This window comes from Eumetopias jubatus, unplaced genomic scaffold (genome assembly GCF_037043125.1).
Source record: "Eumetopias jubatus isolate StellerSeaLion01/CBP00866 unplaced genomic scaffold, mEumJub1_p1.0 scaffold_10, whole genome shotgun sequence".
Lineage (NCBI taxonomy): Eukaryota > Metazoa > Chordata > Mammalia > Carnivora > Otariidae > Eumetopias > Eumetopias jubatus.
In genome coordinates, this window is record NW_028274816.1 from 102,583,975 (window position 1) to 102,723,485 (window position 139,511).

The 139,511-nt window shown below is 46.5% G+C and overlaps 10 protein-coding genes across 10 annotated transcripts; all 10 read left to right on the plus strand.

Annotated features, from left to right (window-relative positions):
• The first annotated feature begins 482 nt into the window (after positions 1-482).
• KRT36 (keratin 36) lies at positions 483-4,807 on the plus strand. Its single transcript, XM_028094031.1, has 7 exons — positions 483-941; positions 1,594-1,676; positions 2,732-2,888; positions 3,428-3,589; positions 3,693-3,818; positions 3,993-4,213; positions 4,612-4,807. Exons 1-7 carry the CDS (start codon positions 483-485, stop codon positions 4,805-4,807), a joined length of 1,404 nt encoding a protein of 467 aa, XP_027949832.1.
• Positions 4,808-10,460: 5,653 nt separating this feature from the next.
• On the plus strand, positions 10,461-14,062 carry KRT35 (keratin 35). Its single transcript, XM_028094041.1, has 7 exons — positions 10,461-10,931; positions 11,722-11,804; positions 12,001-12,157; positions 12,345-12,506; positions 12,799-12,924; positions 13,405-13,625; positions 13,915-14,062. The coding sequence occupies exons 1-7, from the start codon at positions 10,461-10,463 to the stop codon at positions 14,060-14,062; spliced, it is 1,368 nt and encodes a 455-aa protein (XP_027949842.1).
• A 5,995-nt stretch (positions 14,063-20,057) lies between these two features.
• On the plus strand, positions 20,058-26,218 carry KRT32 (keratin 32). The gene is made up of 7 exons (XM_028094058.1): positions 20,058-20,522; positions 21,199-21,281; positions 21,444-21,600; positions 22,899-23,060; positions 23,142-23,267; positions 23,941-24,161; positions 26,089-26,218. The coding sequence occupies exons 1-7, from the start codon at positions 20,058-20,060 to the stop codon at positions 26,216-26,218; spliced, it is 1,344 nt and encodes a 447-aa protein (XP_027949859.1).
• Positions 26,219-38,897: 12,679 nt separating this feature from the next.
• On the plus strand, positions 38,898-42,750 carry LOC114203811 (keratin, type I cuticular Ha7-like). Its single transcript, XM_088027291.1, has 7 exons — positions 38,898-39,389; positions 39,582-39,664; positions 40,465-40,621; positions 40,987-41,148; positions 41,235-41,360; positions 41,843-42,063; positions 42,618-42,750. The coding sequence occupies exons 1-7, from the start codon at positions 38,898-38,900 to the stop codon at positions 42,748-42,750; spliced, it is 1,374 nt and encodes a 457-aa protein (XP_087883417.1).
• A 10,859-nt stretch (positions 42,751-53,609) lies between these two features.
• On the plus strand, positions 53,610-57,311 carry LOC148163454 (keratin, type I cuticular Ha7-like). The gene is made up of 7 exons (XM_088027101.1): positions 53,610-54,101; positions 54,276-54,358; positions 55,234-55,390; positions 55,761-55,922; positions 56,009-56,134; positions 56,626-56,846; positions 57,230-57,311. The coding sequence occupies exons 1-7, from the start codon at positions 53,610-53,612 to the stop codon at positions 57,309-57,311; spliced, it is 1,323 nt and encodes a 440-aa protein (XP_087883227.1).
• Positions 57,312-65,049: 7,738 nt separating this feature from the next.
• Positions 65,050-77,150, plus strand: LOC114201370 (keratin, type I cuticular Ha7-like). The gene is made up of 7 exons (XM_088027102.1): positions 65,050-65,478; positions 66,542-66,624; positions 67,574-67,730; positions 68,057-68,218; positions 68,305-68,430; positions 76,079-76,299; positions 77,015-77,150. Exons 1-7 carry the CDS (start codon positions 65,050-65,052, stop codon positions 77,148-77,150), a joined length of 1,314 nt encoding a protein of 437 aa, XP_087883228.1.
• A 7,753-nt stretch (positions 77,151-84,903) lies between these two features.
• Positions 84,904-88,065, plus strand: LOC148163455 (keratin, type I cuticular Ha3-I-like). Its single transcript, XM_088027292.1, has 7 exons — positions 84,904-85,251; positions 85,359-85,441; positions 85,578-85,734; positions 86,512-86,673; positions 86,768-86,893; positions 87,067-87,287; positions 87,933-88,065. The coding sequence occupies exons 1-7, from the start codon at positions 84,904-84,906 to the stop codon at positions 88,063-88,065; spliced, it is 1,230 nt and encodes a 409-aa protein (XP_087883418.1).
• A 14,593-nt stretch (positions 88,066-102,658) lies between these two features.
• Positions 102,659-106,124, plus strand: LOC148163456 (keratin, type I cuticular Ha1-like). The gene is made up of 7 exons (XM_088027293.1): positions 102,659-103,113; positions 103,215-103,297; positions 103,833-103,989; positions 104,848-105,009; positions 105,104-105,229; positions 105,354-105,574; positions 106,040-106,124. Exons 1-7 carry the CDS (start codon positions 102,766-102,768, stop codon positions 106,122-106,124), a joined length of 1,182 nt encoding a protein of 393 aa, XP_087883419.1. The 5' UTR covers positions 102,659-102,765.
• Positions 106,125-112,843: 6,719 nt separating this feature from the next.
• LOC114203677 (keratin, type I cuticular Ha3-II) lies at positions 112,844-118,692 on the plus strand. The gene is made up of 7 exons (XM_088027294.1): positions 112,844-113,191; positions 114,884-114,966; positions 115,949-116,105; positions 117,019-117,180; positions 117,275-117,400; positions 117,525-117,745; positions 118,566-118,692. Exons 1-7 carry the CDS (start codon positions 112,844-112,846, stop codon positions 118,690-118,692), a joined length of 1,224 nt encoding a protein of 407 aa, XP_087883420.1.
• Positions 118,693-130,890: 12,198 nt separating this feature from the next.
• LOC148163457 (keratin, type I cuticular Ha3-I) lies at positions 130,891-135,390 on the plus strand. Its single transcript, XM_088027295.1, has 7 exons — positions 130,891-131,238; positions 132,356-132,438; positions 132,958-133,114; positions 134,334-134,495; positions 134,590-134,715; positions 134,840-135,060; positions 135,273-135,390. Exons 1-7 carry the CDS (start codon positions 130,891-130,893, stop codon positions 135,388-135,390), a joined length of 1,215 nt encoding a protein of 404 aa, XP_087883421.1.
• The last annotated feature ends 4,121 nt before the right edge of the window (positions 135,391-139,511 follow it).

Consider the following 139,511-nt stretch of genomic DNA (forward strand, 5'->3'; position numbering starts at 1 on the left):
CCATGAATCGTAGCCCCCTTTGCTCCCTTTTAACCATCCCAGGGGCCCAGGTGTCCCTGAGCACCTGTGAGCACTGGGGAAGTGGATGGGGTGACAAGTGGATGAGGGTGACAAGTGGGCAGACCGGGATGCTCAGGGGAAGGCACAGCAGAGAGAGCAGGAACCAAATGTCATTTGTGAGGCCACTCCCGATTTATGGGATCTGGTGCAAAGACTTTGAAGAGGAAATAAAATTCATATTCTGCCAGGAAATGACAATAGACAAGAGTCCTGACTTGGCAAACAAAATTAAAAAAAAAATTTTTTTTTTAATAAGGTAAGAAATTCTGGATGGGTAGCAAAAATCACATTCTAATGAGATTAGCTTTCCCGAGAGTAACATGCCAACACCCCATGGAGAGTGTATATAAATACTCCAGAGAGGCCTTGAGAGCCTAGAACCTGATCTCCTTGCTAAGCCGCAATCTTCCTCTGCTAGGATCATGGCCACCCAGGTCTGCTCCCCCATCTTCTCCTCTGGATCTGCCAAGGGCCTGTGTGGCCCAGCAGGTGGCCTCTCTCGGGTGTCCTCCGTCCGCTCTGTGGGCTCCTGCAGGGTACCCAGTCTTGCTGGTGCTATGGGGTCCACCTCCTCTGTCAGGCTGGGCCTGTCCAGCTTCGGGAGCTGCTTGCCTGGCTCCTACCTGTCCACTGGGTGCCACCCCTCTGGCTTTGTTGGTAGTGGGGGCTGGTTCTGCGAGGGCTCCTTCAATGGCAGCGAGAAGGAGACAATGCAGTTCCTGAACGACCGCCTGGCCAACTACCTGGAGAAGGTGCGCCAGCTGGAGCGCGAGAACGCGGAGCTGGAGAAACGCATCCGGGAGTGGTACGAGTCTCAGATCCCATACATCTGCCCAGACTACCAGTCCTATTTCAAAACCATCGAGGAGCTCCAGCAGAAGGTAATGGGGACCCGGCCCCTCTCCAGCATCCCCAGCTCTGGGGGGAGGGGGTTGTCTCATCCCAAGGGACTACCCACTGATAGTAGCTCTCGGGGAATTCTCTGTCCAGAGCAAGCTCTTCTGTCTGGGGTTCTGGTTTCCTGGGGGACCCAGACCTCCGTGTGAGTCTTCTGCTTGCCATCCTTCTCCCCCCATCACTGTCTCAGCTGTAGGAAGGGCAATAACCTATACCCAGCCCCTACTGGATGCAGGCACCGTGCCTGATGCTTTGTATCCATTGGATTATTTATTCCTCATCTTGGAGAGATGGGTATTACTAGACCCATTTAACAGATACAAAAGTTAAATATCAGGGAGGTTCAGCCACTTGCCCAAGATCGCACAGCCTCTGAGTGCTAGATGCAGAATCTGAATCCAGGGTGACCTGTTCTTTCCACCTTACACTGAGGCATCCCGGTGTGTCACTCTGGGGCCTACTTCTAGGGATGCCCCTCCCAGACTGATGCTCCCTCCATACCTGGGCTCAGGGCTGGGGTTGCTGAGGGTACCGGGGGTACTTAGAAACATGGCCTCTGTGAGCTGGGTGAGTCCCTCCCACCCACTCCACACTGCTGGGCCTTTCCTAGCTCATGGGATGCCCCTTGTTCCTCAGATCCTGCTGACCAAGGCTGAGAACGCCAGGCTAGTCCTGCAGATTGACAATGCCAAGCTGGCTGCTGACGACTTTCGGACCAAGTGAGTGGGCCTCATCGGGGGGAAGGTCTGTTGCGCTTTCTCTTTTTTTTTTTTTAATTTTTTGTTATGTTAATCACCATATATTACATAATTTGTTTTGGTGTACTGTTCCATGATTCATTGTTTGTTCATAACACCCAGTGCTCCATGCAGAACGTGCCCTCCTCAATACCCATCACCAGGCTAACCCATCCCCCCACCCCCCTCCCCTCCAGAAACCTCAGTTTGTTTTTCAGAGTCCATCATCTCTCCTGGTTCGTCTCCCCCTCTGACTTACTCCCCTTCATTCTTCCTCTCCTGCTATCTTCTTCTTTTTCTTTTTTCTTAACATATGTTGCGTTATTTGTTTCAGAAGTACAGATCTGTGATTCAACAGTCTTACACAATTCACAGCGCTCACCGTAGCACATATCTTCCCCAATGTCCATCACCCAGCCACCCCATCCCTCCCACCCCCGACCACTCCAGCAACCCTCAGTTTGTTCCTGAGATTAAGAATTCCTCATATCAGTGAGGTCATATGATACATGTCTTTCTCTGATTGACTTATTTCACTCAGCATGACACCCTCCAGTTCCATCCACGTCATTGCAAATGGCAAGATCTCATTCCTTTTGATGGCGGCATAATATTCCATTGTGTATATATACCACATCTTCTTTATCCATTCATCTGTCGATGGACATCTTGGCTCTTTCCACAGTTTGGCTATTGTGGACATTGCTGCTATAAACATCGGGGTGCACGTACCCCTTCGGATCCCTACATTTGTATCTTTGGGGTAAATACCCAGTAGTGCAATTTGTTGCACTTTCTCTTGCCTCTGTTCCCGGCCTCGGGAGCTGGTGAGCTGGGAGGAAGGCCGGATGGAACTGTAAGTGGGAATACAGCACAAGCCCTGGATCCCTTCCAGGTCCAAGGAAAGGCTCCCCGTGCTGCTGACCCCAAATCAGCCCCTGCAGCTGATGGAGGGCAGCCTGTGGCTGGCTCCTCCCCTGCCCCCTGCCTGTGCCCGGCTCCCTCCCTGCAGACTCAGCAGGGCTCTGTGTGTGCAGGTACGAGATGGAGCTGTCCATGCGACAGCTGGTGGAGGCCGACACCAATGGCCTGCGCCGGATCCTGGATGAGCTGACCCTGAGCAAGGCCAACCTGGAGGCCCAGGTGGAGTCCCTCAAGGAGGAGCTGCTGTGCCTCAAGAAGAACCACGAGGATGTGAGTCTGGTGCCGTGCGACCTTCCAGTATTTCCCATCCAGCAGGGAGCCCCTGGTGACCCTTGGGCACAATGATGGTGACCACTGCTCCCACAGGAGCTCCAGCTGACATTTGTTGATGATGGCGTACTGCATGCCAGGAGCTATCTGAAACACTTTGCATTTTGTTCTCACTTCATTTCATCCTCGCAACCATCCCATTTTACAGATGAGAAAAATGAGGCAATAGAGAAGTTAAGTCATTTGCCTAAGGCCACACAGATCCCACACACCTGCCCATGACACTAAATCTCCCTCTGGATGCTAGTGCCTGATAACACTTATTCTATTTGCCTGACATTTGCATCATCTCATTTTACTCTCCCAAATCCGCAGAGAAGGTAGGTATATGTCCATGAGGGGACCGAGGCTCAGAGAAGTTAAGATCCTGTCTGAGGTTACACAGCCGGCCCCTGAGGAGGGGGATTTGAACCCAGCCACCTGAACCCTCAATCCAGCTTCCCTTCCACAACCTTATGCCATCATGCCTCCTCTTTCAGGAAGTCAACGTACTCCGTTGCCAACTCGGGGACCGACTGAATGTGGAGGTGGATGCCGCCCCCCCGGTGGATCTCAACAAGATTCTGGATGATATGAGATGCCAGTATGAGGCCCTGGTGGAGAATAACCGTAGAGACGTGGAGGCCTGGTTCAACACCCAGGTGGGGCTGGGGCCATCCGGGACCACAGGCTCCTGGAGCAGGGGCTCTCCTTGAAAGGAGCTTCACTCGGTCTGACCGTGCTCTGGGCCTTCTTGTGTTTCAGATCGAGGAGCTGAACCAGCAGGTGGTGTCCAGCTCGGAGCAGCTGCAGTCCTGCCAGGCGGAGATCATCGAGCTGAGACGCACGGTCAACGCCCTGGAGATCGAGCTGCAGGCCCAGCACAGCATGGTGAGTGGCCTCTGCCTGAGGGACCGGCCACAGCCCCTGGCAAGCCCTGACCCACCAGCCTCAGCACGGGGCTTATCCCGGGGCGTGATCATGAGGGATATGCAGATACCCAGAGCTACCGGGCTCTGCGTGGGACTCCTTCCCATGAACAGCTCTTCCTCTTTCCCCTTACAGAGGAATTCCCTGGAATCCACCCTGGCAGAGACCGAGGCCCGCTACGGCTCCCAGCTGGGCCAGATGCAGTGCCTGATCAGCAACGTGGAGGCCCAGCTGGCTGAGATCAGGTGTGGCCTGGAGCGGCAGAACCAGGAGTACCAGGTGCTGTTAGACGTCAAGGCCCGGCTGGAGTCAGAGATCGCCACCTACCGCCGCCTACTGGAGAGTGAGGACTGCAAGTGAGTGGCTGTGCGCCCCGGAGAGCGAGGTGTGGGGACAGGGCTCCCTGGACCAGCCCTTGGGGCCTCGGAGAGGGTGTCAGTCCCTGCAGAGGCTTTTGTGCAGATGACAGGGATTGATCCAAAGCCTTTCTCTAGAGATCCTTTCTTGTCCCAGCTTGGTCATCACAGGGGCACAAGCCGCCCCCACCTCCCGCCCCATAGTGCTTCCCCAACCATTGTGCTTGGCTGGGGGTTCCTTGTCCTCCTCCCTGCAGCCCTTGGGGTTTTCAGAGGCACTGAAGCCATTCCTTGTTTTCACCCACCTGTAATCACTCTATCCCCTAAATCCGTTTAACAGGAATCTCAGTCCCATGCCCCGATGCCAGATGCACTCTGATCTGATTTCATTTCCTTAGGCTGCCTGCGCACCCTTGTGCCACGGAATGCAAGCCTTTGGTTAGGGGACCTTGCGTCTCGACTGGGCCCTGTGCTCCGGCTGGGCTCAGCGGCCCGGCTCCCCAGGTCAGCACCCAGATCCGCACCATCACCGAGGAGATCAGAGACGGGAAAGTCATTTCCTCCAGGGAGCACCTGCAGCCCTGCCCGCTGTAGCCAGCACACTGCAAGGACATGCCTATGGCTCTCGGCTCTAGACGATCCTCCATTCCCTAGAGGGGCTCCCCGCTCAGCAGATTTTTTTCTACCAAAATACTTCTTATATTGTGTTTCTGGACTTAACTGCTTTTATGCTATGCAAAACTAGGGTCCCTTGGACATATACCCAATAAAGTGTGTTCTCTTGGCATTGCAAACTTGGTTCTGTTTATTCTCGTGAGGTTAGTTAGTGGGGATGTTTGATCAAGGGTCACAGTAAAGCTATGGGTTTGGGTTTCAAGTCTGTCTTCTTTGGGTCTGAGTGGTAGGAAGTGACAGGACGATTAACATATTTAAAAATGGGGGTACCTTGGGCCCTGGCCCTCAGGAAGAAATGGGCATTGCCATTACCCACAGGCTCAGCCCTGCCAGTGGGTACCCACCTGGGGCGGCCCCACAAGGGGCAAAGGTTCCCAAGCCAGGCCTCCTTCGTTGCCCTGCCTGGATCTGGGGGTTCCCTCTCCTTCCCTTCAGCTTTTCCTCCTTTGTCCCGCTTCCACCACCCTGCTGCCTTACCCCCAGGCCTGACACTGGTGACAGTTCAGGAGAGGGGTTTCCAGGACCAACCAGGGAGAGGCAAACTGTAGGCAGCCAGCCTGGGCAGACCACCTCGGGGAGGGGAGCTGGGCAATGAAGGCAGAAGGGCCAGGTGACTCCCTGTCCCCAGTCCCGGGTACAGGGCTGAAGTGAAGGGCGGCAGAGACAATGACGTGTGTGTGTGGGGGGTCAGACGTGGAGCAGGGGGAGGGAAGCTCACTGTAGGGCAGAGGTCAGAGTGCCCCGAATTCTACTGGCCGAGCTGTGACCTTCCGGGCATCCAGCCTAACTGCACTGGGCCCCGGACACCCCTCTGAGCAGAGAAGAATGGCCTGTGAGAAGTCTGAGGGCCCCACGCCTTCTTTGTCCCCCTGATTTATTCTTTAGTGGAGAACACAGACCCAGAGAGGACAGCAGCTTGCTCCAGGCCACACGGCAGTGAGTGGCAGAGAAGAGGCTATTGTCCGGCCATTCTGATTCTGACGCTGGTGCTCTTCCCAGCACATTGAGTCTCACCCCTCCCCGCCAACCTGAATCATTACTACCTGCGGGACAAAGTCAGAGGGGCAGCCCCGCCCTGACCTGCTTCTCTCTGTGCCCCACACTCCTGCTCTGGGGCTTGAGGTCTGCCTCTCCCCGTTCTGGTCTGAGGCTCCGGAGAGGAGAGGTGGGCGGCCGGGGGTGCACAGAGCGCGTCCCACCCGTTTGCTGGTGCATGGAGACCAGCCAGGGATGGGGCAGTGACTGAGCCTTCTGACTACCGCTCAAGCTGCCCTCCTCCTGCCGCTGCAGGCAGACAGACCACACTGGGTTGTGTCCTGACAAATAGTCACAGTCAACTCCTCTCACTGCACAGCACGTTCCCTTTATGGGCGCACTCTACAGGGTATGGGGTGCCTCATCTCTGCCCCGTGGGATTGTGGGTGCTTTCTTTATGTAGCTTTGTCTAGGTTTTTATGAAATTTTCAGAGTGTCTATACGCGTTAAAGAAGCCCTCCTATTCTCAACCTTGCACCCACCCTTGACTGAGTTCCAGCTTAAATCGCTCACTGCCGTGCAGACCAGAACTTAGTGCTGCTGGGGGCCCGCACTTGGCGCAGCGAGTGGCAGGCTTAGGACGCCTTCTCAAGCCTTTTGATGCCCATGTCATTGCTCTTTTCTTGATGGCAAGAGAGAGATGATATAAAACATTACATTTTATCAAATTTCTCCAGACTGAACATAATCCTTTCTTTCAAGGTGGTTCTGATCTCTGATCTGATATACTTTGCCGAGATGCCATCTGGCTCATTGACACACACTCAGATCAATTAGTCTGTCAACAGATATGTACTGAACACCCATGCATGAAAAACCCAGGGCTAACGCAGGGGCATGTCTAGGGAGAAGTGGGGGTGCCCGGGAAGCAGCTGGACCCAATGTGGGATCACAGGACCTGTCCTCAAGAAGCTGATGGCCCAGCTGGCCCAGGCATGGCAGGTGTGGGTATGGGGCAGGCTCTCAGGTTCTCAGGACAGGGAGAGATCATTGAGAGCTGGGGATTTCAGGGAGATTTGGAATTAATGGGGGCCTTGAAGGATGGGCAGAGCAGGAAGGAGGAAGGCAAAGGGTATTTTAGAGCATGGCCACTGCATGTTCTGGGGACAGTGTAGACCCCATCTCAGCAGAGTGCACAGGTCCTGGAGGGAAAGTAGTTTGGATACTTACTAAGCAAGATTGGTTCCTGCTGATAAGGGGTTCCAGGTAATTATTTCGTCCTAATAAAAAGAGTGCTAAGGAAGAATGGAAATAGCCCAGAATGATTTAGAGGCTACTTCATAGCTTTAAAAATATTACTTATATGGTTTTTTTTTAAAGATTTATTTATGAGAGAGAGAGAGCACGAGCAGGGGGATGAGCCGAGGGAGAGGGGGAGAGAGAATCTCCGGCAGACTCCCTGCTGAGCGTGGATCCAGATGTGGAGCTCCATCTCAGGACCCCGACATCATGACCTGAGTTGAAAACAAGAGTTGGGCGCTCAAATGACTGAGCCACCCAAGCACCCCTAAAAATATTACTTATATGTTTTATAAAATTACCTAAAATAACTTACCAAGAATTTTTACCCATGCCTTCAGCATAGAATTGGCTTATGGGCCTGTCTCTCTCTGGCAGAATGGCTTTTGGCCCAGAGAACAGTTTGTTAGTGTTAGTGTGGGTGGGCACTGCTCCCCTACACAGAACTGCCTAATCTCTTTCCATCTCTGAGCCTCAGTTTCCCCATCTATAGCAGTAGGGATAGTAAGACTGACTTTGGAAGTGTCTTTCTCTTCCAGCTCCCTACCTACTTTTTTTCTCCTTCCTTCCTTATTCCCTTGTTTATATATATATATATATATATGTTTCCCTTCTCTCAAAGTCCTTTCTTTGCTTTCTTACTTAGCACAATTCACCACAGGTGAAGCATTCATTCATTTGCCCTTTCCTTCTGAGACATCTGGAAGCCAGAACTGTGCTTGAACGCTCTGTTTGGAATCAGAGCGTAAGTGAAAACAGTAAAGCTAAATTTCAACATATTTTATAAATATGTTTAGGTTATGGTGATTTAGCAGAACACAGGAAAACAGGAAAACGTGTCACACTTATACCAAATTAAGGATCTTGAGTTTTGTTAATAATGTATGCAACTTTAATTTTGTTTAACACTATCTGCCAAAATAAACTTTATTCCCTATAACTTAAAATGTGTATATATATATATATAATAGTTTATTATGTACAGTTAATTCCACTGTTTTGGCTGCAATAAAATCGATTTTGAAATAAAAAAAAAAAGAGAGAAATAGGAGGTCTGTCCTTGCCCCCAAGAACGTACAAGTCTCCCTGGGAAGATAGGGCTCAAACACCAGACAATTTGAGGACATCAGTGAAAGGAGGGCCAACAGATCAACCACCAGTCATTGCCATGGGCGTTCAGAGCCGGGAGGGCAAAGCAGGGCTGGAGCAGGGGTAGGCTCCAGAAACATTCCAAGCCTCAGTTTGCTCACCTACTAAATGGGGCTATTGGCAATGCTAGTCTCATGAGATTGTTGTGAGCAGTGAATGAGAGAACGCCTAGAGAGAGCTCAGCTTGGGGTCTGGCAGTCCTAAGTACTTAGTGACTGATGGCTGGTACCATTAGCCTTGTCATTAATTGGGCTGTGTAGGGGAGAAAAACCCGTTCTGGGCAGCACAGGTGTGGAGCCCTGCCTAGGAACCCATGTGACCCCAGGGCTGTATAAACAGCATGAGGCTTCCCAGGCCCTGGCTGCTGTGGCTTTTCTGGGTCCTGTGGATCCAGGGTAGCCCTCATTGAGCCCAGAGCACAGGAGGCTGTGACTTAGCAGGGCTTGGGTGGAGCCCACATGGATGGGAAACATGAACACCAAAGGAGGCTCATCTAGGCTCTCAGCTCAGCTGCGTCCTTTGCACTGGGGCATGGATTTCCAGGGAGGAGAAGGTGAGGCAGCCAATGGGCCCTGGGATTGTGTTGGGTGGGTGCCAGTCACACCAGGCTCCTGGGTGTGGGAAGGGCATGGTGACTCATGAGAGCTCTAGATCTGAGGGCCCCCAAACACAGGCACCTGGCCTGGGGGATGGTGGCCTAGGTGCTCAGAGCCCATCTCTGCTCCCCAGTGACAGCTGCTTAGCCTTGTCAGCTTGACTACAGCTACACTCCGCCCATGTGGGGACTGGTAATCCTAGTGGTTGCCGTTCCTGAGCACTCACCATGAGCAGGTGCTGTTCTAGACGTTTCCTCAGCTCTGAGGTGGGGGTGACAAGCCCGGGCTCACAGGGCAACATGAGGGTGAAGAGACCATGCACGGCAGAGCAGTGAGCCCTGCACCGGGAAGATGGCTGGCGCTCAGCTCACAGCCGTTCTCCCAACAGGAAGGTAAAACCCGTCCCTAGAAGAGTAAGCAGGACCCCAAATGGCAGGGCCGACTGGAAAGCAAGCGCACGGGGCTCCAGCTGATGAGGCCCATCTGCAGCACCACCTGCCCTCTGGCTCAGCTCTCGGCCCCTCTCCCAGGCCTCCTCTTTTGGCACATTGGGTTTTCAGGAAAAAAACCCCCCACCCTTGTCAAGCTTTCTGGACATCAGCCCGGACAACTCTGGTAGCGGAGATGAAACTGAGGTTCAGACTGTGTCTTCTGAGGAGGCCTGTGATCATGACCCCACACTCTGCCTCAGCGCTCAGGCAGCCGGCAGGAAAAGGCTGCCCCACTTCTCAGCCAGGGCCTGGGGAGACATACCTTCCTACACATGGTATGTGTCACCACGGGCAGGTGCTCAGTTAGCTGACCGCTAGTTGTTTGGGCTGATGTTGGGGCTATACACCCAGCTAGATTTCCTGGTGAGGGAGGGAGTTGGGGGAGGTCTGTCCACCAGGGCTCTGCTCTGTCTGGGGCAACCAACTTTCCCATTTTGTGTGGGACTGACAGGTTCCCAGGGTTAAGGGGCTTTCGGCACTAACACCAGAACAGTCCTGCGGAACCTGGGATAGTTGGCCGCCATGGCCCTATTTCCAGGGCCATTCTAGAGCCTCCCGTGTCTCCTTGGGCATGAGGTCTCTGCTTCCTGCAACAACCAGGCTTGCTCTTCCATCGCCCAGGGGCCAACCTGGAGGCCTCCTCTACTCCCCTGGGCCCATAAAAGGAGATGATGCTAGAGAAAGTCAAGACTGGGGCTGTGGGTTCCCACACCTCCTAAAGCGGAGGCTGAGGTCTGGGCTGTCTGGATGACAAGCCCCTTTGAAGAACTGACGGATACTTGGTCTTCTCGGCAACACCAGGCGGAGGAGACGTCTCGATGTAGCCATCAGTTCAACGGGGCTCCCGTTTTATGAGGCCGGGAAATGTTCATGGGAAGCTAAATAACAGGGTAATGAGGGGTTCTTATAGAAAGCGGTATTAACTTTAATGAGGAGAAAACCCTTTGTAAAGGCCAACGCCCACTGGAGCAGAGATATAAACCTGGGGTGAAGAGCTGCTTCTCCGCATTGGGGGGCGCCTGGCCTCAAAGACCCATCACTTGTGTCTGGGCTGCCAAGGCCATGGCTTCCAAGGGCCTCAAGGCCAGCTTCTCTTCGGGGTCTCTCAAGGGCCTGGGAGGGGCTGGCGGGGGCTCCGCTCGCGTGTCCGCGATGTACTCCAGCAGCTCTTGCAAGCTCCCGAGCCTCTCCCGCGGGGCCCGGAGTTTCTCTGCGTGCTCCGTTGGGCTGGGCAGGAGCAGCTGCAGGGTGGCCAGCTGCCTCCCTGCTCTCTGCCTCCCGTCCGGAGGCTTTGCCACCAGCTACAGCCTGGGCGGGGGCTGGTTTGGGGAGGGCATCCTCACCGGCAGCGAGAAGGAGACCATGCAGTCCCTGAACGACCGCCTGGCCAGCTACTTGGAGAAGGTGCGCCAGCTGGAGCGCGAGAACGCCAGCCTGGAGAGCCGCATCCGGGAGTGGTGTGAGCAGCAGGTGCCCTACCTGTGCCCCGACTACCAGTCCTACTTCCGGACCATCGAGGAGCTCCAGAAGAAGGTAGGAGGTTCAGAGAGGCTCTGGCTGCCCAGGAGTCTGATGCCACGAGCCCTGGACTGGAAGCTAGATCACCTGTGCTGGTAGCCCTGCTCCCATGGGGCACTTCAGAGGTCATGGAGCGTGTTCACATCTCTGGCCTCATCTGCTCCTCCTGATGAGGGAGATATCATTAGCCCATTTTACAGATGAGAACACCGAAGCTCAGGCTGGTTAAGTGCCTTATTCTAGCTGGTCCAGCTGGCTGCTGGGGGAGCCAGAGCCGGGCTCTATGAACTCACTGGCTGCTAGCATGGTCTATCTCTATGAGTTTTAATTTCTTCATTTTTTTTTTTAAGGTGAGGGGATTGAGCTTGACCTGTTTGGTGCAGATCAGGTTTTCCATAAAGAACTCAGGGAAGGAGAAGCCCATAGCCCACATCCCCTGAGGGTCCCTGCTGGCTCCTGGCAGGGACTGTTTGTGACCAAGGAATCACAGAGTACGCTGTTGTTCATGACCTGCCCTGAGCCCCCAGTGGCCTGGGAGATAGGAAGACAAGAGTTAGCCACCATGCCAGTCTTTGCTGCCGCATTTCCATACTCTCCCAGTCTGTGCCAGGTTACGGGTCCCAAAGGCACTGCACTGGGAGGGGCTATAGAGGCTTCCTGGTCTGATCCCTACTTTGTGCCCGTAAGCCTCATGGAGCCTCAGATGCCAGGAATCCAGGGATGGTTGACTCCCTCTCTCAGGAGGTGGCCCTTGCCAGCTTTGGGGAGCTCCAGCCAGCAGATTGTCCTTCCTTTCTTTCCCCAGACCCTGTGCACCAAGGCAGAGAACGCCAGGCTGGTGGTGCAGATCGACAATGCCAAGCTGGCCGCAGACGACTTCAGAACCAAGTGAGTGTCCTGCTCGATCCTTGGTTGGGGGCTGGTAGAACTGGACATTGGTGATGCCAGGATGCAGGGTTTTGGCTGCACTAAGTCACTGAGGCCTTAAGGTGGGACACACAGAACCAGAGCAGCCTGGGGTGGGATCTGACTTGAACGTAAAAAGGAAACGGAGCTTCAAGCATCCTGTTATGTACCTGCACAGGTACGAGACGGAGCTGTCCATGCGGCAGCTGGTGGAGACGGACATGAACGGCCTGCGCAGGATCCTGGATGATCTGACCCTGTGCAAGTCCGACCTGGAGGCCCAGGTGGAGTCCCTGAAGGAGGAGCTGCTGTGCCTCAAGAAGAACCATGAGGAGGTGAGCACAGGGGAGGAGGTGAGCAGGTGAGCATGGGAAGGAGGCAAGTATGGGGAAGGAGGTGAGCATGGGGAAGAAGGTGAGCATGGGGGAACAGGGGGACATGGGGAGCAGGTGGGCATAGGGGAGCAGAGGGAGTGAGGCAGCCAGCTGGGACAGTTAGTGCTGACCCTGATCTGTGCCACAGGAAGTGAACTCGCTGCGCTCCCAGCTTGGTGACCGGCTCAATGTTGAGGTGGACGCTGCCCCACCTGTTGACCTGAACCGTGTTCTGGATGAGATGAGGTGCCAGTATGAGACCCTGGTGGAGAATAACCGCCGGGATGCTGAAGAATGGTTCAACACTCAGGTAGGTAGCTGGAGAGAGTCAGTGTAATAGAGACACAGGGTGGGTCAGACAGAATTGACCTTGGGGCTCCAAATCAGGAAGCTGAGTTTGAGCCTCAGCTCTGTTCTGACCTTCCTGTGCACCTTGGGCAGGTTGCTTTCCCCTAAGCAATATTGTCCTCAAGGATGAAATGAATGGGTTGGACTGGGTGTTCTGGAAGGTCCTTCTTGGCTCATGATTCTGTGCGGCCTCTGTAGACCTCTGAAGCTGAATCCCAGTGTTCCTGACTAGGTCCTGTGTGTGTATGTTTCAGACCGAGGAGCTGAACCAGCAGGTGGTGTCCAGCTCGGAGCAGCTGCAGTCCTGCCAGGCGGAGATCATCGAACTGAGACGCACGGTCAATGCCCTGGAGATCGAGCTGCAGGCCCAGCAGAGCATGGTGAGCCCAAGGCTTGAGATGGGGCTCCTGGGGGACCAAACCCAGCAGCACATGAGCACCCTGGGCTTCCATGCTTTAACCACACAAGCAGGCTTCAGGGGTTCAAGTTCTTGAGCATCAGGGACTTTCTGTGTAGGGTGGAATGAGGTCCCAGCCCCCATTCACAAGTGTCCCAGGGGTAAAAGACAGGAGACCTATGGCAACCGACATGTCCGAGCAGCAGCTCTGTGTACTTGTGTAAGTTGTTCATTCTGAGTAATTATCACGTCCTCAGGGATATCCTTAGTAGGGGAGATACTCTCTAGGTCAGGGAGGCTACAGGGGCTAATTGGCTATCTCAAATGAGATGTCTGATTGTGGTTCATCCGGGTTCAAAGTGATTCTCTGAGCTTCTGTTCTTGGATTCTGAGGACTTGCTGAGACCCAGATGGATTAAGTGCATCTTCTCTGACTGCCCATCTTCGTCTTTTGCTCTCACAGCGAGATGCTTTGGAATCCACCCTGGCGGAGACTGAGGCCCGCTACGGCTCCCAGCTGGGCCAGATGCAGTGCCTGATCAGCAACGTGGAGTCCCAGCTGGCTGAGATCAGGAGTGACTTGGAGCGGCAGAACCAGGAGTACCAGGTGCTGCTGGATGTGCGGGCCCGGCTGGAGTGTGAGATCAACACATACCGAGGCCTGCTGGAGAGCGAGGAGGGCAAGTGAGTGGCATTGCATGCTCCCTGTCTTCCTGATGCAGTTTACAAAGTTCTGGGGAGACCCCATGGTGCCTGGGAAGAGCCCAGCATTTGGAGTCAGGAGCCCTGGGGTTTAAGTTCTGGTCTTATTACAAATTCATCATGCGACCCCAGCAAGTCCTTTTTCTCTCTGGCCCTCTGTTTTCCCATTGGTAAAATAAGGGGGCAGGACTGGGTGATTTTTAAGGTGCTCTGAGTTATTGAAAACAGTAACTGGAAAATCACAGTAACCTGAACTTACTCTTTCTCTTAGGCTGCCCTGTAACCCATGTGCTCCTGACCACTCGTCTGCCAAGTCGTGCCTCCCCTGCCTTCCTGCGGTCTCCTGCGGTCCCGGTGCGGTCCGCACCACCTGCAGCCCCCGCCCTATGTGCGTGCCCTGCCCAGGGGGCCGGTTCTGAGAGTGACTGGCCCAGAAAGCCCAGACCAGTGTCCAGGGCCTGGACTTGGCCTCTGTTCAACCCTAACCCTAGAGCCTGATCCCCTCTCTCTGTGCAGAGCCCGGGGTGCCGGGGCCTGCTCTGAGAGGGCTCACTGCAAATGCATCCCTCCAAGTCTCTCCAAGCCTGTCACGAAGGCTGGCCATCCCCGAAAGCCTTAACTGCTCATCATTTCAGTGGGTACCAGCCAGGCTCTCTGTTTTCAGGCTGCCTCCTGGGTCAGGTTTTCCTTCCGGGTGCTGTTTTAGTGGGTTCTGGAATGCAGTAGAGGGCTTCTGTGGGCAGAATAATAAAGTGCATTTGGCTTTGGCTCTCTATGCCTAATGGCACTGTTCTGGTGTCCCTGTTGTATGTCTCTGCTGGGTGAAGAGAGGGATGACTCCTGGGCGGATGGATAGGGATGTTTGACTGCGTATGACAGGGGGATGACAGGGTCCCTGTGGCCCTGTTTGGGGTGACTAAGGGCCTCCAATGGGGCTTTTTGCTCAGCAGCTCAGCTTTTCTGATGAAGACGCTTCTCCAAGATTCCCATGTGGTGACCCATATTACCAGACCTCTCCTACTTCCCTCCTTAGTCTAGGTGGCCACCCTGGGATCCAGAGGAGGGTGGATAAAGCCAGGGCCAGTACAAGGTGAAGCATTTTAGGCTACTTTTCACTTCATGCCTCTGGTTCTCATAAGAGAAGCAATGCAGACATCCTACACCAGGGTATTTTCATTTCATTCCTTCCACGGTGATACTTCCACACAGCCCTCCAGCTTGGCAGATCCCCCCAAAACCTACACCTCTGCAGGTGCAAGAGTGAGCCCACCATTGTGACCTCCACCCACAATTCAGAGATTCTTGTCCGTAAGAGACTCATCATGTTCTCTGTGCCTTTGGCATCTGATGCTGCACACAGAGCCTTTGGGTACCAGAGCATTTCTGCATGGAAGTGGGAACTCCCAGCCTCTTGGCCTAAAGATTCTCATTTATGTCCGGACTGTCCACCCCCAACAGACCAGGAAAATGCCAAGCTCCATGGATTCTAATGGGAAATGGTGATGAAGATAAAACTTTCTCAGGTAGAAAGGAAGGCGGGTTGTCTCCAGATAGCCCTGTGCTCCTTATAAGATGCCAAGAGCACCACTATGGAATTTTAGTGATGTTAGGGGAGTTGTAACAGCACACAAGGTGGAGAACGGATTGGGGAAAGACAGGTGACCAAGTGGGCCTGAGACCCCCACCCCTTAAGGGGGCCTGGTGTCATTCACCCTGATTCAACTTTAGAGTCGTCCCCTTCATAACCCCCCCATAAAGGAGACCCTGGGGCTTTGGTTTCTCCCAGCCCCCTCACTCCGGGCATCCTGCACTGCCTTGGCTTTGGTCTTCTTAGAACACCTTGGCTGGTTTTGTTGAAGCTCAGTCACCAGAAGAAGATGATGGTCTCACGATCATTCACTTCATTCAACAAACCTTTGTCGAGCGCCTTCCTGGGCCAGACAGTGTGTCAGGTGCCAGTAGCAGGATTGACCCTTGTCAGAGGGAGGCCTTGGGGTAGGAAAAGAAGGGCACCCACTCCCTGCCTCAGTGGTAAGAGGAGGCCTGCTAAAGGGGCTGTGGTGTTAGTGTGATGAAGGTGGGCTCCGAATGTGGAGTTAGACTGACCTGGGTTCAAATCCTGTCCCCAGCCCTTACAACCTGTGGGAGCTTTAGCAAGGGGTGCCCCATTGCTGAGTCTCAGTTTCCTCATCAGTAAAACAGAAGCCATGACACTAAATGTACTCTGAGGTCCATACTGCTTTCCCGAGCATATACTTGGCCTTTGAAAATGGCTCGATATTGTTGACTGTCTAACCTAGCTGGAGGCCTGGATTGCCCTGAGGCTGGGCATCTGCCCTTTCCCTATCCAGACTTTCATTTCTGAGCTTTCCTTCCAGACAGCAACGCCTAGCAGCCGAAGTAGAGATGCCGTCCTGTGGCTTATTATCTTTTCCGACTCGGAGGAAAGTTGGGCGTTGGGGACCTGCAGTCAGCAAGCCGTGCAAGGGTTGAGCACACAGCTCTAGTTAACTCCATGTCCCATCAGCCACATTTCCTCCTTTTGTGGTCCAAACCCCTTCCAAACCCATCCTACTTCCCTCCAAGATGCAGTGAACCAGATCCTGCAGAGCCTTGCCTCTTACTATTATTTACATCATCTGCTTGTGCTCTTTGAATGTAATGCTGTTCCCATTAAGTCAGAGATTCTCAACCTTGGCCACACTTTGGAATGATGAGCATACAGGTCACTGGTCTGACCCCCAGCAACCCTGACTTAGTTGGTCTGGGATATGGCCTGGGGTTGGGGGTTTAAAAAGCTCCCCAAGTGATTCCAGCACACAGCTAGGGTTGGGGTTCCTTTGTCGGAGGGGAGGACCTTCCGGCTTGGCAGCTGGGGGCTCAGGGGGCTCAGCTGTCGCCCTCATGCTAAGCAGATCCCTGACGGGTGCTTTTGACTATCTCTCAGCTCTGGCTTTTTTCTCTCCTTTAATCTCAAACATCTGTGCTAAACTTGAAATTTCAGTTATCATATTTTTAATTCCAGAGAGATATTTTTTTGTTCTCTGTTCCTCTTTTGTAGCATCCAGCTCTTGTTTCCTGACTGCCGGTTCTTAACTCTGAGGTCATTGCAAAATACACACACGTGTATATATATTAGTGTATTAAGAGATTGTTTTAGAGTCCGCATTGTTTCCGTTTCTCCCAGTTTCCTCCTGTTTTGTTCATTTGCTTGTTTTGTTGTTATCTCTGTCTGTGATGCTGGAAACTTCTCTCCAATGTCTGGGGATCCTTCTGCTTATGTCTGATGACACGACACTATGGGCGGGTTGGCAAACTGGCTTTTTGGATGGTAGAACTACCTAAATTCAGCTTTGATAAATCTTTTGTCTGGGGTCAGTCTGGTTTTTCAAAGAATGGAAGGAAGGAGACAGTCTGGGGTCAGTTCCCTGCGTGCAACCTACCTATCCTTGTTTATTTTTATTTTTTAAAAGGATTTTATTTATTTGAGAGAGAGAGAGCACGGGAGAGAGCACACAAGCAGGGGGAGCGGCAGGCAGATGGAGAAGCAGGCTCCCTGCTGGGCAGGGAGCCCAATGCAGGACTTGATCCCAGGACCCTGAGATCATGACCTGAGCTGAAGGCAGACACTTAACCGACTGAGCCACCCAGGCGCCCTCTACCTACCCTTGTTTAAATGGGCCCTCCACCCTGGACACAGTCAGCCCCCAGTTCTCACTGGTGTTTCTTCTGCCTTTGCTCCCACTTCCTTGCCCTTCTCTGAGTGACTTTCCCTTCTCTCCCTTTTTCAAATACACTTCTTTGCCCAGTAGTTGGCTTTGGCCTCAGAGGTGTTGGGGGTACAGTGGATAGGCTTTGGACTCGGAACTGTGTTTGAGAACTGGCTGCACAAGCTCCTGCCCTGGGTCCACCTGTCCCTGTCCCCATCCTTCACCCGGTTGGGGCTTTGAACACTGCTGTTTTCCTTTTTCACACATACTCTGACATGAGACCCAGTCCTTCCTCTGTCAATGTGAACTGATGCTCATGCCAAGAGTTTGAATTTAGTGGATTTTGCTGAAGGTCTCACGGACACCATGGAATGGGACGGAGCTCCACAGCACGGCCCCTCAGCTCCTTCCTGGTATCTGCCCTCCTTGCTCCTGCAACCCTCTCCCCTTCACCCCTTACTTCCATGATTGTCCTGGGAACTTCCAATTCCTCTCCCTTTTCCCCCTCTGATGTCTTGCCAGCCAACATCCAGGCACTTGGGGTCCCATCTTCTACCCCAAGAACTTAATATATTTTTTCGAGTAAAGACAGCTCTGGGATGTCTGGGTGGCTCAGGTGGTTAGGTGTCTGCCTTTGGCTCAGGTCATGATCCCAGGGTCCTGGGATCGAGTCCCTGATCAGGCTCCTTGCTCAGCAGGAAGCCTGCTTCTCCCTCTCCCACTCCCTCTGCTTGTGTGTGTTCTCGCTCTCTCTCTCTGGCAAATAAATAAATAAAATCTTAAAAAAAAAAAAACCAACACTGCTCTTTCTGCAAGAGGAATTCTGGTGGCAGGTATTAAGATCTAGATGCTCCTCTTAGACCTTAGTGGTTTTCAAGCCCGCCTGGAGAACTCATTTAACACAGATCGCTGGGCCCCACCCTCAGAGTTTCTGACCCAGTTGGTCTGGGGTGGGTGTGAGGAATTTGCATTTCTAGCACGTTCCTGAGTGATGCTGCTGTTCTGGAGGCCACACTTTGAGAATCACTGCTACATCTTATTACAGTAATAATTATTTTACAGTTTTTTGGGTGAGGATTAAGTGGGCAAATTAATGCCAAGCACCCAGCACGGTGCCTGGTACTTGCATAGAGTCAATAAATGCTGGTTATGATTTTGTAGGCTGGTCCAGTGAGTCTCATTCCACCTAGTTGGTATCATTGTCATAAGCTCCTTCCATCTGATGCCACTATCTTCTCTAAATAGTTAATCCAGACAAAAGAATTGGAATTTATGGTTGGTGCAACAAATTTCAGGGAACTGGGCTACGTGGCATTTCCCCTTCCGTGGCCCTCTGCCAACCCTTCTAGAAATAGAAAAAATAATACAAGTACTTACGCCCCAATATCATATTGAGAAGATTAATGAATAAAAAATGGCTCTCTAACCCCACATATTAAACATGTGATGTGTGAGCCCACGGGTATTGTAGGCAGGACTGAAAACCACTGGTCTTGCTTATTCCCCCCCCCTTTTTTTTTTTGAGAGGGAGTGAGGACAAAGGGAGAGGGAGAGAGAGAATCCCAAGCAGGCTGCATGCCCAGTGTGGAGTCCAGCCCAGTGCTCGATCTCACGACCCTGAGATCATGACCTGAGCCAAAATCAAGAGTCGGACGCTTAATCACCTGGTCTGTTGCTCTCTTAAGAAATGCCCAAGGCTTCCCCTGGCTTAGCTTATCCCAGGGCTGCAGAGGGTCGCTTCTCAAGGGAGCCGATTCACACTGCTTCCTGTCTCTGAGGTCCCGAAATGAGCCCTGCATGACAAAAAGTGAAAATAGAGCGTGTTGCAGCCTGTCCACCCCAGTCCTTCAACGAACAATCCTCAAACTCTCGACGGCTCTGTATGTGGAGCAGTGATAAACGAAGGGAGGACCCAGAGATGGTCCAGATAGAGCGTCTGCCTCACGGGGATGGTCCTGGTACTGATCTCCTTTTCCGAGAGAGGGGTCCTCACGTCTCTTCTTCTTACTAGCATCCAGCTGCTGAAAAGATGCCCCTGATTCTTAGGCTTTCTGTCTGTGTCTTGAGTTTGTTCTCTCCTCCCTGACATCACTTCTTCCCCTGGGTAGGAAGATGATAGAGGTTTAGAAGCCTCCAAAGTTCTGTTTCCTATCTCCCTGGATTTATACCACTGCCACTATCCATGCAGCTTCCAGCACCCACACACTTCCTCCTTGGGGGGCAGGCCTCTCCCCACAGGAAATGCTCTCATTAAAAGGAACAGCTGCTGCCCCACAGAGCCACAGCCTTTCTCAGGCCCGGGCAGGCGGGGGTGCAGTGGGCAAGGCCATTGGCGGCCCAGGGCCAGGTGCTGTGGTCTCCTGGCAGCCCCACCCCAGTAATGAGGCCCCGGGCACCGAGCTGATCCTTTGAAGATGTGTCCTGAAGCTCTCCCCTGGTGATCAATGACAGGAGCCCAGTGTCCTGCTTTAGCCAAATGACTAGCTTGGCCTCTTTTATGGGGAAAGGAACTCCTTATTGGAAACCAAATTATAAATTAATTAGCAGCTTCCTCTGGGGCTGAGCATCAACAACAACACCACCCCATGATGACTTTCTAGAGTGAACCCCCTCATTCCAGGGGTATAAAAAGTCCCAAGCAGGTTGGGGTCTGCAGACACTGGCAATCCAGGTGACTGCTGCTGAGGAGAAGGACCTCCCCGACATGACATCCAACTGTTCAGCTTCCATCAAGAGCTGCCCGAGGTCCTCCTCCGTCTGTTCCAGCAGCCTGAGCTGCCGGCCTGAGCTGTGCCTGGGTTATGTCTGCCAGCCCATGGCCTGTGTGCCTTCTGTCTGCATGCCCACCACCTACCGGCCCACCAGCTGCCTCTCCAAGACCTACCTCTCCAGCTCCTGCTGGCCCAGCAGCTGCTGGCCAACCAGTGGCATCTCCAGCTCCATGGGCACCTGCAGCTGGTACTGTGAGGGCTCCTTCAATGGCAACGAGAAGGAGACCATGCAGGTCCTGAATGACCGCCTGGCCAGCTACCTGGAGAAGGTGCACCAGCTGGAGCGTGAGAACGCAGAGCTGGAGAGCAAGATCCAAGAGGCATGCCAGTCTCAAGTGGCCACCATGTGTCCCGACTACCAGTCTTATTTCAGGACCATTGAGGAGCTACAGCAGAAGGTGAGGGCAAGCAGTGAACAGACTCACTGGGAAGGCAACGAGAAGAGCAGAAGAGCTAGCATTCCAGATTTGCATCTTGTTAATTCAGTAAGCCACATTCAGGGGAAAGAGACTTCCCTAGGGCATAGGATTAGCTCATAATTTGAGCGTTCAGCTAGAGCCCTTAACATGGAAGAAGTCTGGGATCTAGTCTCCATTCTACTGCTGCATGACTTTGGGAGGGCCCTGCCTTTCCCTAGACCTCAGTTTCCTCATCTGTAAACTGGGGATACTAAGAGTTCTCACCTGGTGGGGCTGTCACAAGGATTCCACGAGTTGAGGCAGGTGAAGTGTTTAACATAGCCTCTGGTACATGGTGAGTTTTCAGTAAATGTTAGCAGTCGTTAAGGATCTGTCTGTCCCATGAATGACTTCACACTTAATGGGATTCTTTCCCATTGTTCATTGCAACCAAATGGAGCAGTTGGATTTATGAAGACCTAGGTGCTTAAAAAATAAATCCCATGTTCTCCAAGGACTAGCAGTTCACCAACTATTCCCCAGGGCTCTAGGGAAGCGGGGCTTCTGCAAGGATGACTCCCAGGCTGCTGAGCCCTATCAGCTACTGGCTTCTCATTTGGGTTCTTTCTCCTTTTTCTCGTCCTGGATTAACCCCTTCTTGTGCGTTGGCCCCCAGGTTCTGTGCACCAAGGCAGAGAATGCCAGGATGGTTGTGCACATTGATAACGCCAAGCTTGCTGCGGACGACTTCAGGACCAAGTGAGTTTGGCCGGGGGATGGGGGCGCCCCCTCTCCCTGCACATCCTTGGGGGCAGCTCTCCATTAGTTTCAGAGAGGCTGGAGAAGCCCCCGCATTTCCAGGGCTTCCCTGATTTCTGTGTTCAGCACCAGCGCTCAGGTGCTGACCCTGCCCTTGCACAGGTATGAGACGGAGCTGTCCATGCGGCAGCTGGTGGAGGCTGACACGAACGGCCTGCGCCGGATCCTGGACAAGCTAACCCTGTGCAAGGCCGACCTGGAGGCCCAGGTGGAGTCCCTGAAGGAGGAGCTGCTGTGCCTCAAGAAGAACCACGAGCAGGTGAGCCCTAAAGTCAAGCTGACGTGGCCCTGGGAAGCCGAGTGGGAAGAATGTGAGGTTTTGGGGTTGAAATTCCCAGGGGTGCCACGTAATGTTTCTGGGACTTGCCCAATTTACTGAACCTTTCTGAGGCTCCTCGTCTGTAAAACAGAGTGGCACTGTCACACAGATCGCTGTGAGCTTTAAGGGAGGCCATGGATGTGAAACACCTGTCACTTGGTCCGTGCTCAGAGAGGCGAGCAACCTTCTCTTCTGCATCTTGGTGTTGTGTGACTGCCAGATGCTTGCGGTGACTGCACGTGTTTTTCTCATGCAAGCATTGAGAAAACATTCTGGGGGTGGAGTGGTGCCTGAGGGCCTGAGGGGGTTGTGTTCCAGAAATCGCATGCAATGTCCTGTCCATCTCTTTCAGGCTCTGCTGTTGTGGTGACCCCCATCCTTCCAAGGGAGGGTCGAGTGCGGTGGTTTTTTTTTCTGTCCCCACCCTGTTCTTCTTCCACTCTCCTGTTTGCATATAATATGCTTGATCTAAAAGTCACAGGTCTTTATTTTCTGATTTCCCCCCTCATCTCCTGCAGGTCCTTGGAGGGAAATTCCTCCACCCTGGGCACCCGTGTGCTGCAAAGCCCACCAGAGCTCTGGTGTCTCTCCCCGCACCCCCCCCTCCCCCCGCCCATCTGAGTTGACTCTCAACCTCTTGACTTGGGATTTGAAAGAACAAGGGTCTCTGAATCTTGGCTGGGTTTCCTTAGGCTTAAATGTAAAGTAACAATCAGTCACCACGTACTCACTGAGTGCCCTAAGGTAGCTGACTCATCCTATTTAAATCAGAGAGCTGGAAACCGCACTGAGAGGCCACTAATGAGGCATCATCACACACCCCCGGGCAGCCTCCGAGACAACTTTCTCTCCTTGGCAGCCAAGTCTAGGGAGGTGCCTGCTCGCACTCGGGCCTTGAACCAAGTAAAGCCAGACTCCTGCTGCCCTCCGTCCCAGATGAACATGGGCTGGGAGGGTGGCTGGGAATGCAGGGGCACGGGTTTCCCTTTGTAGCCCAAGGAGATCAAACAAATCCCGAAGTTGCTCTCGGCTTCTGCCAAAGTGACAGGAAGGGCGATGGGGTGCTTCTGCCCTTATGGGAGTGTCCAGCCGGAGCTGGAAGACCACAGGGCATGCTGCAGAGTGGACTGCAATCCTCAAAGGACCTCTCTGACATAGACATCTTAGCATCTTTTGTTCCATCATTTTATGTCTCCCTGGGGTGGTGACCATGTGACTTCATGCTTGTGCCTTTTCAGGAAGTCAGTGCCCTCCGATACCAGCTGGGGGACCGCCTTAACATTGAGGTAGACGCTGCACCCCCCGTGGACCTGAACAGGATGCTGGAGGAGATGCGGTGTCAGTATGAGACTGTGGTGGAGACCAACCTCAGGGACGTGGAGGAATGGTTCAACACGCAGGTGGGCCTCTCGCAGGTGGGCCGGCCTCCCTAGTGTCCCTGAGAAGGTACTCTTGCCCTTCTTCTGTCTCCCCCGTTGCAGATGGAGGAGCTTAATCAGCAGGTGGCCACGAGCTCCGAGCAGCTTCAGAGCTACCAGTCAGACATCATTGATCTGAGACGGACTGTCAACACGCTGGAGATTGAGCTGCAGGCCCAGCACAGCCTGGTGGGTGCTGGATCCCAGGTGGCATTGCGCTTAGGTGCAGGCATCCAGGAGGGAGGAGGAGGCCCAGATTCAGCCACCATGGTTGCTTGCCCAGCTGATGTCTCCTAGAGGGAGTTTCTCCCCAGACCCAGCACAGAGATCAAAGGGGCATGTCTCACATCTGACATGGGGCAGGTAGACACTTGTTCTCTGCTTGGTCCATCCTTCCAAACCCATGCTGCCTATTGGAGTGATAACACTTTCCATGCTCAGGTTCTTCTCCGGATGAGTGAAATCAGAGTCTCTGGAGGTGGGGCCTGGGCGCCAGGATTTTCTAAAATCTCCCATGTGACTTTAATGTGCAGCCAGGGCTGAAGACCATGGATCTAAATAATGCCATAGGGGATGAGCCCGGTGAACCTCAGATCCAAGGTGTAAAGCCAGACTGAGGATGAAGAAGGAATAAGGGATTTAGGATCACATGGACCTGGGTTCAAATTCTAGACTTGTTACCTACCAGCTGCTTAAGTTTGAATAACTCACTCAGCCTTTGTAGGGTTAGTTTCCACAGTGACTTAGGTGGGGAGGGGTCATTCCCATCCCCAAAGAGAGAGGTGGCTCTTCTTGAGCTCTTCTTTCTGAACCGGGAAAATACATCTCCTCCTCCACTATTTTGTCTTTCCCTTTGCCTTAGAGGGACTCTCTGGAATCCACCCTTGCAGAGACCGAGGCCCGCTACGGCTCCCAGCTGGGCCAGATGCAGTGCCTGATCAGTAGCGTGGAGGCCCAGCTGGCTGAGATCAGGTGTGACCTGGAGCGGCAGAACCAGGAGTACAAGGTGCTACTGGACGTCAAGGCCCTGCTGGAGTCAGAGATCGCCACCTACCGCCGCCTACTGGAGAGTGAGGACTGCAAGTGAGTGGGCCCTGCTGATGCTGTATAAATGCGGGCAAGGGTTGGAGGAGGCCATGGGAAGCAACTGGGCCTACCCATGAGATAGAGCCCTCTCATGATTAAGAAGCAGTTGGAAAGCTGGTATGACCCAAAGAAAGGCAGGTGTTCATGCTGCCATCCCAAACCTGGCCCATTGGGGAGACCATTGTGTTCCTTTCTGTGTCAGCAAACTCCTTCCAAGGACTTCCCAGGTGCGGGGCACCATGGGGGATGTGGGGATAGATGGTGACAAGGCCTCTGCTCTCAGGTTGTTTCCATCTGTTTAGGGAGACAGGCAAGCAACTGGAGCTCATACTTGGGGGAAAGGTTTTCTGCACTTGGGGGGACATGGGTAGCTCAGTGTGATCAAGCTGTGGTGGGAAGGAGGACAGGGAAGATTGGTGAGGCCCATCCCTGAGAACCATGAAGGCCATGCCGGGGAGGGAGGACCTTATTTCATAGCAATTGAAGTCTAATTTTTTGGCGGGGGGAGGAAATGATAAAATTTGCTCAACTGCCTATCTCCCCAGTGAGACGAACAACTAGAACTCAGAGACATTTTTATCTCCTGCACCTGGCACATAGTAAATGCTCGGTAAATGTTTCTTGACTAAGTCCGTGAAAGCTCAAAGCTGCTCTTTAGGAAGACGGTACGGATGGCTGCAGGAAGGACAGAGTAGAGGGAGGAGGGTCCAGGCAAGGAACATGTTTAGGAGGCCCTGGCCATGGTCTGGGTAAGCAGTGGGGAGGGTCGGAAGCTGGGCAGTGCAGATAGGCTCAGCAGGGCATGGTGGTCACCTGGGTGCAGGACACCTCAGGACCATGGACACCTGGTGGGCTGATTGCTGTTGCAGGCAGTTTCTTATTCAGCATTCAGCCTTGCTTTTCTGTCATTCGCTCTCACCCTCCGGGGCAAGAGTTGCAAAGTCAAATGCTCTTCAAGGAGCAGGCTGTTAAAGTGCATGAGTGACACAGGTCACTGTGGGGCTCTGGAAGGACCAGAGAGCTACGCCTAGTCCAATGAGGGCACTGCCCCCACCCCCCAAGGCTGTTTCTACCGTGTGAGATGCAGATCCAGTACGGTTGGGTCTTTCGATTGTTCAAGAGAAGCTGGGGATCTGGATGTCTTTTAAATATTAAATTCTTCTGATTTTTAAATATCTTCAACAAATTAAAAAAAATACAGTGCCGGCCATATGAAACATATTTCAGGCTGGATGTGGTCCCTGGGCACCTGTCTGGTTTCTGGGCTATTTAGCTCCCATCTATTGTTCAGGGTGTTGTTTCTGGTTTTGAGCCCACACCTGTCAGTCTCTGAGATCATCCTTTCTCCTTTTGCCATGTATTCCTTCTGTATGAATTACTTAGTTCATCTTATTCAATACATTCTTATGACATGCCTGCTCCTGGCCAGGTTTGCAGGGTGCGCATACATATGTGGCTGCTGACCTCACTGTTTAATGGGGAGACGGACCGTGACAGAATAACCACCAATCACTCTGGGAGTAGGCACATGGTACCCCTGGGGGACTTGATACAGAGAGATCAGGGAGGGCTTCAAGGAGGATGTGACAGTTGAGTTGAAGTTCGAAGCTGTTCTTCATCATGGCTCACGTGGAGTCACTGAAGGTTTTAGGCAGGGAGGGGCATGCTTCTATTTGTGTTTGTAGAAGATCGCTCTGCCCTCGAAGTTGATAGTGGTTAGGAGGGGAAAGAGAGGGGCTGCGGAGACCAGTGAGGGGGCCGCTGGGGTCATATAGGCAAAGGTGATGGAGGTGGGACTAGGGAGGATGAGTGGAGAAGGTGAGCAGTGGGTGAGTTTGAGAGGCATCTGGGGGGCAGAACCACGGCACATGTTGCTGAGCTGGACTTTTTTTCTAATCCTGCCCCATGTGCCTTTCTTCCACAGGTTACCCTGTAACCCCTGCTCCACTCCCTCCTGTCCCCCTTGTGCCCCTTCCCCCAGCATGCCCCGCACCATCTGTGTGCCCCGCACCGTCTGCGTGCCTTCTGTGCCCTGCCCTCCGGGCCGCTACTGAAGTTCCTCAGCATTGATGGATCCTGGAGAGACCTGAGCTGGGTGCCTGGAGCCTCCTCAGGCAGAGTCTGACCACAGTCAGGGGCCAGCAAGGAAGCCTTCCAGCAGCTGCGCCAGGAGGTGGGCTGTGTGCAACATGCTCTGATCTGCAGGGGGTGCCCTAGCCCCCACTTCTTAGAAGCGGCTTCTCACTTCCACCTGCCCATTGCTCTCTTTGCTGATGTTTCTGGTTGTCTCTTCTGCCTCAAGAACATATTCTTTTAACTGGTAAATAAAGCCCCATCCAGTAGCCCTGCAAGCATATCTTTCTCTATTTGTCGCTTTGTTGCTGTATCCACCAGCCAGTTCTACTCAGTTGGGCTCAAGAGGAATGTGGCCAAATTCTATATTTATTTTTATGCCCCGTCTGTTTCCACAGAGGCTTGGGAGGCACTCGCTAGAAAGTCCTGCATGCCATAAACTAGTTAAAGCCAGGCAATCGGTCCAGAGCCAAGTAATAAAAGAATAAAGAGAAGAGGGAGATAATTATGCCAGAAACCTAGGCCAAACTACCGTAATTGAGAATAATACTGTTATAACCCCACCCCTCCACCACATTACAACTGGTACAATGGGATCATTCATTTATTCATTCATTCAAATAACCTTCACTAATGGCCTCCTACGTGCAGATTTGGCATTAGGGGCTGGCTAAGCCCTGGGTAGTCCTCCAGACATTTTGTTAATGCCCCATTTACACCTTGCGACAATCTGTGAGAAAGATACCATTATTTTCTCTTTCTAAATGAGGAAACTGAGACCCAGAGAGGTTAAGAAACTTGCTCATACAACTAGTAAGAAGTAGACCCAGGACTCAGTATAGGCTGTTAGGCCCCAGGGAGATTCAAGCAATTCGTAATTCTGAGTCCTCATATTTGCAAACTACAGCTGGGTGCAGGGGCTACAAAAAATTGCAAGTGATCCCCGCTGTCCAGATGCCGAGGATTGGAGAGGGCTCTGAGACCAGTGTGTGTAAGACCCCACTCTTCCTCAATAAGGGCCAGATGATGATGATGATAATAATGATAACCATGACTACCACTTACTGAGCACTTATGATGCACCTGGTACTGTGCTGAGCATATTGCATAAAACAGCCTATAGTACCTTGTGCAACCACCGTGTAAGGGAGGCATCGTGTCCATTTTAGAAAAAAGACACCAAGGATTGGAGAATGGGTTAACCAGTTGCCCAAAGTTACCTGCAAGGGCAAAGATTTGAACCCAGGTCCATTTGCTTCCACTGAAGCATTTATTCGAACCACTCTGCTAGACAGCCACATTCCTACCTAGAAAGAGCACACACTAGCAAAGACTGGGAGAAAGTACTAGCCTGGGGAAAGCAGGGAAGGGCGTCATGCAGCTGGTGGCATTTGAGATGGGCCTGAATGTCTATAGAGCAAACGAGAGGTAGACATGCATGGGGCCTGCATGGAAGCAGAGGTCCTGCTCAAGAGTGGCTAGAGCAGCAGGTGTCCCTGTGAAAGCCTGGTGGGAATAAAGCTCATGTGGTAGGAAGGTATCAGACCATGGTGGGTGGTCGGGTACCCCACAAAGAGCCTGGACTCCATCCCAAAGGCAGCGGGAGGGCTGCTGCAGGTTCTGAGTCCCAGGATGGCATGGCCGGAGTGATATTTTAGAAAGTTTCACCAAGGAGTGTCAAAAGGATGGCTGAGGGGCAGGGGGAAAGCTGATAGGAGTGTATGGAAGAAGCTAAAGGGACCTCAACTCAGGTTGTGACAGTGGGAAAGTCAATGTGAGAGGCTCAGTAAAGGACCCGACTTGGCAAGGCTGGCCATGGCAGATGAAGAGGAGAGCACCAGAAATGGGAATCTCGCACACCTTTCTGAACCTCAACTTCCAAACACACCGTTCCTCCTTCATGAGCTGAGGTGATGTTTCTATTAAAGATCTGCCCTCTGGACTTGCCAAGAAATGATGAGAGATGGATTTGTTCCTGCAGCTGCCTGGGGCTCTCGGGACATGATGCTGCGCGCAGGCCTGGCAGGCAGGGTTGTGAGCCTGACAGGAGACACAAACACACTGCTTAGCCAGCTGTGGCTCCTGAGTGTGGAGGTGAGGGTAACATTTCAGTGAGCTGGAATGCCAAGGGAGAGGAGCTTCTGGCCAACTGGATATTCTCATAACTGAGTACCAACCAGCAGTCCTTCTTGATTTCAAGCCCTGCGTAAATTTGCCTAGAATGTGCTTAGCTTGATAAACACAGCAGACTGAACAGAACCAGATCTTGGGTTCTAAAATCCTAGGCCTGTTCTGTCCAATATGGTAGCCACAAACTGCAGGTGGCTATTGAATTTTTAATTAAATAAAATGGAAAATTCAGTTCCTCAATTGCACAACCTACATTTCAAGTGCTCAATACCTACATGAGGCTAAGGGTACCATACTGAAGAGGGCAGATGTAGAATATTTCCATTATTCCAGAAAGTTCTATTTGCCAGCACTGTCCTAAACTGTCAGAATCATAAGGAGCCTTCCAGATGATCTGGCCCAGCCTCTTCCATTTACAGATGGGGACTCTAAGGCCCAGAGAGTTGGAAAGATGTGCTCATAGACATACAACCAACAGGTGGGAATCGAAGTCTAGGGGGTCTCTCTGAGCCCTTTATGTTTTCTCCAAGCACCAAGGTTTATTATTATTTCAGGCTAATAAATATTTTTCCCTTCTCCTTCTTCCATGTCCTTAAGAACAGAGGCATTTTCTCTGAGATGCTGAAACTCCATCCTGGGACTATATTTCCCCTTTAAAAAAATAACTGGAAACACCAAACTCAGAATCTCCTTATCCTTGGAGCATGTGGCTCAGTAAGAGCACAGACCCCAGGCTGTGGCCAGAGCTGTAGCCATCAGACAGGGGTTGCAGGCCAGGAGTCCAGGCCCCTGGGCCCTTTGGGGACTTCTGTAGGCTCCTTTTCCCTCAGAGCATACTGTCCAATCCAACCGGGTCCCTGTTTCCACCCTTGTGTGTCATCTGACTTGCCAAGACCTGTCAGACCACCGAAATGCCTGTTAAATCTTTTTATATGATACCAAGCTCGGAGTGCTGCCCCCTCTGCTGGACATGGATGGCCACCATCTTCTGTGTTCAGATGGTGCTTCCAAGTGAGAGAGGTTGCAAGTTATCCTCCTGCCTAGCCCATCTCTCTTTTCTGTTGGATGAAAAAGCCATGGGTGTAGACTTTGGGAAATATTTATGCCCACCAGCACCAGGACCTCCTGGAAAGTGGACCCAGTGCTACACATATGTGGATTCTCAGAGGAACTCTGTCCTCATATCAAAGCATTTGGATTTAATTAACTCCAGTTTATAGGAAAACTTAGGCAGGACCAGAGTAAAGTAATAAAACCTTTGGTGTATTTGATGTTTGAGAGAGACTCCCACAGGTAGCAGGATCCTCCCTGAGTGGGGACTGGAAAAGTTAGGACGTGTGTTTCAAAGATGTGACTCCCCCTGAGGCCGTTAAGGAGACTGGTGCACAGTGTTGGGTCTGCCTCTCACTGCCCTAGAGCAAGGCCCCCTTCACGGGGTGGGAGTGAGGGCCAACCAGGGCAGAACTGGGTTCAGAGAAGCTTCCAGAAAAGAAAGGCCCAGTGGTTGGACACAGTGACTGGGAGAATAACCAAGATAGTTTGTGGACTGAATTGCACTGAATGGGACCTTCCCTATGATATTGGGAAGACTTCTGCAATGTGATCAGGAAAGGAGATGCTGGGTGCTAACTGGGAAGATCGTGAATAACAAAACAATTCTTTGTGTGTTTTGTAGATTTTAGCACATGCATGCAATGATCTCAATTTGGCTAAATAGAAATTTCCTAAGAATTTTATCTTTTTGAGCAATTGGTCAAGATAAATTCGTTTCCAAAAAGTCCTCTCTCTAAGCCCTAAATAAGTAACCAAATACACCAATGAGCCCCTTGCCACAAGGGAAACCATCAGCGACTTCAGTTTCACAAAACCTGTGCTGGGATCCCAGTCCCACCACCACTAGCAGTGTGATTGGGGCAGGTCTCCTAACCTCCGTGCATCGCAGTCTCCTTCTCCCTGGGGAAAGGCGGGTAATTCTACCTCCTCCACAGAGTCAGTGGGACAGAGTGCATCTCAACTGTCCATCATGATGTCTGGCATACCCTAAGGGCTCAATTAATGTTGGTTAAAGAAAATCTACGTCTGCAACAAGTGCCCCTGTCTTGTGACTTGCCCAGTGGCTATGGAAGCTGAGTCACTTTTCAGCGCCATTTCACACCCAAATTTCAGAAAGAACAGGGGTAGAAGCACCAGGGACACTACCACACCAACCACCACTGTCTAGGCCCCTTTGCTTTGCTCTGAGGTTGAAGAGCATCTGGATGGACTTCCAGTCTCCGTCTAAATACTTCGGTGCAGTGGAGGGTCCAATGTCCAAGGTCCAGTGTCCACTTCTGGAGTCCACCCTTGTGAGGCCCTTCCCCTGCCCCAGCCCTCTGGCTCCAGGGCAGGCCAACATGCTCCCCACGTGCTCTGAGGGATCCAATTTTCAGGCCTCATTCATTGTGCTGTGTAGAGCAGGGTTGGCAAGCGACAGCTCACAGGTCACATCCAGCTGTTGCCTGTTTTGGTCATTAAAGTTTTACTGGAACACGACCCCACCCCTTTGCTTCCATACCATCTAAGTCTGCCCTGTGCCACAATGTGGAGTTGAGCAGTTGTAGTGCAAACAGCCTGTATGGCCTGCAAAGCCAAATATTCACCATTTGGCCTTTTAATAGGAAATGTTTGGTGTAGAGGAAAGAGAATGTGCTGGAGTCAGGAGTCCTGGGCCGCAGTCTGGACCCTGTGGCTGACTTGCTCTGCACCCCTGAGGAGCTCACAGCCCCTCTTGTCTCTGGCTGAAGCAGGAAGGGGTTGAAGTCACTCTAATTTTTCTTTAGTTCCAACACCTTTGCACCCCTGTGTTCTACTGCTTGGTCTTTCTGGGGCTCGGGTGCTGCATGTCCGGGTTGCAGAATGTCTTCACAATCCACACACCACTCCCTCAGGCAACACACAAGGGCATCCTGTGATCTGTACCCCACAAGCCCCACCTAGCACCTCCTCCTTTAGCCCACCCCTTGTGCACATCAGAGGCTGCCAGGGTAGCAGCAGATCCTGTACATGGGGCAGTGGGGATCCTTCCATTGCTGCAGATGAGAGGGACGCAGGAAGTCAGAGACTCACCTGTGGCTGACGCCCACTTATGAATGGTTCATCTCTGAGGTGGGGCGCTGTGGCTCTGCAGCTTCTCATGACTTCCGCATGTGTTTTGACTTCCAAGTTTTCTTAGTGGGGCCATTTTCCTTCTGTAGCACTTGGGGAGCTGCATCTCCTTTCTGGATCCTGGCCAATAAATTAAATGAATAAATTAATAAGTGAAGTTGTCTATTGAGTGTGTCTACTGTTGTCAGGTTATTTCACTGAGTTACAATGGTCATGGGTGCGGTTATTTTATACAATGGCTGTGACCCATTAATGGTCTGTGAAGTCATTTTAGTGGATTTTGATCAGCTTGAGAGCGAGAGAGAGAACAGAATAGAAAATAATATGTATGTGTGTGTTGGGTTGCAAAATGTGCAGCGTAATTCTTACTTGGGTTGTGATCAAGAGTTCAAGCCCATGGTCTATTCTAGAGCTTGCATTTTCAGTGGGGAACAGAGGACCAGAAGAACTGGCTGACTTGCTTTGGGCCACACAGCTAGTAAGGGGCAGTGCTGGGAGCAGAGACTGTCTAGAAACACCCCCTCCTTAAATGAGAATGAATTCCTAATCCTGCTTTGTCAGCCCTAGAAGGAGGCTCTCCTGCGGTGGAGAAGGGGCCAAATAATTTGGTCCTGCCTTCTGGGTCATCTGCCCTTAGGGCCTGTCACTAAGTACCACAGCCAGGACTTGGGAGCCTTCTCTTACTCTGATACTGGTCAATAGGGAATAAAGGACCCCAGGTTCCCTGTGACTGGGTGGTCGAAAGGGGATTCAGCTCCATGTTGATGACAGCAAAAGGGATCTATGGGTCATGAGTTTAGATGACCCGGCTCACAGCCTACTTGTGGGACATACAGACCTGACCTAATCTCATGGTTTTGTGAAGAAAGTGCTCTTGTCTGAGACCCTCTCCTTCTAGCTCGGGTTTCCCTCTGTGTTCTGGACACCATGTCCGGCTCCTTCCCAGATGCTAGGCCAAGGAGGAGGTGAGCACTTGAAGTGCTTCTTTCCTTTCTGTGAATACCCCTCCTCTGCAGGTGATGGACATGTCAGACAGGTACCCACATAGCACAGGGCTGTGGCTCTACCTTCACAGACTTCAATCACACACCAGACTCAACATTTTAATCCTGGAATTCACTGGAAAGGTATGTGAAGAGCACGAGAGAGTGGATTCCTTACAGAGCCCCAGTGGCTGGGGACTCTTTCTCCCAGAACTCTGATGGCTGTGGGGGAAAACCTGGTGAACAAACTCCTTACTGATTCTGCCATGAAGTATATGGATAGTTCTCCTAAGTGGGATAAATAAACACTAGACAAAGACAAACGAGTTAGGAGAGAACTTGGCTTTTCAGAATGTTTTGGATCTCAGAATTGCAGATAAGGTCTTATGGCCATGTCCTGCTTTATTAGATGTAGTTAGCAACTGAACTCTGCTTTCCGGGGTGTGTGAATCCTCCTAACTCCCAGGGCAGATTTTATAACTTCACTTTCCACAGGAGAAAAATGAAATCTCTGTGGCTTAAAAACCTTAGTCGAGCCAGAACCACACAAGTGTGGCTCCAAAGTGCTGGTTTTCACAATACCACAATGGTTTTCTCATTCTCTCTTTCCTTGTTCTTCTAAGTCACTGCTTCTCAGCTTTGACTGAACACTGGAACCACTTGGGGAGCTTAATACTGATGTCTGAAGAAGAACAAAGCAGGAGGCATTACATTCCCTGATTTCAAGCTATATTATAATGCTATAGACATAAAAACAGCATGGCACTGGCATAAACATAGACACATAGACCAATGTAACAGAATCAAGAGCCCAGAACTAAGCCCATGTATATACATCCAACTAATATTTGACAAGGGAGCCAATAATACTCAATGGAGAAAAGACAGTCTCTTCAATAAATGGTCTGGGAAAACATGGCCATTCACCCCTATCTTACACCACTCACCAAAATTAACCCAAAATGTATTAAAGACTTAAGTGTAAGATCCGGCCCATAAAACTCCTAGAAGAAAACATGGGAAAAAATAGGTCTTGGTCATGATTTCTTGGATATGACACACAAAGCACAAGTAACAAAATAAAAAACAAGTGGGACTACATCAAAAAGCTAGCATATAAAAGATACAAATGTAGGGATCCGAAGGGGTACATGCACCCCAATGTTTATAGCAGCAATGTCCACAATAGCCAAACTGTGGAAAGAGCCAAGATGCCCATCGACAGATGAATGGATAAAGAAGATGTGGTATATATACACAATGGAATATTATGCAGCCATCAAAAGGAATGAGATCTTGCCATTTGCAACGACGTGGATGGAACTGGAGGGTGTTATGCTGAGTGAAATAAGTCAATCAGAGAAAGACATGTATCATATGACCTCACTGATATGAGGAATTCTTAATCTCAGGAAAAAACTGAGTGTCGCTGGAGTGGTGGGGGTGGGAGGGATGGGGTGGCTGGGTGATAGACATTGGGGAGGGTATGTGCTACGGTGAGCACTGTGAATTGTGCAAGACTGTTGAATCACAGTTCTGTACTTCTGAAACAAATAACGCCACATATTTTAAGAAAAAAGAAAAAGAAGAAGATAACAGGAGAGGAAGAAAAGGGGAGTATGTCAGAGGGGGAGACGAACCATGAGAGATGATGGACTCTGAAAAACAAACTGAGGGTTCTAGAGGGGAGGGGGATAGGGGGATGGGTTAGCCTGGTGATGGGTATTGAGGAGGGCACGTTCTGCATGGAGCACTGGGTGTTATGAACAAACAATGAATCATGGAACACTGCACCAAAAACTAATGATGTAATATATGGTGATTAACATAACAATAAAAAAATTAAAAAAAAGCTAGCATATATTCATGTATTTATAAGCCGTTCTGATTTTTATTTTTCTGAAAACACTAGGCTTTCTAAAGGGGGTGATGATGATGGCTGGAGACCCTGAAAGAGAAGGGAAATGACATTTTTTAAGTGCTTACTCTGTGCTAGGCATTATGTTAGGAGTTCTATCTACCTAGTATCCTTTACTCTTACCAGTAGCCCTGGGTATAAATATCATTTTAAGTGTTCATAGGAGGAAACAGGTGCCTTTAAAGGTTATGCAACTTCATTGAGGTCAGGCAGCTCAGAAATTGAGGTTTGGGTATTTTCTATTCCCATTGCTGGGAAAATTATAAAAAATATGTATATTGGTCTCTTGCCCCCAGTTCCTGGCACAGAACTCCTAAAACTCTTGTAATTTCCTAAGTGATAAGAACACTAGGAGCATCTTTTGTTCCAATATTTGTTTTTTGACGCTGATTTCCGACACAGAGCTCCTAAATCCCTTGGGATTTCGTGGGTGATAAGAATGTTTTTTGTTCTAATAAAGCCACTCTGGGTGGGCTTCTGGATAGGGGCTGGTCACCACAAAGACTAAGCTATGATTAGAATCTTGGCATTTTTCCACCTCAGTGATCGATCATGCCTACATGATAATGCCTCCATAAAAACACCCAAAGTACAGGATTCACAGTGCTTTTGGGTTGGTGAACATGTAGAGGTGTGGGAAGTATGGCTTGGTCAGAGAGGGTCTGAAAGTTCTGCACCCCTTCCCACATATCTTGCCCTATGTGTCTCTTTAGGCTATTCGCCTGTGTCCTTTATAATAAACTGATAAACATAAATGTTTCCCTGAGTTCTGTGAGCCTTTCTAGTAAATTATCAAACCCAAGGAAGGGGTCATGGGAACCCTGATTTATAGCCAGTCATTCAGAAGTACGGGTGACAACCTGGGACTTGTGATTGGTGTCTGAGGTAGGGGCAGTCTTGTGGGACTGAGTCCTTACCTTGGGAGATCTGATGCTAAATCTATGTAGATAATATCAGAATTAAATTGAATTATAGGACGACCAGCTGGTGGCACAGAGAATTGCTTGGTATACAGAATAGACAATTATGAAGGAAAAGTAGATTCTGCACTTGAGCCATCAACAGGGTAATGGGAAAAAAGATGGTGACATATCTGCAGACCTCAGAGTGAGTGTGGCACCACCCCCATACACCACTGTGGTGCCTTGTCACAAATGTCTCCCCCACTTTAAGTCAGGGACTCTGTCTTTTATAGCTGCATTCCCAATGGTAGGAGGAAAACAACATTGATAAGTGAATAAACTTTGTGGATTATAGGACTGCATCTAAGAAATCTGATGGTAAATCCTACCTAATTTGAATGAAAGTGTGCCTTTTCCATTTGTCAAAGCCCCAAGAGTTGCATACCTAGAATAATAAATTATTTATTACTTACTATTATTATTTATTACTCTTCTCTCAAGAGTCTTTTTGTGATTTTCTTGACCTACAATTTTCTCTGGCACCATTTCCTAACACTGAAAAGACATGACAGTATGAGGCTTCACACACGGGAGCTGTCTTCAATCTTTGCATCCATTGCGTTATATGATGGGTAATGCTCCTATTCAGGGCATGAACCCTTGGATGCCCCATGCATCTTCCTGCAGCAGAAGCCATGCCATAGAAAGGTAGGCTGTGGGCTAGGCAAAATTTCTGGGTGCTAGTCTTCAAGTCCATACCTTTCCCTCCGACTGGTTGAGATGCATCCATCTGTAACAACACCATGTTTGAAAATAGCGTCTCAAGACTACAGCTTGGGCTTTCCTTCTGCAGTAGCCTTCCTGCCTCTAGAGACTGGTATTTCTAAAGTCAGAATCAGTGAGAGAACTTTGTGCACACAGGTGAGTGAAGTAGGATTAAAGCTCCTGTCTCTCACACTGTTTTCACCACTTCTTGTCACTGAATCTGGCTCATATTTGGTCCTCAGGGCCATAGGGACGCTTCTCAAAGGGTCAGGAAGAAAGGCAGTCTTAGATATGAGGGCAGGGATCCTCACCCCACACTGACCTTCTTTGAGAAAAATGCAAATCAGTGGAACCAAATAACTTTACAAAGAGACATACAACATCAGTGTCATTATGCAAAACAGCATACTCAGTAGAAGCCCATGCCAGGACCATGAGGAAGCTTCAGTAGAGAGGAGCGTCACCGGACATAGAAAGCTGCAGCATTGACATTATGAAGTAACAAGTGTTGTGTATTTTGAGATGGAAGAAATCATGAGTTTTAACTAATGGAATGAATCCTGGCAGAGAATAAGGCCGAAAGATAGATTCTATTTAGTGAGTAAAAAAAAAAAATGACTTTATAAGCTAGTTCTCTGGTTTATAGAGAAGCTTGTTGCTATGTGATGAGGCAGAGGAGAGCAACAAAGGGATGTTTGAAGATGTAACCTATGCAGATTGCACCCAGAGGCCTCTGAAGGATGAGTTCGCCTTACCTGGTGATGTCTTCTAATTATGGTGTCTATAAAGAGCTATTCATTGATGAGCTCTGAGTAACCCTTAGGACAGAGCTGACCACTAGTTACCTTTCCTGGGAAACCCAATCTGGACAGAAGTCTCAAATTCTGTATTTCTTCTTGATAGAACTCCAATAGCTTATGTTTCACAGATACATATCTCCTCCCTATAGAGATATCTGTTCAGCTTTTGCTCATTGCTCAGAGGACTGGAAGATATTCATTTTCACAAAGATATAGTTATAACCACTTTGGGGGGGGTTCTTACTCCACATTAGGCATTCTCAGTCCTAGGGGACAATCTATTTCCTGCCATAAATTTTGAGAGAAAACTTCTGGGACCTTAACAGTCAGCTGTCTTGGTCCCCCGGTACCGAGAGCTTGTCAGGTGTGGGATGTAGTATAATAATTTGGAAATGGAACTTTCTCCTGGGCATCTTTCTGCATGGTCCTGGGAGAAACCTTGCCCTATTTCTTTGGTACCCCAACATTTGTATTTTCTGAGATACAAAGAATAATATAAAATGTCAGATTCTTATTTTAACTTCTTACCAGTTTATAGACCTTATAATCTTTCTTGCTTCTGGCAATGACACAGTTGTTCTCCTATTGGGGGCGTGGGATGAGGGATGTGGGGGTGGTCAAGGTGAAGAGAACAAGAATGGGCTCTGGAGTCAAAAGAAACTGATAGAACAGGCTTTGCCACTTCATATTGGGGTAGATCTTAGAAAAATAACTTTACATCTCTGGTCCTGAATGCCTTATTTATTTCTTTTGTAAAATTAAGATAGGAATATCCACTCTACAGAATGGTAGGAAGGATTAAACAATATATTTTTTTAAGATTTTATTTATTTATTTATTTGAGAGAAAGAGAGAGAGAGAATGAGAAACAGCATGAGAGGGGAGAGGGTCAGAGGGAGAAGCAGGCTCCCCGCTGAGCCGGGAGCCTGATGTGGGACTTGATCCCAGGACTCCGGGATCATGACCTGAGCCGAAGGCAGTCGCTTAACCAACTGAGCCACCCAGGCGTCCCTAAACAATATTTTTGATAAATCTCCTAACACATATGGTAAGTGCTGAATGAAGAAATTTAGAATCGAGGAAGTAAGGCAGGAAAAACTCCCCCATACTGACTTTGATAACTCAGTGCCCATTGAGTTTCAGGGCCAAGTTCTTATTTGGGATTAAAAAAAGATTGTTGTTCATTTTTATTTGTTTCTGGCTTATTCCTGGTCCAGATCAGGCAAGGTTCAGGGTCATCCTCATACTGATGAGCTTCTCAGACAACCGATTTGAAACATCCATGGCTACCCAAGTTTGAGTTGCTTCCTGATGGACAGGAACTATGCCAGGCTTAAATAACCGTACGGCAGGTGTGTGGCATAGTGCCTGGCACATAGAATGTGCCAGGAGATGCATGTTGAATGAATGGATTTAATTAAAGCTTTATTGCCCCTCAAACTGAGTTTGAGAGACACACAACTGAAGAAAGAAGAAATGTGAAATTTTGGTAATCAAACCCCATAATATCTACCAGCAAAGAAGCAGTCTCTTTCCTGATTAGGAAAGGCTGGGTTAATCTTAGCCCAGGTGAGCACCACTGTGGTCATAGGGATTTATCTCTCTTGCCACCCCAGTGACCAACAGGAATAGTCATGCCTTCACTGTGGGCACATCAACAGGGAGGCCAACTCTAGTCAAGGAATAAACCTCTGATGGCCAAAAGGATTTTGCTCTTTGAAAAACAATAAAAAGCTTCTGGTTTTCCATCAACACACAACCTGATATCAAAGAGCCAGGTACCTCAAATTCATCAACATTCCTTTAATGAGGCGAGGAACTCTTAATGGTAAATTCAACAGCTGAGTAAGAGGATGACGGTACAATAGGGAGAGAATCAAGGCACTGAGGTCAAGGCATGGAGCCAACACCCACCTGGGATGGGGTATAAAAGGCTCAGGAGGGAGGGAGGTTGGCAGACTCAGTGGCTTGGTCTTCTCAGCTGATCTGAACCTTCTGTGCAAACTCAGCCTAACACCATGACTTCCTGCTGCATTAGCTCCTCCCAGTGTCCAGGGAGCACCAGGATGCCTGTAGCAACAAATATCTGTGGCTCCTCCATTGACATTGTGGGCCAGCCTGGGGCAGAGGCCAGGGCTGCCTCCCTGTGCCTGTCAGCCACCGTGGCACATGCCAACCGAGCGCGTGTGGGGGCAACCCCTCTGGGCAAACCCAGCCTCTGTATGCCCCACAGCTGCCGCACTGCTTGCCCCTTGCCAGGGACCTGCAACATTCCTGGCAACATTGGAGTCTGTGAGAACTATGGGGAAGGTGCCCCGAATGGCCACGAGAAGGTGACCATGCAGTTCCTGAACGATCGCCTGGCCAACTACCTGGAGAAGGTGCGCCAACTGGAGCAGGAGAACACGGAGCTAGAGACCAGGATTCGAGAGTCGAGCAAGTGCCACGAGTCCACCATGTGTCCAGACTACCAGTCCTACTTCCAGACTATTGAGGAGCTCCAGCAGAAGGTGTGGTTTGGAGTAGCCTGGGGTGTGCTGGGTCTGAGGAAGGTGGAAGGGCATGGCAGGCTAAAAGCTCCTGAAGGTTCAAGGAGCTTTGGGTTCTTGGATTCTCTTGAGTATGAGTGTAGTTGCTACCTGTAGAGCTGGAGCCCAGAGTATGATGTTTTGTGTGTGAACTGTCTTCCTGCTTTTCCTCAGATCCTGTGCAGCAAGGCTGAGAATACCAAGCTGATTATCCAAGTTGACAATGCCAAGCTGGCTGCTGATGACTTTAGAATCAAGTAAGTAGGGCTAGAAGAGGGTCAGAGTGACTCCTTCCTCCATCCTAAGTCCCAATGGCCAAACACTTGATTAACTGAATTACTGTCTTGTTTCTTCTTTCCTAAATTCCCCAAATAAAAATTTTTATTACAAACAAAATTAATAGAAGGTGGATGAGAAAAAAACACCACCAAATTTAGCATGTATGATATAGCCTAGAGTTAGTCCTCCTTCAATTATTTTCCTAAAATGGAAGAAGATAAGGCTGCCTGAGCTCACTAACTAGGGGCAGATAAGGTGATTTCAAGAATAAACTGAGCAAGGACAGTCATTGAATTTCATACATAATTAGAGGATCCACTTACAGATGGGTCAGGGTCCAGATTTACCTATGGGGCCCTCAGGTACCACGCATTTCTACTAAACAAAGATCAGAGATAGAGAAGTAGCCCAATACGAGGAATAAGGGAGCAAATCACTGACCTGGCACCTGGTGGTTGCTTAACCTGCTTAAGTGATAGATCAGCAAGTGGTGCAAGATCTGTCCTGGATCCTAAGATACATTGTCATAGGCAAGCAGGTTAATCTTTTGGAATCAAAATTGCCTCAATGCCTGATGGTAAAATGATATCTGCTAGGAGTTCTTTGCTAGACCGTGAGCAGATTGAGTAGAGGGGCTGAGTCTAATTCATCTCTGAGGCCAGGACTGAGCACAGTGAGCAAATGAGAATTCCAGTTGGTAAAGGAAATGGGAAACAGAGGCAGCTGAGAGGGGATATCCTTATCATTCTGCTGACCTTAACGTTTCCTGTGCTGGAAGGCACGAGAGTGAGCTCTCCCTGCGCCAGATGGTGGAGGCGGACATGTGTGGGATGCACAAGCTCCTGGATGACCTGAGCCTGGCCAAGGCTGACCTGGAGGCCCAGCAGGAGTCCCTGAAGGAGGAGCTGCTCTGCCTCAAGAGCAACCACGAACAGGTGTGGGCCTGGGGCTGCAGACCCTTGGGGGAGGGCACTGGCAGAAAAGGGAGCTCACCTTGTGGCTCTAGGATTCGAACCTGGGCTCAGGTGGCATCGGGATGAAGGGTTGATCGGGGTCTTGGAGTCAGGCTGACTGTGTGGGAGGTGGCAGAGGGGGAGTTTCTTGTCTGTAAAGTTTTGCCTTGTCAGTTTAGGAAGGTGTCCAAGTGGGCTCTTCCCAGTGGACCGTGGGCAAGACCTTTTACATCAGTGCACCAGTGGGGTCTCCCCTCATGCTGTTTGTCTGGGGAGGAGTTCAGGTGCCATCTGCTCTGTCAAAAGCTCTTTCCTCACTCAGGGTGTGGGTCCTTCTATTCCTGCAGGAAGTGAGCATTCTGAGGAGCCAGCTGGGGGACAAGCTCCAGATTAAGCTGGATGTTGAGCCCACCGTGGACATGAGCAGGGTGCTGCAGGAGATGCGGTGCCACTATGAAGCCATGGTGCAGACCAACCACAATGATCTGGAAGAGTGGTTCCAAGATCAGGTGAGGGTGCTGCCTCGGAGCAGGGAGGGACCCTGGCTTCTACCTGGGCAGGGGGGTGATCATGTCTCTGTGCCCTTGTGCTTCAGTCTGAAAGCATCAGCAAGCAGGACATGTCCTGCTCCGAGGAGCTGCGGTGCTGCCAGTCGGAGATCCTGGAGCTGAGACGCACGGTGAACGCCCTGGAGGTGGAGCTTCAGGCCCAGCACAGCCTGGTACGGTCCTCCACCCTCACCATGCTGCTAGTGCCACTGGCCATGGCCTGCTAGCAGCATCTCTCAGAAGTCCCACTCATCAGTTCCACTGACAGTCAGAACTCAGGGTCTGGGTCCCTCCCTCCTTGGGGGAGGTGCCTTGCTGTCAAGGTTAGTTGGATGCTGAAAAATGGTTCCTCTTACAAGTCAACTCCACTTCCTTTAGAATAACGTGCGGGGGTTCAGGCACTCATTCATTCCACGAGATTTCACTGGTGTCTACTTTGTCAGGTATTGGGAATCCAGGGATGAACAGGACACTGTTCCTCAAGTTAGATTTTTTTTTTTTGTGAAAAGTCATGATGATATTGGCGGTGATTCCTCTAGAGTTCTGGGAATGTCCTGTGACCTCTTGGAATGTGCTCCATGGTGAGGTTGGCCATGATTTTCACTGCTGAATTTTGGGACACCTGGGTCTCTTACCCCATTATTTCCCATTACAGAAAGACTGTCTGCAGAGCTCCCTGTGTGAAGCTGATGCCCGCTTCGGCACTGAGCTGGCCCAGATGCAGGTCCTGATCAGCAACGTGGAGGAGCAGCTGTCCGAGATCCGGGCTGACCTGGAGCGGCAGAACCAGGAGTACCAGGTGCTGCTGGATGTCAAGGCCCGGCTGGAGTGCGAGATTGCCACATACCGGAAACTTCTAGAGAGCGAGGATTGCAAGTATGTGTGGTCTAGGCACTTGGACAAATCATTTGCTCAATTCTCATGAGATTCTCAGGGTAACAACGGTGCTGTCTACAAAGAAGAAGGTGGTTTATGCTTCTGCTGAGTGACCCATTGCTGTGTCCTCTGCTCACACTGTGCATTGTTGACAGAGTGTGAAGGGAGTGACTGTCCATTTGGATCCATTGCCAGGTCTCCAGTGGGGCTGCTTGGTGTAGCCCTGACTGGGGAGGGTAGACATGGGGCTGCTCCTTGAGCAGGAGATTTGAGTATAGACCCAGCAGGTTTGTTGGACTTGCTTTTGCTCTCTTGTCAATCCTTCTTTGTATTTTCTATCCTATAGGATAGAACCTGATTCTCATATAGAAAACCTCATTTTGGAAGGCATTTTAAGATCACTCAGTCTAGTCCTAGGGGTGCACAGTAGGGGTCAATGGCCAAAGCTTCTTGGGTCCCTGTTCTGTAGTTTTGGAGTGGGGACTCCTTCATTCTCCATCACATATCACTCATTTCCCATCACTAACTTTGTTCGCCTTTCTATCTCTCCACAGACTCCCCTGCAATCCGTGTTCCACCTCTGCCTCCTGTGTGACTACCCCCTGTGCACCTCGTCCAAGCTGCACACCCTGCACCACTTGTGTGCCTGGGCCAGCCTGTGGAGCCAGCACTGGGAGCCGGTTCTGAATGCCCATGCACCAGTAGGTGCGGTTAAAGTGAGGGGATGCCCAAGGAGAAATGTTTATTATACATCCAGGCACTATGGTTTCTAACTATTGTTGACTTTCTGTATGCAGAGGCCTTTCCAAAGGCCACAGGAGAAGTAGAATCTTGGTTGAGAGCCTTCCTTCTCAGCTCTGGATTTTCCCAGAGTAGTTCTGTGACCTCAGTGCCTGGATCCCAGCCACCAGTGGTGGCTTGGGAATATCTACATTGGAGAGACTCAGGCATAAGATCAGGAACTATCTTGGAGGTGAGGATAGGATAGGGTGGGACCTGAAACTGCATTTCAAACACCAGTTTTAGTTTGAAAAATTTCCAGTTTGTGACCAGGAAAGTGATGAACAAACTTCACTGTTTGGGAATCTACTGATTCTGTCTAACATCTGCAGCCTTGGGTAATGGTTCCAGTGAGGGGGCAATGGAACTAGATACTATATATCTGACCACTTCCTCTTCTACTTCCTTTCTGCTGTCCTCCTGCCTCCCTGCCTTGGAAGTGGCTCCGTTTCCTCTCTAGGGTAAGGTGGGAACTTCTCTTGTATCAGATCTGAGCCTCTCCAATCAGAGTCCTATCTTTGACAAAGGACCAGGCTTGCCTCTTGCTATTTAAAGGGAACTTTCAGATGAAAAAAATCTCTCTTCTCTAGAAATCTTGACTCTCCTAACTATTGTCTGGCTATAACTCTCTCTTCATCAAATTTTACAGTAAAATTTGAACAATGACTTTATTTTCTCTAGTACTTTCCCCTCATATGTTAAAACCTATTGATTCAATAGGTCACACTGCTGGGCATGATGATGTAGGGTAATGGAAAATATAGCATTACAATAGTTGCAAAATTTTTATTCTTGCTTACCTTCTATACTCCCACCTCATGTCATCCCACTCTCTCCCTTCCTCACTACGATGCTGCCACATTGGCCAGTGCATTCCTTGGACATGCCTGAGACTGGCCCCTGTTCTTCCTCCTCCCTGGAATGCTTTCCACTTCTTTCTTGTTATTCAGGCCTCAGCAGAAATGTCACTCCCCTTGAGAGCGCCTGCTTGGCCATCGGTCCACAATGATCACAGCCTTGTCACTCTCTGTCTTGCTTACTGTCACCATGTTAGCTCTCAACAGCTAAAATTGCCTGCTTTTCCATTGTTTTTTTTTTCATTAAAATGCTTCCTGGAGATTAGCATTTGTCCACTGCTGCTTCCCCAGAGCCTAGCTCACTGCTTGGTAAAGAGGTAAAGAGTAGATGCTTAATAAACATCTGTTGAAAGAATGAATGTGTCTTCCTGACTTTATCTCTGACTTGTTATGGGGCTTGAGAATCATCACTTAACTCAGTGTTTTTCCCTGCTGGAAAATGAGGGTTATGTCATCTTTCCTACTTACATCCTAGATCTGTCATGGATTCATGGGTGAGATGAAAGAAATTTAAAAAGTCTAAAAAGGAGAAAGCACCATATTAACCTCATCCAGAGCCAATGTCATATAATTAGGAGTCTGGGTGCTGAGCCATACTGCTCAGAGTTCACCCATGGCCTCAGGCTTTTTTCTCTGGGCAGCTAAAATTAATTTCCTCTAGCAGCTAAATACAATCAGAAACGAAATGGTGCACTTAGTACCTTGCTTTCCAGAGCAAATTTTATTTGAGTATTTGCATTAGTTCAAAGAATGAGAAAACTTTGCTGCAAGTGGCAGAGCCTTCCTAGCGACTCCCTTATATTGAATCCATCCAAGGAGAGGGGGCCTAATTTTATGGGTACTCTCATTTCCTTTTTCTTCTTTTGGATCCCAGTGTTGAAGTGATGGGAGAATACACTCTAGTCCCCAGAGGCACTCATTAATTCTAAAGGCCACTGTGATTCTTGTAGAACTCCATTTTGGAGGCTTTGTTTTGGGGTAATACAGATTATTACCATTTGCAGTCCTGACTTCTAAATGTGGTTAACAGCTGGTTGAAAAAAAAAATAGCTCCTATTAGCTTCCCTGTTTCTCAGGTCTTGTGCCATCATAGAAGAAAAAGCAACAGGGAGAAATGAAGTTGCTTTAACCACCACGTCAGGGTGAAGACTGGGATGGTTCAAGGCAGCCATGGGGACAAACTTCCAATCCTAAGTGTGTCCTGGTGGTGAGGGGTGGCCTTTAGGAAGAACTTCTCATGATATCAAGTCCCCTTTTGTCTGATGTGGATTGACTGGCCTGTACTGGGGGCAGGAACAGGAGTTTTTCCAGAAACTGGTTTGTTTTTTTCCCCAATGATATGAGCTGGAGAGGTTCCTGTGCAACTTTGGCTTTTTCTGAGAAGTGAAATGAAGGAGATGGGACCTGCTGTGCTGGTGCCCACCTTTGGAGCACTGCCTTTTGGAAAAGACCCAGTCTCTTGATTCTGGCCAGCTTCAGTCCCCTGACTCTGTGGCTGATGCATTTCTTTCCTTCCTGTGAAGAGCAACATCTACATTGCACAGAGCCTGCTTTGCTCTCTCCCCCTTTGCTGGTTAAACATTTGAATATAACCCCACAGTTTTAAAATGGAGTTTTATATAGTGGTGGCTTCCTCCTGCCTGCTGTTAAATCCTGTCTCTTCTTCCCAAGAACAGAATGCCACTCTCCAGCATTCTTTTAGGGCAGATGTTATAACTGCTTTTAAAATATGAAGCAGTGAAGCTCACAGAGGTTAAATAGCTTGACTACAGATGTGATTTGGCAAGTGGCTGAGCTAGGACTGAGACCTAAACTGCACTGGCTGAAAAGCAACTCTCATTGTATCACTTAACGTGCTTATCCTCTGTTCCTTTGAGTGATTGAGCTGCCTTTTAAAGAGAGACACTTATGAAAGAAATTGAGGAAGACACAAAAAGATGGGAAAACATTCCATGCTCATGTATTGGAAGAATAAACATTGTTAAAATGTCTATGCTGCCCAGAGCAATCTACACTTTCAATGCAATCCTTATCAAAATACCATTGACAGTTTTCACAGAGCTGGAACAAACAATCCTAAAATTTTTATGGAACCAGAAAAGACCCCGAATCACCAGAGGAATGTTGAAAAAGAAAACCAAGGCTGGGAACATCACAATGCCTGACTTCAAGCTATATTACAAAGCAGTGATCACCAAGACAGCATGGTACTGGCACAAAAACAGACATATAGACCAATGGAACAGAATAGAGAGCCCAGATATGGACCCTCAACTCTATGGTCAAATAATTTTTGACAAAGCAGGAAAAAACATGCAATGGAAAAAGACAGTCTCTTCAATAAATGGTGCTGAGAAAATTGGACAGCCACATGCAGAAGAATGAAACTGGACCATTCTCTTACACCATACACAAAGATAAACTCAAAATGGATGAAAGACCTAATGTGGGACAGGAATCCATCAAAATCCCAGAAGAGAACATAGGCAGTAACCTCTTTGACATTGGCCACAGGGACTTCTTTTTAAGACTCATCTCTACATATTTTCTTTTTCTTTTTTTATTGTGTTATGTTAATCACCATACATTATATCATTAGTTTTTGATGTAGTGTTCCATGATTCATTGTTTGCGTATAACACCCCATGCTCCACGCAGAATGTGCCCTCTTTAATACCCATCACCAGGATAACCCATCCTCCCACCCCCCTCCCCTCTAGAACCCTCAGTTTGTTTTTCAGAAGCCATAGTCTCTCATGGTTCATTTAAGACTCATCTCTAAAGGCAGATGTAAAAAAGAATGAAATCTTGCCATTTTCAACAACATGGATGGGCCTAGAGGGTATAATGCTAAGTGAAATAAGTCAGTCAGAGAAAGACAAATACAGTATGATTTCACTCATATGTGGGAGTTAAGAAACAAAACAAATGAACAAAGGAAAAAAAAAAGACAAACAAAAAAACCAGACCCTTACCTACAGAGACTAAACCAGTGGTTGCCAGAGGGGATATAAGTGGGGAGTTGGGTGACATGGATAGAGGGGATTAAGAGTGCACTTATCATGATGAGCATTCTATACATTACTCAATATATAGAATTGTTGAATCACTGTATTATACATCTGAAACTAATATTACACTGAATCAAAAAACAATAAGGGAGACCCTGCAATGTGAGCCTTGGATATCCCCATTTTTCATACTCATGGTCACTGACATAGTATAATTTGGAAAGGGTCACTGAAATTGTGTAATTTGTTTGATTTATTTAGTACAAACCTTACAAGACAGTGTATTGTTAGTTCCTGAATGAGCTAGTCTGCCCCCAGCTCACTGCTCTCTAACTCCTCCTAAATGCCTTGTCTGTGTTGAACATTTCATGGGTCAAATCAGTATCTGAGAAGGGATAAAGGATGACTTTTGAGGAGGGAATATGTCATTAGCAGAGAAGGACTATTCCCAGTACAATCAAAGCGACTGATTCTGTCATGAAATAATTCTATTCTTTTCCTAAAAGGACATGGGCTAAACACATGATTCAGTGTGATCTATTCTTGAGTGTTCTGTAGGACTTTTCATAGAAATATGTTCCTAGATGAAAATAAACGTTATCCTGATTTTGATTTGATTAGGATGACAGGGTTTAGAAGTCAAGGATTTTCTGTCATTGGGGCAAGAAGCTGCTGTTTGGTTCATACTATATTCATTCATTCAACACATACTTGTTGAGCATCACCATGCACCAAGCACTGTGGAGGATACACTGAGTATGACTGGCTCTATAGTTGAGTTCATTTAGTTCCTTCTTTCATGTTTTCATTGGTTGGGCATTTCCTGTGAGTCAGATGCTGTGTTGGGAATTACAGAGATGAACAAGACAAAAATTATAAGGCAAAACCCGTGCTTCCAAGGGTATTCCACATAATCTGGCAAAGAGCACACTATGAAGAGGGTTATGTTCAAGGTAAACTGAGGATTCAGTGTGAATGGAGAATAGGAACTGACTGAATGCCCTGAGAAGCTGGAAGAAGCTTCCACTTAAAGACAACTTTTCAGTTGAGAAACATGAATCCCCAGAGATACACTTGACCTTCAGAATGTTTCAGAATTAGGTATTTAATAATAGATTGTCAATGTGAAAAATAATGCAGAATTGTCAATATTTCCCTATTTTTTTAAAGGTTTATTTAATATTTATTTGAGAGAGAGAGAGAGCAAGCAGGGGGAGGGGGCAGAGGGAAAGGAAGAGGGAGAGAGAGACAAGCAGATTCCATGCAGAGTACAGAGCCTGACGCAGGGCTTGATCTCACAACTCCGAGATCATGACCTGAGTTGAAATCAAGAGTTGGACGCTCAACTGACTGAGCCACCTAGGCACCCCAATATTTACCTATTTATATTGCATAAAAACTGTGAAGTGGACCAAATAAATAGTCTGACAATGAGTTATTCGGAATTTCATATTTTCCCAACTTCCTAAATCATCCACTCTACAAGTTTCTACAATTGCATTTTTCTCCTTTCCATTAAACATACCTTTGCTCCAGAACCATCTCCAGCGAGGTCAGTGAGAGATTTGTTAGCTTCACATCCACAGGGTATGGTCCCCTGAGAAGCTCACAGGGATGGACTTCTAACATTAAGGGGAAATCCACAAGCCCCTGGGGGCAGAGGATGGAGGAGATGGCTCCTAGTCCAATGTCCCAGGTACCTCATCAGCCACAATAATCACTCAAAGATGAGGCTGTGGAGGGCAAAGGGGCTTCTGAACGCTGGGGCAGAACAACACCTGAACCCTACCAGTTCAGCACAAAAGTCATAGATTCCTGATAGGGAAAATGGAGCCCAAGGGTGTCCAAACTCTCACAAAATACCAACCATTTTTTTGTTTGTAGAAAGTCTTCTTAAAAAAAAAACAAAACTAGCTTACAAAAATTATACACACAGAACATACATCTTGTGAAAACTTGAAACAGAAGTGAAGCCTACACCATGCAAATAGTCCTCCTCCACAAATTAGTTTCCATATGTATACAGAGGAGAGGGGGCATATTTTGAGGTTCTAACAGATGATCCTCACTATATTTCCTTGTACCCTGGGCCCTTCTAATAGCTGTAGCCCAAGCAACGCTCAGTGATTTGAGAGAGGGAAGACATAGCAGAAGGCAGGGAAGAGGTTTTGAGTCTCATGAGTCCAAGCCCTGAGTTGACAAGAGAATGGACTTGGATGAGACGAGTAAAGGGAAACATCTCACCCTTCAGTTAGAGGAAGGCATCTGGGATTGAGGAATGAAGAGGAGGGGAAGGGAAGAGAATTTAGAGGCTGGTGGATCCCCTGCTTGTTCTACCCCTTCTCCCAGGCTGAGATATAGAGTCAAGGGCAGGAGGGTAATAGGTTGGGGGATGTAGGACCAGAGGGCATCTGTTCTCCCTTTCCCAGGTAGAACCTGGAGAGGCACCAAGACCCCATGGGAGAAATAGTTCATGGGGAGTCTGGACAGAAGGTGCCTGAGAAGATGTCATAGACAATTCTGAGGCCCAGGGTAGTACTGAAGCTGAAATATGACTCTGTGCATCAGAGAGTAGCATGAATGGAGCAAAGGGAACCCTGAGAGCTCAAGGGCCATGTGGGTGAGAATGACGATGCCATGGCCACACCGGGGTGTTCTGATAGCCTAGAACTGGGCAGGAGGACCCAAGTGGGTCTCTGTTACAGTGTGGATGGAGGAAAATGCCAAGGGCTGATCCCTGCTCACCTCCTGTTTCCCAACATTCTGGAAAAAAGGCCCCTGAAACTCAGGGCAACCTCTTGGGAAGGGGTCCTCAAGATGACTGAGATAAGGTTCTGCCACTTGGCGTCATGTGGGTTGAAGATTAGAAGTACAATTTAGTTCAAGCACAAGAAAGTAAAGTTATATATCTTTCACACCTGACTTTATGGTCTGAGATTCATTCTTGCCATAAATGTAAGCCCACATATATACCCCTTTGGGTAAATATAAAAAGTAGCATACTGGGTATCTTGTTGAGCATTTGGTCTTTTCTTCACTGAAACTTACATCACAGGTATCATTTCTATGTTAGTATATCTATATCTACCTCATTATTTGCAATGGCTGCAAGCTTTTCACTATATGCATGTACTAGAATTCACTTAACCAGGCTTCTTTTGGTGGGTGTTTCATTTCTCTCTAGTCTGCTATGATTCCCCAGATATTGCAATAAATGCTCTTGTTATTCTTGTACATATGTCTATGTAATGCATCTGGGATAATTCCTGGAAGCAGAATTATTGGGTTACAGTATGTGCAACTGTAATTTCCATAGATATTGCTACACTGCCTTGAAGAGGCTGCATGATGTACTGCCCCCCCCACAGTGTTTGACAATGCCTGTTTTTCTGTTCCTTGCCAACATTGTGACATTAACCTTTTTGATCTTTGCTCATTTAAATAGGTACAAAATGGTAATTTAATAAGCATTTTTGAATTTTAAATGATGTGAGCATCTAAACCCATGATTAAAAGCCACTTGAAAAAAACCAGCGAACACTTATTTAGTGTTTACTCTGCCATGTGCTGGACATTATTTTAAATGATTTACAGAGATCAAATTCTTTAATAGTTAAAACAAGTCTATGAGCTAGATTCTATTACTGCCTCTGTTTTACATATGTAGAAACCACAGCACAGAGAGGTCAAGCCACCAGGCCAAGTTTTCACAGTTAGTAAATGGTAGAACCAGAATCCGAACCCAGGCAGGCTCGCTCCAGAGTTCTTGGCCTTAACCACACTACTATGCTGCATTACAGGGCTTTGTAATGGGCTGGGGTAGGAGATAGATAAGGGCAAATGTGCTGCCCTAGAATGTGGATAAAGGAACCCTGTTATCAGGGGATGACGGAGAGAGGAAGTGCAGACAATTGTTTTTGTCAGCTAGTCTCTGATGCCCTGGAGACCTGGGACAAGAATGAAGCAGACTACTACTAATAAAGACCCTTAAAATCAGACTAAAGACTTCCAAGTAATCATATCATAAAATCCCACTTAAGGAAGAAGATAATGGCAACTTTCAGTCTTTTTCAAAGCCTCTCGAGGCAGACTTCTGAGATCACAAAGATCCCTGAGGGTGTCCGTCCTGGGACCCCCTTGCCCAGAGTGTCTGAGGGTGTACAAGCACAGCTGGGCCAGATGGACCACCTGTTGTGGTCTGCCAACCTCTTCCTGGTGCAGCACACACAGGGCACGCTGCTTGTGGACAGCACCTGCTTCCTTAGACACCCTCAGAATCTACCCCCTGGCTACAGATAAGGTAGCTGCAGACCAGATCCTAACCCCTGGGCTGCTCTGACATCATTGCTTTCTCTTTCACACAGAGTTGTCTCAGTAGGTCCCAACGCCATGACTTTGAATGATGCTGTTCTGGACCCAGTGCTCCACCTCCCCCTGAAGACAGAAAGCAACTCCAAAACTTTCACTCCCAACGAGAGATTGGATGGCCCCTGTGAAAAAGGAGGGCTGCAGGTCTGTCCCTTCCTTCACACTTCATCGCCAGGAATTCCCTTCATGCAACCTGGCTCATATGTTGTTCTCAGGGGCCGAGGACTCTTTAGAGGGAGAGAAAGGAGGCAGCCCGGGATGTCAAGGGTAGGCTCCTCCCCAGCTACACAGCGTCTCAAACACCTGCCTCATGCCTTCCACTTACTGCCGGTTCCTTTGAGACAAAAGAAGAATCAGTAGAACCCACTTCTCTAAGAGCAACAAGTGGCTTCAGTGTCATTATGCAAAACAGACCACGCCAAGCCCAAGCCAAGGCTTTAGAGAGGGGTGTCAGTGAGGGCATCAACACTCCATCTGTGAAGCCTAAAAAGTAACAAGTGGCGTGTGTCCCGAGATGGAAGGAACCATAATTTCAGTCAATGGGACAAATCCTGCCAGGGGATAGGGCCAAAAGGTGGAGCCTATTTAGCAAATCAAAGGAAACAAATGCAATGGTCCAATTCTCTGGATTAAAGTGATGCACTGGGATGAGGCAAGAGAGAAATAAAGGGGTGTTTGAAGATGGAACTTATGCAGATTGCACCCAGAGGCCTCTGAAGGATGGGAAGGCCAGGCCTGGTGATGTCTCCTAATTATGGTGTTTGTAAGGGGTTATTCATTGGTGATCTCAGGGTAACTGGCACTGATGACCCCAGAGTGGCTTTTCCTTTTGGGAAGAATTCCAGATTTCTTTATTTCTTTTTGAGAGCATTCTCAGAGCCCAGGTTTCACCAATACTCACATCCATTGCCTCCTATTTGGTTTTCTTGGGGATGCTTGTTCTTGAATTTGAGAGATTAGAGAAGAGACCTATTTGTATCCTTCTGGGGTGTTCTACGATTAGCTCTTCCTCCAGCTTTCAGTCCCTCTACTTTCCCTCCAGCACTCTGGAGGGGCAACCTCTGACCCCACAGCTCATGGTTGCTTTAGTCCCTTGGCTCTAACAAAAATCTCCGGGATGTGAGGTCTATTTTAGACTCTCAACTTTTGAATATAACTTTTTCTATGTGCATTTTTTGTCCTCTCTGCTCTGTGCCTAAACATCTTCCTTTGCTGGAACACAAGGACCCTCAGAGATATATATATATATATTTTTTTTTTTTTTCGCGTCAGCTTCTTGGCCAACAACTAAGCCTCCCTCCCGCAACAAAACAACAACCCAGACAACACACAGGTTGTTCTAACCAGGGGTCATGGCAGGGTGGAAAGAGAATGAGTGGGCTTTACAGACATGAAACTGAATCAAGTTCTTGACAGTTTATTTCTCTGTTAATTTGAAGATGGTTGTAGTTTCTTCATTCGCACACTGAGGCTATGAATAGCCATTCATAGTATGTTCAGGTAGTGAGGATTAAGTAGGAAAAAACACTGCAGGATAGCTATTACAACTTACATTCTCATAAATGTTAGTTCTTGAACTTTTCTTTAAATATCCCTTGAGCTCTGGTCCCAGTTCCCTTTTCTGGATCAAATATTTTTTTGTTTGTTTGTTTGTTTGTCAGTAGCTTCTCTCTAGATACATCCTTGTTTAGGACCATGGATCCTCTCTTTCACCAACTCCCATTGATCAATGGTTCTCATTCAAGTTTGTTGAAGAAAACCTGAGATTTCTGGGGTGCTGTTTTCTCCTGAAGAATAGGGACCATGGCATGTTCAAAAACCAGCAAACTGCTCAAGTTCTAGGGAATGTTCAGGAAACAGGCTGAACAAGTGAATGACTGAAAACTGATTCTGACTAGTCAACCAAAACTTAGCTAGCAATAATGTTTCTGGATGCACTGATGCTCTAAAGCTTCTGAAGGGGAGTGTGCAGTGTAAAGGATAGAAGAAAGAAGAAATGGGACCTCACAATAATCAAGCGTCTGTAGACTTACCAGTTTATAAACTGGTGTTTCTCTTCAAAGCAAAGTCTGCGTGAGTCTAAGCACAGGTGACATATTCACTGTCTCTCCTGATACACAGAAAATTGACTGAAAGATTCAATCCCTGAGTGTGTCCATATCCACAGAGATGCTGGCCCAGTCCAGAGAGAACATCTGGAAGTTGAATTAACTGCTGGTGACTGTTGGGTAGAAATAGAAATCTCTGACCTTTCCTCAACAGATAACCTGATATCAAAAATCAAAGGGCACCTCAAATTCATCAACATTCCTTTAATGAGGTGGGGAACTCTTAATGGTAAACTCAACAGCTGAGTAACAGGATGACAGTACAACAATAGGGAGAGAATCAAGGCACTGAGGTCAAGGCATGGAGCCAACACCCACCTGGGATGGGGTATAAAAGCTCCAGGCGGGAGGGAGGTTGGCAGACTCAGTGGCTTGGCCTTCCCAGCTGATCTGAACCTTCTGTGCAACCTCAGCCTAACACCATGACTTCCTGCTGCATTAGCTCATCCCAGTGTCCAGGCAGCACCAGGATGCCTGTAGCAACAAATATCTGTGGCTCCTCCATTGACATTGTGGACCAGCCTGGGGCAGAGGCCAGGGCTGCCTCCCTGTGCCTGTCGGCCACTTTGGCACATGCCAACCGAGTGCGTGTGGGGGCAACCCCTCTGGGCAAACCCAGCCTCTGTATGCCCTACAGCTGCTGCACTGCTTGCCCCTTGCCAGGGACCTGCAACATTCCTGGCAACATTGGAGTCTGTGAGAACTATGGGGAAGGTGCCCCGAATGGCCACGAGAAGGTGACCATGAAGTTCTTGAATGATCGCCTGGCCAACTACCTGGAGAAGGTGCGCCAACTGGAGAAGGAGAACGCGGAGCTAGAGACCAGGATCCAAGAGTCGAGCAAATGCCATGAGTCCACCATGTGTCCAGACTACCAGTCCTACTTCCAGACCATCCAGGAGCTCCAGCAGAAGGTAAGGTTTGGAGTAGCTTGGGATGTGCTGGGTCTGAGGAAGGTGGAAGAGCATGGCAGGCTAAAAGCTCCTGAAGGTTCAAGGAGCTTTGAGTATGAGTGTAGATGCTACCTGTAGAGCTGGAGCCCAGAGTATGATGTTTTGTGTGTGAACTGTCTTCCTGCTTTTCCTCAGATCCTGTGCAGCAAGGCTGAGAATACCAGGCTGATTATCCAAGTTGACAATGCCAAGCTGGCTGCTGATGACTTTAGAATCAAGTAAGTAGGACTAGAAGAGGGCTCAGAGTGACTCCTCTTTTTTGTTCTATTTCTAGGTGCCAATTATGGTACTGGCCCAAAGTAGGGGTTTGAAAATAGTTGCTGACTAGAAGCATGAATGGATCAATACCTAAGTGTGCACTTTCTTCTTTTCCAAACCATAACTTAACCTATTACTAGAAGTGGTCCTTACATAGGAGAAAGAGAACAAAAGCATTGAAACAAAAAGAGGAAGAATCATCTAGATTGGTCAGGTCTCATGTCATTTTCTCCCCACATCTGAAAGATAAGAGAGCTTTGTGTTATAGCCAGAAACAAAATCAAGTCATTGCAAGAATAAACTTTCAGTGCATTTGTTGTTGACAGACGCGCTGACTCTTGGCTGAATTTATCAATGGGAAGAATTGTCACTGTAGCTCCTTGGTATCAAGAGTTGCAAATGAATGAATGAGAAAGGCATAAAAATCATGTGAAATAGTTAATCCATGGGGCAAACTAGAAAACTGTAGGTCCAGAAGGCTTACTTTTGAGTCATTATTTTTCCTGGCTAAATGATCTTTTATAGCAGAATGAACACAGCATTGAAGTTTGAACACTTAGGTTGAATCCATGTATTTACTATTAACCAAGGTATACAATCCTGGATAATCCATTTATTCTTTCTGAGCCTCAGGTTCCCATTTCGTCCCATCCAGTGGGCATAATGATACTTGTCCCGACTATGAGCTCTGTAGCTCATGTTGGATCTCACAGGATCCATCAGAGTGTAAGTTAATTAATTGAGGAAAAGAGGATCCAAGTTGGTGGGAACCAGGGGCAGCTGAGAGGGGATATCCTTATCATTCTGCTGACCTTAACGTTTCCTGTGCTGGAAGGCACGAGAGTGAGCTCTCCCTGCGCCAAGTGGTGGAGGCGGACATGTGTGGGATGCACAAGCTCCTGGATGACCTGAGCCTGGCCAAGGCTGACCTGGAGGCCCAGCAGGAGTCCCTGAAGGAGGAGCTGCTCTGCCTCAAGAGCAACCATGAACAGGTGTGGGCCTGGGGCTGCAGACCCTTGAGGGAGGGCACTGGGCAGAAAAGGGAGCACTGCTCACCTTGTGGCTCTAGGATTCGAACCTGGGCTCAGGTGGCATCGGGATGAAGGGTTGATCGGGGTCTTGGAGTCAGGCTGACTGTGTGGGAGGTGGCAGGGGGGAGTTTCTTGTCTGTAAAGTTTTGCCTTGTCAGTTTAGGAAGGTGTCCAAGTGGGCTCTTCCCAGTGGACCGTGGGCAAGACCTTTTACATCAGTGCACCAGTGGGGTCTCCCCTCATGCTGTTTGTCTGGGGAGGAGTTCAGGTGCCATCTGCTCTGTCAAAAGCTCTTTCCTCACTCAGGGTGTGGGTCCTTCTATTCCTGCAGGAAGTGAGCATTCTGAGGAGCCAGCTGGGGGACAAGCTCCAGATTAAGCTGGATGTTGAGCCCACCGTGGACATGAGCAGGGTGCTGCAGGAGATGCGGTGCCACTATGAAGCCATGGTGCAGACCAACCACAATGATCTGGAAGAGTGGTTCCAAGATCAGGTGAGGGTGCTGCCTCGGAGCAGGGAGGGACCCTGGCTTCTACCTGGGCAGGGGGGTGATCATGTCTCTGTGCCCTTGTGCTTCAGTCTGAAAGCATCAGCAAGCAGGACATGTCCTGCTCCGAGGAGCTGCGGTGCTGCCAGTCGGAGATCCTGGAGCTGAGACGCACGGTGAACGCCCTGGAGGTGGAGCTTCAGGCCCAGCACAGCCTGGTACGGTCCTCCACCCTCACCATGCTGCTAGTGCCACTGGCCATGGCCTACTAGCAGCATCTCTCAGAAGTCCCACTCATCAGTTCCACTGACAGTCAGAACTCAGGGTCTGGGTCCCTCCCTCCTTGGGGGAGGTGCCTTGCTGTCAAGGTTAGTTGGATGCTGAAAAATGGTTCCTCTTACAAGTCAACTCCACTTCCTTTAGAATAACGTGCGGGGGTTCAGGCACTCATTCATTCCACGAGATTTCGTGGGTGTCTACTGGGTGTCTACTTTGTCAGGTATTGGGAATCCAGGGATGAACAGGACACTGTTCCTCAAGTTAGATTTTTTTTTTGTGAAAAGTCATGATGATATTGGCGGTGATTCCTCTAGAGTTCTGGGAATGTCCTGTGACCTCTTGGAATGTGCTCCATGGTGAGGTTGGCCATGATTTTCACTGCTGAATTTTGGGACACCTGGGTCTCTTACCCCATTATTTCCCATTACAGAAAGACTGTCTGCAGAGCTCCCTGTGTGAAGCTGATGCCCGCTTCGGCACTGAGCTGGCCCAGATGCAGGTCCTGATCAGCAACGTGGAGGAGCAGCTGTCCGAGATCCGGGCTGACCTGGAGCGGCAGAACCAGGAGTACCAGGTGCTGCTGGATGTCAAGGCCCGGCTGGAGTGTGAGATTGCCACATACCAGAAACTTCTAGAGAGCGAGGATTGCAAGTATGTGTGATTGGGTCAATTTCTGGCCAAGCTACATACCTGACTATCAGGCGATTCCTCACAGATAACTGACATGGTTGTGGAAGGAGATTTTATCATAAAGAACAAGCCTTCCTGTGCACGCTGGCTTAGTGATGCACTCAGCTCTCCGGTGTGTGCAGATTGTACTGTGGATTGACTGTTACATAAACAATAGCTGGTTCCTAAGCTGGGTCTCCCCAGAGGATTCCTGGATGTGGAAAGACATAGATGAGAATGGAAGAAGGGCCCTGTGACTTGGTGGCAGACCCCTCCTTTACCCTTTTGGTCTTGCCCTTTCTGTGCATCACTGAGACATCTTTGTACTCCTGTGTCTAACTCTTCCTCTCTCTCTCTCCCTGCAGACTCCCCATCAATCCCTGCTCTATGGCTGCCTCCTGTGTCCTTTGTCCAGGCTGTGCTCCTGCCACCTGCAGCCCTCTCTAAGCCAGTGGCGCCAGCACTGAGAGCTGATTCTGAAGGTCTGAGTGCCAGTGCAGAAGGTCAAGGCTGGCTGCCCTGGGGCTATGATTGCCCTCACCTGCTTAGTCTTCCCTCCAGGAAGACCAAACTCAACTGGAGGCATTTTCACTGAATCAAAGTACAACAGAAACTTCTAAGCTGTGGCTCCCTGTGTGTCCCTTTGCTGCATTTCTCCCCCAATGCTGTAATTGTCTTTCACTTAAGCTACTGTTTGTTCCCAGTACCTCTTCTGGGATTTTGGTTCTACTCCAATGCTTCAGACTCTCCTAAGATGTAATTGGATTCTTGTACAAAATGGTCAATAAATCTCCTTCCTGCATCAAGTGCTACACTTCTGGTGTTTGGCAATGTATGTGGTGTGATAGAGTCTGGCCCTCAAGACCTTGGGTGGTCATTGGCTCCGACATGTCTCCTTGCTGCCAGGATCTCTCTAGGGCACTGGGGTCTTAGCCTTTGGATGAAGGCCCTTTGCTGACACTGGATGTGTACTTACCTTGCCCATTGATCCCTACAGACTGGGGAAAGGAAGCCATTTTGGTTGCCAGGTTTGAATTCCTTCAGAACAGCTCAGAACTAACATGTCCCTACCATGCTTTTGGCATCTTCAGCCCCTTGGTATTTGGTCCAAGAGCAAAATCACACAACTTAGAGTTCCAGTCTAGCCAAAGGGAGGTCATGCTGAGAACTGCCCTGGACAGGTCGCCAAGTTTTTTCTCTCATTCAAATTGTCCCTTTTATGGAGGCACAGCATTACCACCTGCTTTCTTAGATTGGGCACTGGGGACAGTTGTCTGGGTCCTGGGCATATTTTCCTCCAGAGAGATGTATGCTTGTCTCCTCTACTGTTGCCTTTGAAGCACCAATGGTGAGGAATGCAGTTGGCATGAGTGCTCCAAATGCCTGTCTGCCTCTTGGACATGGCTCTGACCCAGGCCCAGGTGGGTCACAGCCAGACATGGTAGAAGAGTATCTGAGAGATTATGTGCCTCCTTTGCTATGCTAGTCAGTTTAGCATCTGGCATGGGCTGAGCATGTCCAAGAATGAAACTCTCAGATTTCGGTTCCCTTGTTTACCCTGGTCCAAAGACCAGTGCAGATTCGGTTCTCCTGCATGGTAGCATAGTATGATGGAAAGAGCACCTGCTCTGGAGTTGGGCAGATCCAAGCTCAAATCCTATCCTCTGTGACACTAGTTAAATGAAGTTGGCCAGGCCACTACACTCTCTTGAGACCTATTCTTCAGTTGTAAAATTAGAAAAATATTATTTCCCCTTCACTCTTTTTGAGGGATAATCCCTACAATGCTCCTGGCATAGAGAAGGTGTTCGACGGATATTGGCCTGTGGGGTTGCCTGGGAACCAGCAGGGATAATCTTTTCCTCTTAGAAGGAAAGAGGAACTACAGAGGTTGTAGCAAAACCCATTAGCAGTATCAGGGGCCATGTATTTCCAAGTCGGTGGCCTGGAAGTTTGACCACCCTCCTTGTCCACTTCTAAGCAATAAGGAAAACCAACCACTCTTGTTATTGGAGCTTAGTGTTTCTCTCCAAATGGCCTAACCAAAAAAAAAAAAAAAAAAAAAAAAAGTATTATTTGGGCTGTCAGAGGACAAGTGGGCTCTTGTGGGCTTCCTTCTAACAAGTAACTCACAAAAATTATATGCTTTAAGGAGTGGCCATTACCTTTTCATGTAACAGGGCCATGAAAATCTGGCCTGTTCCTAGCTTGCCTGGCCAGGTCACAATCTGAATGCACTCTAATTTGGGACCCCCATGGCTATTGGCTGTAGTAGGAAAGGCTGTTCGGACACAGGGGGTACTGCCGGCTAGGGAGGCTGGCAGGTGGCTATCCAGCCCGGCCCAGGGCACCTGGACACTGGTTTTACAATCATCCAGAATTATGCCCAACAGCTCAGGGTGCCCTCTGGTGCCAAAATCCAAGCACTTCTCCACTCACAGACTGATTCTCACATCTGTACGTTCCACGCGGGGCCCTCTGGCCTCCCTGCATCCCACTATCCTCATGGATTGGACTGATAGGGACCCAAGGTGCATATCTGGTTTTGCTTTAGTCACAGTAATTTTAACCATATTGATTATTTTTCTTCCCCTGAGACTTTTGCTCCCTTGGTTTAGGACCAGATCCAGTTTTGAGCCACATTGTAAGTACTAAGCCCATTAGTCTTCAGATTACCACCCTGCACTACCAATGTGCTGATCTGTAATACTTTTTTCCAGGCTTCACACAATGACACCAGGCAGGCCTCTGCAGGCCCCACCACTCATAACCTGCTTTTTTTTTTACTCCAAATGCCATTTCTCCCAAATACCAGTAAAGTGGAAGAAGAGAGGGTGGCTGGCGGCAGGCCCCCAGTCACTGAGCCAGCTTTGGGGAAGGGCCCATACTTCTGCTCCCACCACTGTTTACACCCAGAAGCCAAGAATATTGAGATGGAATTCTGGACTTTTCTGAACGGGAACATTTTTTATTTAGATATTAATTTTTGTGTGTTGTGGTCCATGATGTGTGATACCTAAGGCTTTGCCTTGCCACCCCCTCATCATCCTCCCTTCATCTTCCCGACTAGAACAAAATCAAATCCGCCCCTTCTGAGCTCATCTTATTGAATCATTTCTTTCTTTTCACCTAATTTAGTGTTTCTCAACATTTTTCTCATTCGTGCCTTCTCTTTAACAAATATTCAAAAAAACCCCTCACTTCTCACTTAATGTTAATTTAGCTTTAAAAAATATGAATACCAAGCCCAGTCATGGTTAAAAGACAGCTCATTTAGAATACAGGCTGTTTGTTTTTAAATGACATTCCCTCTAACCAAAATATCTTCCTCACCACTTCCCCTCCAGCAGGGGGAGGGGACCCTCCCTTTGAGAATCACTGCCTGGTTTAGGTATGAGCCTCTGGGCTAACTCAACCGCTCTACCAGCCTGCCTGGTGTAAGAAACCAGGAGAGTCTCTCAGTGAGTCCAAGCAACTCAGGCTGCTCTTGCCTGGCTCCAGGTCTTTCCCTCCGACCTCCTGGTGGGCATGGGCAGTCCCAATGGGCTACATTTCACATTCTCCAAAACTTGAATTCAGCATCTGTCCCCTTGAGCCAGCTCTTTGACTTCCCTGCGGCTTCCCTTCCCACCACATTATTGTCCCAGGAACCCAGGGACCTCAGGGACACTTGGCGTCCCTCCCTCCTTTGACCCCCATATACTGCAAATGACTCAGCCTTGTAGTGTTTTGGTAGAGTCCTCTGGGAACACCTCTGCCGCCCATCCCTTCCTGTCGGCACTGCTGATTTCATCACATGCTGCTAGGGGTCTTGTAGGCGTCTCCTCCTCTTCCATCTGCCCCGTCTCCTCTGTACCAAGTTTATCCTGCACATACTACCAGCCCTTCACTGTCTCGTTTGATAGTTCCCGAGTGTGTTTTATGTACCAGGCACTGCAGTATGTGCTGGAGAGCGTGCAGAATGGAGATTCACCATCCCCATCTCAGGGTGCATTCTGGGCACTGCTTTTCCTAAACTGCCCTTTGGTCATCTCTCTGGTCTGCTCAAAACCTCCAGAGGATTCTGTTCTGTCCCCTGCTCTACTTCTAGCTCTTTGGGTGAGTGTGCAGCTCAGAGGGGACTGTGGCACTGGTTTGTGGAATGAAGCACGTGGATGGAATGGGTATCTGTGATGGCTGGCTAGGAGCCTCGGCTTGGGCTTGAGGGTCTGGTCGACCAGAGCTAATGTTTCTCGGAATTTCTTTTCTAGTTCTGTGAGCTCAGACAAGTTCCTAACCGCTCTGAGCTTTTTGCTTATTCTATAATGGGATAATGGCAACCACTTTGCAGTGTGGTTGAAAGGATTAAAGCCTGAGGTACAATACCCAGGAGTGCAGAGTAAGTAGTAAAATATGATAGTGTGTATCAACTCTGAATATGTAGGGTGTGTGTGTGTGTGTGTGTGTGTGTGTGTGTGTGTGTGAGAGAGAGAGAGAGAGAGAGAGAGAGTCATGAAATCCTGTGTGAGTGCCAAGCCAGATTCCCAGGGCCTAGTAGATGTTAATAAGTATCACTTCACTTGACCTTCATCTGTCCGCTACAGATATTGTTTCATGTGGACAGGCTTCATACCCACAGGTTTAACAAACACTGTATGGGTTTCCCCTCTGGTCCCTCCCTTCTCCTTCTGTCTTAGATGTTCTTATAAAACAAACCTCTGTGAAGAAGAATGACTAGGAAGAAAACAAACAGAACTTGCTTGTTATATTAAAGACAACACGTGCTAACACACATTTCAAATGTGCCCAAACATTGGCCCCTCCTGAATGCATCAAATACCAGTTTGCTACATTGTGCTTCATTTACATAGGACGACAGCCACCAGGAAGCTCTTCTCTTTCTGTGGAGCAGAGGTCCTGTTCTCAAAGTGTGCTCTCCAGACCCCAGAGTCGGTATCACCTGGGAACTTGTTAGAAATGCAGACTCTTGGGGCTGACCCCAAATCTACTGAATCAGATACCCTGGCATGGGGGCCTGGCAATCTGCCTTTTGGCAAGCCCTCCAGATGATTCTGATGCAGCCTAAAGTTTGAGAATCACCTGTGTAGAAGTTACAAAAATATAAGGAGACCACATTTTTTTTTTTTTTTTTTTGCGTAAGTTAGTATAAATTTCAGTTCTCTAGGCTTTAAAAATGCTATTTGACTCTTGAGGTCTACATTTTTGTGTCATTCAAAGTTGTTCCTGTTGGGGCAGGCCTCTGTTGGCTGCACGCTTGCATTCCTAAGGTTGTACCCCTGCTTCTCCAGAGCCCACCATCACGGTTCTGCTTCTGAGTGTGTGCCTGTGGTTACCTGTTTTTCTAGAAAATCCTTTCTGTCTTTCCTCTGCCTGTCCAAATCTTATCTATATTTCAAGCTCCAGATAAAGTCTCTTGATATCCGCCCCCCCCACCCCTGCAGCTCTTTCTGTGACTTCTCTTTCCTTTGAGTGACATGACCTATTTTTCTTTCTGCTCTGAGCTTTTTCAGAGGTGGGGATTTCTCTGATTCATCACTGCAATCCTCATGGTGCCTTGAGATGGCTTTGAATGTTAGAGGAGCTTATATGAATACTGAATCACTTGGAGTAGCTCACTGGGACAAGTTCACTGATGGCAGTAAACCCTGCCTTGGTGAATATTGCCCATATCTGTAGTTAGAGTTGTTAAGGGGAAGTGTTCCCATGGGTCTCACTGATTATGTATGGGACCAACTGATGGCTGGGTGGATACCATGTCTTAAGAGTTGGTGGCACCAGCATACTGCACACAGGAGTCCTGGGCACGAAGGTTTTCTGGGCCATCTGCTGGCAGCCTCTTAATCCCTGCTCATCAGAAATTCCATTCTAGGGCCTTCACTTAAGAGTAGTAGAGACTCCATGGAATGTATCCATAGGAATGTACTCAGGATGGCGAGGGGGATTAGAAAGAGCTGGAAGGAAAACTCTCTGACTTACTTGCTAACCTACTGCCAGCATCCAGCATCAGAGCCTGCCTGGAACAGAATGGGTACTCGCTCAATGTTTATTGAAGAATGCAGGAACAAATGAAAGCAATAGACATAAACAGCATGGAGGTAGATATGTCTCTCTGCAGAAAGGACTTTCTCACAGTCCCTTGTATTGTAAGCCCCTGAAGATAGAGCTAGATGTTATTTATCTCTTGACACCAGCATCTTGCACAAAGCCTGGGAAGCTGAGCCACAGAGGCCCAGCTGGCCAGTGATGGGATGGGCCTTCCGGAGAGCAGTGGACTGGACAATGAGTTGGAAGGTTATCAGAAGGGATTTAATGCCAAAGGGCCTTAGACTAGAAGTCTTTGAGATCCCTTTTAGCTCAGATTCCTTGTTTTAGAGCCACCTAAAACACGTACCTCCTGCCTCAAGGGTCCTCCTGGTAAATTCATTCATCTTAGGAATGGGGTCAAAGCAGCGTCTTCGTTAGCATAGCCTAGAAGCTGGCTGGCTGCCCTTTTCCAGGGCTTACTGAACAACTGGCTTATTTGTTTAGGAATGGAGGAGGCCATAAAGCTTCTGAAGCTCTGAGTGTGTCTGAAGATTAATGAAATTTAAATTTTATTTTACAGTCTGCTAAGTAATGGACAATCAAGGTGGGTGCATTTCAAAGAAATGCACGAAGTTTCAAAAGATGAAAGATCAAAGTTCTTGAGTGTGTATCTCCTTAAACAAGGTGTAGAGGGAGTCAGTGGGTGAGAGGACCAGTGTCTTACAAGGAAAGCTCCCAGAAAGGAGGAGGAGGTGCCTGAGAACAGACACCATAAAGTACTAATCACTGCCTGCCTTAATTAGCCTATAGACTCTAATACAAAAAACCGATAATTTTATTTCTTGGGAGTCATAGATTACCCTGTTTCATTCATGAAGTTTTTTTTTTTTTTTTCCTGCTTCCCAAACTACTTATTTATTTCATGCTTGCACAGGGAAGTCTTAATTGCCCAAATCAGTTTGATAGGTGGTATTTCCATCTTAATTCAGTTGAAAATACTTTAATTTCTCATCTGATATCTCCTTTGACCCATGAGTAATTAAAAAGTGTCTATTCAGTTTTCAGACACCAAAATCAATTTAGAAGTTAGGTTTCTGTTTTGTTGTTCTGGTCTGATGTTGTCCTCTAATGTTTATAGAGGAGATTTTCATCTCTTCTCTGTTACCTTCCTTCATAAGGAAGCTGTGTATTTATTTTTCCTCATATTTGGGGAGAGTCAGCTTCCAGGGGCAGATTCCTACCTTTGATTTGCCTTTACCAGAAGACTATATATGGGATGGTCCTGGCATTCAAGGCTTCCCACAACCTGGACTGAATGCAACTTTCCAGGGCTCCAGCACAGCTATACTATTTTCCATTTCCCAGACACATTTGATTCTGTTCACTTTGGTCTCTATGAGAGATGGTCTCTCCCCCAGCCCCTCCTGGAAACCATCATTCAAAACACATTTGAAATGCTCCTTGTTCCATGAAGTCTTTTTCTGGTCACACAGTGTGCTCTCTTCTTAAAAATCTATGCAGCTTTTTTTTTTTTTAACCCCCTCTCTTATTGCCTTTATAATAAAGGTCATTTACTTTCTTATTCCTCTTACTAAAATCTAAACCCCTCCCTCCAGGCAGGCTAAGCTGCGTCCCAGAGTGGAGACCGCTATACATATCTGCTGAAACAAACTAATTGTGATTTGTTTTGCTTTCCTCAGTGTGCCTGATTTGATGATTATTTTAGACTTTGCCATGATGGAAACATTTGGAGGCAGGAAAAGGATACTGGAGAGGGAGAGATTTTGAGGTGATTTTAGGAGTCTCTGGTTGTTGATTATCTCGCAGATAAATTGACAGAGGGGAAAGAGACATAAGCCACAGGATGTGGGCCACTTGAAGAAAACCTCATTTTCTCTGTGTTGTAGGACCCTGCAGTGCGGGGAAGTATCCTGTGTGGGTGAAGGCCTCTTTCATGAGCTCATTAACTCTTTATAAGAGACAAAAATCACTGACTAATAGAGTGATTGTATGAGAATCAACATAAATATTAATGAGGAAAATGCCTGTTTTCTTGCACCAACACCCACTACAAATCTATATAAGGTCTGGAGGAGAAGGAAGGCTTCTACTTCAAGCAAATCCAACTGTGGGCAAAGGACACGTCTGGCCTTCGAACACCATGACTTCTCATCACTGCAGTTCTCTCCTCAGTGGAAAGTTTCCAGAGGCCAAGCCCGCTTCCCTATGCTTGTCGGCCACCCTGGCACATGCCAACCGAGTGCGTGTGGGGGCAACCCCTCTGGGCAAACCCAGCCTCTGTATGCCCCACAGCTGCCGCACTGCTTGCCCCTTGCCAGGGACCTGCAACATTCCCGGCAACATTGGAGTCTGTGAGAACTATGGGGAAGGTGCCCCGAATGGCCACGAGAAGGTGACCATGCAGTTCCTGAACGATCGCCTGGCCAACTACCTGGAGAAGGTGCGCCAGCTGGAGAAGGAGAACACGGAGCTAGAGACCAGGATCCGAGAGTCGAGCAAATGCCATGAGTCCACCATGTGTCCAGACTACCAGTCCTACTTCCAGACCATTGAAGAGCTCCAGCAGAAGGTGAGGTTTGTGGTGCTTCAGATCAGGGGTTGGCAAACTATGGCCCATCTGGCCTACTAACTGATTTTTATAAATAAAGTTTTATTGGTACATGGCTATGCTCATTCATTAATGTATTGTGTATGGCTGCTTCTGCGCTCTAATGGCAGAGTTGAATAGTTGTGACAGAGATCCATGGCCTTCAAACCCTATATATTTACTGTCTGGCCCTTTACAGAAAAAGATTACTGACACTTGCACAAAATTTTCAGGGCCTGGATTGGGACTGGAAATAGCCACATTTGAAAAAAAAAATTCTTTTTTGACTGTGGGAAGAGAATTTCTTGAGTGCAGATGAATGGGAATATGTAGAAGTTGAGATGGGAGATTTGACTCCCCAGGATTCTGAGTTTATGTTTGCTTATCTCAGTACTTACAATTCTAACATTGTAGTTGCAAAGACAGTGCAACGTAACCTCCAGTGCAGTACAAGGCGGCATGTTCTAATGTCCCTTATGAGCCAGTATATGGTCATTCAGTAGCACTGGTCTCTTCTGCATAGCTACTGTCCCCTTTGATAATCAATGCAAAGCTTCTTAAGAAACTACATCTTTGTTTTGGAGATAGGAAGAAAAAAAGCGTCAAATAAGGGCCACAGAAACCTGGCTAGATTCACAGAAGACCTTTGGGGAAGTTGATCAACAAGCATAAGGGACTTCTTATTAAGAGTGGGTCCCTCTTCATCTAAACCTTTCATAACCAGTCCATTGTTTCTGTGGCCTAGATTTCAGATCTTGTTCATATCAGGCTAAGTATCACGGCTGGCAAAATAAAATTAAGTCTCTGTTATGTGTTCAGTTTGCTATTCCTTTCCATTTCCCAGTTCTTTTGGCTGTATGCCTTCCACCTTTGCCAAGCATCCTCATGCACAGCCCCCGCCCTGTGTCACACCAGCATCTCTTAGGTGTTTGGGAGTCCAAGGGGATGTTGTTGTTTGAATCTCAGGCCAATGGAACTTCTTTTGACCCGAGGCCATTGATGGCTCTAGAGATAGTCAATTACTGAGCCTTCTTTCTTTCCCCAGATCCTGTGCATCAAATCTGAGAACAACAGGCTGGTTGTGCAAATAGACAATGCCAGGCTGGCTGCAGATGACTTCAGGACCAAGTGAGTTGGGGTAGAACAGGCAGAGGGGGGAGCCAGGTACCTACCCTGACTTTTTCTCTCTGGTGATGCAGTTGGCATTAGAGATATAATTGACCAAGATCCCAAACCAACAGTTAAAGCAAGAGAAAACAGAGGGCATTATGCCCACGATCTTGAAAGAACACTCCTCTGCCCCTCAATTGTTTAGCTTTTATAGTTCACAACATGCTTGAGAATGCATCATACTCTTGCTGCTTCCTGTTCCAAGGACCTGGGGAGGTAGGCAGGGCACTGATGGCTTCATCCTTGTGAGGGAACTGAAGCTCAGGGCCCCAAGTCATGTGGCCACTGAGTGGTAGGATTGGAACCTGGCCCTACGTTTCCTACCCTGAGGCCATTTCCTACCAAATTCTGCTGCCTCCATGAGAATGTTTCCACACTGCAGCCCAACCAATTTGTGAGCACTAATAACTCATGACAGAAATCATGCTCCACCATCTATGATGGAGGCCTGTGAGGCTCAAAAGGTTTATGCCACCTCAGAAGGTCCAACCTGGGAACAGGAAGGGGCATTGTGCTTTATTCTTTCTTCAGAACTCTGTGGAAGCCTCACTCCTCTGGAGCTAAAGAGGGCCATTTCTATCCTCCCATCTGGCATTTGGCTTCTAATCTGAGAGAACCCAGGGTCTGCCTCAGTAGGGGGCGTGGAAGAGGAGGGTCTGCAGGGATCACCTGAGGGCAGGTGCTGGCCGTGTGTCTGCCCCAGCACCCTCAGTCCTGGCCACTCTGCCTAGTGGTGCTTCATGTCAGATGGGTGGGGAACACCCCATTGCTTTCCAGGCTGGGAGTGTGCCACATAGGAAATGCCAACTCACAATTAGACTGCAGAGGGATGGCCAGTGGAGTGGCTGCCAGTGTCCTGGGGTCCCTCTGCTCTCTACCCCCGACTCCTGTATCTTTCCTGCTAAAGGTACCAGATGGAGCACTCTCTCTGCCAGCTGGGGGAGGCCGACATCTGCGGCCTGCGCAGGGTGCTGGATGACCTCACACTCGCCAAGTGTGACCTGGAGGCCCAGCTGGAGTCCCTCAAGGAGGAGCTGCTCTGCCTTAAGAAGAACCATGAGCAGGTACATGGCCCTTTGTGTAAGACTTTCTGGAAGTGAATTTGGGCTCATTTGGGGGAAGAAATGAAGCTCTTCCTCCTCCTCAGGATGGGAGATCTACAGGCCCTGCCTTGTGGGTAAGCCTCACAAGCTATGGAGGTGAGCTCCAGCTTTCAGTGGGGACTTGCTCTTCATCCACAGCCTTTGGAAGTTGCTAGGCTAATGCAGGTGGTGCCTTGTCCTCAGAGGAGCCCAGGGAAATCACTGGGGAGGGTGGGGAGTGGGAGATGAGGTTTTGGGGTGGAGGGCAGTGGGGACTCCACGGCTGAGATGTCCTCTTGTGCCCACAGGAAGTCCGCCTCCTGAGGAGCCAGCTGGGGGACAAGCTCCAGATTAAGCTGGATGCGGAGCCCACCGTGGACCTGAGCAGGGTGCTGCAGGAGATGAGGTGCCACTATGAGGCCTTGGTGCAGACCAACCACAATGATCTGGAAGAGTGGTTCCAAGATCAGGTGCGGGTGCTGCCTCGGAGCAGGGAGGGACCCTGGCTTCCACCTAAGCAGGTTACTGATCATGTCTCTGTGCCCTTGTGCTTCAGTCTGAAAGCATCAGCAAGCAGGACATGTCCTGCTCCGAGGAGCTGCGGTGCTGCCAATCAGAGATCCTGGAGCTGAGACGCACAGTGAACGCCCTGGAGGTGGAGCTTCAGGCCCAGCACACGCTGGTGAGCTCCTTTGCTTGGTTCAGTACCTGCCTCCCTTAAATACAGACCAGGACACAGTTCAAACCTTGATTTCCTTGCCTTTGCAAGAACTTTCTCATAGATGTGGATGATGAGGGAATGAACATTACCCATATGAGGGAGGTCCTGCAAACTTATCCTGAGGTCTAGAATGAAGAACAATGGCACGTTTAGTTCTCCCAGCTGAGGACTGCTAACAGGAGTTAGCTTGTTCTCCAGGCCTGGCAATACCTTGGGGTGTCACAGTCTTTTTTTTTAAATAATTTTTTATTGTTATGTTAATCACCATACACTACATCATTAGTTCTTGATGTAGTGTTCCATGATTCATTGTTTGTGCATAACACCCAGTGCTCCACGCAGAATGTGCCCTCTTTAATACCCATCACCAGGCTAACCCATCCCCCCACCCTCCTCCCCTCTAGAGCCCTCAGTTTGTTTTTCAGAGTCCATCATCTCTAATGGTTCGTCTCCCCCTCCGACTTACTCCCTTTCATTCTTCCCCTCCTGCTATCTTCTTCTTTTCTTTTCTTAACATATATTGCATTATTTGTTTCAGAAGTACAGATCAGTGATTCATCAGTCTTGTACAATTCACAGTGCTCACCATAGCACATACGCTCCCCAATGTCTATCACCCAGCCACCCCATCCCTCCCATCCCCCACCCCTCCAGCAACACTCAGTTTGTTTCCTGAGATTAAGAATTCCTCATATCAGTGAGGTCATATGATACGTGTCTTTCTCTGATTGACTTATTTCACTCAGCATAACACCCTCCAGTTCCATCCACGTCGTTGCAAATGGCAAGATCTCATTCCTTTTGATGGCGGCATAATATTCCATTGTGTATATATACCACCTCTTCTTTATCCATTCATCTGTCGATGGACATCTTGGCTCTTTCCACAGTTTGGCTATTGTGGACATTGCCGCTATAAACATCGGGGTGCACGTACCCCTTCGGATCCCTACATTTGTATCTTTGGGGTAAATACCCAGTAGTGCAATTGCTGGATCGTATGGTAGCTCTATTTTCAACTGTTTGAGGAACCTCCATACTGTTTTCCAGAGGGGTTGCACCAGCTTGCATTCCCACCAACAGTGTAGGAGGGTTCCCCTTTCTCCACATCCCGGCCAACATCTGTCGTTTCCTGACTTGCTAATTCTAGCCATTCTGACTGGTGTGAGGTGGTATCTCATTGAGGTTTTGATTTGGATTTCCCTGATGCCGAGCGATGTTGAGCACTTTTTCATGTGTCTGTTGGCCATCTGGATGTCTTCTTTGGAAAAATGTCTGTTCATGTCTTCTGCCCATTTCTTGATTGGATTATTTGTTCTTTGGGTGTTGAGTTTGATAAGTTCTTTATAGATTTTGGATACTAGCCCTTTATCTGATATGTCATTTGCAAATATTTTCTCCCATTCTGTCGGTTGTATTTTGGTTTTGTGGACTGTTTCTTTTGCTGTGCAAAAGCTTTTTATGTTGATGAAATCCCAATAGTTCATTTTTGCCCTTGCTTCCTTGCCTTTGGTGATGTTTCTAGGAAGAAGTTGCTGCGGCTGAGGTCGAAGAGATTGCTACCTGTGTTCTCCTTTAGGATTTTGATGGACTCCTGTCTCACGTTTAGGTCTTTCAACCATTTGGAGTCTATTTTTGTGTGTGGTGTAAGGAAATGGTCCAGTTTCATTCTTCTGCACGTGGCTGTCCAATTTTCCCAACACCATTTGTTGAAGAGACTGTCTTTTTTCCATTGGACATTCTTTCCTGCTTTGTCAAAGATGAGTTGACCATAGAGTTGAGGGTCCATTTCTGGGCTCTTGATTCTGTTCCATTGATCTATGTGTCTGTTTTTGTGCCAGTACCATCCTGTCTTGATGATGACAGCTTTGTAATAGAGCTGGAAGTCCGGAATTGTGATGCCGCTGGCTTTGCTTTTCTTTTTCAATATTCCTCTGGCTATTCGGGGTCTCTTCTGGTTCCATACAAATTTTAGGATGATTTGTTCCATTTCTTTGAAAAAGGTGGATGGTATTTTGATGGGGATTGCGTTGAATGTGTAGATTGCTCTAGGTAGCACTGACATCTTCACACGGTTTGTTCTTCCAGTCCATGAGCATGGAACGTTTTTCCATTTCTTTGTGTCTTCTTCAATTTCTTTCATGAGTATTTTATAGTTTTCTGAGTACAGATCCTTTGCCTCTTTGGTAAAATTTATTCCTAGGTATCTTATGGTTTTGGGTGCAATTGTAAATGGGATTGACTCCTTGATTTGTCTCTCTTCTGTCTTGTTGTTGGTGTATAGGAATGCCACTGATTTCTGTGCATTGATTTTATATCCTGCTACTTTACTGAATTTCTATATGAGTTCTAGCAGTTTTGGGGTGGAGTCTTTTGGGTTTTCCATATACAGTATCATATCATCTGCAAAGAGTGAGAGTTTGACTTCCTCTTTGCCGATTTGGATGCCTTTGATTTCTTTTTGTTTTCTGATTGCTGTGGCTAGGACTTCTAATACTATGTTGAATAGCAGTGGTGAGAGTGGACATCCCTGCTGCGTTCCTGACCTTAGGGGAAAAGCTCTCCACTTTTCCCCATTGAGAATGATATTCGCTGTAGGTTTTTCATAGATGGCTTTTACGATATTGAGTTATGTACCCTCTATCCCTATACTCTGAAGAGTTTTGATCAAGAAAGGATGCTGTACTTTGTCAAATGCTTTTTCTGCATCTATTGAGAGGATCACATGACTCTTGTTCTTTCTTTTGTTAATGTATTGTATCACATTGATTGATTTGCGGATGTTGAACCAGCCTTGCAGCCCAGGGATCAATCCCACTTGGTCATGGTGAATAATCGTTTTAATGTACTGTTGGATCCTGTTGGCTAGTACTTTGGTGAGAATTTTTGCATCCATGTTCATCAAGGATATTGGTCTGTAATTCTCCTTTTTTTAAAAAATTTTTTTATTGTTATGTTAATCACCATATATTACATAATTTGTTTTGGTGTTGTAATTCTCCTTTTTGATGGGGTCTTTGTCTGGTTTTGGGATCAAGGTAATGGTGGTCTCATAAAATGAGTTTGGAAGTTTTCCTTCCATTTCTAGTTTTTGGAACAGTTTCAGGAGAATAGGTATTAATTCTTCTTTAAATGTCTGATGGAATTCCCCTGGGAAGCCATCTGGCCCTGGGCTTTTGTTTGTTGGGAGATTTTTGATGAATGCTTCAATTTCCTTAATGGTTATAGGTCTGTTCAGATTTTCTATTTCTTCCTGGTTCAATTTTGGTAGTTGATACATCTCTAGGAATGCACCCATTTCTTCCAGGTTATCTAATTTGCTGGCATAGAGTTGCTCATAATATGTTCTTATAATTGTTTGTATTTCTTTGGTGTTGGTTGTGATCTCTCCTCTTTCATTCATGATTTTGTTGATTTGGGTCATTTCTCTTTTCTTTTGGATAAGTCTGGCCAGGGGTTTATCAATCTTGTTCATTCTTTCGAAGAACCAGCTCCTAGTTTCGTTGAAACTACTGTTTCAATGAAACAGATGTGGATGTGGAGAAAGGGGAACCCTCCTACACTGTTGGTGGGAATGCAAGCTGGTGCAACCCCTCTGGAAAACAGTATGGAGGTTCCTCAAACAGTTGAAAATAGAGCTACCATACGATCCAGCAATTGAACTACTGTTCTTTTGGGTTCTATTTCATTGATTTCTGCTCTGATCTTTATTATTTCTCTTCTCCTGCTGGGTTCAGGCTTTATTTGCTGTTTTTTTTCTCCAGCTCCTATAGGTGTAGGGTTAGGTTGTGTATTTGATACCTTTCTTGTTTCTTGAGAAAGGCTTGTATTGTTATATATTTTCCTCTCAGGACTGCCTTTGCTGTATCCCAAAGATTTTGAACAGTTGTGTTTTCATTTTCATTGGTTTCCATGAATTTTTTTAATTCTTCTTTAATTTCCTGGTTGACCCATTCATTCTTTCGTAGGATGCTCTTTAGCCTCCATGTATTTGAGTTCTTTCCGACTTTCCTCTTGTGATTGAGTTCTAGTTTCAAAGCATTGTGGTCTGAAAATATGCAGGGAATAATCCCAATCTTTTGGTACCAGTTGAGACCTGATTTGTGACCTAGGATGTGATCAATTCTGGAGAATGTTCCGTGGGCACTAGAGAAGAATGTGTATTCTGTTGCTTTGGGATGGAATGTTCTGAATATGTCTGTAAAGTCCATTTGGTCCAGTGTGTCATTTAAAGTCTTTATTTCCTTGTTGATCTTTTGCTTAGATGATCTGTCTAGGGGGGGTGTTAAAGTCCCCCACTATTATTGTATTGTTGTCAATGTGTATCTTTGCTTTTGTTATTAATTGCCTTATATAATTGGCTGCTCCCACGTTAGGGGCATAGATATTTACAATTGTTAGATCTTCTTGTTGGATAGATCCTTTAAGTAGGATATAGTGTCCTTCTTCATCTCTTATTACAGGCTTTGTTTTAAAATCTAATTTGTCTGATATAAGGATGGCCACCCCAGCTTTCTTTTGGTGTCCATTAGCATGGTAAATGGTTTTCCACCCCCTCACTTTCAATGTGGGGGTGTCTTTGGGTCTAAAATGAGTCTCTTGCAGACAGCATATTGATGGGTCTTGTTTTTTAATCCAATCTGATAGCCTGTGTCTTTTGATTGGGGCATTGAGCCCATTTACATTCAGGGTAACTATTGAAAGGTATGAATTTAGTGCCATTGTATTGCCTGTAAGGTGACTGTTACTGTATATTTTCTGTGTTCCTTTCTGATCTATGCTGCTTTAGGCTCTCTTTTTGCTTAGAGGACCTCTTTCAATATTTCTTGTAGGGCTGGTTTCGTGTTTGCAAATTCCTTTAGTTTTTGTTTGTCCTGGAAGCTTTTTATCTCTCCTTCTATTTTGAATGACAGCCTAGCTGGATATAGTATTCTTGGCTGCATATTTTTCTCGTTTAGTGCTCTGAAGATATCATGCCAGTCCTTTCTGGCCTGCCAGGTCTCTGTGGATAGGTCTGTTGCCAATCTAATGTTTCTACCATTGTAGGTTACATATCTCTTCTCCTGAGCTGCTTTCAGGATTTTCTCTTTGTCTCTGAGACTCGTACGTTTTACTATTAGATGTCGGGGTGTTGACCTATTTTTATTGATTTTGAGAGGGGTTCTCTGTGCCTCCTGGATTTTGATGCCTGTTTCCTTCCCCACATTAGGGAAGTTCTGTGCTATAATTTGCTCCAATATACCTTCTGCCCCTCTCTCTCTTTCTTCTTCTTCTGGGATCCCAATTATTCTAATGTTGTTTCATCTTATCGTATCGCTTATCTCTCGAATTCTGCCCTCGTGATCCTGTAGTTGTTTCTCTCTCTTTTTCTCAGCCTCTTTATTTTCCATCATTTGGTCTTCTATATCGCCGATTCTTTCTTCTGCCTCCTTTATCCTAGCAGTTAGTGCCCCCATTTTTGATTGCACCTCATTAATAGCCTTTGTGGTTTTGACTTGGTTAGATTTTAGTTCTTTTATTTCTCCAGAAAGGGTTTCTCTAATAACTTCCATGCTTTTTTCAAGCCCAGCTAGTATCTTTAAAGTCATGATTCTGAACTCTAGGTCTGACATCGTACTAATGTCAGTATTGAGTAGGTCCCTGGCAGACGGTTCTACCTCTTGTTCTTTTTGCTGAGGTGATTTTTTTCGTCTTGTCATTTTGTCCAGAGGAGAACAGATGAATGAGAGAACAGAATGCTAACAGGTTAACGTCTCCACCAAATATACTCTATACAAATCAGAAAAGACCTGAAACCAGGGGACAAGAAAGGGAAAGAAAGAAGAGAAAAAAAAAAAGGAAAAAGAAAAAGATAAAAACAAACAAAAACAGAACAAAACAAAAAAAAAAACCAGAGTATGATCAAATATGATCAGGCTAGTGCATAGATCAGTGCCACATACTAGCTTTTGGGCATATTTTGTTCTCTTAGAAGAAAGTGCCTGGTAAAATTTTAAAGGAAGAAAGACTTATATATGTACAAAATAAGGGGTGATATAATGAAGGGATGGCAGATGACTGTAAAGATGAAAATTATAAAAGATTTTATAAAAGGACTTAATAAGATAAGAAGTTGTTTTTAAAAAGAAAGAAGAAGATTTAAAAAGAAAAAGAAAAAAGAAAAAAAGGGGAGAGAATGTGATCAGGCAGGAGACTAGAACAAAGCCATACACTAGTGATTTAGGGTATATTTTGATCTGTTAGAAGAAATTGTATCTCAAAATTTTAAGGAGAGAACAACTTATATATATATATATGCCAAAAATAAGGATAACTACTATGAAGGGATAAAAATATGACTCTAAAAATGAAAAATAAAAAATGTTTTTTTAAAAAAGGGATCGATAAGATGTTGTTTGAAAAAGGGAAAAAGAAACATTAAAAAAATAGTTTAAAAAATTAACTTTGAAAAACTAATGAATTATGGTAAAAAAGCCATGAATTCTATGTGCAGTATTCCCCTAGCGCTGGAGTTCTCCCGTTCTCCTTGATCAGTAAACTTGTTCTTGGCTTGCTGGCTGTTCTTGCTGATCTTCTGGGGGAGGGGCCTGTTGCCGTGGTTCCCAAATGTCTTTGCCGGAGGCGGAATTGCCCCGCCTTTGTGAATCCGGGCTAAGCAAGCTGCTTGGGTTTGCTCTCAGGAGCTTTTGTTCCCTGCAAGCTCTCGGTACAGCTTTGGAGGACCAGGGTGAAAATGATGGCCTCCCAATCTCTGCCCGGAGGAGCGGAGAACTCGGGGCCCCGCTCCTCAGTGCGCCCCCAGAGAAAAGCAGTCATTCCTGTCTCCCCGGTCTCCGGCCGCACTCCGTGCTCACCCGGCCTGTGATCGAGCGTTTCTATGTCTGGCACCCGACCCCGTGTGGAGTCTCCAAACCCAGCAGATCCCTGCGGTGCTCTTCCGCGCTGTTCCTCCCAGGGGAGGAAGGGGAGTCTCCCCGCCTCTGCCGCTTGTTGGGTCCCTGCTGGAGGAGCAGTAGCCCGACTGGGCCGCGGATCACAGTTTATGGCCACCCTGAGCTGAGAGCCCGCGACTCGGCTCCATCTCTGCAGCCGACTTCCCCGCTCCGATCCCTGGGAGCTCTGCCGCACTCAGGCACCCCCAGTCTTTCTGTCACCCCGAGGGTCCTGAGACCACACTGTCCTGCGAGCATTCCACACCCCGCTTAGCCACTGGAGCGACGTCCCTCCGCGGAGCCGACTTCTAAAAGGTCCGATTTTGTGCTCCGCGGCTCTAGCACTTGCCAGAAGCGGCCGACGGAGGCCCCCTCCCCTGCCGTCTATCCTCCCGAATATCGCCTCGGATTCACTTCTCTGCACATCCTGCCTTCCAGAAAGTGGTCGCTTTTCTGTTCAGAGTGTTGTTACTATTCTTATCTTCGATCTCTTATTGAGTTCGTAGGTGTTCAGAATGGTTTGATCCCTATTCAGCTGAATTCCTGAAACCAGACGAAATCCAGGTCTCCTACTCCTCCGCCATCTTGCTCCGCCCCCTGGGGTGTCACAGTCTTACTGGAGAGACTGAGGGCTGCAGTCCATGATTTTCCACCTGCTTCCCCCTTTGGTATTACAGAAAGACTGTCTGCAGAACTCCCTGTGTGAAGCTGACACTCGCTTTGGCACCGAGCTGGCCCAGATGCAGATCCTGATCAGCAACGTGGAGGAACAGCTCTCCGAGATCCGGGCTGACCTGGAGCGGCAGAACCAGGAGTACCAGGTGCTGCTGGACGTCAAGGCCCGGCTAGAGTGTGAGATTGCCACGTACCGGAACCTTCTGGAGAGCGAGGATTGCAAGTGTGTACCCTGACGTTTGTGCCAGTGTCATGTGTAAAAGCAGAGACCTCTTGTGGGGATGATTTGAAAGGAGGGGTGGCATTGCAGACCGCTTCTCTGGGGACAAACTTAAGCCTGGTGAGCCGCCTGGACGTAGAGTAGGGCATTCGGGAACTTTTCAGCTCATGCCATCCATTCTGCTGACCACATTATGTTCCCAGATGCCAATCATTGCCATGGGGGGGCTGAAATACTGAGAGCTCAGTGCATTTAGGTTTTGCTAAATTCTCTCTGGAAGAAGTATTCTAGTAACAGGGATTCTTCATACTCAAGGTTAAAGAACATTGCTAAGGGCATTTGCAGCCATTCTTTCATTTTGTCCTTCCATTGCGCTGTGCAAAAGGTAAGGTGGATAGAACACCCCGTTAAGCAATAATCAACAAGACTGGGGGTTATATGTCAATCGGAGGGCAGCTAACCTCTGGCCTGCTCTTGCCTGGCCAGCCTTTCTGCCTTTCTCATCCATGTTCCTTTGCCCGGGGCTGGAAGCCCTGGTTTTGCACAGGGGCACGGTGAGCTCTGGTCCCAGCTCCACTGTGGACTTTCTAGGCCCAGCAGGACCTCCAAGGTCTACAATCCCCTTTTGCTTTTCCGATTCTGAAGTGTCTGTATATTTTCGTCTTTCATGCACTTCTGACGTCAGTATTTCAAACATCTCATCTTTTTCTCTCCACAGGCTCCCTTGCAACCCATGTGCGACCCCAGCCTCCAGCACCCCCCGCCCAGTCCCTGCAGCCTGTACCCCCTGCTCTCCCTGCCTTTCTGGGCCTCCTCGGGCCTCCTGTGGCTCCAGCTCAACACCTCGATGCTGACACACTCCTCAGCCTGAGGGAGATGGGAACCGTCTGCAGCCCCACTGGTTCCACTCTGCAGGCCTGGCCCCTGAGGCCTTGCTCCCTTGGCCAGCTGGGCGGGGAGCTGATGCCAGGCAGTGCTTCTCTGCTGATGGGCTTTCTAGTCCAGTGGCTTAGCCCAGGCCCCTGGATTTGGGCTTCCTCTCTAAAATTTAGAGTGTCTTAAACACTCCTTTTGCTCTCTTCTGTTGCTTCACAGTCTGAGAAGTGGTAGGTAGCCTGGTTTTTATTTTGCTAATAAACTTCACTTCTGCAGCATGAAGAGCCCAGGGCCTGTGGTCAGTGTCTCCACCTCATGCCAAGAGTGTTGCTGAGGGCCCCTTGAGCTGTTCCCACAGAAGCAGGTGTTGGGGCTCCCTCATCTGAGGGTTCTGAGAGATGGCAAAGCCAGCCAGGACCACAGTTAAAAATAGGCCTGTCACAAAATGGTGCCGCTGAGAGATACCCAGCTGTAATTGGGTATCTAAAACCTATTTAGAGCCAGATTCACAGAGCTGTTAAAATATGCGAACCAACTGAAATCCCCCCCTTATCAGGATGAAGCCTCTGGTCCTTGTGCAAAGGAAAAGCTCAGGTCAGAGGTGCTGCCGGGACCCCCTAGAATACTCTACTTAAAGTAAACTTTTGTGATCACAGGCCCAGGGCGAGCAAGGCACAGTGCTGGGCTTTACAGATCTTGTGACACAGGGGTTCTGCCAAAGCCTGCAAAGAGGGAGCAGCTGGTGGCTGAATCAAGACTTGAACCCTGGTCTCTTTGAATTAGGCCCAAAGCCCATACTTCGGAAGCTTTGAAGGGAAAAAAAAATAAAGATGAGTAGGTTTAAGGTGGAGGTTCTAAAAGTGTTGTCCTCCAACCAGTCGTACCAGCTTTACTTGGGGACTTTTAGGAAATTCCAAGTCTTGGGCCCCACCTCAGACTTTCTGAATAAGCAGTCTGGTTTACTGAGCCTTCCAGGTGATTCTATGCATACTCAAGTTTGAGAACCCCTGGGTTAGGGGGTTTATTTGGGGACTGAGCCCCTTATGGGCCAGATACACTGTGGAAGGAGTTGGCCACAGCCTCCTAAGGATCCTGTGTGTGAGCAGTGCCTCATTCGATCAAGATAGCGCCTTTTCCCTGCACGCTGTGAAATGCTGAATGTATAAAGGATGGTGGTTGCCCAACCTGTCAGACTATCAGTCTAGAAAAGGCCAAACAGACCCATCCAAGCTCCCTCATGGGCTCCACTAGCAAGCCCTCTGAAGCTGCCTGGCTTGGACCTTGTAGGCAGTAGACACATGAATCAGAAGCTCCATGTTTAGGCAGCCACGGCCACAAACAGCATGTCTCCAGAAAACAGCATCAGAGCTGGCCAAAGAGGGGAAGCAGCGAATTCCCCATCATCGGAGGCATTCAAGCAGGGTCTTTTTAACCACCTGGTAGAGATGTTGAGGAGGTTACTCAGGCATCTGATGGGGCCGAATAAGGTGGTTCTAGGGGGTTTTCTAGTCCCCAAATTCTATGACCCCCTGCGGTCTAGGTCTTATTGATTGGTGAGATTACAAGTGTTAAAGCAGAGCTGACACACTGACTCCACGCACTGGTTCTTGTCTTCCCTCTGCTCCGTGAGCTCTCCGAATCAGAGTAGCCTGCTGAGAAATTTACAAAGTCCAGCCCATCCTGGTACAGGAGTAACCATAGCCCCAAGCCCCAAGGCTGGAGAGATCTTAAGCCAGGGCCTGGTTGTTGCGTCTCCAACTGCTCTCAAATCCCAAATCCTACTTGTTGGCCACCATCTGTGCGGACAGGACCGATTTGCTTGGGAAGCAACAGGACTTCCAACACAGGGAATCTGGAAGGGTCAGAGGCTGTTACACCCTTCTCCTCCACTCTGCCTCTGCTCTTTTTCTCAAGCTGTACCGGCATTAGGGTACAGGGGGCATCTCTCTCTCTCTCTCTTTTTTAAGGATTTAAAAAATATTTTATTTATTTATTTGTGTGTGTGAGAGAGAGCACAAGCAGGGGGAGCAGCAGGCAGAGGGAGAAGCAGGCTCCCCACTGAGCAAGGAGCCTGACATGGGGCTTGATCCTGGGACCCTGGGATTATGACCTGAGCCGAAGGCAGATGCTTAACCGACTGAACCACTCAGGCGTCCCAGGTGACCCATCTCTGAGGGTAGGTCCCAATAAGAAAGAACAATCTTGATTAAGTCTTAATTTAGCACCTGGCCCAAATACCTTTGCCTCTTCCTTTGTAGTTAAAAAGCTCCTTTCATCCAACAAGTTCAAAGCGGTCTAACAAAATAAACCCACTTATTCTTGCACCATGACAGTAGCTAAGCATTGTTTTTCCCTTTTAAGGAGAGGGAGAGAAGGTGAGTCATTGAGTGGTGGAGGGATTCTTCTGGTGACATGAAATGAGTCAGTGCCCCAGGGTAATTGACCCGTGTTTCTTAAGTTCACATCCAGTGCTCTAATTATAATTAAAAGAGGAGCTTTGATGAGACATTGTTTGTGTGTGTGTGTGGTGTATACGTATGTGTGTGTGAAGTGGTTTGGGTTCCTGGGAAGAAATGCTGGGTGGAGGGATCACTCTGCTTGGGGAGGTGTGAAGAGCTTCCCTGGAGACCAAATAGTCTATCATCACCACCATCACCACCACCATCATCACCACCATCATCACCACCATCATCACCATCATCATCACCACCACCATCATCACCACCATCATCATCATCATTGAAGCTCACATTCATTGAGCTCTTACCATGAGCCAGGCACTCGTCTAAGTTATAGATAAATTTATGTATATAAACTCATATTATCCCCATTTTGGAGTGAGAAACCATGGCTCAGAGAGGTTAAGTAACACGCCCAAGATCACACAGCTAGTAGGTGGTGAAGCCAGGATTCAGATCCAGGCTGTCTACCTCCAGCAACTGTGCTCCTGACCACTGTGCTTCACAGAGGCCAAGTCTCCGATTGTGTCGGCAGGATGACAGAATCATAATCACCCCTTTGTTTTGATTCCTTTTCCTTGAAGGGAATGGTAGAGTGTTTATGCTAGCAGAACCACTGCTGAGAATTTCTGCCACAAAGGGCAGTGCAAGAAATAAAGGTTGTACAGCATTTCAAAATAGCCTGAGAACCCTGGCAATTTTAATGAATGGAAATCATGAAAGAAGTTCAACTCACCCACTGCTATTGTTAAAAACACTCTCTCTACCAAGGAAGAGGAGGAGAAAGAAACAGAATCGCTTACCTATCTGTCCCTTCACCACTTAAAATGCACTTTCACACAGGCTATCCAATTTGAAATCCCCCAAACTCTCTGGAGAGGCAGAGCAGGCTCCCCATTTTGCAGGAGGAGAAGTTCAGGGTTAGGGAAGGAAATGAACCCCCGAGGTCTCCCAGTGGTCTCTCTCTCAAGCCCACTGCCCTGTCCCTGCACTCAGCTGCTAAGGGCTGGGGGTACATCTGCATAAAACTGCCCATTCACACCCACTGTCTGATGCTGGGGTGAGGTGGCTCAGATGGATTTTACAGGGCCTGCGAATCTCTGCAAGGAGAATCTTCCTGGTGTTAACTCCCACCCGCATGGTCCTCCTCACCCCAATCGCATTTCAGACTGAGCTTCTGGCCTTTGGCCATCCACTGGTCTTTTTCAGCTGAGGCTCCCTGTATGCTGGATTTCGTGCCCAAAGCTCCTTTGCTTGCCTCTCCCTTCTTCCTGCTGGGTTGCTGGACATCCTAAACATGTGCCCCAAGGCCCTCCACCAAGATGCCTCTGCCACACAGTAGATCTCTTTCATCCCGAGGGTGGCAGACTTGTGCCTGCTCACCAGCTGGCTCACGTGTCACCCCCATTTCCCCACATGAATCTCAGGCCCTTCGACACTTCCTCTTTCACTTGCTTGATTTAACGTTGCCTCTCCTTCTTCTGCCACCCCATACTGCGTCCCCGGAGACCTCTTCCACCTGCTTGGCAGCTCACCCTAATGCCATGGAGCCTCTGGGGATGTCTCGGGGCAACCATACCACTCAGCTGTGGTCTTCAAAGCAACAAGAACCAAATATCAAAAAAACTAATGACCAGGCCTGATGGAAGACAAGATTCTTAAAGGGATTAGGGCTCTGATGAGACCACTTGTTTGAATCCTACCCCTGAGTCGCCTAGCGAGTGGGGTTACTACTAAGTCTCCTTTGGGATACAGGTAAATGACCTGAAATGGTCTCATCCCCCATTTCCAGGCAGAGAATCAGAAACTGGTTTAAAATGGTCCAACTGGAGGTTGGGGCAGGAATAGGTGCGGGAAGAAGTGGAGGAGGAAGGAAGAAACTTTTGGGTGGGGGGAAGGACCCAATTATATCACTTTACATTAGAGTTTGTTGTGGGCTGTGTGCTCAGCAGGACCGTAGCATGTCATCGCCCCACCGTCCCCTGTCTTCGTCCCCGTCCCCAGCCCTGGGGCTGTGCCAGGTGTTTGGCAGGTGTTCAGTAAATGACTTCTGCCCTTAATGTTGTATATGCAATTTCCTAGTTACACTAAATACAAATTTCCAGATATGTCCATCTCACAGCTCTTAAATATCTCACTTCCTTACCTTCTTGTTGTTTCTCAGATATTTTGGGGGACCCATATTAGCCTGAATTGCTTATAAAAATATAATCCTCTACCAGAACTATGATTCTTCTGTTCCAATGTAGACGTGTGCCCAGCTTGGAGAAGCTGCACAATAAATGTGCTTTGAATAAAATTGATCTAAAGAAAGAATGTGGGCTTGATTGTCTCTCAACTGCTCAATTTCTCTTTGAGTGAATACAATTTGCCGATATTTCAATTAGGAAATCAAGAGAGTACACAAAGTCGACTCCTACCCTGTGTGAGTTCTCAAAGACCTTACAGTGCAGGAGTCCCTTTTCCCCCACTAGTTCAAGAAGCAAATTCACTCAAGCCTACTGGTATTTTAAAAACATTGCAAGATAGAGGCAAGATTTACAAGGGATGGCAGCATTGTGTTCACTCACCGGTCACTCCGTCTGCTGTCTCTCTTCTGAATTCTTGTGCCATTGCACCTGCGGGGCAGCCAGCAGGGGAAAAGGAATCTCTGGTTGTAACCTGTTCATTCCTGCATCATCGGTGTGGATACTGGTTGGCTGTGACCTGAAGCCAGTGCAGCTCTGACCCCCTCTGCTTCTTTCTTCTTTCTGCTGTCCATACCATACCTGTCCGTACCATTCAGGAACAGGTGGTGTTGTCCCCTTCTAACCTTATGCTGCTTTAGACAACCTTGTATTTCTCAGCCACAAACAAATCTCAGACTGGATAGCGGAGGTGATGTTCTGGTCTGGGCACCTCGGGAAACGTCACTTCTTTTGGAGGCCTCTGGAGCTGTGGTCCCATGTCTATAGATCTCTTCTGAATCATCTCTATTTACATCATGCAGGACACTCAGCAGGGTGGGCCAATCTTCTGTCCATGGATTTGGGTCGCGTTGGCTACTTCTTAGCATTGTGTTCTCCAGGTTCACTCATTTGAGGATGGGCTCACTTTGTCTGAGTACCGTGGCCACTTGAGTTTCTGAGGATTCCTTCCTTGCCTCTTGGTCCATTCTTATCTCTTATTCAACACCCTGCTCCCAGTTTCTATTTCTCTGGTCTCTCGGCATTGTATGCAAATTCTGGCTTTGCTTTTTTGTTGACCCAGTTCTTGAATCTTCTTATTCTTAGACCTAAACACTCTCTTTGGACTAAAGTCCCCGTGAGGCTGCGCTGATCAATCAGTGGGCTTGACCAAAGAGCTTGAAGAGCTGCTGCCAGCGGTCTGTGCTCAAGGGCCAGTGTCCTTGGGTAGGGAGGAAGGCAGGAGTGAGGAACAGCTCTGGGCTGGAAACGGAGCAGGCTCTGGAGCAGGCTGACAAGAGGCAGGAAGCAGGAGGCCAGTGCTGTTCCCTATGAGCAAACGTGCATCAGTCTGATTGACAGGGCTTTCCATCTGTCCCAAGCCCAGCTGAAGTGAGACAGAAGGTCCCTACACCTGGCCTTGTGTTCTTCCTCTGGAAAGTCTCAGTGGTGCCTGCCTCAGGACCCACCTATTTCTGCCCCTTTAATTGCCTGGGAGGAAAACAAAGAAATTTTGGTTTTATTATAAGTCTGGGGCTTCTTTGTAGTGTGGTGGGGCTTTCCATCTGAATGGCATTATAATAAGTGGCGAGATAATGGCCTTGGAGAGGGTAGATGGAGGACCTTTTATCTGAGACCCAAGCGGAGTGCCGCATGAGTACCATCATGAAAGCTTGTTGGGGAAAAGGACTCCAATAAGTTGTCAATAAAACTACCACTCTGGCTGGCAGCCAAAGCCACAATGGAAGTTGAGATGCTGCTACCCAAGATGCAGGGGGTACCCCAGTGGTGCCTATAATTATGCAACCTTTATATACTCAGAACTTTGGCCATCCCTTTCCACAGACCTTCTGGTGCCTTCCCTCCCCTCCCAAATCAACCCTGCATGACTCCAAGCTTGCTCTGCTTCTGCTATTTCTCAGCAGTTTCTGTCCTGGTGCCCAAGTCCTTGGATTCAATTATACAACCACAGAGCCCTCCTCGGTACATTTTAACGTTTGGTTCTTAAACCAGATTGTGCATAACCCAGTAAGGCTAGGGATGGGAGCCCAGGAAAGGATGTGATCCATCTTCTGGGTGTGTCAATTTCACTGAGAGGATTGGGCAAAATCTTAGAAAGTTTAACTGGAAATTGTAAAAGTTTTTTTTTTTAAATATTAAAGCCAACATGGGCGTATGATGGAATATAAGGTCAATTCACATGAAGTTTTAAGATCAACCTCCTTGAGGAGCCTCCTTTGGGCAAGCTCTCGACTACCCCAATTATCTGCTCACACTGGTCTAATGTTATGGACATTTAAGTGGTAAGGTTTGACTAGCAATGCCTTTTTTCTTTTCCAAGCCAGCCCCAGATACTTTTCCTGGACAGTTAAAACACATTTATATGGATCTCTCAGCCCTCCTTCCAAATGATCTCTACCTCCAGAGCCTTCTCTGTTCTTAAACTAATTATCAGAACCTTTTCTTTTGAAACTCCTCTACAACCTGTGTTCAAGAAATATAGGAGGCCTTCCACAAACAGCTGCTCATTCTCCTCAGCCATGGCCCAACTCAGTCCTTATCCACTCAAGGCTTCCAAGGCTTGGGATGCTGCACCATTGAAGGATTCTTCCCTTAAAGCAGATGGGAAAAGAGTTGAATGCAACTTCTTTGACTCAATCCCAGTTCCTCCCTCGAAATGTCAGGTGGGCCAGGAAATGAGTCTGAGTGTGGGTTTACAGGATCACATAACACAGAAGAATGTCATTGGATGGACTAACTCCCAATTAACAAGGGCAGATACCTGGGCTAGACTGTGTGGACTCTTTTAAGATCTACCACAAAACTCTGATTTTATGGGTATACTGCCTGAAGAGGAGTCCTGACTTCGCAAGAAGCCCAAGTAAAGAATTTTATGGGACAAGGGACTCTTCTGAGGAAGGCAAATAACAGACTGAGGGAAGGGCATTTGAAAACCAGAGAAGACATAGAAAGAAAAAAGACATTACATACCATGTCCACACCCTCTGTGGAGGGAATATAAATCCTCCTCAGAGGAAGGAAATCCACAAGCTCCTTGGAGAACTTGGGCTCTGTGTTCAGCCGGGTGCCTTGCTCCCTCCAACACCATGCCTTACAACTGCTGTCTGCCCAACATGAGCTGCCGCTCCACCTGCTCCTCCCGGCCCTGCGTCCCCCCCAGCTGCCACACCTGCACCCTGCCCGGGGCCTGCAACATCCCCGCCAATGTGGGCAACTGTGGCTGGTTCTGTGAGGGCTCCTTCAATGGCAGCGAGAAGGAGACCATGCAGTTCCTGAACGACCGCCTGGCCAGCTACCTGGAGAAGGTGCGCCAGCTGGAGCGGGAGAACGCAGAACTGGAGAGCCGCATCCGGGAGCGGTGCCAGCAGCAGGAGCCCTACGTGTGCCCCAGCTATCAATCCTACTTCCGGACCATCGAGGAGCTCCAGCAGAAGGTGAGGGGGTGCCATAGCCATATGGGGGTGCAACAGCCGCTAACTGTCCTTGAACAATAAGACATTCTCAAGTTCAAGTTGCCCTCATAGTAGACTCTTGTTTTCAGATTCTGTGTGCCAAGTCTGAGAACGCCAGGTTGGTGGTGCAGATCGACAATGCCAAGTTGGCCGCAGATGATTTCAGAACCAAGTGAGTTGTTCAGATTTCACATTGATGTCTACTTCTCCTGGCAGAAAGTGGAAAGGCTACATGCATGCGGGCTATCAAATATTCCTGTGAGTCTTAAAGGTCTGCTGGTCACTGCTTTGACCTTGTCCTTGCACAGGTACGAGATGGAGCTGGGCTTGCGGCAGCTGGTGGAATCAGACATCAATGGCCTGCGCAGGATTCTGGATGAGCTGACCCTCTGCAAGTCTGACCTGGAGGCCCAGGTGGAGTCCCTGAAGGAGGAGCTGCTGTGCCTCAAGAGGAACCATGAGGAGGTGAGACCAGAAATGAGAAATGAAGAAACCTGGCTCAGCCTCAGGCTGAGGGTGACTTGAATGATTTGGGATGGCAGAAACTGGAATATGAGGTTGGGTTTGACTTTACGATTTTCCTTTAAAAATGCCAAACTTCATGATGAATGAAAAAACAGAGATGAAACCTATCCATGTTCCCAGATAAGATGTATCTTTCACTCAAAACTAGTGCATCATGTGAGTTTCCTAGAGCCCCTTAATCAGCTTGTGATTGATTACTGAGCTATAGAATGAGCCTCAGCATAGCTGTATTCATCTGTACAAAGTCATCTCTCTCCCCAAAGGTCACAGAATCAAGCTTGGTGGATCTAAGTCTCCACTCTTTCAAAGTCTTGTTGAAAAATGTTCTGGGGTTCCTCCTTCTCTCTCCCAGAGGGGCCAAGCCATGATCTTATCTGATGGCAAGAATTGTTTGCCATACAATCTGAAATTGTACAGTCAAAATTCTTTGTATTATGAGGTCTTCTGCAGCCAATCTGCAAATTGGGAACGTTAGGCATTAGTTCATCTTTTGGCGGCATCCAAGCAAATCCTTGGGAATTCTTTTTGAGCCCAAGAGCCATGGCACAGTTGTGTGAGGAGGGAGCTGTGCCACATGGAGCACAGATCGCTTTGCCTTGAGCTGTCACAGACTGCTCCACTCAGTTTCTTTTCCAAGGAAATAGACCAACGGGGCTTCAACAAGCAAAGTCTATTCTTCATTGAGGAGAATCACTCTTGCGTTTTCTGCATCCACAGGAAGTCAACACCCTGCGCTGCCAGATTGGAGACCGCCTCAACGTGGAGGTGGACGCAGCCCCTGCCGTGGACCTGAACCGTGTGCTCAACGAGACCAGGAGTCAGTATGAGGCCCTGGTGGAGACCAACCGCAGGGACGTGGAGGAATGGTTCACCACCCAGGTGGGCATCTCAGCACATGGCCACTCAGGACACTTGGCCCCTCAGGGCCCTTGAGGCAGGGTCTGACCCTGTCTTCTCCCCTGTGCTGTTTCAGACCGAGGAGCTGAACAAGCAAGTGGTGTCCAGCTCGGAGCAGCTGCAGTCCTGCCAGGCAGAGATCATCGAGCTGAGACGCACGGTCAATGCCCTGGAGATTGAGCTGCAGGCCCAGCACAACCTGGTGGGTGTTGTTCAGCCCTCCTGGTGACCAATGTGAGGTCAGGGAACTGCAGTCAGTGGGGTGCCCTTTGGGCCACACTCACCTGACCTCGTGAAGCCTGGGACTTCTCTGGAGCCCCATGGAGAAGCTTCCTGAGGAGCAGCTCTGTGACATTCTTTATCTTCCCCACACAGAGGGACTCCCTGGAGAACACGCTGACGGAGACGGAGGCACGCTACAGCTCCCAGCTGGGCCAGGTGCAGTGCATGATCACCAACGTGGAGTCCCAGCTGGCTGAGATCAGGAGTGACCTGGAGCGGCAGAACCAGGAGTACCAGGTGCTGCTGGATGTGCGGGCCCGGCTGGAGTGTGAGATCAACACGTACCGGGGCCTGCTGGAGAGCGAGGACTGCAAGTGAGTAGCCAGCTGGAGGTATCTGATGAGGCTCACATAAGCGTGCTTCTCAGTTGGACTCCAGGCAAAGTTTGCATACTTTCAAAAGGAAATTATACCTCCACACCAGACATGATCAAACAGAACTCAGAAAACATAATATGGCCATCATTAAAGACACAGAAAAGCAAGAATTGTTTGATGCACAAACTAAAATTGTACAGCCAATTCTTTGCATTCTGCTGTGATCGTATAGATATAAGATCAATGATATTTCTTACATTTTATAAGACCGTATTGCGTAGAGGGTACATCTCCATACGCTACCTTATCTGACCTTATATTTACTGCCAAGCAGGTTGGATCAGTATTCTTTCCATTCTGCGGGTGAAGAAACTGGGGCTTGGAGAAGTTAAGTGACTTTCCCAAGGTCACTCACTAGGAATGGACAGTGTTGTGAGTGAAAGCCAGAGTTCTAGAGTTTCTGTCTAACACTTTGGGCACTACATGGTAGGAAGACCATCAAGCAATTTGATAGGGAGCTTTACAGCAGGTGAGCCCGTGGTTTTCTCTGTTACAGGTCAGGTCAAATCCCACAGGCATTCTGCTCATATAGTCTACAAGCCTCCCTCAATTCATCTTTTCCACATCATTCTTTTTCTCCAGGCTGCCCTGCAACCCTTGTGCCACAACGAATGCATGCGGATCCGCCGGGTCTTGCGTCTCTAATTCCTGCACCCCCTGCACGCCATGTGTCCCCCGCCCACGCTGTGGGCCCTGCAACTCCTTCGTGCGCTAGAGCCCAGGGGCTGCCAGAGGAGCAAGGAGGCAGGGCCCAAGGTTCCAGAGCTTTGACCCGGCACTGGTTCATTCGACAAAAAGGGGCAGAAAACAGTTTGCGTGGCTGGAGCCGCCCCAGTAAGGCAGCCACGAAACTCACCCCACCTACTACAGATCGTTCCTTGCCCACCCTTCCTTCGCTGGGGTCTGTTCCTTTTTCACTTGCCCAGGGAACCCTCGGAAATGCCAGGGCGTTCCCTTGTAACCTGCTAATAAACTTGATTTCCCTGGCCTTTCTCATTGGTATTCATTCGTTCTGCCCCGCCCATCACTTGAGCACTCTATAAAAAGCCACTTGAAAGTCAGGCTACATAATGGCCTGACTCTTGGATACAAGAGCCGTTCTTTGCCTGGCGGGCAGATGGCTGGTCTGGCGCCCTGGACACATGGGTGAGGCAGGCTGTCAGGAGGGAGGGCATAGAAGCTGCAATGCTGTGGCCCTCATCTCTCCTTGACCATTCCTGCATGTTTCCCACTCTCCCCTTGTGACCTGGACATCTCCTAGAGCTGGTTGCATCTAAATCCCAAGTAAGGAGGCTCATCAGCTGGGCACGAGAAAGAGGCTCTGGAAAGTTCATCTTTTCTCAGCAGGAAGTTTCAGATCTAGTGCTGTATTATCTGGGTCCTGGTGACCCTGCGCATTCCATGCAGCCTCAGGAACAACAAGCAGAAGAATGCTCTGTCTTGCCTGCCGTGCCCAGGACTTCCTTTTTCCTCCTGTGTCAGTGGATCATTATCACCCTGGATTCCAGCTGCTCACTTACCCTCCCAACTCGGGGGCTTAGAGACCCCCCCCCCCGCCTCAACTGATACTTCCACCTTTCTCAGTCCATCCCAACCAGTACCTGTTACCTACTCTTTGCACACCCTTGTTGGTGGGGAAGGGAGACACACATCAAGAAAGACATAGTCGTGGCTGCAAGTTATTTCCAACTTGTAAAGGGATAAAACTAGTCCCTAAGTAGTGCTATTATAAGGCATTGTCCCCGACACTGAACACTCAGGCTTGTGCTGCAAACAAATCACCGAGTACTGAAAATGACATCAGAGTTCATCAAGAAAGGCTTGAACTTGAATCTTTAACTTCAAAGAAGAGCCAAGGAAATGTTAAGCTTTGACCTGCTAGAACCCCAGAGGACCATTTTGACATGAAAGGATCAGAAACCACTCAGGTGTCTACCTTTTCCCATGAACCTTCCCATCACACCAGGCTTTCTGAGGCAGATATCAGACCCCACTTTGATGAAACACAGTCTTGTGTACTGAAATGACCAAACGGATTGAAATTACATATATATATTTGATAAAGCAACTGTTTATTGTTTCTACCATAATTGTCCCCCCAGACCCTTATTTTTAAAGCTCAAATTCCAGGATGGATTCAGATTTGCACACCTGCTTGGTTCATGAGCAGCCTCTGACCTAGAATCTCTTCTGTGATGTGGTCTGCTACTGTGTCTGTGATTTCCTTCCAATCCAAGGTCAAGCTCAGTTCAGAGGCCCTCCCTAATTTTGCTTGTTCCTTTATTCCAAGTTCTGCTTACATATATTATTTTACAGTAATGCAAAATTAATGCTAATGGCTCCTGTCGTAAGTGGCATGACTGTCCCCCTTCTCTGCAAGATGCCCATGTTATTTTCTGGAACCCAGGAATGTGTTAGGTTGCACACAAAGGGAAGTTAAAGGTGCAGATGGAATTAAAGCTGCTAATCAGCTGACTTTAAAATGGGGGAGATTAAACTGGATTATCTAATGGGCCCAATGTAATCAGAAGGGTCCTTTAAAGTGGAAGGGGAGGCAGAATATAGTGAGAGGGACAGGGAGATATGACTGAGGACACAGGTCAGAGCGATGTGATATGAGGACCAGACCCCTCAATGCAGGATCTGAAGATGGAGGAAGGGGGCCAAGAAAGTAGGTAGCTTTAGTTGCTGGAGAAGAAAAGGAAATGGATTCTCTGTTGGAGCCTCCAGAAAGGAACATAGTCCTGCCAACACCTTGGTTTTTCTCTTTTTATTGTGGAAAAAAATATATATATATAACATAAAATTTACCATTTTATCTTTTTTTTTAGTGTTTAATTCAGTACATTCACATTGTTGTCCATTCATCAGCACCATCCATCTCCAGAACTTTCTCACCAATCTGAACTAAAACTCTGTCCTCATTAAACTCCATAACCCCTCCGCCCTAAGCCCCTGCTAACTGCCATTCCACTTTCTGTCCGTATGAATTTGACTACTCTAAGTACCTCATATAAGTGGAATCATACGGTATTTGGTTTTTTTGTGTGTGTATTTCACTTGGTATAATGTTTTCAAGGCTCATTCATGTTGTAGCATGTATCAGAAGTTTGTTCCCTTTAAAGCTTAGATAATACTCCATTGTATATATCACATTTTGTTTGTCCACTCATCCATGGATGGGTATTTTGGCTATTGAGATTAATGCTGCTGTGAACACTGCTATATATATATCTGTTCAAGTCCCTGCTTTCAATTCTTTTGTGTATGCACCTAAAAGTGGAGTTACTGGATCCTATGGTAACTCTATGTTTAATTGTTTGAGGTTGTGCCATTCAACATAACCATGCATGAGGGTTCCAATTTCTCCACATCCTCACCAACACTTTTTTAAATTCTGGGTCTTTTGTTTGTTTTTGTTTTTGCTAATAGCCATTCTAGTGGGTGTGAAGTGGTACCTCTGTGATTTTGATGTGCATTTCCCTGATGATTAGTGATGTTGAAGCATCTTTTCATGTGCTTATTGACCATTTGTATATCTTTGGAGAAATGTCTATTCAAGTCTTCTGACCATGTGTTTAATTGAGTCGTTTAGTTTTGTTGTTGTTGAGCTGTAGGAGTTTTTTTATGTGTTCTGGATATTAATCCCTTATTAGAAATATAATTTGCAAATATTTTCTTCCGTTCTGTGGGTCACCTTTTCACTCTCTTGATGGTGTCCTTTGGTGGGCAAGTTTTTACATTTTATGGAGTTCATTTTATCTATTTTTTCTTTTGTTATCTGAGCCTTTGGTGCCATGGCCAGGAAATCATTGCCACACCCAACGTCATAGAGTTTTCCTCTACGGTTTATTCTCAAAGTTTTATAGTTTTAGCTCTTACATTTAGGTCTATGATCCATTGTGGGTTCATGTTTTGTATATGGTGTGAGGTAAGGGTCTAACTTCATTCTTTGCATGTGAATATCCAGTTTTTTCAGCACAATTCATTGAAAAGACTGTCCTTCACTGAATGGCATCCTTTTTGAAAATCATTTGATCATGTATGTGAAGGATGATTTTTATTCTATTCCGTTGGTCATATGTCTGTCTTTATTCCAGTGCCACACTGTTTTGAATACTATAACTTTGTAGTTAAGGTTTGAAATCAGAAAGTGTGAGTTTTCTAACTTTGTTCTTTTTTTAAAAAATTTTTTATTGTTATGTTAATCACCATATATTACATCATTAGTTCTTGATGTAGTGTTCCATGATTCATTGTTTGTGCATAACACCCAGTGCTCCACGCAGAATGTGCCCTCTTTAATACCCATCACCAGGATAACCCAACCCCCAAACCCTCCTCCCCTCTAGAGCCCTCAGTTTGTTTTTCAGAGTCCATCGTCTCTCATGGTTCGTCTCCTCCTCCGACTTACTCCCCTTCATTCTTCCCCTCCTGCAATCTTTTTCTTTTTCTTTTTTCTTAACATATGTTGCATTATTTGTTTCAGAAGTACAGATCTGTGATTCAACAGTCTTGCACAATTCACAGCGCTCCCATATAGCACATACCCTCCCCAATGTCTATCATCCAGCCACCCCATCCTTCCCACCCCCCACCCCTCCAGCAACACTCAGTTTGTTTCCTGAGATTAAGAATTCCTCATATCAGTGAGGTCATATGTACATGTCTTTCTCTGATTGACTTATTTCACTCAGCATAACACCCTCCAGTTCCATCCACGTCGTTGCAAATGGCAAGATCTCATTCCTTTGGATGGCTGCATAATATTCCATTGTGTATATATACCACTTTTTCTTTATTCATTCTTCTGTCAATGGACATCTTGGCTCTTTCCACAGTTTGGCTATTGGGGACATTGCTGCTATAAACATTGGGGTGCACGTACCCCTTCGGATCCCTACATTTGTATCTTTGGGGTAAATACCCAGTAGTGCAATTGCTGGATCGGATGGTAGCTCTATTTTCAGCTGTTTGAGGAACCTCCATACTGTTTTCCAGAGTGGCTGCACCAGCTTGCATTCCCACCAACAGTGTAGGAGGGTTCCCCTTTCTCCACATCCCGGCCAACATCTGTCGTTCCCTGACTTGCTAATTCTAGCCATTCTGACTGGTGTGAGGTGGTATCTCATTGAGGTTTTGATTTGGATTTCCCTGATGCCGAGCGATGTTGAGCACTTTTTCATGTGTCTATTAGCCATCTGGATGTCTTCTTTGGAAAAATGTCTGTTCATGTCTTCTGCCCATTTCTTGATTGGATTATTTGTTCTTTGGGTGTTGAGTTTGATAAGTTCTTTATAGATTTTGGATACTAGCCCTTTATCTGATATGTCATTTGCAAATATTTTCTCCCATTCTGTCGGTTGTATTTTGGTTTTGTGGACTGTTTCTTTTGCTGTGCAAAAGCTTTTTATCTTGATGAAATCCCAAGAGTTCATTTTTGCCCTGGCTTCCCTTGCCTTTGGCGATGTTTCTAGGAAGAAGTTGCTGCGGCTGAGGTCGAAGAGATTGCTACCTGTGTTCTCCTTTAGGATTTTTGAAAAAAGTGGTTGGTATTTTGATGGGGATTGCATTGAATGTGTAGATAGCTCTAGGTAGCATTGACATCTTCACAATGTTTGTTCTTCCAGTCCATGAGCATGGAACGTTTTTCCATTTCTTTGTGTCTTCTTCAAATTCTCTCATGAGTATTTTATAGTTTTCTGAGTACAGATCCTTTGTCTCTTCGGTTACATTTATTCCTAGGTATCTTATGGTTTTGGGTGCAATTGTAAATGGGATCAACTCCTTCATTTGTCTCTCTTCTGTCTTGTTGGTGTATAGGAATGCCACTGATTTCTGTGCATTGATTTTATATCCTGCTACTTTACTGAATTTCTGTATGAGTTCTAGCAGTTTTGGGGTGGAGTCTTTTGGGTTTTCCACATACAGTATCATATCATCTGCAAAGAGTGAGAGTTTGACTTCCTCTTTGCCGATTTGGATGCCTTTGATTTCTTTTTGTTGTCTGATTGCTGTGGCTAGGACTTCTAATACTATGTTGAATAGCAGTGGTGAGAGTGGACATCCCTGCCACATTCCTGACCTTAGGGGAAAAGCTCTCCGCTTTTCCCCATTGAGAATGATATTCGCTGTAGGGTTTTCACAGATGGCTTTTATGATATTGAGGTATGTACCCTCTATCCCTATACTCTGAAGAGTTTTGATCAAGAAAGGATGCTGTACTTTGTCAAATGTTTTTTCTGCATCTATAGAGAGGATCATATGATTCTTGTTCTTTCTTTTATTAATGTATTGTATCACGTTGATTGATTTGCGGATGTTGAACCAGCCTTGCAGCCCAGGGATAAATCCCACTTGGTCGTGGTGAATAATCCTTTTAATGTACTGTTGGATCCTATTGGCTAGTATTTTGGTGAGAATTTTTGCATCCATGTTCAACAAGGATATTGGTCTGTAATTCTCCTTTTTGATGGGGTCTTTGTCTGGTTTTGGGATCAAAGTAACGGTGGCCTCATAAAATGAGTTTGGAAGTTTTCCTTCCATTTCTAGTTTTTGGAACAGTTTCAGGAGAATAGGTATTAATTCTTCTTTAAATGTCTGATGGAATCCCCCTGGGAAGCCATCTGGCCCTGGGCTTTTGTTTGTTGGGAGATTTTTGATGACTGCTTCAATTTCCTTGTGGTTATAGGTCTGTTCAGATTTTCTATTTCTTCCTGGTTCAATTTTGGTAGTTGATACATCTTTAGGAATGCACCCATTTCTTCCAGGTTATCTAATTTGCTGGCATAGAGTTGCTCATAATATGTTCTTATAATTGTTTGTATTTCTTTGGTGTTGGTTGTGATCTCTCCTCTTTCATTCATGATTTTGTTGATTTGGGTCATTTCTCCTTTCTTTTTGATAAGTCTGGCCAGGGGTTTATGAATCTTGTTAATTCCTTCGAAGAACCAGCTCCTAGTTTCGTTGATCTGTTCTACTGTTCTTTTGGTTTCTAGTTCATTGATTTCTGCTCTGATCTTTATTATTTCTCTTCTCCTGCTGGGGTTAGGCTTTATTTGCTGTTCTTTCTCCAGCTCCTTTAGGTGTAGGGTTAGGTTGTGTATTTGAGACCCTTCTTGTTTCTTGAGAAAGGCTTGTATTGCTATATACTTTCCTCTCAGGACTGCCTTTGCTGTATCCCAAAGATTTTGAACAGTTGTGTTTTCATTTTCATTGGTTTCCATGAATTTTTTAAATTCTTCTTTAATTTCCTGGTTGACCCATTCATTCTTTCATAGGATGCTCTTTAGCCTCCATGTATTTGAGTTGTTTCCTACTTTCCTCTTGTGATTGAGTTCTAGCTTCAAAGCACTGTGGTCTGAAAATATGCAGGAAATAATTCCAATCTTTTGGGACCAGTTGAGCCCTGATTTGTGACCTAGGATGTGGTCTATTCTGAAGAATGTTCCATGGGCACTAGAGAAGAATGTGTATTCCTTTGCTTTGGGATGGAATGTTCTAAATATGTCTGTGAAGTCCATTTGGTCCAGTGTGTCATTTAAAGTCTTTATTTCCTTGTTTATCTTTTGCTTAGATGATCTGTTCATTTCAGTCAGGGGGGTATTAAAGTCCCCCACTATTATTGTATTGTTGTCAATGTGTATCTTTGCTTTTGTTATTAATTGCCTTATATAATCAGCTGCTCCCATGTTAGGGGCATAGATATTTACAATTGTTAGATCTCCTTTTTGGATAGACCCTTTACGTAGGATATAGTGTCCTTCTTCATCTCTTATTACAGTCTTTGTTTTAAAATCTAATTTGTCTGATATAAGGATGGCCACCCTAGCTTTCTTTGGTGTCCGTTAGCATGGTAAATGGTTTTCCACCCCCTCACTTTCAATCTGGGGGTGTCTTTGGGTCTAAACCGGTCTCTTGCAGACAGCATATTAATGGGTCTTGTTTTTTAATCCAATCTGATAGCCTATGTCTTTTGATTGGGGCATTTAGCCCATTCACATTCAGGGTAACTATTGAAAGATATGAATTTAGTGCCATTGTATTGTCTGTAAGGTGACTGTTACTGTGTATTGTCTGTGCTCCTTTCTGATTTATGCTGCTTTTAGGCTCTCTCTTTGCTTAGAGGACCCCTTTCAATATTTCTTGGAGGGCTGGTTTCGTGTTTGCAAATTCCTTAGTTTTTGTTTGTCCTGGAAGCTTTTTATCTCTCCTTCAATTTTCAATGAGAGCCTAGCTGGATATAGTATTCTTGGCTACATATTTTTCTCGTTTAGTGCTCTGAAGATATCCTGCCAGTCCTTTCTGGCCTGCCAGGTCTCTGTGGATAGGTCTGTTGCCAATCTAATGTTTCTACCATTGTGGGTAGAAACAATGGTATCTCTTCTCTCGAGCTGTTTTCAGGATTTTCTCTTTGTCTCTGAGACTCGTAAGTTTTACTATTAGATGTCGGGGTGTTGACCTATTTTTATTGATTTTGAGAGGGGTTCTCTGTGCCTCCTGGATTTTGATGCCTGTTTCCTTCCTCACATTAGGGAAGTTCTCTGCTATAATTTGCTCCAATATACCTTCTGCCCCCCTCTCTCTTTCTTCTTTTTCTGGGATCCCAATTATTCTAATGTTGTTTCGTCTTATCGTATCGCTTATCTCTTGAATTCTGCCCTCATGATCCTGTAGTTGTTTCTCTCTCTTTTTCTCAGCCTCTTTATTTTCCATCATTTGGTCTTCTATATCGCTGATTCTCTCTTCTGCCTCATTTATCCTAGCATTTAGTGCCCCCATTTTTTATTGCACCTCATTAATAGCCTTTTTGATTTTGACTTGGTTAGATTTTAGTTCTTTTATTTCTCCAGAAAGGTTTCACTAATAACTTCCACGCTTTTTTCAAGCCCAGCTAGTATCTTTAAAGTCATGATTCTGAACTCTAGGTCCGACATCGTACTAATGTCCGTATTGAGTAGGTCCATGGCTGACGGTACTACCTCTTGTTCTTTTTGCTGTGATTTTTTTTCGTGTTGTCATCTTGTCCAGAGGAGAATAGATGAATGAGAGAACAAAATGCTAACAGGTTAACAATGTTCCCAGCAAATATACTCTATACCAATCAGAAAAGACCTGAAACAAGGTGAAAAGAAAGGGAAAGAAAGAAAGAAAAAAAAAAAAACAAAAAGAAAAAGATAAAAACAAAAACAGAACAATACAAAAAAAAAACAGAATATGATCAAATATGATCAGGCTATTGCATAGATCAGTGCCACACACTAGATTTTGGGCGTATTTTGGTCTGTTAGAAGAAAGTGCCTCCTAAAATTTTAAAGGAAGAACGACTTATATATGTACAAAATAAGGGTTGATACAATGAAGGGATCGAAGATGACTTCAGTAAGTGGTCACTTCTCTGTTCAGAGAGCTGTTGCTACTCTCTTCTTCGGTCTCCAGAATGGTTTGATCCCTATTCAGCTGAATTCCTGAGACCAGACGAAATCCAGGTCTTCTACTCCTCTGCCATCTTGCTCTGTCCCCCAATACTGCCATCTTAAACATACTAAATCATCCACAAATACAGGAGATCGTCCCATTTACTTGCATCTTCCCTAATTTCTTTTGGTACTGTTTTGCAGTTTTCACTGTACAAGTCTTTTGCCTCCTTGGTTACATTTATTCTTAAGTATTTTATTCTTTTGGGTGTTATTGTAAACTTTTTTCTTAATTTTACTCCCAATGAGAGTAAAACTTAGGCTTCTGACCTATAGAACTTTAGCATAATAATTTGTGTTGGTTTAAGCCACTAAATTTGTAATGATTTGGGAAGGGAGTAGTAGGAAACTAATACAGCTCACATCTGCTGAATATCAGCTATGGGTTAGGCAAAATATTAGGAACTTATCTTAATCCTTATAAAATGCTTCAAATTCAACCCGTTTTAACAAATGAGGAAACTGAAGCTTGGAAATTTGCTCAAAATCACAGTTGGTTATTAGTAATTATGAGATTTGAACCAGGTTCAATTAATAGATGCATATGACTTCACTATAAAGTATGGAGAATGATTAAAAAATCAGGGCAGAATGAATATATCCAGGTCAATTACATTCTTCATAGTTGTTCCTTACACACAGATTCCACTTAATTTTGGCAAGTCTCAGATCAATTATGAGCCACAATCATATGGAGGTGTTTTTAAAATTATCTACCTTGATTGTCCATCTTATTCATAAAGTTTCTTGTTGAATGGCTTCCAAAAAATCAAATCCATCCTTAAAAGACAAAGGTTTGCTATCAACAAACTGGATATTAAAAAGATACAGACATTTCCAAAACATAAAACTCCAAAACATGCTTTGAACAGAGAAGCAATCACTAGAACAAAGGAAGATTCTGGCCAGGGGCAAAACTTTTTGGATCTGTAAATTCTGTCTTTTTTTTTTTTCAAAACAGAAACCTCAATCCGTGTAACCGAACCATAATTTTGTAAATAAATGTGTTCTACATCCCCTTAAATATTTCCATGTGGTTTTTAAATTGTTTCAAGGTACTCTGTCATCATTATCACACATGAGGACAGTTGTTCTCCACCTTGGTGGTACTTTGGAATCACCTGGGAACTTAAAAAAAGTGCTGAAGCCTGAATTTGCCCTTAGAGAGTCTGATTTAACTGGTCTGGGATGTAGTCTGGCCACTGGGAGTTTTATTATTTATTATTTTTATTTTTTAATTTTATTTTTTAAATTTAAATTCAATTAGCCAACATGTGGTACATCATTAGTTTCAGATGTAGTGTTCAATAATTTATCAGTTGCGTATAACTCCCAGCACTCATCACATCAGATCATTATATGCCCTCCTTAATGACCATCACCCAGTTACCCCATCCCCCCACTCCCCTCCCCTCCAGCAACCCTCAGTTTGTTTCCTGGAGTTAAGAGTTTCTCATGGTTTGTCTCCCTCTCTGATTTCTTCCCATTCAGTTTTTCCTCTCTTCCCTTAGAATCCTCTGCGCTCTTTCTTATATTCCACGTATAAGTGAAACCATATGATAATTGTCTTTCTCTGACTGACTTATTTCATTCAGCATAATACCCTCCAGTTCCAATCACTTCGAAGTAAATGGTTCATCCTTTCTGATGGCTGAGTAATATTCCATTGTGTATATATACCACATCTTCTTTATCTATTCATCTGTCAATGGACATCTCGGCTCCTTCCATAGTTTGGCTATTGTGGACATTGCTGTTATGAACACTGGGGTGTAGTGGGAGTTTTAGAATCTCTACAGGTGGTTCTAATGAGCCAGGTTGTGACCCACTTGCCAAAACTAGGGTTCTAGTTCTCACTTATCCTCTCATCAGCTCTGTGTCCTTGGACAAGACATGTAAATTCTCTGAGCCTCAGTTTCCCCAAAGTGGAGGTAACAATCTCTTCTCTACCTGCTTTATACGCTTGCCAAGAGGATCATGGAAGACAGTATTTATGGAAACACTTTGCAAACCAGATATTTTTATTAGGACTATTATTTTGATTATTGATGACTTAATATATAGAGAAGCTTCTTAAGAATAGAAAAGCATAGTCATTTTTGTTGTTGTTGTTTCATGCCCAACAGTAGAATTTGTATACCATCCTGTTGTCTTTCACCACTGTTTCCTTCTTTAAATCCCCCACCTAGCTCTGCACCTGGAGTATAAGCTCTACTCAACATTATTTGATACTCTTTGGCTCTAGGCCCATCTTCGGATGGGGCCCCACGCCCTTCTCAGTTGGCATGTCCAGTGCTCTTTTGTGATCTATTTAATTGGCTCTTGGCTGTCCTGGTTTGAACTCTTAGCCCATTGGAAACATCATTCTCAGATACTTGACCCATCCCCAAGCATATGTCCTGAAAATTTTTGCTGATTCTTTTCCTGTTTCCCTGAAAATTCATATTTGTTATCGGTACAGCTAAGGCATTTTTTGCATCTTTATATCTGGGGTCAGAGTCATCATTTGAGTGCTTTGAGGTCTGAAGCTGCTGTCAGTGTCTATAGGAAGAGCAGGACTGTCCAGGAATGTGCAGCATTTTTCTCTGTAAAAGCCCATCTCATTACTTCCAGGAGGCACGCCTCATCACAAGCTTGTGGGATTTGTCACTTTTTAACCTCCAGTTTACTGAGGAGCAAAGCAATATGTAGGAAGCCTAGGTGTGTCTTCCTGTGCGTGCTCAGAGCTGGCATTGGAATTCATGAGCTACCTCTGTTTTCTTCCAGTTGTCATGTTTTGTCACATCCTGGCCTATGCCAGTGTCTCATCTCTCTACTTCACAGTGAGGCAGGATGGGCCCAGCAAACTTGAGTCTACTTACTTGTGTCATTTTGGACAAGTTCACTTTCTTCTCAGATTCTTTATCGATGACACTGAAACATCCAAAGTTTGGGGTGAAGATGGAATACCATATGTGAAGGGTCCTAGTAGACTACCTGATGAGGAAGTGACATATTGCTATTCATTTCTTTCCTGCCTCACCATCTGGGCCTCAGTTTTCTCTTCCATAAATTCAGGTCTTTCTAGCTTTAGAGTTCTTTGATTCTTAGGAAATAGACCCTACTTCTGAAGTGAACTTTTATAGGGCTAAATGTTCAGGGTGAGGCAAATAGGCTTTCTCCCAGATTCTAAATCACCCTAGGTCATGCCATTGTGCATTTTGATTTTTTTTTTTTAGATGCTAAGAAAAGGCAATCTAATTTCCAACCTGGACATATCAACCAGTCATGCAAAAGGACAGCCATTTGCCTGTGACGAAAAGTAAATAAGTGTAATTGGTTTTGGTTCAGAAGGGTACCATTGAGAGTAGCTGGGTGAGAGAGGCCTTTGGGCAGAGAGGCCTTTGGAGGCCTGATGGGGGTTGGGAAGGGGTGGGAACAGGGCTCCAGTGGGAATCAGAAGCCAAAAACTATAAAGAGAGGGGCAATGGGAAGAAAGGAATCTAAGATTTCCTTCCCCTCACAAAATCAGAGAAACTTGTATGCCAAATGTTTCCACTGTGTTTAGATATTCAAGCTCAAGAGTTAGACAGTGAATTGTTCAAATCCCAGCTCTGCCACTTATTGGCTGTGTCTTGGGAAAATTCTGAGCCTTTCCCAATCTGTTAATTTATCTATAAAATGGGAATAATTTTATAGGCCAATCTTATAGGCATGTTGGGAGAGTCAAATGAGAAATGTGCCATAGCACTTAGTGCCTTGTTTGGCATAGAATCAGTATTCATGAAGTGGTAAGTAACATCATCAGCATCACCAAAACCACCATCATCATTATCATGGATGTTAGCATGGGAACACAAGGCTGGGGGATTCCCAGGAAGTTAGTAGAGCCCATTTCCATGCCAGTACAAGAAAGGAGGCTTTGGTGGCAATGCAACCCCATGTAGAGAACATGTCCTCCTCAAGAATGACCCCAAATAGGATAATCGAATCCACAATATCAGTAACATATCGGAGAATGTAGGGACAATGAGCTCTCTGTCAACTTCCTATTCTGGCTACCAAGTTAATGTTAAAATTTGCATTTTTGTTGATTAATTCATGAATGTAGTGCTGTGCCTCTAGCGTTTGCAAGGTAGGTGAATGAGGTTTTATCACCATTGGATTGGCATGGGCAATGTGCCCAGGTGTCTGCTTAACAGAATTGGATTTTCAGAAAATTCTACATCTGAGCCATCTGGGCCAACAATAAGAAGGAGGAAGGTTATGGAAATAATCATCACTCCCACCCTGATCCATATTCACACATAATATATTACTTACATTTTACAACAAAACTATGAGGTGGGCAGCATATTACTACTTAAATTTAAGAGATGAAGAAAATGAGTCAAAAAACGAAACTCACTTCTCTGAGCTCATGTCATCGGTAAGAATGTGAACTCAGATAGGTTAGATTAAAATGTGTGCTTTTCTGTTACCTTCATACTTCCTTTGAAATCTGGACACATCCTTATGTTGTGTTGCACAAATAATTTTTTTGGGACTTCTGCCTGAGCCCAAGATTTTGTTTCTGTGTAGAACAAAGGACAGATAAAGTGACAAAGAATAGAAGGTGAGTGAGGAGGGCTACTTTATTAAGATTCTTTATTGGGCAATAGGGAGACTCCCAAGAGTTTGGAAGTATCCAAGGGTATCTGATCCCAGAGTTGATAGAGAGGTGTACACTCTAGGGATGATAGAGTGAAGGTGCATTCTCATGGGTTTTGACTTGTTCTGGGAGCATCTCAGGCAGACAGAGTCACACCTTTAGGGATGTACAGTGTTCTCAGAAAGAAGATTAACTTTAGGGATTAGGTAAGAGAAATTTCCAGAGATCTTGAGATAAGGTCACCATAGATACAAACATAGCTCTGAGCTCTTTATTCTAGTTTTCCATTCTTCTTGAGTCTGAAGTATTATGCTTCATATTTATGCTTCAACACTGCCACTTGAACTCTCTCTGTGGACTATTCCAGGCATAATTTTATTTCTAGATATTTCTTCTCTGTCTCATCTTTAGGGAGATTGTTGCTCCAGTACAGTTTGGTAAACTTCTTCTATAAACGGCCAGATAGTAAATAATTTAGGCTCTGCAGGCCATATGGTTTCTGTTAGAACTATTCAACTCTGCTGTTGTAGATGGAAAGTGGCCATAGATAATACCTAATGAACATGGGTATGTGCCACATTCATTTATTTAGAAAAAAAGGCAGCAGGCTGAACTTGGCTTGTGGGCCCTAGTTTGCTGATCTCTGCTTTGGTGTTATTCTACCCATTTAGGCAGTTTCACTTCTCAGCCATGAACACTCCATTATTTTCAATCTCCATGTATTGATAAATTCCCTAAGCCCCAATTAATACTCTCATGAGTAGGGCTCAGGATCCTTGCAGCTAATACAGGACAAGTTTCTGCTATGAAGACAAGTTGAACCGAACACTGAAAAATGGGTAGGCCTGGGAAAAGAGGGCCAGCTGGAAGACTGTTCACTCTAGACTCTCTTTCCAGGGAATCTAGTAGCAGAACCTCATGGGTGAGGAGTCCCAGACAACTCCACCCCATGTCCCTGGCTCTCCTCCCCTCTGAGTAATGGGGAGAGCCATTGGGATTATGATGATTCTGTCTCCTTTGAAGCCATCTGATGAAACTCTGATTTTACCAGCCACTAGCACCTAGGAGGAACCTGGTGTGACACAAGCTGAATGGAATAATTTTATGGGTTGAGGGGACTCTTTGGAGGCATCTAACTAGCATATTTTGGAGAAAAAATTAGCTGAAGCATTAGGAAGGGAAACTATGCTGTATGCCAACCCCCACCCACCAATAAGGGTATAAAAGGACCATGGAGGAAGGAGAGACTCAAACCTCACAACATCCACCTGTATTGGCTTACCTGCTCTCCATCACCTCTCCCTGAACCATGCCTCACAACTGCTGCCTGCCCAACCTGAGCTGCCGCTCCACCTGCTCCTCCCGGCCCTGCGTGCCCCCTAGCTGCCACACCTGCACCCTGCCCGGGGCCTGCAACATCCCTGCCAATGTGGGCAACTGTGGCTGGTTCTGTGAGGGCTCCTTCAATGGCAGCGAGAAGGAGACCATGCAGTTCCTGAACGACCGCCTGGCCAGCTACCTGGAGAAGGTGCGCCAGCTGGAGCGGGAGAACGCAGAGCTGGAGAGCCGCATCCGGGAGTGGTGCCAGCAGCAGGTGCCCTTTGTGTGCCCCAGCTATCAGTCCTACTTCCGGACCATCGAGGAGCTCCAGCAGAAGGTGAGGGGGTGCCATGTGGGGGTGCAACAGCCGCTGACTGTCCTTGAACAATAAGACATTTTCAAGTTCAAATGGCCCTCATAGTAGACTCTTGTTTTCAGATTCTGTGTGCCAAGTCTGAGAACGCCAGGCTGGTGGTGCAGATTGACAATGCCAAGTTGGCCTCTGATGACTTCAGAACCAAGTACGTTGAGACTTTCAGGCTAGGTGACCTTTTAAGACCCCTGTGGCTCTCTCATGGTCTTATGGGACATTTCCTGGAAGGGAAGAGGCAGCCATCTCACCCTTTTCATTTCTCTTCTCAAGCCTGGCTTTATATAAAACCATTTTCAAACAGAAATCCAGACTCATATGCTGCATGCTCTTCAGTCTATATTGGTATTTCTGGAAGGCCTCCTTAAACTCCCAAATTCAGAGATTGACATGAACTATTCTTGGGGAATGGATTGGTTCTTGGGGAATAGTGGCATATTAACCAACAAAATAGAGAGGAAAATGAGAAACTCAATTTAATGAATCCCTGTGGGCACCTTCTGGTGTTAGGGTAAGTCAGGAGTCTCTCCAGTCTATCTGTGCAGAGCCTGAGGGAAACATGGGAGAAAAGAGGCAGTAAACTGTATTAGCTAAAAGAGATTGAGACCAGCCCATCCACAAGACACAGGACAGGGGGAATGGGATTCTTTCCTGCCTCATCCTCCCACTCTGATCTGTATGTGCAGGTACCACACTGAGCTGGGCTTGAGGCAGCTTGTGGAGTCGGACATCAACGGCCTGCGCAGGATCCTGGATGAGCTGACCCTGTGCAAGTCTGACCTGGAGGCCCAGGTGGAGTCCCTGCGGGAGGAGCTGCTGAGCCTCAAGAGCAACCACGAGGAGGTAAGAGGAAAAGGAAAAAAAAAGTAGGCTTCAGAGCCAAGACTTTAGCATCGGCAACCAGGAGGCAATTGCCATCAGGCTTCTTGAGTTGGGACCCCTCTCTGAAGAACTCAAGGTCAGCCAGAGAATGATGATCCTATATCCATAGCATAGACTGAGGTAGGTTGCTTATTCTCAAGCAGCTGGAGGAGGGTTGGGCAGGGGTTGGAGATGCTGAGGAAGGGCATCCATTTATTGAGCCCTGCTCTCTCCTCATCACTGTTAGTTTCTGAATTAGTTGGAGAGATGGAGGAAAAAGAAATAAGACATGCACCTCTCTTCAACGAGCTCCCATTCTAGTCTGGGGAGGTGGCCATGTAAAGACAACACATAATACAGGTAGAGGAAAAGAAGTAATATACGAGATGTACAAGCAGCATGTTCAGGGAATAATCCAGCCTACCTGGAAAGAGACAAAGAACTCTTCTCAGGCATGTCATGGGAAGGAGGAGGATTTCACACTTGGATGTTTCAATCTGGGGGAAGAGGCTGAGGAAAGACACAGAAGTGGTAGAGCAGATATATTGAATTTGGCCCATGGACTGATAAGGCTGGACATGCATTACCTATAGGGATGTGATGAGAAATGAGGTAGGACCTGCATATGCCAGGGAGTTTGGACTTAGTCTTACTGGAAATGTGAGCTTCTTTCAGGTTTCTGGGAAAGAGGTTGATGTAATCCTTATTTCAGTTTATTCCTACATCATATCTGTGTCAGTCTTGGGCCTCAGTGCATTTTTGTTGTGCTCATTTTCCTACAGTAGGAAGATAGACAGTAGATACATTTCTGTGGCTTATTCATTCTTCTTCTTCCCTCAGGAAGTCAACACCTTGCGCTGCCAGATTGGAGACCGCCTCAACGTGGAGGTGGACGCAGCCCCCACTGTGGACCTGAACCGTGTGCTCAACGAGACCAGGAGTCAGTATGAGGCCCTGGTGGAGACCAACCGCAGGGACGTGGAGGAATGGTTCACCACCCAGGTGGGCATCTCAGCGCATGGCCACTCAGGACCCTTGGCCCCTCGGGGCCCTTGCGGCAGGGTCTGACCCTGTCGTCTCCCCTGTGCTGTTTCAGACCGAGGAGCTGAACAAGCAAGTGGTGTCCAGCTCGGAGCAGCTGCAGTCCTGCCAGGCGGAGATCATCGAGCTGAGACGCACGGTCAATGCCCTGGAGATTGAGCTGCAGGCCCAGCACAACCTGGTGGGTGTTGTTCAGGGTACTGTCCACACTCTCCTGACCTCATGAAGCCTGGGACTTCTCTGGAACCCCATGGAGAAGCCCCCTGAGGAGCGGCTCTGTGACATTCTTTATCTTCCCCGCACAGAGGGACTCCCTGGAGAACACGCTGACGGAGACGGAGGCGCGCTACAGCTCCCAGCTGGGCCAGGTGCAGTGCATGATCAGCAACGTGGAGTCCCAGCTGGCTGAGATCAGGTGTGACCTGGAGCGGCAGAACCAGGAGTACCAGGTGCTGTTGGACGTCAAGGCCCGGCTGGAGTGTGAGATCAACACGTACCGGGGCCTGCTGGAGAGTGAGGACTGCAAGTGAGTAAGAGGCAAAGAACTCTGGAAAACATGTGGTGGGACTACAAGACATTGTGAGCATACACATTTGGGCCACATTTTCAACTCACAAAACAACATGCATTTATAGAGAATTCACTATGTGACAGTTAAGCAGAAATTGAAGGTCGAAAATGAAGGGCATACATCCCCTGCCTCAGAGAGCTAACAATGGAGAAGTGGTGGTGGAGAGATTGTTACAACAATAACTGTTGGGTAAGGCAGATTGTGTTAGTTTCATGAGAGCTCAAGAGTATGAGAACATATTTTTCAAAAGGACAATTTTCCACCTCAGCACAAAGCCTTCTGGGGTGGGGAGAAGGATTTGATAACAATTAAATTTGATTCCAACTATTTGTGACCACTGAGAATTCATGGGTTGTTTCATTAGGTACCTTAGGGCTCTCTCCACAATCCCCAATACACTCTAAATCTCTGTCCTCCCAGGCTCCCCTGCAACCCATGTGCCACCACCAATGCTTGCGGCAATTCCTGTGGGTCCTGTGGCAACTGTCAAACGCGTTGCTCTTAATTTAAGAACTTGCATCCTCTTTGAAGACAACAATGAAGCCATTCAGATCAAGCACAGGAAAAGTCCTTAGGTCATGCTTTTGTTGGAGTTCAGCTGCCAGTTAGAAGCCTAGCCATGCCAAATGTGATATTTCCAGACGGGGAAATGCTTTCCAGATTCAACAAGCAAAGACACACATCATTAACTTCCAATGTCTGGAAAATCCCTTCCTATTGAAGTTTGAGTGTCTTTGTTTCTAAAGATGTCCAGCTCCCTGTGATCTGAGCTCCAGGTATTACTTTTAGGGCATTTCCTGCATGTATTGTGTTTCCTGCTTTTCTTGCTTCTTTGGTATTCTCTGGAATGCAAGGAAGCTTCTTCATTTACTTCCCAATAAACTTTATTTCTCTGGCATAGTAAATGTGTTTTGCATTCATATTTATGTACTGTAAATAACCTGCTGTGGCTGTTTCATAAAAACACCCCTTTGTTAGAAAGAAATGCATTAAATGACTGACCCCAGCCAATATGTTCCACTGGTAAATACTGATGGGGAAGGATTCTGTCCTCCTGGGAGGCTCCCACCAAGGCGACACCGTGCAGAAAACCTGGCCTCCAGCACTTATGACCATCTTGCCTTGGCTGCAGGGTCCTTGGCAATACTGAGAGTCCTCCCCGAACCTCACTGCTATCTCCCACTGTCACCCTCATCACTCAGGGTTGATTCTCTGCTCCCCTTTCTCCTAAACTGCCTAAAGACCAGTTTCTGTAGAAACTGCTGAAAGAGAAGCTACCCTCTCCTTTCAACTTGTCAGCTGTACTGGTATCGCTAATATAGATACCTGCCTTTCCCTCAAAATGTACCTTCAATGATTTCCATAAACCCTCACACTCTGGGTCCTCTTGTTATATATCCTACTACCTGTTCTCCAGCTCCTATTAGCCTGACTTTCCCCTTTCTGTTGCAACTGGAGGAAATGCCTAGATCCTCTGCTGTGTTTCTTTTTCTCTATCCCTGTTCAGGAAGAACTAGCACCTCTATGCTGACAACTCCCAAAGCTCTCATTTTAGCTCAAGTCCTAGGTCTTCAGTTGCCCATAGGACAGTGTGACTTGGTATTATGTTGCCACATCACATTTAATTGGACTCCAACTTATCTTTGCCAGACTGGTTCCTCTTGTTACCCACTTGTTATACTCAGCATTTTGTAATTCAAAGACCCTTTAAATGCAGGCAAGCGCATCTCCCTACCTCCCTCTTTTCAAGTTCACTCTTTCCTCTAGGTCTTTATAAATAGGTCTATAATGTTCTTCTCTATCACTTTATTTCTTATAATTTCAAGAAAGACCAGTGTTCATTGTCTCCCCCAACAGACATTAATCTTACCCCCCACTTGACTCATACCTGAATTATTAAAGCTCTCAATTCTATCAGCCACCATCTCAACTCTTCATTTAATTTGACACTATCTAACCTACACAACTGCAATCAACCATCTCCTGTGTGTGTCACTACTGTGTGGAGCACTGAGAACACACAGATAAGTGAGCCCCAGTCCTAGCCCACAGCATGTTCATAGTTTAGAGTGGACAAGACAAAGAGACAACCCAGCTACAGACAAACAACAATGTGGCTCTAGAAAGGTGTAAATGAAGAATGATGAATTTCTGAAGTATGAGAGAAAGACTATACTCTCAGGGATCATTTCTATAGTTTGAAGGGTGAAAGAGTGGTAAAAAGAGGCTCCAAGAGGAGGTTGAGCTCAATCAGGGCTTTGAAAACACGAAAATTCCATTCATACAAATATTGTCTGCTTGTCTTTCAACAGAGACTCTATCTTCACCCAATTAAAGCCTAGTGTAAAACCATAGAATACTGTAATTGGAATAAAGGAACAGTAACACTAATAAGTATTCATGAGAAGGTTATTAAAACTTTAAGTACTTCCCTTCCAACTTCAATCAATGGTTACTATATGATATTAACATAATTCTGAAATAAAGTTTGATGGGGTATATTTGGACAGATGAGTGTGTGCCAGTCTGACAAGAGGGAAAGTTTTTATGAACATGAGCTATGCTTGGTAAAGAGATGAGTGTATCTAGAGCTCGACAGACCAATTTCTAGCTGGAGCAAAGCATAAATATGGTGGTGGAAGATGAAACTGCAAAGTAGTCATGGATGAGCATATCCGGTGGTGCTTTTCATGGTTATCTGTGAGATATGCTTATAAGGAAATTTGGCATATGATCTATCTGGCAGCTACATATAAGCTGGGTTGTGATGAGTCCTAGAAGTTGATGGGGTTGGGTGGGAAAGAAGGAAGAACAATTGGGAGGCTGATGACAGACAGTAGGCTGAGTTGGGGGGAGAGTGGTGGGCTGAGGGAGGGGTGGATTTCAGAGGCACAGCCCAGGATATGGAAGCTGATTGGAGGTAGAGGAACAATGGAGAGAGAAGGAAGGAAACTAGTACTGATTAAATACCTACTTTGGGTCAACATGAGGGACATTTTGGAGCCTGAGAAAATGAAACACCAGTGGAGCTCCAGTGGAGAGAGCTGGAAGAGAATGACTGGATTTGGGAGAGATGTCGGAGAATTACCTAAACAGAAATGATCAGTTAAGAGCTGTAGGAGTTGTTAAGACTGTCAAGGGGGATGATGTTAGACTAGGGATAACCTTGGGAACCACTGGGAGAAATGATGGAGTGGCTTCAGACTTTCCAAAGTCCCTGACATGAGGTTCCTCCTTGGTTTGGCCCAGTTCCCAAAGAGAGAGGTGACATCTGGTTATAAACAGTTGGAGTGGGAAGCAGCTGAGGCAACACAGAAGTCCAAAGAAGTTGGAGTTTTGATGGGGGGGATGGTCAATGCATCCTTCTCATGAATCCTCATTAGTGTTACTGTTCCTTATTTATTCCACTTTCAGTATTCTATGGTATACTTGGCTTTAATTAGGTGAAGATACTGTCTCTCTTGAAGGGTCAGGAGGATTGAGGATTCAGACAAGTCAGGGGACATAGCAGTAGGGAGATCATTGGTGACCATAGGGAGAGCAGGATCTATGGGATGCTGGGGGAAAAAGCCATACTTTAGTGGCTCTTTCACATCTGTTTCAAATCATCAACTTGATAGTAAACTTAATGCAAAAGTTCAACACAACATATTCTTACTGAACATGAAAGTTACTTTGCTTTATCCACTGTGTAGCTCTTTTTTTTTTTTTTCCCACTGTGTAACTCTTAAAATGTTTTGGCATCTGCTCTTCCCTTTGATCTGTAGAGCAGTCACATAAACAGGTTTTCATCCCTTCTCTGAGTGGTTCCCAAATCCAGCCTTCCCAGAAGACTAGGACTATTAAGTTATATTGTCTCGGACTGTTTCATGTTCTTCTTGACTCCTCTATTCTAGACTGGATAGAGTTAAAGACATACTGATGAACTTTGCATTTTTCTGATTCGGCTTGGTCCCTGAAGACCTCCAAACTCCATTCCCTTTGGGAGTTGAAGACTGAGTGTAAGAGAAACAATGGCAGCTCTAGAGAGGATGTGAGTAATAAGCACTGAATCTTATTTTGGGGTGCTGTACCTCTCTTTGCTCAGCCCATATTACTACTGACCTGGCTGATTCTCCATGTCCTCCCCTGCTTGTCCCTCATTGGAAATTTTGTTTGAGCATCTTCCCAAAGCCAAGCCTGTTGGTTTAATTCCTGGATCACCACCATAATTTCTCCCCTAAATGTGGTAAGGCTGGGTGATTGATAAATTTGCAACAGACACCCTTATGGAACAGTCTATGGATGCCATATATCTTGTTCTTATAAGCAGCTCTAACTGGGGCTGACCCAGCAGGGTGGGCTGGTGTTGGTATCAAACAGTGTTTCTGCTTTTCTAATTCTCCAGTGGGTAACTCTTCATCTCTTTTAGGCAAACATCAGTATCTTGGTCTGTGTGTGTCCAGTGATAGCACTCCTGGTCTCTCCTTGCCTTCATCTACATTGAAATAGAACAAATCTGTAAGTGGCCCAATATGTTACTTTGCATCTCCCAAAGCATGCAGTTTACATTTCTCATGATGAGCATTTTAAGTGCCAGTACCCGGCCATCAGAAAAGATGGTTTTGGGAAGGAATGGGGAGGCTTCCTAATACCTTTAAAGTTCTGCCAGGGGGAGGATGGTCTCAGCAGATCTACCCTGATTCCACTCTGTGGTTAAATGCCACTGGTGAGTTTGCATGTGATCTCTCCCACAGGAACAGCCTTGGCTTCCATAATAAACAGTATCTTTAAACCTCAGCTGCAAAATTTTCTCACATCTGGTGACCAGAAGCCTTACCACAGCGTCTGCCACAATTACATGGGCAGGTATAAAACCTTTTTGTTTGTTAGGATTTGATTTGCTCATCATGTTTATTGAAGGGTCATTGACTAGAGACAATGGCATTGCTTATGTAAAGGTAAAGATTCACAGCGCACAGTAAGTGGAATAAATAAAAAGCAACTGCCTTCCAGAATTCCTGGGAAATGACTCAAAACTTGGCTCTTTTCTCAATAAACCCAAATCCTCTCAGCTATTATAATCTAATGACCATGCAGCTATGCAGCAATCATGGTTATTTGTACTCAAGAGGTAGGAGTAGTCCTGTTTTCTAAACTCTACCCTCCACTTTTGAAGATACAGGGACATTTACCTCTGGGTCATTTTGCTCTGAGGTTCAAGCTGCCGTAATGGTTTAGGGATCCCTACGGACGTTTTTTTGCCAATCTACAACACAGCATTCCTTTCCTATTCTTTAAAAAAGTTCCATAGTCTAGATTTTTCTCTTTTGAAGCCTGGAGCATAGAAGAAGAAGGGAAACAGAAAAGCTAATGAATCTAGCTATTTGCTTTATCTGGTTCAATAGGGCTTTAATCAGTTTGGTACTGATTTTAAACCAGCACATCCATCCCATCTCTCTCTGAAGGTAGAAATTCAGGCAGGAGGGCAGAGAGTTGTGGATTGTGAATGTGGTTAAGGATGGCAGTACCTTCAAAGCATTATGCTCTGGGAGACCACACATTTACTCCAAATCTGCTGCCTTTCATGGAAGCATATTTGAAGCTCCACATTGGAAATGTCTTTCAGAACCACCCAAGAAAATGTACACTATTATTTTATAACCACAATGTGTTTCTGACCCATTAAAGACACTGCTAAGTTTGATTATTTATTCCACTCTCTAGGCTTGGTTCCAAATTATATCTGGCTGGTTTCAAAAATAAACACATCCTCAGAAGATGAAGATTTGCCTTCAATGAGGATAACCAAAAGAAAGTGTCCCAGACTGTGAGGTCAACTTTGTTAGAAGAGGTGATCTGAGTGGTAGCTGTAGAGGAGGAATTAGTACATAGCTTCCAAAAGGAACTGCTTTAAGGAGTGTCTGTCCTGTTTTGAGTACTGATCAATTAAACATAAAATCCTCATAGTTCGTATCTTCATCTGGAATAGCATGGGGGCAGAACATCTGTTTTCCAAAATGTGTTAATGGTCACAAGATGCTATTAAGCATATCATGATGTGGTGGTTTTTCAGGATCACATCCTTTGGAGAACTGGGCTTAGATGTTTCTCCTTCAAATCAACCAATGGTTTCCTTTTTTCAAGCTTTTAGCAGGTATTACAATTACTTACTTAGTAAACTTCCTTTCATTAGAATAGAAATGACTAGGGAACAGGCTTTTGTGTCCTGGCCCATTCTAATTTGGGAGAGGATACTGTCTAGTAGTGGTTGAGGTTCATTGAACTCAATTCATTTGTGCATTATTACATCTCAGCAGTGAGGAGATAGGAAGAGAGACAGTTGCTGTGTTGGAGAGAGCATGGCTGTTGGAGTCAGAAAGGTTTGGGTTTGAATGCTGCCTCACCTCATAGGAGCTCTGGAACCGTAGGAAACCTCTCGGAGGCTTGGTGTCCTCATCTACCCCCACAGGGTTTTGTGAGGCCTGAAGGAGATAATGCATATGAGGTGTTTTGAACAGTGGGTGCTCAGTAAGCAGGAGGCATTGTGATGACACCCATGTTGTGTGTAAGGGTAGGTATTCCCAAGTTGTTCATTTTCTGTGAACATTGAGTAATAGTAGAAATGGAGCTTGGGGGGACTACGTACAGCCCCCTAAGGAGAGGGGAGAATTGCCTCCATCTTGCCTGGATGGAAGATCAAAGGGCTATTCAACAGGATGGCCTCGTAGGTCTGATCTCAGCTTCCAGGATTCCCTACCAAACAGTCTAGTCTCCAGGTGGGCTTCCTTAAATGGCTTTTCTCACAGAGTCTTCACTGAACAGAAGCTGGATGAGGCATAGACGTTTCCTCCTTTAGGAGATAGAGGCATAGACGTGCCCCTCTCTGGGGGACAGGGTACAGCTGTCAACCCCAAATCAACACCCTGTGAACAAGGGCTGTTGTTGGCAAGGTAATGGGTTGGTCACTTTGAAGGTCTTACTTAACCAACCAGCATAATTGGTGAGGAGTCCTGACTTAGCAGGAAGCCAGGGTAAAGCATTTTATGAGGTAAAGGACTCGCGTGAGGTGGCTAAATAACAAATGGAAAAATGGGTAAATAGGGTAAAAGGGGGCTAATGGTGCATGTGGTCACCACACCCATGGCTGACAGAATATAAAGCCCTGGAAAGGACCAGGGCTTACACCAGAGAGAGGAATCAGCTTTTGAAACTGACCTTCAGAGCTCCACTCCCTCCAGCACCATGCCTTACAACTGCTGTCTGCCCAACATGAGCTGCCGCTCCACCTGCTCCTCCCGGCCCTGCGTGCCCCCCAGCTGCCACACCTGCACCCTGCCCGGGGCCTGCAACATCCCCGCCAATGTGGGCAACTGTGGCTGGTTCTGTGAGGGCTCCTTCAATGGCAGCGAGAAGGAGACCATGCAGTTCCTGAACGACCGCCTGGCCAGCTACCTGGAGAAGGTGCGCCAGCTGGAGCGCGAGAACGCGGAACTGGAGAGCCGCATCCGGGAGTGGTGCCAGCAGCAGGTGCCCTTCGTGTGCCCCAGCTACCAGTCCTACTTCCGGACCATCGAGGAGCTCCAGCAGAAGGTGAGGCGGTGGCCACCACGCTGCCGATTTAGTTAACTATTCATTTACATTTAACATACCAACTTCTGAAATGGATCTAAGACTATTCAAAACTACAGTAATAAAGACATTGACTTCATTGGCTTAGGTAGGACACATCAAATCATCTTAGAAAATCTATTTGGAAAGCCCCACGGGGAAGGATATGGACTGGGATAGGGTAAGACCTTAGACCACGATCAGTCATTGCAATCTTACATCGCTTCTTACTGAAACCAGAGTATCTGATTGTTTTAGTTCTATTATGATACCCTGGTCTTGTTTTTAGGCTTACAGCATTAAAAAATATGCACCTGAAATATTTCTTGGAGCTAGTAATTTCCTAAGTGGATCCTCAAATACTTAAAGCCTTCCAACGCTGTAGCAGGAGACAGTGTCCGTAGCAAAGCAAAAGAGCTGTTGACCCCATAAGCCTCACTAATATACACAGACCCTGTACCATCCACTAGAGCAAGCATGCAGGTGAGAATTCAGGGCCAGAAATGCAGGAGTAGAAGTGGAGATACGAGTCAGCATAGGGGCGCCTGGGTGGCTCAGTTGTTAAGCGTCTGCCTTCGGCTCAGGTCATGATCCCAGGGTCCTGGGATCGAGCCCTGCATCGGGCTCCCTGCTCTGCAGAAAACCTGCTTCTTCTTCTCCCACTCCCCCTGCTTGTGTTCCTTCTCTTGCTGTGTCTCTTTCTGTCAAATAAATAAATAAAATCTTAAAAAAAAGAGTCAGCATAGAGGTGGGACTAATACATGGTGGAGGTCAGGGAAGGCTTCCCAGAAGAGGAATATCTGAGTAGGGTTAGATGGATGAGCAGGAATTTATATTCAATGGCACAAGCCTTCGATTCTCTGAGGAGACTAACTGTCCACTGCTCAGTAGTGCTAGCAAAGTGAATGCCAGCTAGGGGCCGTGCAATTTGAAGATCATGCATTCATTTGCCCATATTTACTGTACACAAGGCACAGTGCTTGAGTGAGGGATAAAGTACAGAGTGAGACAGTCTCTTTCCTTCAGGAGCTCATAGTCTAATAGGGGAGACAGACTGGAGTGAAGGGGAGAAGCGTAACTGGCTAAGTGCAAAATATTGTTGGGAGTGCATGGAGGAAGTGACCCCCTGTAGGAGCCGGGGCTGGAGGGAGAAGGTGGGTCATGCAAGAGGTCTTGCTGGTGGGTGAGGACATCCTGGAGCATTCCAGATAGAAGGAGAAGCTCTGTGCAAAAGCATGGACAAGGGCAATATGACAAAGAGTGGAAAGAGGTCAGCAGGACTAGGAGAAGGGGATGTGAGGGTAGGAAAACCAGCCTGTTCTGGTTTGGCTGGGATTTTTCTGGGTTTAGCATCCCGGGAGCCTCCTACTTCTAAGCAAACTGAGACACAGGTCACTCTAAGGGAGGCTTAATATCCAGTATGCTCAATTCCTGAGGGAAGCCAGAGGCAGACGGAGAGAATTCATGACAAAGGACACATTTCTCCTTGACTGTTATAGTTTTGAAATGAACAGTGCTATTAATTAACCCTTCTTTTATCCCCAAACTGAAAATCTGAGAAGACTCAAAGCTATTTGGCAGGAATGTGTATTTGAAAAAAAAAAAAAAAGCTTTTCACTGTAAGGCACAAGACACTCCTTAGTATAACTCATTTCATAATGAATCCTTCCCCAGATCCTGTGCAGCAAGTCTGAGAATGCTAGGCTGGTGGTGCAGATTGATAATGCCAAACTGGCTGCAGATGACTTCAGAACCAAGTAAGATCTTCCTAATGATCAGTGCAATCTTATAATTGACAGGCTAAATTGCAATGTGATGAAATCTGTCCTGGGTGCATTTAAGCAGAAGTTGTCTGGGATGGCATTGGGAGGATTCTTGCACTGGGTTAGTTAGGTTAAATGTCAGTTTCCTCACTGAATGCAAGAATGCTGTGTTTTAAGCTTATTTTTAAGGAATGAAAGAAATCACCCATTCTTTCTCTTTTTCAACTTAATACGTGGACCAAGTTTAAAAGTGAATTTCACACCTGTTTCTTAGTATGGGTTCATCACTATCAGCCCATCAGAAAAAAAGTTATTAAATCAAAAAAAGAGGCAAAATCCATTTCAGAATATCATTTTTTCTAGGTGTGATCATTACAATCATAAGAATCCTTTGCATTTGAATTTTTGTGGGACTTTATAATTTACAATGTATTTGTAATTACTATGTCATTTCTTCATCTTCAGACCAACCCTGTGAAGTGTTAGTTTGGTTTCCATTTTATAGATGAAGAAATCAAGGCTCAAAGACATAAAGGAATTTATCCACAGTCATAACTGCAAGTCTGAACCTGATTTCTAATTCAGTGTTTTTATCACAAGACCAGGTTGCTTTCAAGGTGGTTGGAAAGATGTCGAGACAATCTGTATAACAGACTTATGAAGTTCACCAACTCACTTAAAGAGGCAAGATAGGGCTTAATCCATAGCAGCCTGTGCAAATTCTCAGAGCAAATGCAGTTAATATCAGATTAAAACTGTGGAGATAGGCCCCCCACCAATACCTTCTCTGTGGATCTCAGGGAGGAAATAGGTCTTTTTACTCAGCACAGTGGTATTTTTTTCCCCTTCCAAAAAGGAAACTTTTTAAAAAATTCAAAAACTTCCAAAATGTAAAGAATTTGACTAGGTCGGCCAAGTAAATCCCTGGAAAAAGTCTTCTTTTTTGACTCCCTTTGACCTTCCCCTGTGTGCGCAGGTACGAGACAGAGCTGGGCTTGCGGCAGCTGGTGGAGTCAGACATCAATGCCCTGCGCAGGATCTTGGATGAGCTGACCCTCTGCAAGTCTGACCTGGAGGCCCAAGTGGAGTCCCTGAAGGAGGAGCTGCTGAGCCTCAAGCAGAACCATGAGCAGGTGAGGGAGTCCCAGTCCCCATCATCTCATATGGAGAGTTCCATACCCCTCCTGAGCAGGATAAGGTTGGTCTTTGCTAACCACCCTAGAGCTAACGCAACATTTTGCTGCTTGCTCAAAACACACTTGGGGGATTTTGGGGGAATGAGTCATAAGCTTACCTCTTTTACCTAAAAGAATGTGGTCAGCTGACTTATTTCTACCTGGGGCCAGATATATGGCCAAAAGTCCACACAAAGATCTTTAAAGTAATTCCTACTGCTTGACAAGATCTATTATCTTCTGAAGGTGCCAAATTAAGGACCAAGACTAGAAAGAGACAGCAAACTTCCTCATATTATATGTCACCTGATACTAGAACCCAATGGATGGATGGATGGATGGATGGATGGGAAAAATGAGAGAGATGAAGGAATTTAAATAATGGTTGAGGCAGACTTCATGGTTGAATGTAATATAGGATGTCAGATGCCTGTATCAAAGATTAGATGTTTTGAAGAAAAGAAGACTACCCCAGGTAGACAGTATATAAGGGTAGAAGACTATGAAATAAATGGGAGGAGTTATACCTGGTTTCTCTACATTTAAGTAGCAATAATTATAAACTAGATACCATGCCAGATCTATCACTGAGCAAAGGGAAAATCAGAAAGAAATGATAGAATCTTGGATTGGAAAGAAACATTAGCAATCGCTTATTCAAGCAGCCTCATCGTGCAGATGAGGAGACACTCAGACAGGAGGCCTGAATCATACAGAGGCAACCTAGCTGGGTTCTACATCAACTGGGCTTCAACTCATATTTTCTAATTCCACTGCTATCTTCTCCCCACCATACTGGACTCACTCAAAGAGAGTTTATTTATAGACTTTTTTTCCCCTGTGGGTTCATTCGTCCCCCTTCCTCCCTCAGGAAGTCAACACCCTGCGCTGCCAGATTGGAGACCGCCTCAACGTGGAGGTGGACGCAGCCCCCACTGTGGACCTGAACCGTGTGCTCAACGAGACCAGGAGTCAGTATGAGGCCCTGGTGGAGACCAACCGCAGGGACGTGGAGGAATGGTTCACCACCCAGGTGGGCATCTCAGCGCATGGCCACTCAGGACCCTTGGCCCCTCGGGGCCCTTGCGGCAGGGTCTGACCCTGTCGTCTCCCCTGTGCTGTTTCAGACCGAGGAGCTGAACAAGCAAGTGGTGTCCAGCTCGGAGCAGCTGCAGTCCTGCCAGGCGGAGATCATCGAGCTGAGACGCACGGTCAATGCCCTGGAGATTGAGCTGCAGGCCCAGCACAACCTGGTGGGTGTTGTTCAGGGTACTGTCCACACTCTCCTGACCTCATGAAGCCTGGGACTTCTCTGGAACCCCATGGAGAAGCCCCCTGAGGAGCGGCTCTGTGACATTCTTTATCTTCCCCGCACAGAGGGACTCCCTGGAGAACACGCTGACGGAGACGGAGGCGCGCTACAGCTCCCAGCTGGGCCAGGTGCAGTGCATGATCAGCAACGTGGAGTCCCAGCTGGCTGAGATCAGGTGTGACCTGGAGCGGCAGAACCAGGAGTACCAGGTGCTGTTGGACGTCAAGGCCCGGCTGGAGTGTGAGATCAACACGTACCGGGGCCTGCTGGAGAGTGAGGACTGCAAGTGAGTAGCCAGCAGACTACACCCCTGCAAGGCACACACATAGTTTTACTCAAGGACAAAACAGAGACTTTGCAGGTCAAGTTTCAGAAACCAATATGCCTGTAGAGACCAGAGTTTTCTGTTGCGGTAGTGTATCATGGAGAGTATTTTTTGCTGTCATTATCTGGAGGAAAGGTATTTTCTGTTCCAAAAGATACTCATGAGACTTGATTGTTTTCTCCAACTGGTGAACTTTTGGAGGCTGATGCATAAACAAAGCTTTGTACCTTCACGGTTGGTCTGTCACAGCAAAAGGGAAAACAAAACTGCAACAACCATTACATGTATTTGAATAGTGCTTTCAGATTTAACCCACACTTTCAAACCCACTGTCTCATTGATCCTTGTTGGAATCATCTGAGGCAGGAAGAATGGGGACAGTATAACCATCTTATAGATGAGCATTTGAATACTGAAGGAGAAGACAATTCGTTAGCTCATGGAGTACAGCACTCGTCACCTGACAGTATTTTCATGAACACATTCTGTGTGGTAGGTATTACCAATTCCGTCTTGCAGGCGAGGAGGCTGAGGCTCAGAGGGGTGAAGTGACTTCCCCATGACTCCAGGGTTATGGAATGAGGGCTGGAATTCCACCTTCAGTTTTCTTTGCTCTTTTCTGTCACTGTCTCAAAGCTCTGTAAAAAGGAGCAATCCAAACAAAGCTTTGGCTTCCTCAGATGTTGGAGAATGGTTTCTGCTTTCTGTCTCCTTGGGTTGAGCTCTCTCCTTTTAAAAATGATCCCTCTCATGCTGACCAACTATTAATTCTGTGTCCCAGGCTGCCCTGCAACCCCTGTGCCACTACCAACGCATGTGACAGGCCCATCGGACCCTGCGTCACCAATCCCTGCACGCCGTGTGGCCCACGCTCCCGCTGTGGGCCCTGCAACACCTTTGGATGCTAGATATCTTGGGGCCAGCAAGAGGATTGCATGAAGACAGAAGGACCATCGATGGACCAGCCCTACTTCTCTGACAAGCATCAGCCACAGAAGCCCGCCCCAGGCAACCCCATAAATCACGGTCTGGAAGGAGAACAAATGCCCAGGTGTGGCCTGACTCTGAGCTGAGCCCACCAGATCCCCTTCATTCAAGGCTGCTCTCTTATAGTCATTCTGTGACCTGGTGGTCTGATAGGTCTGGGCTGCGAAGACGTCCTACCAGGTGTGTTGTGGTTCTCTCTGTTGCTTTGACCTTCCTTGCAGGTCCCTAAATCCCTTTGTAAATCTAATAAACTTTCCTCATGCAAAGCAGTGATGGTTCTCATTTGTATTCATTCTTTCCAAAGTGTTCACTCTGTATGTGCTTCTTATAAAGCCACTTGAAAGCACAGGAGGACTGTGTCATTAATGTCTTCCTCACCATTAATTAACATTCATTAGGTACAGTGAGCCTGGTGTCCACTTGGGCCTGCCAGGAACCAGTGGGGCCACTAAGGCAAGAGGCCTCATTTAAATGTGGTGAATATTCACCATGGGAGCTGACTCAGTACTGCACCTGTAGAATGTTAACATTTCTAGAAAGTTCTATTCTTTCTTTCCAAGTGCCTGTAGGAAGAGGGACAGAAGCCAACATTTACTGAACACCAACCACGTATCAGGAGCTGTATGAGTCATTTTCTTTCTAATTCACAGAGTAAGAAGAAAAGAGCTCATTGTCAGTTGCACATGAGGTATGACTGTGAGGGAATGAAACCCATCTCTAACAAGCACCCTGATCTTATGCATCAACACTGTCACAAGAAGGAGAGATGATGCTCTTAGTACCCCAGACATCTCTGAAACTTTCCTTTGGGAAATACTGAAGAATTTGTAACAGTAAAAGGGGCATCTCTTACATCTGATTAATACCCAACAGATTTTTAAAGTGTTTCTCTACTTGTTTGACTTTTGTAACCACGAGAACTAAAATTGGATTTGGGGACCAGCTCCCTTCCCTACCCCGAAAGAAGTTCTTCAGAATCCAACTAGGGTATTAAGTCTCTGGTCTCTGCCAGTACTCAAGTGACAGATATACTGGTGCTCTGCCCCTGCTGGTGCCTATTGATGTCTGGCTATGCTCGATGGCTTCCACAGCTGTGCATGCTCTGGCCTGTGCAAGGCCACTGTCCTGTCTTGGGCTAAACTGCTAGTTATGTCTTCTCTCCTTGAGATGAAGCTGGTACTATGTCCCCCCGTTATGACGATGGCCACTCCAACGTGGGTCATAAATACTTGTCTTAACACATTCTGGTTCTCTTAGCATCCGCTCTGCTGCTGTTGATATTTCGGGTGCTGCTGGAGCTCCCTTATCCAGACCTCAGGCACAGCCCTGGAAGATGACAGAGTGACACTTCATGCTGTGCTCAGAACGTCCCAGGCCTGGTTGGCATACTTTGGCCTCTCTCCCTTCCTTCCCAGGAGCTACCTGCATGTGTCTTATGAATTCCTTATGCACTCTATGCCATCCATTCTCTGTACGTGTTGGGACCACTGTCCACCCACAGGAACCAGCACCTGCCTTTATGAGGGACAGGTGCTTTCCAGACACCCAGTTCTCTGCCTTGTGAGTGAGAGCTCCAGTTTGTCAGCAAAGTGAATACACCTTTTCATATTGTTCAGTGTGCAAAGCGTCAAACAAAACTTTGCATCTATGTTAGACAAGGCTGTGTCAGTGGGACAACCGGGTCTGGGGGAGGCTGTCCTGAGGCTTGGTCTCTGCCACAGTGCTTTCTTTGGTGAAGAAGAGAAAGGAGTGTCAGGGAAATCACTTTGTCCCAGAACAAAGCCAAACTGATTTCTGAGATGTCTGGATGGGGTTCAGTGTTACTACTCGCCTCACACAGGGGGCAAGACACATGGTGCTGAAGTCCACTGCCACGGATCTATGATTTGTGACTTGGTGTAACAAGGTACTGTTGCTATTTCTTATTTTAAATCGTTAATTATGAAATATTTCAAACATCTGAAAGTACAAAACAATAAGACATCTATAAATTCACAACCAAGATTTAAGAGATGCTAACCTTGTATTGTGTTTATGCCATTGCTTTGGGGTTTTTTATTCGTTTATTTGGTTGGTTTGGTTTCTGGAAATAAAATGTTACGAGTTGACATAAAACTCCGCCTTTATCCATCCGTCTCCCCCTCCTTTCCCCTAAAGGTAATTGCTATTCTGAACTCGGTGGTGTAATATTCTCCAGTTAAAACATTTCTAAAAATTATACATGGTTGTATCCGTGTACAGTGTGTGTGTGTTTCACTTTAGCAGTTTAAGCTAGAAAATGTAAGTGGTATAAATCTTACCGTTAATTTTCTCCATTCAACATTATGTTTCTGAGATTTATCTGTGTTAATACACGTTATTCTTGTAATTTATTTTAACTTCTTTGTAGTATTTCATAATGAAAACATCATGTTTTTATTTACTTACTCCACTGCTGAGGGACAGTTAGGGTGTTTTTTTCTTCCTTTCTTCCTCCCTCCCTTCTTCCTTCCTTCCTTCCTCCCTTCCTTCCCTCCTTCCTTCCTTCCTTCATCATTATAAACAGTGTTGCAAGAACATCCTTGCCAATGTCTCTTTATGTACCTGTGTGAGTGAGTCTCTAGAGCAGTGGTTCTCAAAGTGTTTCCTGGGAACCTGGGAAGCCGTTAGAAATGCAAATTCTTCAGTCTTACCCCAGACTTACCAATTCCAAAACTCTGGGGGTGGGGCCCAGCAAATCTGTTTTTTGTTTTGTTTTGTTTTACAACTTTGTAAAAAAGTTCTGGGTATATATCCAAATGAAATGAAGTCACTGCCTCAAAGAGATTATCTGCACGTCCATGTTCAATACAGCATTATTCGCAATAGCCGTGATATGGAAACAGATGTTTGTAGATATGGATAGCCAAATACAGAAAAAAATATATACAATAGAAGGGCAGAAAAGGAAGGCGATCTTTTTTTTTTTTTTAAGATTTTATTTATTTGACAGAGAGAGACACAGTGAGAGAGGGAACACAAGCTGGGGGAGTGGGAGAGGGAGAAACAGGCTTCCCACCGAGCAGGGAGCCCGAAGTGGGGCTCGATCCCATGACTCTGGGACCATGACCTGAGCCGAAGGCAGATGCTTAATGACTGAGCCACCCAGGCGCCCCAAGGTGATCTTCTTTTAAAAACTTATTTTATTTAAATTGAATTAGTTAACATATAGTGAGTGTATCATTAGTTCTAGATGTGAAGTTCAGTAATTCCTCAGTTGCATATAACACCCAGTGCTCATTACAACATGTGTCCTTCTTAATGCCTGTCTCCCCGTTACCCCATCTCCCATCCACCTCCCCTCCAGCAACCCTCAGTTTGTTTCCTATGATTAAGAGTCTCTTATGGTTTTTCTCCCTCTCTCATTTTGTCTTATTTTATTTTTCCCTCCTTTCCCCTATGATCCTCTGTTTTGTTTCTTAAATTCCACGTATGAGTGAAACCATATGATAATTGTTCTTTTCTGATTGCCTTATTTCATTCAGCATAATACCCTCCAGTTCCATCCACGTCAATGTAAACTGTAAGATTTCATCAAAAAGAAGGCAATCTTGTCATTTGTGATAATGTGGACGGAACTTGGAGGACATTATAAGCCAGACACAGAAAGACAAATATTGCATGGTCTCTCTTTCTATGTTTTAAACATTTTTTTAAATTAAAAATACTTTTTTGAGTATAGTTAACACACAATGTTACACACAATTTCTGCATGATCTGTCTTACATGTGAAATCTAAAAATAAAGTTGAACTCATAAAAGCAGAGAGGGACTAGGGGGGTGAGGAAGATTGAGTGATGTTGGTCAAAGGGTGAAGTTTCAGTTATAGAGGATGAATATACTTTGTAGATCTAATATACAGTTTGGTAATGACAATTAATAATACTGCATTGTATTTTTTGGAAATATTCCAAGAAGATAAATCTTAAATCTCAGCATGTACATACGCACACACACCCAATACGGCATGATTCACAATATCCTTATTGTGGTAACCAGGTAGAGGTGATGGGTAAGTTATTCAACTTGATTGTGGTGATCCTTCCACAATGTATGCATATGCATATAAAGCATCAAGTGGTACACCCAACAATCTGTTTTCACTTTCACATTTGAGAAGCACCACCAGACTTAGCAAATACTATCAATAAACATGGGCATGATGGCATCTTGTTTTAGTCTGCAGCTTTTTTATTCCTAGTGAAATTAAGCATTTAAAAATCGTTTTTATTGCTCATTCAGGTTTCTTTTTTGTAAATTCAATTCCATGATCATGGAATGCCTACAATGTCCTAAAACTGTCCTAGGTGTTGGGCCACGGGCGTGAAAGAAATGAAGACCTACTCTCAATGAGCTTACTTTCAGGTGGAGAGACAGGCAGTAAAAAGAGTCAGACAAACATGATTGTGTCAAGTGGTAGGTACTAAGAAAAAAAAATAAAGCCGGGTGTTACAGACTGTGTCCCCCAAATTCTCATGTTGAAATCCTAGCCCCCGTTGTGATGGTATTGGGAAATGGGCCTTTGGGAGCTGATTAGTTCTGAGGGTGGAGCCTTCATGAATGGGGTTAGAGCCATTATAAACAGAGACCCCAGAGAGCTCCCCCACCCCTTCTGCCATGAGAAGACATAGAATACTGCTGCCTCTGAACCAGGAAGTGCGCCCTCACTAAACACTGAATGTGCAGGAGCCTTGATCTTGGACTTTCCAGCCTCTAGACTTGGCAAATAGGTTTCTATTTTTATAACAACCCAGTCTATGGTGCTCTGCTACAGCAGCCCGAATGGACTAAGGCACTGGGCAATGGGACTGACAGGGATGGGGGATGAAGACTTTCAGATAGGCTGGTCAAGGCACTGAACGTCTGATGAAAAAAAGTAGGCTTTAGTTTATTTCTATTTAATTTTACTACTGACACATTGGGATTTATTTTAAAAATCTTATTTTGTGCTTTCTATTAATCATGATTTTTTTTTTCTTTGCTTCTTGCTTTCTCCTTTCCTGACATTTATTGGAATGATCTTGTTTTCTTGGTTGATATGTATTCTTAACTTTTAAATGTGCAAACTTAACACTATCTAATTCTCTCTTCCTGCTTACAAAACAAGGTGCAAAGAAGTTTCGATTTATCTTCTTTATTTTTTAAGTTTTACCTTGTTTTTACACTACAAAATTTGGTCATTGTTACTATTATTTTTAGACTTTCCTTCACGTTTACCGGTTTGTTTGCTTACAATGCTTCTCATACTTTCTTGCTCCTTTCTGGTTTTAATTTCTTGTTTTCTGACATACATTCTTTGGTAGTTCTTATGAAACCTGTAAGTGATAAGTTTTCTCAGTTATTGTGTGAAAACGTGTCTCCTTAGTGGTTCCTCCTGAATGATGGTTTAGTTTGGTGTGAAATTCCAATAGGCGGCTATTTTCCTTCAGCATTTTGAAGATGTTACACCATGTCTTTGGGTTTTGTTGTCGGCACTGAAAAGCATATTGCCAATCTAAGTGTGGTTCCATTTTGGTAATCCTTTTACTTATTTTTTTCTTCTCTTTGTTTCTAAGATTGTCTTTTTTTTTTTTTTTAAGATTTTATTTATTTGACAGAGATAGAGAGAGAGCACAAGCAGGGGGAGCAGGAGAGGGAGAAGCAGGCTTCCCGCTGAGTAGGAAGTCCGATGCAGGGCTCGATCCCAGGACCCTGGGATCATGACCTGAGCCGAAGGCAGCTGCTTAACCGACAGTCACTGAGGCGCTCCCGTCTCTTTGTCTTTAAGTGTTGTCTTTAGTGTTATGCCTCCCTATGTTATGTCTAGGGGTGGTTTTGTTTTCCTAATTAGGATTGATGTGCTTCTTGAATTGATTCATGCCTTTCAACCCCAGTGGAAAATTCTCAGCCATTGTATTTTTTGAATATTACTTCTGTTCTATTCTATTTTCCACTTCTGAATTTTTTTAAAGATTTTATTTATTTATTTATTTATTTGTCAGATTGAGAGAGAGAGAACACACAAGCAGGGGCAACGGCAGGCAGAGGGAGAAGCAGGCTCCCTGCCGAGCAGAGAGCCCGATGTGGGACTGGATCCCAGGACCCTGGGATCATGACCTGAGCCAAAGGCAGCTACTTAAACCAACTGAACCACTGAGGCGTCCCTGAATTTCTTTAAAAAAAAAATAGCTTTATTGAAGTATAATTCATTTAACATAAATATAATCCACATACCACAAAATTCACCCATATAAAGTTTACAATTCAATGGCTTTTAATGTATTCATAGAGTTGTATAACCATTACCACAATGTTAGAACATTTCATAACTTCAAATAGACATCTTGTACCCATTATTCATTAGTTGCTCCCTAGCACCCCCCCACTTCAGACCTAGGAACCATGATGGTATCTATAGATTTGCCTATCTTGGGCATTGCACATGAATGCAAACATACAATCTGTGGTATTTTTTGACTGGCTTCTTTTACATAGCATAATATTTTTAAATTTAGAGCCCAGTAAGAGAGAGTTCAGCCTTTTTAAAAAAAAATCTTGCTGTGACAATGAGCATACTTTTCTTTTTCTAGTTTACCTTTTCACTAAGGGTACAGTCTTTTGACAGATATGGGTTTTTTTCAGTAGTCTGAGCTCCAGCTCTGTCATATGGACTGAAGGTCTTGTCCCCTGTCCCTCATTTCTCATTTACTGTTTTCCAACCTAGACTCTTTTTACCAACTTTCTCTGTGACCTGGAACAACTCGCTTCCTCTTTTGGGTCAACGTTTTCCCATTTGCAACATATTTGGGTGAGATGACCACTTGAGCCCTTGATGGCTCCAACATTCTAAGATTCTAGGCTTCATCAGACTCAGACACAATTTCCAGAACAGAAATTTTATCATCCTTTAGTTGTGTGGGAAGTCCATTCTTAGGACTCAGTGTGGCTCAGTGTGAGGTGATCTTAATATGTGATCTTGGATTATGGGCTGGCAGTCAATTGGCAGAACATTTTTCCAAGGGTTGCTCCTCTTGGCATTCTCTTTGCCTGAAGCTCATACCCACACCTCAATCACTTTATGAACTACAGGTTGTTTGATCCCATAGGAAGCTTGGTGTTCCTTCATCACTTCCTAATAGCTCTGCTTCAGAATTGGCAAAGTCAGCAGTTATCACAAAGGTGTGAATGCCAATCATGACAAAGCCTTTATTTCCAGAACAACAAGCTCAAGTGTAATTTAGTGATTATATTGGAATAGGAGCCTTACTTGGGTCCTTTTATGACTCTTTACTTCTTTAGAAGACTTGTAAGAATTTCCTTTTGGATTTTTTAATGTAAATTTTTTTCTTTTGCTTGTGTACAGGAATAGATATGTTTTCAAAAAATTTGGGGAGAACAAAAAAGTACAGAGGAGGGGGGAAAAGCATTCAAAACTCTGCCATTTAAAAGCATCCAGTATTAGGGCACTTGGGTGGCTCAGTTGGTTGAGCATCCAACTCTTGGTTTCATCTCAGGTCATGATCTCAGGGTCATGAGATCAAGCCCTGCATAGGGCTCTACACTCAGTACGGAGTCTGCCTGAGATTCTTTCCCCCTCCCTCTCTCTCCCCCTCTGTTCCTCCCTCTGCTCTCTCTCTCTAAAATAAATAAATAAATAGATAGATAAATAAATAAATAAAATCTTAAAAAAGCATCCAGTGTCATTGTTACAGTGTGATTCTTTTTATCTCTCAATTGTCCTCCGTGTTAAAATCATATAATTTTTAATTTTGTTATGACTATGTGTACTTTATTTTGGGTAAATATACTGTTCCTGAGTAGTGTCACTATTGTTTGTGTTCTAAGTCACTCCAACTGATGGGATATAATTGTATTTAAGTTGTTCCAAACTATTGGAACATAATTATATCATCGGTTTAGAAATAATGATTGAAAAAAAATAATGGTGGAAATCAGGATGTCAATAAGGAACCTTAGTATCACTGAATTCTAACATTTCCATATTCACCCTTTATTCTTCTTCAACATGATGTATCTATGGGTAACAAGTGGGTTTTTATGGGTAACAAGTGAGTTTTTTTCTATATTTTTTTTCTTTTTCTTATTGTCTCTGATTTTTGCCCCTAGGTAGTTGACAGATGGTATTGGTTGTGAAATTGTTCAATATTTCTGCACTATGGTGATGGGAACTGGGAATGCAGTGGGGATAAGCAGATTTGGATTCTAATTATATGATCCTAAGTAAGCCATTTCTCCATTCTGAGCCTCAGTTTCCTCATTTATAGAATGTGAGGCTTGGATAAGATGATCATTAAAATTCCTGATATCATTCTTGTTCCAAGATTTTCCCTTTCTCTGATAATTTTGGCATTTGGGATCTACATTAGGAAGTGGAAGGGGGGAAAGGAAGAGTTGAATGCATGGCAGTCTGGTTTGGGATCTGCAGCTACAGCTGAGTCTTGGACTCTTGCCGTGAACATACTTCTCTGAGTTCTGCTCTGTTCTCTGCTAGAATAACAGTAAGGAGCCCCTCCCTCCCCAGACAATGCAACTAGGCACACAGCTAAATTCTTTCCTCATAGTTTCTCTTTAGGGTACCAAATAAATCTTATCTTATGCCTTGCAACAAAGCAGAAGTTGATTTCTGATTTGCTAATGCTTCTTGGGTATTTCTAATCGCTTATGCGTCTTGGGTAGATGTTCCTAAATCACGAACTATTATGAATCATCAAATCAAAACAAGCTTGACATCTTTAAACTACTTAAAGCACACTCTAATTATTGTAGAAAGTCTGTTGGTAAGACCAAAGCTCACAAGCTTTATAATCAGGTATACAAACTGATTATGTCAGGACTTCTTTAAACAATGGAATCTCAATTCTGGGTGTTTAAAGTCTTGATGGCTTAAAGTTCAGTGTGGGAGTTACTTGAAGAGTACAGGTACTGTATATAGTAAACACATCTACGTGACCCTGGAAAGGTCCTGGCAACTTGTTGGTCAATGTATCTAAGAACCTCTCCATGGTTCTGATCTTACAGGGCCCCTTTGCCACACTTGACACTTTTGACCTTTACCTCCCCTTTGAAGCTTTCTTCCCTGGCCTTCTCTGATGCCATGAGCTGGCTGTCTTTATTTTCTCTCCCCATTTCTCCATTTCTCTCTGAATCTTTTTCCTTCTCTACTCTCTGGTTGGGGGAATTCCCCAAAGTTTGGTCCTTAGGCCTTATTGCTCTTCTCCATGTACATTCTCCCTTGACTCATTTCTCCAATTCTCACATCTGCATTAGGATCATACCTTTCCTTATTATTGCTGTCAAGACATCTAGGCTTGCTACTCCAAGGACCTGATGAACATTTTCCTATATAGATTCCACCATTCCTTCAAATGTAGCTGATCAAGAATGAAACTAGATCACTCCTCTCTCTTTGGAACCTTCAATGGCTCCCCATTGACCTTCATATAAAGCCTAAGCTCCTCAAGGAGATGTACAAAGTCCTTCATGTAAAAGTCCTTCCATGCCTTCAGGGAACTCAAGTAGAAAGAAAGAGAGAGAGAAGCATGAAAGTCATGATAATGCCATGTTCAAGGTGAGATGAGAGCTCACAGAGGTGGAAGAAATGATCTGTCAGAAAGTTAGGGAAAGACCTAGGTCATTTATATCTAGGCAGCATGAGATGATGGAAAGTTTGTTTTTCCTCCACCTTCATCTGTCACTCCCTGGCTTACACAGTGCTTACTGAACTTTTCTTGGTTTCTCTATTGCTGAACTTTCCAGCCTTACTGAGGTGAATGGTTTAGAGGGGTCCATGGTACTGATGCTCTGAGTCCTTGGAGTGGTTGGCCAAGGCAGCTCAGTCACTTCGCCCCAATAAGCCATAAAGTATTATCATTTCCTATATAAGCTTTTGTGTGAAAAATGGGAAGCATGCCTGAATGCAATGTGTACTTCCTCCAGAAAGCCTTGCTAGACCCCCCACTCAGTCTGGTTAGGTCCCCTGGTGCATGTTCCTATAGCAGCTGGGGCTTTCTCCATCACAGATGTATCCTGCACCTGGTTGGGGTGCATTCTTCACTAGGTTGTAGGTTTGCCTCTCTTACTCACCACTGCATCTCTAGTGCATGGCTCTTTTCCTGGCACATGGGAAGGGCTCGGTTAAATGTCTGTTAAAGGAAATGGTCTAGTTCATCCTTGGTGAGCAAAATAGTCTGTGTTTCTGTGAATAGTAAAGTTTTTCTCCTAAATATTTTGCTTGCCAAATTCTGGTTTTGTTCTTGATTCTCTCCCACATCTCCCCTTTCTAAATGATTCCTTGTTTTTTAAAAAATTGCTTCTTTGATGTGATGTGATGAGCACTGGGTGTTATATGCAACTAATGAATCACTGAACACTACATCAAAAACTATTGATGTCATATAAGTTGGCTAATTGAACTTAATAAAAAAATAAAAAAATGTTCAGCAGGAAAACAAACACAAAAAAATTGCTTCTTTGAAAATGGTTCTTACGCCATTTCTTCTCTTATACTTCCTCTGCAGACAACTAAACTTGGTCCCTCCTCAATGCTGGCCTGGACTACTGTGATCACCTCCTCGCTGGTCCCTCTGTCTCTAGCCTTACCTTCATTTTGCTAAAACAGATCAATGTTTGCTAAACATTTCCTAAATCTTCTCCCTCCAGGAAAGTCTAAGCTCCTTAGCTTTGCCATAGAGAACTTCTACCATATGACCTTGACTCCCCATACCGCTTTCTTTTCTACCACCTCCCTTAATCCCTCTCCCCTCCTAGTCACCATCCTCACTGGCCAGAACTTGGACTCTCCTGCTCGCTGTGTGTGCGCACCATTCTTCCACCTGCAGGGCCCATGTTCCTCTTCTGTGTCTCAGAAGCCTTGCGCCCCAGCACATATCTATACCTGTGAATTTCCCATCCTGGCAGTGTCCTCTTGTCCCATTACCTCAACCTTACACTTACCACTTACCATCTCCTGCCTTAGATTATTATCCCATGTTCCTTCCCTCATCCACTCAACACACACCACTGTCCACTGAGCACCATGCACTTAGAGCTGAGGATTCAGAGAATTAGACCCTGTTCCTGCCTTCAGGGAACTCAGATACAGAGATAGATGAGCAGAGAAGCTGGGCATTGCCATGCTCAAGGTGAGATGAGAGCTCACAGAGGAGGAAGAAATGATCTGTCTGAAGAAGTTAGGGAAGGAGATGGTTCATTTGTATTTAAGCAGCATGGGGTGATGGAAAGAACTATATTTTGGAATCCTGGCTTCACAACATATTACTCCCTACTTTCTATGCCTCCATTTGCCCATCAGTAAAATGGGAATAATATGTACCTTGAAGGGTCATGGTGAGGTGTGAATGAGAAAGTAAGAAGTGTCAAGTACAAGGAGGAGCCTGTGCAGTGCTCAACAAGGGTGAGCTCCTTCTGACCACAGCCCTAGTCCCTATCTTCCATTCCATACAATGCCCTGTTCATACTGTTATCCTGGTGCATATCTGTTATTTGATTGATTTACATTATCATGGATATGATGTCTGCCACAACAAAAAACAGGGCCACTGGGAACCAACTATTCTGGAAGGGATTTATTCCTCTTTCTGAGAACCATGGATTTGGCATTTGGCAATTTGACTTAGCAAAAGATACACAAGCAAGAGCTGTGCTTTCCCATCTTAGCAAGAAGAGCCAGGGATTGCCAAGGAGTCAGGGCCACCAAGCCAGGAGGCAAAGCAGCAACAGTGTCCCTGGACCTGCCACACCCCACTAATGAAGGCCAGGGTGTTCATGAGTCCAGCTCTTTGAAGCCACTCCATGAAGCTCTTACTTCATTGATGCACAGCATGGAAGAGGAGTCCTGACTTAGCGAGAAGCCCGAGTAAAGTCTTTTATGAGGGTTGGGACTCTTCTGGGGAAACATAACAAATCAAGGGGGAAGGGCTTTTGACAACCACCAAATGAGTAAGTAAAAGAGGGCTGCCTTCCATGTCCACACCCTCTATGGAGGGGGTATAAATGCTCCCCAGGGGAAGGAGACCCATAGCTCTGTGGCTTAGAGAACTTGGGCTCTGTGTTCAGCCGGGTGCCTTGCTCCCTCCAGCACCATGCCTTACAACTGCTGTCTGCCCAACCTGAGTTGCCGCTCCACCTGCTCCTCCCGGCCCTGCGTGCCCCCCAGCTGCCACACCTGCACCCTGCCCGGGGCCTGCAACATCCCCGCCAATGTGGGCAACTGTGGCTGGTTCTGCGAGGGCTCCTTCAATGGCAGCGAGAAGGAGACCATGCAGTTCCTGAACGACCGCCTGGCCAGCTACCTGGAGAAGGTGCGCCAGCTGGAGCGGGAGAACGCAGAGCTGGAGAGCCGCATCCGGGAGTGGTGCCAGCAGCAGGTGCCCTTCGTGTGCCCCAGCTACCAGTCCTACTTCCGGACCATCGAGGAGCTCCAGCAAAAGGTGAGGGGGTGGCCACCACGCTGCCTCCAGCAGGAAGTTGTAGGGAGGGAATCTGAGATCTGATTAAGAAACAGAACGTACGAATTCTCAGCTAAAGTCTGGCTTTTCCATTTTTTTCTTGAGTGCCCATTTTATGTGAGGCTCAGGACTGTTAGGCCTGAAGATTTGCATAGTCTGGTCTAATGTGCTGGTAGTAGCACTTTGTATAAATAAGCTGTAATTAAAAGCCGCCTCCAAATGCTTCTATGCATTGCCAAGCTCCGGATTTATTACCCTAAGGTAAGAGAAAAGGCCTGAGCCCAAGAAGGAAGTTGAGGAAGCAGAACCTTTTGTGAAAATTGGGCTATTTTCTCTCTCCCTCATCTGGAATTTTGACTACTCTGACTTCTTGTTGCTGTCTTCTTCTGGGTACCTATTATCCTGATTATTTTCCTGCCCTGGATGCCTCTGGACTTCTCCTGGTGTTCAGTGTCTAGCGAGGGCATAAAATGGTTGGCTAAAATCAGGGAGAGTAGAAACCAGCTAGGAGGAAGTGATGCCAAGCCATCCAGGATGGTGGGGAGGGCATGGCTGCTTCCCTGACCTAGCCCCTCCAATAGCTAGTTACATATTTATCTTCCCCAATGGACTGGAAGTTTCTTGAGGGCAGGATCTAGCGTTTACTCATTTTTGTATCTTCAGCTCCTAGAACTATACCAGATTTATGGTAGTTTGGTTTTGTTTTTAGGGAGAGAGAGTGCGCACATGGGAGCCAGGGTGGAGGGAAGCAAAGGGAGGGAGAGAGAGAGAATCTTAAGCTGGCTCTGTGCTCAGTGTGGAGCTATGGCAGGTTTTTAAAAATAAATATTAGTTATTATTATCAGCCTCTTAGTATTACTTATTAGGAAAGGAAAAGATTACTTATCTACTGATGCGTCCTCACACATTTCAGGATTCTTTTTTCAAATTTAATTTTTTCAAATATTTATTGAGCACCTATGGCACATGGACAGCTTTTAATAATCTTATATAAGATCCACTGATTTCTCATTCCATTCCCTCCAGGTAAGTGAATTAGTAGGAATTGCTGTTGGTTAAAAATAACCAAGCTCATTCTAGATTGTTTTGGGTCTTCTAGATCTTGTGCAGCAAGGCCGAGAATGCCAGGCTGGTGGTGCAGATTGACAATGCCAAGCTGGCCTCAGATGACTTCAGGACCAAGTGAGTGGGCAAGCAGGGTATCCTCTCTCTTCTCTCTTCTCTCTCTCCCTTTAGCCTGTCCTCAACACCGACAAACATCGGCAAAGCTTTTCCCTAGAACTTTTGCCCAGGTTCCACAGAGCCACTGCTCAGCAGAGCTCAGAGATCTCTTCTCCAGATTCAGACCCCCTCTCCTGCTTCTCTGTAAGGTGACATCCCCCAGTCTAGTGTAGAAGTCATGCCTCCCCCATGCTTTACTATGCACAGAATGCAATCAGGTGAATGTGAGAAATGTATTAATTGGAAATCTCACAGTTTATGGACTTTTGTTCCCTAAATCTACTGGCTCCTGATTTATCAAAAAATAATTACCAGTGCATTTTCCTCTAGGAACTACTGCTTGGTGTTAAAAACCTAAATGAAAGAGAAGTCTGTAGAAATCACAAGCCCCAATTTCCTGTTGTGTGACAAACCAAACCACACCAGAGTCAGGGCCAGGCCTGTTCCAGTCTGGTGGTCCCTAATGCCCCTGTACCACAGGTATGAGATGGAGCTGGGCTTGCGGCAGCTGGTGGAGTCAGACATCAATGGCCTGCGCCGGATCCTGGATGAGCTGACCCTGTGCAAGGCCGACCTGGAGGCCCAGGTGGAGTCCCTGAAGGAGGAGCTTCTGTGCCTCAAGCAGAACCACGAGCAGGTGAAGTTCCCCAAAGAGCAACAGGCTCGAACTCGCCAAGGCCTGTTTCCAACTGCCATGAGGTGTGGGAGAGTTTCAACTAGCCGAGGGATCTGTCCTCCGAACAAAAAGGGATTTGTAAAGAATGAGCCATCTAAAGCCTGTGATATGAGATTAGGAGGTTTCTGCCAGAGGCCGGAATGAGAGAAAAGGAAGTTGGCAAGCCCAGGAGCGAGGAAAGGCCAGCAACCAGGCAGTGCCCAGAGCCTCTTCCACTCCCAGGTCAGAGCACATGGGCTGCAGAGATCTTGTATCCCGATTCCCCATTTAGCAACTGGAGAGGCCAGGACAGCCACCCAGCAGAGAGAGCTCAGCTGGAAACAAAACCAACTCTCCTCCAGAGCTTTCTCTGCTATTCAGTGTGGCCTGGAGGAAATGTTGAGTAAAATGCTGTCACTGCTTGGTCAGTTCATAAAGAAGACAGACATTTTGTGCAAACCTTAAATACCAGAACAGTGTAAAGGTGATAGTTAATATTAATCAAGAGCTTATTGTGTGCCAAACGTTGTGCTAAGTGCTTTAGAACTCCAGAGGTAGTTCTCATTTTACAGATAAGAACTTAAGGTTTCTAGAAGCTTCTAGAAGCCATATAGTAAGTGGTAGAGATGGCCCTCAATTTAAGCCTGATATCTACCTAAGCCCAAGTACCAAGCTGTACCGGCTCTGTGAAGAGAGTAGCAGGGAAATGAACAGATACTTCCTTCAGCAAAATCTAGGTTGATAGAACTGACAAATCACCAGTTAGATCTATTCCGTTCCAGACGGCAGATTTTGAAGTAAGCACTCTTAATTTCCTCTTCAGCCAGACTCTAACCTTTTTATTAGCCATGGTTAAGAATCAAACCTAAGAGGCTCTGTGGTGTATGAGCAAAAACACTGAACTGGGTGCTTGGGGCCTACAGCTTACATTGTGGTCTATCACAGCTCAGCCTGGAGGCCGAATCGCTGCTCTAAGTGAGGGGTAGCACCCCAAATATGGGGGCAGAGAGCGGTCATGGGCGTGAAAGCACTTTGCAAAGTGGAATACACAGGTTAGTCACTGATTATAGAACACAATTATGAGAAGATCTGATGGACCAGAGCTCCTGAAAGCTTAATGATCACAAGCTGACCTGTGTTCTCTTAGAAGAGAGCATCAGAACCCTCTGTGATACTTTCCATCTTTCCCTTCCTCCCTCAGGAAGTCAACACCCTGCGCTGCCAGATTGGAGACCGCCTCAACGTGGAGGTGGACGCAGCCCCCACTGTGGATCTGAACCGTGTGCTCAACGAGACCAGGAGTCAGTATGAGGCCCTGGTGGAGACCAACCGCAGGGACGTGGAGGAATGGTTCACCACCCAGGTGGGCATCTCAGCGCATGGCCACTCAGGACCCTTGGCCCCTCGGGGCCCTTGCGGCAGGGTCTGACCCTGTCGTCTCCCCTGTGCTGTTTCAGACCGAGGAGCTGAACAAGCAAGTGGTGTCCAGCTCGGAGCAGCTGCAGTCCTGCCAGGCGGAGATCATCGAGCTGAGACGCACGGTCAATGCCCTGGAGATTGAGCTGCAGGCCCAGCACAACCTGGTGGGTGTTGTTCAGGGTACTGTCCACACTCTCCTGACCTCATGAAGCCTGGGACTTCTCTGGAACCCCATGGAGAAGCCCCCTGAGGAGCGGCTCTGTGACATTCTTTATCTTCCCCGCACAGAGGGACTCCCTGGAGAACACGCTGACGGAGACGGAGGCGCGCTACAGCTCCCAGCTGGGCCAGGTGCAGTGCATGATCAGCAACGTGGAGTCCCAGCTGGCTGAGATCAGGTGTGACCTGGAGCGGCAGAACCAGGAGTACCAGGTGCTGTTGGACGTCAAGGCCCGGCTGGAGTGTGAGATCAACACGTACCGGGGCCTGCTGGAGAGCGAGGACTGCAAGTGAGTGGAAAGCTAGTACTATTTCCCTTGGGGATGCATGAGGTTGCTGTGGGAATGAAAAGTCATCTTGATGGAAACAAATCGATAATTTCAAGCTTTTGGTTGGAGACAGTCTGGGGAAGTGCTATATTCTTATACAAAGTGCATTTAGTATTTTCCTATCTCTTCAGCTCATTTTCCCCTAACTGGCCCTCATGGTCTTCTGTCTGCAGGCTCCCCTGCAACCCATGTGCTACAACCAATGCATGTGAGAAGCCCATTGGGCCTTGTGTCTCCAATCCTTGTGCCCAACGTGCCCGGTGCGGACCTTGCAACACCTTTATTCGCTAGAAGCCCCAGTGCCAGGAGGAGGAGAAGAGTTCTAAAGTCACATCTCAACTCTATTTCACACTTTGGTGACCACACTTTGGACAAAGGAAGAATTTCTACCAGCACCAGCTTCTAGGTGTCAACTCTGCCTTTCACTGAATTACCTGGCTTGGTTCTTTAGACTGCATAGCCTCCTTACCAGCTCGTTCTGTCTTCTGAACATATAGAGAAATCTACAGCGGGATCATGCAATATCTGTTATCACAATGACACACTTGTGTAACATGTTATGCTTGAACAAACACTTATCTAAATGTGATTTCAAAATAATCACATGAAAGTAATGGATGATGGAGCTGATAGGCAGGTTATAAAGCTGTTGGGAAAAAATCTTCCTCGTCACTCTTTTGGTCTTTGGAGATGCAGTCAGGGTCCCTTGTTAACTTCCTAATAAACTCTTATTCTGGCACAAACATGATCATTGTCCTTCTTCATTAATTCCCAAATTGGGTGTCTTGTATCAATAAAAAATAAGTGGTGTTCTTTCATCAGATGAAGGGGTCATGTGACTTCCTTCAAAGGGAAATTCTCCACCAGACATCACCCACCTGTGGACTTCTTGTGTGGGGAGAAGCTGGTAGCAGAAGAAAGGGCAAATCCACATGCCAGGATCTACAAAACATTTTCTGTCTAGCTCTTTGGAGGGAACATACGAAAGAACCACAGAATGGGACCTCATCAGGAGCAAGTGAATCTTGAGAGTAAGGCCATACCTCTTGGCAACATGAAAATACTGTACCCTAGCAAGAACTGGAAAAAGTAGCCAACAAGTATCTTCCTCAACTTCTATCTTTGTATATCAGAGAGGTTTTCTTTATCACTATCCAAATCAAGTAATGATGATGTTTGTGCCTACATATTTCATAATAACTATTAAAATATGCAGAAATACATTGTTCTCAAGTCCAGACTATCAAGTCACTATATTATAAATGATCAAACCATAATGTCAGAAAAGACTTATTTTCAATCACATTCCTCTCACCAAAGTGTTATTAATGTTGTTATTACCTTTCATATCATTTAATCATGATATTTTTGGGAAGGCAAGTGTTTATGCCTATTTAATAATAACAGCAAATATAATTGAAAAAGTTTTATAGATTACTTATTGCTAAAAATTTTTGTTAGTAGCATAGAGTGTATGTTTTATAACACATAATATTTTATAGTTGTGGTATATATACATATTATAAAATGCGTAACAATAGTGCATAAAGATAAGTAAACACATCGCAGGTGTGTGCTCAACATTTCTTCTGATAGGAGTATAAGATGAAATATTGCAAAACCCAGCAAGTTAGTGAGCCCTGAACCTCCCAAGCCCCTTGCACTCTGCACAGACTGAGATATGTCATTTCAACCTGACATAAAGTTGTAGGTGGAAATTCTTTGGAATGCCTCATATGTGATTGAAGAGTTGGAAATAAGACCATTTTGTTTCCATCAAAAAGACCCTTCCTTTTCACAGTGAGGGAACAGCATGATATTTACACATGCACATTTTTTTTGACATATAAATTCACCCGAGATACCTACACTGTGTGAAATTGGGTGTCTGAAGCACTGAGTGGAGAACAGGGTCCCCTCTCCCAGGGTTGTTCTGGGCTGTGAGGACAGAGCAAGTGCCTACAAGTCACCCCACTGAAGTCCTGGATTCACGGAGAACCTCTACCCTGCTCACCTGGGCCTCATTCTTCCCCCTAATTGTCTCCTGTCCCTACAGAGGCTGTCTGGGTCCTGGGCACATGTTTTGTCCTCAGTAAGAGTGCAAGGAGTCTGAGAGACATGGAAAGACTTGGACTTCACTTAAGCTCAGCACCACCTGCTTGGAGGGAGGACGGCTGCTCATGTGACCCTCCTGGCCTCAGGTTTCTCCTGTCCTTTGTGACAAGGAGAAATCAGTAATGGTTTCTAGTCTATGCTGTACTCAAATATGACTCTGCTGCTTACCAGCTCTGGCCCTTGGGCAAGTCCCTCCCCTTCTCCAAGCTTCATGCCTCCTCACAGGGCTCCCAGATGCAATTTAAAAAATGCAAACTCTTAGAGCAAGCGGAAAGCCATCTGCAAAGTGCTATGTAGAGGCAAATGGTTATTCTTTGACACATCCAACTCCATTGGTTTGGACTGTTGATCAGTGACCATGATATTCATTTGAAGAACGTGACTCTGGAACCAGAATCTGTGGGTTGGATCCCAGCTCTACTCTTCAAGAGCGGTGTCCTTGCAAATAACATAAACACCATGCTCCCTTGTTTCCTCATCTTCAGTAGGATGACAATAATAGTATGTTTTCACTGGATGACTGAGAGGATGAATTGAGTAAATATACAGAAGCACACAAGAGTGTGCCCAGAGGAAGTAATCAGGGCTGTTAGGAGTCACAGAGTGGCTGCCCTCCGGGTGCACACAGGAGAGGAGATCTTGGTCAGTGCTGGAAGGGAGCAGGAGGGATGCTTCTGGATCCTAAGCAGAAACTGCACACTGTATGGAAATGTAGCAGGTGGTGTTTCATTGTGCTGGATGCTGAAGACACTTGCATTTTTTGTTTGTGTGTTATGATTCCAAGGCAGATGTTTTTAAAAAGTGTGCCTGGGTATTAGAAAAATTCTTGGGAGTAAAAAAAAAGAAAAATTCTTGGGAGGTCTTCAGACCTTCAAAAGCTATGCAAATGGTAGAGTCCAAGTCTATATCTCTGAGAAGAAAAGGGAAATCCAGCTAACATCTGGGGTAAAATTGAAGAATAAATTGCACTAAGGTAATATAAATCTATCTTATATACATGTATACACACACCATGTACATACATATTATGTATTATACAATTACATATTAATATACATTACATTTGATATATTTAATATAATTAGATACATAACAAATAATATATTAATTAATCTATTATGTATTTAGACATACACACACAATATGTAGGTAGAAAACAGGAAAGCACAGCAGAAGGTAGAGGATTTAGTGGCCATGAGAAGTGGCAGGGTCTGCTAGGCTGGATGAGGGCAGGGGCCTTGGATTCACCTTCCTCTTCCCTCCACACTCCAGAACCCTGGGACTGCTCCTTAGCCCTGTGACCTGGGCTGGAGCTCTAGGCCGGGTTGTGCCTGAGATGTCAGTGCCCTTCAGATGATGGAGGACTGTGGCTGGTTTATTCTGTATTTTAGTGAGCTCTGGAGCTTTGGTTCCATCCGTTATTTTGGGGGGGGAGGGGCAGAGGGAGAGAGAATCTCAAGCAGGTTCCATGCCCAGCATGGAGCCCAGTGTGGCACTTGATCTCACGACCCTGAGGTCATGACCTGAGCTGAAACCAAGAGTCAGACACTTAACTGACTGAGCCAACCAGGTGCCCCCCACAACCCACCAAATCCGTTTTTATTTGTATGCAGTTGGGAATCATCTTTTCGTCATATGATCATATTCAGTGGTGTCCACACTTACCAATGTTAAAAAAGAACACAAGAACCAAGTGAGGGAACCCAAGGCCCAGCCCATAAAAGAGACTGACTCTTGTTTTCCTTTTCTGATTCCCACTTTTCCAAATCAGTGGTTGGAATGGAGAGATATCAGGAACAGAACTGTAGAGATTCAAACACCAACCTATGAAAAACAAAGCAAGAGGTTGAATGGGACTAGGGCTTTTATCACAAACTCACAGACCATGTACTTAGGTGTGGCAGCAAGTTCCAGGGGAAAATACCAAAAACCTTGATTCAGGGTGTGGATACCTGAGGCTACCTGAGGCTACCTGAGGAGACAGGGCCTCAACACTTGCTCAGCCGCCTCCCAGCCCAGGGTCTCTAGGCCAGCGTCTCCCCTGTGTTAGGGCTGATGTGCAGAGCAGAGCCACGTCTCTGAAAGGCTCTGGTCACAGGGTCCTCGTCCCCAGGAAGCAGACTCCTACAGACCAGAGAACAGACATCCCCACAGGTCTGAGAGTCTGTGCCCCTTTTCAGTAGAGGATCCCAGTCTTTATTAGACTTTGCCAGAGAAGAGTCAGTGGACAATAGTTTTATTAACTACTAACTTTAAAAATGATTAACATGGTGGTGGGTGGAGCAAGATGACGGAGG

Coding starts and splice junctions, on each gene's coding strand:
- KRT36 (XM_028094031.1), top strand. CDS start 483: ATGGCCACCCAGGTCTGCTCCCCCATCTTCTCCTCTGGATCTGCCAAG. Junction 1,677..2,731: donor GCTGACGACTTTCGGACCAA/GTGAGTGGGCCT, acceptor CTGTGTGTGCAG/GTACGAGATGGAGCTGTCCA. Junction 3,590..3,692: donor AGGCCTGGTTCAACACCCAG/GTGGGGCTGGGG, acceptor CTTGTGTTTCAG/ATCGAGGAGCTGAACCAGCA.
- KRT35 (XM_028094041.1), top strand. CDS start 10,461: ATGGCTTCCAAGGGCCTCAAGGCCAGCTTCTCTTCGGGGTCTCTCAAG. Junction 12,158..12,344: donor TCAAGAAGAACCATGAGGAG/GTGAGCACAGGG, acceptor TCTGTGCCACAG/GAAGTGAACTCGCTGCGCTC. Junction 12,507..12,798: donor AAGAATGGTTCAACACTCAG/GTAGGTAGCTGG, acceptor TGTATGTTTCAG/ACCGAGGAGCTGAACCAGCA.
- KRT32 (XM_028094058.1), top strand. CDS start 20,058: ATGACATCCAACTGTTCAGCTTCCATCAAGAGCTGCCCGAGGTCCTCC. Junction 23,061..23,141: donor AGGAATGGTTCAACACGCAG/GTGGGCCTCTCG, acceptor CCCCCGTTGCAG/ATGGAGGAGCTTAATCAGCA. Junction 24,162..26,088: donor CTGGAGAGTGAGGACTGCAA/GTGAGTGGGCCC, acceptor TTTCTTCCACAG/GTTACCCTGTAACCCCTGCT.
- LOC114203811 (XM_088027291.1), top strand. CDS start 38,898: ATGACTTCCTGCTGCATTAGCTCCTCCCAGTGTCCAGGGAGCACCAGG. Junction 39,665..40,464: donor GCTGATGACTTTAGAATCAA/GTAAGTAGGGCT, acceptor CTGTGCTGGAAG/GCACGAGAGTGAGCTCTCCC. Junction 40,622..40,986: donor TCAAGAGCAACCACGAACAG/GTGTGGGCCTGG, acceptor CTATTCCTGCAG/GAAGTGAGCATTCTGAGGAG.
- LOC148163454 (XM_088027101.1), top strand. CDS start 53,610: ATGACTTCCTGCTGCATTAGCTCATCCCAGTGTCCAGGCAGCACCAGG. Junction 55,391..55,760: donor TCAAGAGCAACCATGAACAG/GTGTGGGCCTGG, acceptor CTATTCCTGCAG/GAAGTGAGCATTCTGAGGAG. Junction 56,135..56,625: donor TTCAGGCCCAGCACAGCCTG/GTACGGTCCTCC, acceptor TTCCCATTACAG/AAAGACTGTCTGCAGAGCTC.
- LOC114201370 (XM_088027102.1), top strand. CDS start 65,050: ATGACTTCTCATCACTGCAGTTCTCTCCTCAGTGGAAAGTTTCCAGAG. Junction 68,219..68,304: donor AAGAGTGGTTCCAAGATCAG/GTGCGGGTGCTG, acceptor CTTGTGCTTCAG/TCTGAAAGCATCAGCAAGCA. Junction 68,431..76,078: donor TTCAGGCCCAGCACACGCTG/GTGAGCTCCTTT, acceptor TTGGTATTACAG/AAAGACTGTCTGCAGAACTC.
- LOC148163455 (XM_088027292.1), top strand. CDS start 84,904: ATGCCTTACAACTGCTGTCTGCCCAACATGAGCTGCCGCTCCACCTGC. Junction 85,252..85,358: donor TCGAGGAGCTCCAGCAGAAG/GTGAGGGGGTGC, acceptor TCTTGTTTTCAG/ATTCTGTGTGCCAAGTCTGA. Junction 86,674..86,767: donor AGGAATGGTTCACCACCCAG/GTGGGCATCTCA, acceptor GTGCTGTTTCAG/ACCGAGGAGCTGAACAAGCA.
- LOC148163456 (XM_088027293.1), top strand. CDS start 102,766: ATGCCTCACAACTGCTGCCTGCCCAACCTGAGCTGCCGCTCCACCTGC. Junction 103,298..103,832: donor TCTGATGACTTCAGAACCAA/GTACGTTGAGAC, acceptor CTGTATGTGCAG/GTACCACACTGAGCTGGGCT. Junction 103,990..104,847: donor TCAAGAGCAACCACGAGGAG/GTAAGAGGAAAA, acceptor TTCTTCCCTCAG/GAAGTCAACACCTTGCGCTG.
- LOC114203677 (XM_088027294.1), top strand. CDS start 112,844: ATGCCTTACAACTGCTGTCTGCCCAACATGAGCTGCCGCTCCACCTGC. Junction 116,106..117,018: donor TCAAGCAGAACCATGAGCAG/GTGAGGGAGTCC, acceptor TTCCTCCCTCAG/GAAGTCAACACCCTGCGCTG. Junction 117,181..117,274: donor AGGAATGGTTCACCACCCAG/GTGGGCATCTCA, acceptor GTGCTGTTTCAG/ACCGAGGAGCTGAACAAGCA.
- LOC148163457 (XM_088027295.1), top strand. CDS start 130,891: ATGCCTTACAACTGCTGTCTGCCCAACCTGAGTTGCCGCTCCACCTGC. Junction 131,239..132,355: donor TCGAGGAGCTCCAGCAAAAG/GTGAGGGGGTGG, acceptor TGGGTCTTCTAG/ATCTTGTGCAGCAAGGCCGA. Junction 133,115..134,333: donor TCAAGCAGAACCACGAGCAG/GTGAAGTTCCCC, acceptor TTCCTCCCTCAG/GAAGTCAACACCCTGCGCTG.